This window comes from Anabas testudineus, chromosome 21, assembly GCF_900324465.2.
Source record: "Anabas testudineus chromosome 21, fAnaTes1.2, whole genome shotgun sequence".
Taxonomy (NCBI): Eukaryota; Metazoa; Chordata; class Actinopteri; order Anabantiformes; family Anabantidae; genus Anabas; species Anabas testudineus.
In genome coordinates, this window is record NC_046629.1 from 3,486,511 (window position 1) to 3,597,518 (window position 111,008).

The 111,008-nt window shown below is 39.7% G+C and overlaps 24 protein-coding genes and 1 pseudogene across 24 annotated transcripts; 6 read left to right on the forward strand and 19 right to left on the reverse strand.

The window, feature by feature from the left end:
• Positions 1-827: 827 nt before the first annotated feature.
• Positions 828-1,688, reverse strand: LOC113173355 (trace amine-associated receptor 13c-like; the record flags this gene model as incomplete). The annotated part of the gene is made up of 1 exon (XM_026376770.1): positions 828-1,688. A coding segment is annotated over one exon (861 nt), but the record flags the coding sequence as incomplete, so codon positions are not given.
• Positions 1,689-17,073: 15,385 nt separating this feature from the next.
• On the reverse strand, positions 17,074-18,186 carry LOC113172666 (trace amine-associated receptor 8a-like; the record flags this gene model as incomplete). Its single annotated transcript, XM_026375657.1, has 2 exons — positions 17,074-17,890; positions 18,035-18,186. Coding segments are annotated over 2 exons (969 nt in total), but the record flags the coding sequence as incomplete, so codon positions are not given.
• A 1,413-nt stretch (positions 18,187-19,599) lies between these two features.
• LOC113172657 (trace amine-associated receptor 13c-like) lies at positions 19,600-20,707 on the reverse strand. Its single transcript, XM_026375648.1, has 2 exons — positions 20,535-20,707; positions 19,600-20,428 (listed from the first exon to the last, which is right to left on the reverse strand). The coding sequence occupies exons 1-2, from the start codon at positions 20,705-20,707 to the stop codon at positions 19,600-19,602; spliced, it is 1,002 nt and encodes a 333-aa protein (XP_026231433.1).
• A 3,223-nt stretch (positions 20,708-23,930) lies between these two features.
• On the reverse strand, positions 23,931-25,134 carry LOC113172660 (trace amine-associated receptor 13c-like). Its single transcript, XM_026375651.1, has 2 exons — positions 24,959-25,134; positions 23,931-24,747 (listed from the first exon to the last, which is right to left on the reverse strand). Exons 1-2 carry the CDS (start codon positions 25,132-25,134, stop codon positions 23,931-23,933), a joined length of 993 nt encoding a protein of 330 aa, XP_026231436.1.
• A 1,140-nt stretch (positions 25,135-26,274) lies between these two features.
• On the reverse strand, positions 26,275-27,418 carry LOC113172659 (trace amine-associated receptor 13c-like). The gene is made up of 2 exons (XM_026375650.1): positions 27,243-27,418; positions 26,275-27,091 (listed from the first exon to the last, which is right to left on the reverse strand). Exons 1-2 carry the CDS (start codon positions 27,416-27,418, stop codon positions 26,275-26,277), a joined length of 993 nt encoding a protein of 330 aa, XP_026231435.1.
• A 1,404-nt stretch (positions 27,419-28,822) lies between these two features.
• On the reverse strand, positions 28,823-29,936 carry LOC113172661 (annotated as a pseudogene).
• A 1,194-nt stretch (positions 29,937-31,130) lies between these two features.
• Positions 31,131-32,257, forward strand: LOC113173356 (trace amine-associated receptor 13c-like). The gene is made up of 2 exons (XM_026376771.1): positions 31,131-31,303; positions 31,441-32,257. The coding sequence occupies exons 1-2, from the start codon at positions 31,131-31,133 to the stop codon at positions 32,255-32,257; spliced, it is 990 nt and encodes a 329-aa protein (XP_026232556.1).
• Positions 32,258-33,626: 1,369 nt separating this feature from the next.
• Positions 33,627-34,725, forward strand: LOC113173370 (trace amine-associated receptor 13c-like). The gene is made up of 2 exons (XM_026376785.1): positions 33,627-33,799; positions 33,915-34,725. Exons 1-2 carry the CDS (start codon positions 33,627-33,629, stop codon positions 34,723-34,725), a joined length of 984 nt encoding a protein of 327 aa, XP_026232570.1.
• Positions 34,726-35,894: 1,169 nt separating this feature from the next.
• LOC113173371 (trace amine-associated receptor 13c-like) lies at positions 35,895-37,011 on the forward strand. The gene is made up of 2 exons (XM_026376786.1): positions 35,895-36,067; positions 36,207-37,011. Exons 1-2 carry the CDS (start codon positions 35,895-35,897, stop codon positions 37,009-37,011), a joined length of 978 nt encoding a protein of 325 aa, XP_026232571.1.
• A 1,858-nt stretch (positions 37,012-38,869) lies between these two features.
• On the forward strand, positions 38,870-39,727 carry LOC113173372 (trace amine-associated receptor 13c-like). Its single transcript, XM_026376788.1, has one exon. The coding sequence runs from the start codon at positions 38,870-38,872 to the stop codon at positions 39,725-39,727; it is 858 nt and encodes a 285-aa protein (XP_026232573.1).
• A 2,382-nt stretch (positions 39,728-42,109) lies between these two features.
• On the forward strand, positions 42,110-42,958 carry LOC113172671 (trace amine-associated receptor 13c-like). The gene has a single exon (XM_026375662.1). The coding sequence runs from the start codon at positions 42,110-42,112 to the stop codon at positions 42,956-42,958; it is 849 nt and encodes a 282-aa protein (XP_026231447.1).
• Positions 42,959-44,671: 1,713 nt separating this feature from the next.
• LOC113173373 (trace amine-associated receptor 13c-like) lies at positions 44,672-45,754 on the forward strand. Its single transcript, XM_026376789.1, has 2 exons — positions 44,672-44,847; positions 44,962-45,754. Exons 1-2 carry the CDS (start codon positions 44,672-44,674, stop codon positions 45,752-45,754), a joined length of 969 nt encoding a protein of 322 aa, XP_026232574.1.
• A 2,469-nt stretch (positions 45,755-48,223) lies between these two features.
• LOC113173374 (trace amine-associated receptor 13c-like) lies at positions 48,224-49,435 on the reverse strand. The gene is made up of 2 exons (XM_026376790.1): positions 49,212-49,435; positions 48,224-49,043 (listed from the first exon to the last, which is right to left on the reverse strand). Exons 1-2 carry the CDS (start codon positions 49,433-49,435, stop codon positions 48,224-48,226), a joined length of 1,044 nt encoding a protein of 347 aa, XP_026232575.1.
• A 1,154-nt stretch (positions 49,436-50,589) lies between these two features.
• On the reverse strand, positions 50,590-51,453 carry LOC113173375 (trace amine-associated receptor 8b-like). Its single transcript, XM_026376791.1, has one exon. It carries the CDS (start codon positions 51,451-51,453, stop codon positions 50,590-50,592), a length of 864 nt encoding a protein of 287 aa, XP_026232576.1.
• Positions 51,454-53,096: 1,643 nt separating this feature from the next.
• Positions 53,097-54,168, reverse strand: LOC113173376 (trace amine-associated receptor 13c-like). The gene is made up of 2 exons (XM_026376792.1): positions 53,996-54,168; positions 53,097-53,898 (listed from the first exon to the last, which is right to left on the reverse strand). The coding sequence occupies exons 1-2, from the start codon at positions 54,166-54,168 to the stop codon at positions 53,097-53,099; spliced, it is 975 nt and encodes a 324-aa protein (XP_026232577.1).
• Positions 54,169-62,889: 8,721 nt separating this feature from the next.
• On the reverse strand, positions 62,890-63,872 carry LOC113173377 (trace amine-associated receptor 13c-like). Its single transcript, XM_026376793.1, has 2 exons — positions 63,865-63,872; positions 62,890-63,694 (listed from the first exon to the last, which is right to left on the reverse strand). Exons 1-2 carry the CDS (start codon positions 63,870-63,872, stop codon positions 62,890-62,892), a joined length of 813 nt encoding a protein of 270 aa, XP_026232578.1.
• Positions 63,873-67,911: 4,039 nt separating this feature from the next.
• LOC113173378 (trace amine-associated receptor 13c-like) lies at positions 67,912-69,261 on the reverse strand. Its single transcript, XM_026376794.1, has 2 exons — positions 69,160-69,261; positions 67,912-68,718 (listed from the first exon to the last, which is right to left on the reverse strand). Exons 1-2 carry the CDS (start codon positions 69,259-69,261, stop codon positions 67,912-67,914), a joined length of 909 nt encoding a protein of 302 aa, XP_026232579.1.
• An 11,117-nt stretch (positions 69,262-80,378) lies between these two features.
• Positions 80,379-81,565, reverse strand: LOC113173380 (trace amine-associated receptor 13c-like). The gene is made up of 2 exons (XM_026376795.1): positions 81,393-81,565; positions 80,379-81,201 (listed from the first exon to the last, which is right to left on the reverse strand). The coding sequence occupies exons 1-2, from the start codon at positions 81,563-81,565 to the stop codon at positions 80,379-80,381; spliced, it is 996 nt and encodes a 331-aa protein (XP_026232580.1).
• A 2,264-nt stretch (positions 81,566-83,829) lies between these two features.
• Positions 83,830-85,018, reverse strand: LOC113173382 (trace amine-associated receptor 13c-like). Its single transcript, XM_026376797.1, has 2 exons — positions 84,846-85,018; positions 83,830-84,652 (listed from the first exon to the last, which is right to left on the reverse strand). The coding sequence occupies exons 1-2, from the start codon at positions 85,016-85,018 to the stop codon at positions 83,830-83,832; spliced, it is 996 nt and encodes a 331-aa protein (XP_026232582.1).
• Positions 85,019-86,051: 1,033 nt separating this feature from the next.
• Positions 86,052-87,273, reverse strand: LOC113173383 (trace amine-associated receptor 13c-like). The gene is made up of 2 exons (XM_026376799.1): positions 87,101-87,273; positions 86,052-86,874 (listed from the first exon to the last, which is right to left on the reverse strand). The coding sequence occupies exons 1-2, from the start codon at positions 87,271-87,273 to the stop codon at positions 86,052-86,054; spliced, it is 996 nt and encodes a 331-aa protein (XP_026232584.1).
• A 3,585-nt stretch (positions 87,274-90,858) lies between these two features.
• On the reverse strand, positions 90,859-92,053 carry LOC113172663 (trace amine-associated receptor 3-like). Its single transcript, XM_026375654.1, has 2 exons — positions 91,881-92,053; positions 90,859-91,672 (listed from the first exon to the last, which is right to left on the reverse strand). The coding sequence occupies exons 1-2, from the start codon at positions 92,051-92,053 to the stop codon at positions 90,859-90,861; spliced, it is 987 nt and encodes a 328-aa protein (XP_026231439.1).
• A 1,042-nt stretch (positions 92,054-93,095) lies between these two features.
• LOC113172662 (trace amine-associated receptor 4-like) lies at positions 93,096-94,208 on the reverse strand. The gene is made up of 2 exons (XM_026375653.1): positions 94,036-94,208; positions 93,096-93,909 (listed from the first exon to the last, which is right to left on the reverse strand). The coding sequence occupies exons 1-2, from the start codon at positions 94,206-94,208 to the stop codon at positions 93,096-93,098; spliced, it is 987 nt and encodes a 328-aa protein (XP_026231438.1).
• A 1,273-nt stretch (positions 94,209-95,481) lies between these two features.
• LOC113173384 (trace amine-associated receptor 4-like) lies at positions 95,482-96,562 on the reverse strand. Its single transcript, XM_026376800.1, has 2 exons — positions 96,477-96,562; positions 95,482-96,298 (listed from the first exon to the last, which is right to left on the reverse strand). Exons 1-2 carry the CDS (start codon positions 96,560-96,562, stop codon positions 95,482-95,484), a joined length of 903 nt encoding a protein of 300 aa, XP_026232585.1.
• Positions 96,563-101,098: 4,536 nt separating this feature from the next.
• Positions 101,099-102,172, reverse strand: LOC117152809 (trace amine-associated receptor 3-like). The gene is made up of 3 exons (XM_033325812.1): positions 102,057-102,172; positions 101,567-101,921; positions 101,099-101,374 (listed from the first exon to the last, which is right to left on the reverse strand). Exons 1-3 carry the CDS (start codon positions 102,170-102,172, stop codon positions 101,099-101,101), a joined length of 747 nt encoding a protein of 248 aa, XP_033181703.1.
• A 2,358-nt stretch (positions 102,173-104,530) lies between these two features.
• On the reverse strand, positions 104,531-105,664 carry LOC113173385 (trace amine-associated receptor 4-like). Its single transcript, XM_026376801.1, has 2 exons — positions 105,492-105,664; positions 104,531-105,356 (listed from the first exon to the last, which is right to left on the reverse strand). The coding sequence occupies exons 1-2, from the start codon at positions 105,662-105,664 to the stop codon at positions 104,531-104,533; spliced, it is 999 nt and encodes a 332-aa protein (XP_026232586.1).
• Positions 105,665-111,008: the final 5,344 nt, after the last annotated feature.

Consider the following 111,008-nt stretch of genomic DNA (forward strand, 5'->3'; position numbering starts at 1 on the left):
TATTTCACTGAACAGCATGACTCAATAGCATATTGATTTAAAATAACCAATAGTATCATTTTTATTTTTTATTTTTTTTATTTAATTTAATAAGGTCATTCTCAAATGTATGCATCAAAGGACATCAGAATTTTGAAGTGTAAAATTATTTCTCATACATAAAAAAAGGGTGTAAACCATCTGCCTTAGGCGAAGTTAAAATACTGTTGTAGTGACAAAATATTACACATGTATCAAGGCAGCAGATGAAGCTTTGAGTAAGTTGTCTTGACCTGTGAGACAGAAATGTGGGCACAAGCATGATAGAAACACAGTTTTGAGAGTTGTGGCTCTCATCACACACTCATCACCACATTGACAAGGAAGAGAAAGGAGATCTAACACAGTAAAACACTAACTTGGACTGTGAGCGGAGAAATTAAAATCAAATGTCCGAAAAAATATCTATAAAAAGGTGAAACATTACAAGGGCCTTAAATTTCTTGGCACCGAGTATGACTATCTCCAGTGAATTACATAGACCAAACAATTTAAGGCGAGAAAGATCCGTGTGTTCTGATAATTACAACTATAAATTCAGTAATATTTACAACATGAAGCTGATTTCCATGATGATGATGAGTTTTCCATGATGCCAGTGCAAAAAGAAGAAGGGGAACATAACAAAATAACAAAAGACTGTTTTAGTCACAGCCTCTCTCAGTAGAAAAGTGTTTTCAACCAGTTAGAAATATCTGAACGGGCCCTGACCTTAGGGTCCTTTAAATGGTTGACTCAACATTAACAAGTCCTAGAGAATAAAGGTCCCATGATTCGGTAGTGACTCTCTACAGCATGTTTGTCTCACAGGAACCAGGCTTCAGAATCTTTAGTGTAAAAATAAGTCGAGTAGATTTTCTAAACCAGGGGTGAAAAAAGGCATAAACCAGAGGGTTTAGACAGGAGTTAAAATAGTACAGACATAAAACAAAAGCGGCAGATGAAGCGTTGACCACTGTGTCCTGTCCTGTCACTGTGACACAGAAATACGGACAGATGCATAAAATAAACACAACTATAACAACCCCGAGAGTCCTGGCTGCTTTTATCTCAGACTTTTTAGCTGTTACACTCAATGAACCCTGGAGTGAGACAGCTGCAATGTGAGACCTCATGGCACGAGCCTGAGACACAGCCACAACAAACACCCTCATATACAGAATTACAGTAACGGTAATAGGAATGACAAAGATAAAAATAAAATCAGTAACTTGATGAATAAGATTGTTAGTCATCACACACTCTCCAACACAGGAATGATACCTACCTGGTTGTTTAAAATCCTCTTTCATCACTAAGCTGACATAAAAGAGAGAAAACATCCAACACAGTAAAACACAGACCTGAACTCTTTTTGGAGTGATTTTCTTGGAATAATGCAGAGGATCACAAATAGCCACATAACGGTCAATAGATATAAGAACCATAATTCCTATTGAGGTACAGGAAGCTATGTAGTCTAAAGCAAAATACAGAGTGCACATCTGGTCGCCGAGGAACCAGCAACCATCAATGAGCATTATTTGAAACAACATGATGAGACCCACAAAGAAATCTGAGACAGCCAGAGAGAGGAGGAGGAAGTTAGTGGGGGTGCGGAGCTGCCTGGAGAGAACAGACAACAACATATCAGTTAACGATCCAGCAAAAGAAGTTCAAAACCATATGAAATTCAAAAGCATTCTTTAAAAAATGTAGCTACACGTTTTTAAATTAAATAAAAATGTAGTTACTTAAAGTGGGAGATGGAGATCATGACCAGTATGTTGAGAGTCACAGTGAGCAGAGAGACAAAGGACAAAACAATATAAATAAGCAACGTGTGAGAGTGAGGACGCTTTGGTTTCCAGCAGGAGGTGTTGAGATGTGGAAAGCAGAGTTCAACTTCCTCCATCATCATTCACAGAGCAATAGCTGCTGAGCTCTGACAGCTCTGTTAGCAAAGCTCCCTCTTATATAGTGAAACTGCATGGAGCTCCTCAGTCCCTCCTCTAACCTCTGATATGTACTTTTAATTACCGTTTCTACTCCCTTTGCCTAAAGAAGTGGGTAGACTGTGTATACAGCACACAATTTTTTAAAAGTACCAAACTTACATCCAAAAGTACATCTTGTGTTGTAAACACTGACATTAGTTCCCACTAGAAAGGGTCAGTAGTATCACTTTACATTTAGAGATGTATTTATTTTTATATTTTTAAACAACTGATTTTTCTCCTGATTTGATCATAACTGAATCCGACACTTAGGAACAACATTTTCTATGAGTTATACTAGTATACTCTAAATATAGAAATGAATAACAGAAACATTATTTTCGATGACTTTTTGACCCACACTCTTTTGGGAATATTATAATAAATAATAATACATTTATTCATAGAAAAATGTGCTTTAGTACTTGGTGGCAAAACCTTTGTTGGCAATCACAGAGGTCAGCCGTTTCTTGTAGTTGGCCACAAGGTTTGCACACATCTCAGGGGGGATTTTGGCCCACTCCTCTTTGCAGATCCTCTCCAATGTTTGGCAACTCGAACCTTCAGCTCCCTCCACAGATTTTCTATGGGATTAAGGTCTGGAGACTGACTAGGCCACTCCATGACCTTAATATGCTTCTTCTTGAGCCAGTGATTTGTTGCCTTGGCCGTGTGTTTTGGATCATTGTCATGCTGGAGTACCCAACCACGACCCTTTTCAATGCCCTGACTGAGGGAAGGAGGTTCTCACCCAACATTTGACGGTACATGGCCCCATCCATCCTCCCTTTGATGCGGTGCAATTGTCCTGTCCCCTTGGCAGAAAAACACCCCCAAAGCATAATGTTTCCACCTCCATATTTGACAGTGGGGATGGTGTTTTTGGAGTCATAGGCAGCCTTCCTCCTCCTCCAAACACAGCGAGTTGAGTTGATGCCAAAGAGCTCGATTTTGGTCTTATCTGACCACAACACTTTCACCCAGTCTTCCTCTGAATCAGTCAGATGTTCAGTGGCAAACTTCAAACGGCCTGTAGATGGGCTTTCTTGAGCAGGGGGACCTTGCGGGCACAGCAGGATTTCAGTCCTTCACGGCGTAGTGTGTTACCAACTGTTTTTTTGGTGACTATGGTCCCAGCTGCCTTGAGATCATTGACAAGTTCCTCCCGAGTGGTTCTTGGCTGATTCCTCACCGTTCTCATTATCATTGAAACTCCACGAGGTGAGATCTTGCATGGAGCTCCAGACCAAGGGAGATTGGCAGTTAATTTATGTTTTTTTCCATTTGCGAATAATTGCACCAACTGTTGTCACCTTCTCACCCAGCTGCTTGCCGATGGTCTTGTAGCCCATTCCAGCCTTGTGTAGGTCCACAATCTTGTCCCTGACATCCTTGGAAAGCTCTTTGGTCTTGGCCATGGTGAAGAGTTTGGAATCTGGATTGATTGATTGCTTCTGTGGACAGGTCTCTTTTATACAGGTAACGAGCTGAGAGGGCTGCCAATGTCAGCTCGTTACCTGTATAAGATCCACCTGGGAGCTAGAGATCTTGCTGACGGATAGGGGATCAAATACTTATTTCCTTCATGGAAATGCAAATTAATTTATAACTCTTTTTGAAACGCATTTTTCTGGATTTTTTTTGTCGTTGTGTCTCACTGTTCAAATAAACCTACCATTGAAATTATAGCCTGATCATTTCTTTGTTAGTGGGCAAACTTACAAAATCAGCTGGGGTTCAAATAATTTTTTCCCTCACTGTATGTTACAAAGTGCTTCACAAGACAGACAAGAAACACATGTAGCCCAACAACTTTAACTTGAGCAAGCACTAGGCAAACAGTGGAGAGGAAAAACTCCCCCTAGGGGAAGAAACCTCCTGCAGAACCAGGCTCAAGTTAAACGGCCATCTGCCTCGACTGGTTGGGGTGCAGGAAACAGTTATACAAACAAAACAATAATACAAACAACTACCACATCGGTCCTTGGGGAGACCAGTTCCAACGTAAAGACATTGTAATCTAATGGAGAGTCCTCCCAAGGACAGATTTGTTTTAGCTTACAGAAGATCGCAAAAGGCTCGCCGGTAGAGGCATGTTTTAAGGAGAGATTTAAAAGATGTTACTGAGTCAGCTGATCTTATATGCAGGCTCATAAGGCTTTAAAAGCTGGGATAAATAGCTGGGGGAAAGGCCATGCAGAGCTTTAAAAGTTATTAATAAAATCTTAAAATCAATCCTAAAACATACTGGCAGCCAGTGTAAGGAAGCTAATACAGGAGTGACGTGATCGTATTAACTTTTTCTAGTTAAGAGTCTTGCAGCTGAATTCTGCACAATCTGGAGCCGATTAATAGATTTATGGCTGAGACAGGTGAACAGGCTGTTGCAAATTGATATCAGATTCTGTTCCTTTTTCTGTGACAGTTTTGCCAATGGCCTGGCTACAAACTGACTTCTGAGTTTCTGCAACACCCCCTTTGTTACCTGTGTTGGGTGCTGTTGCCTTCTCCAGTTCACTACCACCACCACGCCATACTCCCATCACTCCTCTGGCTCTGGACTTCACCACCTGGTACACGTTTGTAGTTCCCCTGGCACAGGACTACACTGCCGACCTCCCTTCCACTTCACTGGCTCTGGACTCCATCTCCCAGATGTATACCTTGCCCACCGTCACTCATCCACTTATGGTTTACTTCCTGGTTGCAGACCCAGTCCTGATAGTGAGTTTAGGTCCAATCACAGTCCTGTTTTTTCCCCCCGTGCCTTTCCACCACTGACTCTGTCAGTGGTGATTATGCTCATGTTTTGTCATTTGACCGATCACTGTTCTATTTGTTCCTTTTAATACATGAGATCAGCATGATCACCAGCATGGGATGATGTAGAAATGGGTATGTACAATGCCAACCAAAAAAAGAAGTAGGTAAATTATGTATAACTGGTTATATCCTGAACTACATCACTGTGTGTGCAACAACAAAACTAATGTAATTTTACAATGAAGTCAGTATAAGTTTACTATTATTGTTGTTGTAACGAATCTCTCAGAAATGTAAATCCACTTTCTGAGTGAGAGGGAGTGCAGACGTGCCCATCATGGTGTTTATGACTCCTGGTTACGTGCATTCTAAACTGAAAATGTGAAAATCTCCATAGCTGTCAATATGACGCACAGGTAGAGAAGTGGTCTGTTTGGTGCACAAAGATTGAAAGTTTATGGTTTGAAATCATCTGGTGCTTGGGCTAAATATCACATTATTAATGCTAAATCTTTTAATTTTAGCAGGAGTTGGAAGCTGGACTCTGGAGTGCTAGTAATAGACGCAAGAGGGTGATTTCACTCAAGTGTCAGATGAACTTATTCAAATGTTTACTGGTCTGAGAAGAATAAGTAAAACACAAACAGCAAACCAACAGGATGTAGTCCAAATGTCAGTATAGAGTAATGGAAAATAAAAAGTGATTACTTCAAACATGACGTCCACACTTCATAATTTATATTAAAGATAATGGAGAGGAGTGAGATTACAAACATGTTATACTTTGTGTTTCAGCTGGGAATTCACCATAAATATTTTTACAAATGTAAATTGTTTCAAATCAGCACATCTATAATGAAGCATTTCCAGTAAACAGTGTATGTAAACCAAAATGTGGGGTTGTTACAGGACTGTGTGGTATAAATCCACAGCACCCACAGCTGATTCCAGATACACGAGAAAAGAAAAGATTCAAAACAAGTGAAGAAATTGTTTTTCAGCTTTTATTTGAGGCCTTAGTCACTTTACAGCAACTAGATCAATAACAACCGTTCTGTTTGGCCTGTATTTAACATCGACATGGTCAAATATGTCTCCTAAGGTCAACAGCCTGATTTCAATCACTCCAGTGTTTCACTACAGCATACTTGTTACACGGGAGCCATGTCTCAGAATTTGAAGAGTAACAATGAGTTTAACAGATTTTCTAAACCAGGGGTAGAAAAATGCATAAACCACAGGGTTTACACATGAGTTTAAAAAGTACAGACATGTTACAAAGGCAGCAGACGAAGCACTGAGCGATGTGTCCTGGCCTGCGATTGTCACACAGAAATATGGGCAGATGCATATTAAAAAAACGACTACAACAACTCCAAGTGTTGTGGCTGCTTTCATCTCAGACTTTTTAGCCATCGCAGCTGAACACTGCAGTGAGACAGCTACCATGTGAGACCTCATGGCACGAGCCTGAGACACAGCCACCAGAAACACTCTCATATAGAGAACTATGATGAGAGTGATCGGAATAATAAAGGTGAAAATAACATCTGCAAGTCGTTCAAGTAAGTTAAAGACTATCACACACTCTCCAACACAGGAATGATACCTGCCTTGTTTCAAACTATTATTCATCACCATGCTGACAAAGAAGAGGGAACAGATCCAACACATTGAAACACAGACCCGAACTCTTTCTGGTGTGACTTTGGTGGAGTAATGCAGAGGGTCACAAATAGCCACATAACGGTCAATAGATATGAGAACCATGTTTCCTGCTGAGGTACAAGTAACAGTATAGTCTAAAATACAATACAGAATGCATGGGAGGTCACCAAGAAACCAGCAACCATCTATAAACATAATTTGAAACAACAAGAGAATGCCCAAAAATAAATCTGAGACAGCCAGAGAAAGAAGGAGGAGGTTGGTGGGAGTGTGGAGCTGCCTGGAAAGAAAAGAGAGCACGATAATTATTATTTCCTACATCAGTTATTAGTTTAGAAGATAAAGCAGAGCAAACACCATGTCAAATTCAAAAACATGTTTAGCAAATGTAGTTCATCTGTATTGCTTCAAATTTTTAAATTTGAAGAAATGTGTGAATACTCAAAGTGGGAGATGGAGATGATGACGAACAGGTTGAGAATCACAGTAAGTAGAGAGATTAAGGACAGAACAATGTAAATAAGAACAGTGTGAAAGTGAGGACGCTGCATCTTTCTGCAGGAGGTGTTGAGATGTGGAAAGCAGAGTTCAACTTCCTCCATCATCAGAAAGAGAGGAGAAGCTGCTGAGCTCTGACAGCTCTCGGAACAAATCTCTCTGTCTTATAACTTCAGTGGCTCTTTTGTCCCTCCTGCTCCTCCCCTTTTTGGTAAATCATCATCATCATCATCATTTACATTTATTCATTTGGTAGATGCTTTTATCCAAAGTGATTTACAAGTTACAAGGGAGGGTACCCCAGTCTCCACCCAGCCCCACAGCAATCTTACCACTACACCACAGAAAAGTCCAGAAAAGACTAGACGGTAGTAGATAGTACAAGTGATGCCCAAATCAGAGAGTACTGACAATGATTTAATACACTGGCAAAAAAAAGGTTGTACATACCTCCTTATGCATCTTTAACAATCCTTTGTTGGTTTTATTCACTCGAATGGTTGTTAATGGATCAAAAAGCAAACAGGGTAAATGGAGGACACGACAAACTTATTGGTTTAAAGATTTATTTTAAGAAGCTCAGGTCGAGATGAGGAGAAACAGGAAGTAGTAAATGGCAGGGTGAATCTGGGCTCGAGAAGTTCCACGTCTGGAAGGAGAGAGAGAGGTGACTGACTGGAAAATAAGATAATGAAACAAGGAGACTGGACTTACGGGCAATGAGCAATTGAGAATGGAACAGGGGAGTGTTCCACATAGGGTAAGCAATGTCAGGTAAGTACAGAGCAAGAGGAGTGCTCTGATCAGGCATGTGAAAAGAGACTGGGGCAAAGAGAAATGGAGCCAACCAAGACAGGTACAGGAAGTCCACAACTTAGGTCAGGGTTATAGGAAACAGTATAACTCAAGGTAAGGTCTGGTTCTTTAGACTTAAATCAAAAATCAGGAGACAGATGGGAAGCCTAGGTTTGTTGAAGAACAAAGGTTAGATTCGCAGATCCTCATTTTTTCCACCAAGAAGGTTCCAGGGCTGGCCCTGAACCAGTGCTTAATTTTGAATCAGTTCTTTGTTCTGACAACCAGCCAGCTCTTGACAAGGGAAGCTTTAAACATACCTTTACCTGGACTTGACTGAACTCATCGAGAATGTTTAAAGAGGGTCCAGAGACTGCTGCCTTTCAGGTTCAGGGAGGGAAATGAGGCTAATAGGAGGAAATTGGAACAAAGCATCACCAGACACCTGTGGAGGGGCATGAAGACCATCACTGGCTACAAGTTCAGCAGCCAGGTGACTGAGGGGACTGTGGACTGGGCCAACAAATATATATATTCTGCCCCAGGGTGCTGAAAGCCTGTGCTCCCAGGGTATGTGGTATTCTCCAACACATCTTTAACCTCAGCCTCGACTGTAGAATGCATTGTATGGCTCATCAGCTTTATTCCTCTGGAGTTGCTAGATTTCTAGACTTCTCCATTCATCAGGCATCCCCTCACTCTCCAAAGACTTGTTAAACAGCTTAGTCAGAAACTCTATTGCCACCTCTCCTAGACACTTCCATATCTCTACAGGTCCTGTCATCAGGACCAACTGCTTTTCCACTCTTCATCCTCTTCAATGGCCTCCTCACAATACTTTTACAAATATGGGCTCCTTCTTTCACCTCTTCTACTCTTTGTTCTCTTTAATTTTCCTTATTGGTTAACCCATTAAACTACTCCTTCCATCTTTCCATCACACTCTAGCCATCTGTCGATGGATTTCCATCCCCATTTTCAATCACCTTAACCTCCTGCACGTCCTTCTCATCTCTATATCTTACAAATATACAGATACAAATCCATCTCTCCCTCATAAGTGTCCAACCTGGGATACAAGTCCTTCCATGGCCCGTTGTTTGGCCTTAGCCACCTATACTACATACTGTGCTCTCACTGTCCTACTTCTTTTTAGCTGTGTACACACCTTCTTCCACCACCAAGTATTCTTGTCCACTTTCCGCCTCCCTGATCACATTAGCTGTAGGTGTCCAGTCATCTGAATACACCTCCTGACCACCCTCTCACTTTGCCTTTGCCAGCTACAAACCAGTGCTCCTTTTTCAACCATCAGCTGCACCCGATGACAGTGCTACTGTAGAGTTTCAGTTTCAGTGTCTTCCACAAGGACACCAAAAAACCTGCTTAAAGGGGAGTTTTTTCCTCTCACTACTAGTTTTCAATATAATTTGATGCACAGATATCAAGTTAGAAAACCAGGATCAGCAAAACCACTTACACATTCACCACCTACGATTCTAATCAGGTTGTTTTAGGAATCTTTACATAAATACACTTTTATCTTTACAACTTACAGTTAAAGAACATACCATCAATGAACTATCACTCAGTACAATAGATCAACCTCAAATGTGATATTGCTTGATCATTAAATGTTTGATTTTTTCTTCTTCTGCCAGATTGTTTGCTGCCTAACACAAATGAAAACATCCTTTAACACCAACCAAATTGATCGTTGCTTTAACCTAATGTCACATGATAGTGTGGAGTTAAACCAGAGACTGTGTGTGGTTAAAAGGTTGCACATATACATACAATTTGGAAACCTGTGCTCTTGGAGTAAATATATTCAAAGAATTTCAGTAAATTTAAGACTGCAGTAGTCAAAAGTTGAATTTTGTCTTAAATCTGTAGAAACCATCTCTAGTGCAGTAGTTTAAATGACTACATGCCCAAATAATTTCCCTGCAAACAGGAGATGGAATCAGAAATGTAAACTACAGTACACCAAATGTAAAGACAACAAAGTGTCTGACAGAATTCACAGCAATTTGTTTTTCTGTTTCCACAGCATCTCTCAGTTACATTTTAAATCATTTTTAGTCATTTCACAGTGTCTCTCTACAGCACACTGGTGTCACAGGAACGAGGCTTTAAAATGTGAAGTGTAACAATAAGTCTAATAGATTTTCTAAACCAGGGATAAAACAAGGCGTAAACTATGGGATTCAGACAAGAGTTAAAGTAGTAGAAACATATTAAAACAGCAGCAGACGAAGCATTAAACAAAGTGTCCTGGCCTGTCATTGTGACACTGAAATATGGACAAAAGGATATTAAAAAGACAACTATAACAACACCAAGAGTCCTGGCTGCCTTAATCTCTGACTTCTTAGCCATTATTTTCACATGATGCTTGTGTGAAACAATCACAAAGTGAGACCTCATGGCACGAGCCTGAATCACAGCCACGACAAATACCCTCATATACAGAACAACTATAACAGTAGTGGGAATGAGGAAGACTAAAACGAAACCTATAATTTTATCAACAGTTTTGCTGATTGTCACACACTCTCCAACACAGGAATGATACCTGCCTGGTTGTTTCAAGTCATCTTTCATCACTGTACTGACATTGATGAGGGAACAGATCCAACACAGTAAAACATAGACTCCAACTCTTCTTGGTGTGACTTTGGTGGAGTAATGTAGAGGGTCACAAATAGCCACATAACGGTCAATGGATATGAGAACCATGATTCCTACTGAGGTATAAGTAGCAACATAGTCTAAAACAAAGTACAGAATGCACATGAAGTCACCAATGAGCCAGCAACCATCAATAAGCATAATTTGAAATGACATGTTGAGACCCACGAAGAAATCTGAGACAGCCAGAGAGAGGAGGATGAAGTTAGTGGGAGTGTGGAGCTGCCTGGAGATGTCAGAAAGCAACATTTGAAACATTATTTGTAAAATCAACTGTGATTACAGCATTAAAACAAAAAATTCTAATTCAAAAGCATTTTTAAAAATTTAACTTTTCCTTAATGTATCCTATAAATTAAACTACTACTAAAAAAATATAAACTCTTAAATACTGCATGTTGCTACTTGAAGTGGGAGATGGAGATGATGACCAGCAGGTTGAGAATCACAGTAAGTAGAGAGATGAAGGACAGAACAATGTAAATAAGAACAGTGTGAGAGTGAGGACGCTTTGGTTTCCTGCAGGAGGTGTTGAGATGTGGAAAGCAGAGTTCAACTTCCTCCATCATCAGAGAGAGAGAGGAGAAGCTGCTGAGCTCTGACAGCTCTCTCAACAAATCTTTAATTGCAATCCATTTGTCGTCCTTTTCCTAAGCCTTTCTCTTGCGTTGCGTTAGGTCCCTCCTCCCTCACTCTGTACATCATTTTCATTAGGTTGTGTCATGATGTTAACGATTAACAAACCTGAATGATCAACAAGAGTGGGGAAACTGCATCTAAACAAACCACTTCCTCATAATGCTCTATGTACATGAGTCCTTCCCTAAGGTACTGTAAATCTATTTACAAAAATGGTTGACTAAATAAATAGGTAGGTTTTAGTCTAGACTTAAATACTGAGACTGTGTCTGAGTCCTGAGCACTATTTGGAAGGCTATTCCATAACTTTGAAGCTGTCCTGGTGATATTATCTACATGAGCTTCAAATGAAAGACTGGAATCTAGAATTACACCAAGGTCTTCTACTGTTGCACTAGATGTAACGGAAAGGCCATCTAGAGTTACGGTGTGATCTAAAATCTTGCTTCTAGCTGCAGGTGATCCTATAACTAGTACTTCTGTCTTATCAGGATTAAGCAGAAGGAAGTTAATTAGCATCCAGTCCCTTATATCCTTTACACATTGCTTAACTTTATTAAGCTGTTTGATCTGGACTTAATAACTGGTTGACCCTTCTTTGGCAGCAATAACCTCAACCAAACGTTTCCTGTAGTTCCAGATCAGACCTGCACAACAATCTGGAGTAATTTTGGACCACTCCTCTTCACAAAACTTTTTCAGTGTATTAATATTATTGGGATGTCTGGTGTGAATGACTCTCTTAAGGTCATGCCACAGCATTTCAATAGGGTTGAGGTCAGGACTCTGACTGGGCCACTCCAGAAGGATTGTTTTGTTTAGTTGAAGCTTTTCTTTTGTTGAATTACTTGTATGCTTTGGGTCATTGTCCTGTTGCATCACCCATCCTCTGTGGAGCTTCAGTTGGGGACAGATGGTCTTACGTTTTCCTGCAAAATGTCTTGATAAACTCTGGAATTAATTTTTCCATCAATAACAACAATCCGTCCAGGCCCTGAGGCAGCAAAGCAACCCCAAACTATGATGCTCCCTCCGCCATGTTTTACAGTGGGGATGAGGTTTTGATGTTGGTGTGCTGTGACTTTTTTTCCAAACAACTCAATTTTGGTTTCAACTGTCGACAGAATATTTTGACAGTAGTGCTGTGGAACATCCAGGTGCTCTTTTGCAAACTTCCACATCTTCCTCCCTTCTTCTCTCAGTTTCACAGCATAACAATACATTCATATTAAATATTCATTGTAATTTACTTTACACACAGTGGTATTTTAATATATAATTTTATATTAATGAACACAAGCTTTATGTTATATGTTTTTATATTAAATAATTTCCCTGCAAACACATAGATAGATAGATAGAATCAAAGAAATGTAAACTAGATCAACAAATCTAAAAACTGAATGAAGATCAACAAGGTGTCTGACAAATCGAACCCACAGGACTGAACGCTACTTACTTAGATTGTTTTTCTGTTTCCACAGCATCTCTCAGTTACATGTTAAATCATTTTTAGTCACTTCACAGTGACTCTCTACAGCACACTGGTGTCACAGGAACGAGGCTTTAAAATGTGAAGTGTAACAATAAGTCTAATAGATTTTCTAAACCAGGGATAAAACAAGGCGTAAACTATGGGATTCAGACAAGAGTTAAAGTAATATAAACATATTATAACAGAAGCAGACGAAGCATTAAACAAAGTGTCCTGGCCTGTTATTGTAGCACTAAAATATGGACAAACGCAAATTAGAAATCCAACTATAACAACACCAAGAGTCCTGGCTGCCTTAATCTCTGACTTCTTAGCCATTATTTTCACATGATGCATGTGTGAAACAACCACAATGTGAGACCTCATGGCACGAGCCTGAATCACAGCCACGACAAATACCCTCATATACAGAACAACTATAACAGTAGTGGGAATGAGGAAGACTAAAACGAAACCTATAATTTTATCAACAGTTTTGCAGATTGTCACACACTCTCCAACACAGGAATGATACCTGCCTGGTTGTTTCAAGTCATCTTTCATCACTGTACTGACATTGATGAGGGAACAGATCCAACACAGTAAAACATAGACTCCAACTCTTCTTGGTGTGACTTTGGTGGAGTAATGTAAAGGGTCACAAATAGCCACATAACGGTCAATAGATATGAGAACCATGATTCCTACTGAGGTACAAGTGGCAATATAGTCTAAAACAAAGTACAGAATGCACATGAAGTCACCAATGAGCCAGCAACCATCAATAAGCATAATTTGAAATGACATGTTGAGACCCACGAAGAAATCTGAGACAGCCAGAGAGAGGAGGATGAAGTTAGTGGGAGTGTGGAGCTGCCTGGAGATGTCAGAAAGCAACATTTGAAACATTATTTGTAAAATCAACTGTGATTACAGCATTAAAAAAATTCTAATTCAAAAGCATTTTTAAAAATTTAACTTTTCCTTAATGTATCCTATAAATTAAACTACTACTAAAAAAATATAAACTCTTAAATACTGCATGTTGCTACTTGAAGTGGGAGATGGAGATGATGACCAGCAGGTTGAGAATCACAGTAAGTAGAGAGATGGAGGACAGAACAATGTAAATAAGAACAGTGTGAGAGTGAGGACGCTTCAGTTTCCTGCAGGAGGTGTTAAGATGTGGAAAGCAGAGTTCAACTTCCTCCATCATCAGAGAGAGAGAGGAGAAGCTGCTGAGCTCTGACAGCTCTCTGAACAAATCTCTGTCTTATAACTTCAGTGGCTCTTTTGTCCCTCCTCTAACGTTCTTCTTTTCCTTTGATGCAAGTCATCATCATTAGTTTCTGCTGATGCATGATTGTGTTATTTTTGAATGTAAGTGGAAAAATAACATAACATAATAAAAAATATAATAAATATCACTATATAAAACAGTGATATTATGGTGATATGTTAGTTTGGGGCAAAGCTCAAGTCTCACAGACAAATGTTTTGTCTCTGTCTTTTCGATACAGTCCCATGATCCAGGACAAGTCATGCTAGAACCTTCCCAGGCTGCTTTGGAATATACATAAAGATCTCTGGGTCCAGCCTGGTTTGATCATTCGTTGCACCCAAAAAATGTGTTCAGCAGTTACTATGTTTGACCCAACCTTCACACGCAACAATTTAAAACAGTGTTTATCAGGTCTTCATTTTATTTCACATTTTATTTTTACATGGTTCAATGAACATTCTAATTCCCATTGCAAATTTAAAATGCTGCTTAACTTTTCAAGAGTACTGGGACAGATTGACAGCACTGAACTGATTTTAGACTCATAATGAGAGCAAAGCAAGAACATAAGAAATACAGTAAAGCACCTTTGTTTGTGCAATAGTCTATTCACAGCAAAGCTCCATAGCACCACTACTAGTAGCAGTGATTTGAAAAATGTTTGGATTTACATTTCTTTAAATAGGTGACTCAGCAACAAGATGCTTAAGAACATTTCCTTTACTAAAGCAAAGGCCTCATGTCAGTCACACCTGTGTCTATAGCATATTTGTTTCACAGGAACCAGGCCTCAGAATTTTAAGCGTAACAAGAAGCCTACAAGATTTTCTAAACCAGGGGTAGAGAAATGCATAAACGATTGGGTTTAAACAGGAGTTAAAATAGTAGAGACATATTACAAAGGCAGCAGATGAAGCATTCAGCACAGTGTCTTGACCTGGAATTGTGACACAGAAATACGGGCACATACACAATAGAAACACAGCTACTACAACGCCAAGAGTCCTGGCTGCTTTTATCTCAGATTTCTTAACATTTGCACTTGTTGAATGATGGAGTGAGACAAGCACAATGTGAGACCTCACGGCACGAGCCTGAGACAAAGCCACCACAAATACTCTCATATACAGAACTATGATGACAGTGATGGGAACAATGAAAGTCAAAATGACATCTGTAATTCTTTCAATTAGGTTAAAGACTATCACACACTCTTCAGAACAGGACTGATACCTGCCTGGTTGCTTCAAACTATTTTTCATCAATACACTGACAAAGAAGAGAGAACAGATCCAACACAGTGAAACACAGACTCTGACTCTTTGTGGAGTGATTTTGGTGGAGTAATGTAGAGGATGACAAATAGCCACAAAACGGTCAATAGATATGAAAACCATGGTTCCTACTGAGGAATACGTGACAATATATCCTAAAACATAGTACACAACACACATGAGGTCACCAAGTAACCAACAACCATCTATGAGTATAATTTCAAACAACACGAGGAAGCCCACGAAAAAGTCTGACACAGCCAGAGAGAGGAGGAGGAGGTTGGTGGGAGTTTGGAGCTGCCTGCAGAGAAAAGAGTATGGGCTCAAAATCATGTGAAATTCAAAAGCTGTTAGTTTTATAATCTGATTCTATATGTGTCTACTTGAAGTGGGAGATGGAGATGATGACCAGCAGGTTGAGAGTCACAGTAAGTAGAGAGATGAAGGACAGAACAATGTAAATAAGAAGAGTGTGAGAGTGAGGACGCTTTGGTTTCCTGCAGGAGGTGTTGAGATGTGGAAAGCAGAGTTCAACGTCCTCCATCATCAGAGAGAGGAGAAGCTGCTGAGCTCTGACAGCTCTCTGAACAAATCTCTCTGTCTTATAACTTCAGTAGCTCTTTTGTCCCTCCTCTAACGTTCCTCCTCCCTTTCTCTGTAAATTGTCATCAGTCTTTATGTTGATGTCTGATTATTTTATGGTTGTGTATAACAAAAGAACAAAAACAAAGCTGATGTAATCCAATGCAGTTTTTGTATTGCTTGTACAATATTCTAACATATGCATGAACAGTTCACCAAAGTGTGGTTTACTTGACCCATACTATATAAACAGTGGGATTGATCCTCATCTACATGTGCTTAACACATTTCCCTATGTAGGGTCCTATTGCTTTAAAACATATCTTAAGATATGTCTTGATGGACCAACCAAGATTGAGAGGCCCCTCTCTGTCAAACATCACTCACAGTGTCCAGGTCCATGATCCAGAGTACAGTTTATCCAAGAAAATCCAAGAGGTCCAAACAGAGGGTGAAGTTCAAAGACCCAAGTCTGGCAGCAGGCAAACAATTCAGCAGCAGTGCAAGGTCTAGGCTCAAAATTGGTTGAAAACAGGGCTGGAATCCAAAAACAAGGTTTGCAGGGCTGTAGAGTTGACGATCTGGAGAGGGAGTCAAGAAGCTGCACAGGTGAAACTAATTGGAGCTGATTACCTGAAACTAGTTGCTGTGGAAAAGGGTGAGTGCAGGAAGTGGTGTGTTGTTCTCACTGTTGTCTTGTTGGCCACAATAATTCCACCCCAGCCTTTGACACAAATAGTTCTTGACTGTAGACCATCAAAGAGTTGGTGCCAATCACTTCACTCTGGAACAGGGTAAACCAGGACTCATCAGACCCCATGACCTTCTTCCATTGGACAGTTCTTAACCCAATTTTAGTAGTTTCATCAATCTTTTAGATGTTTTCTTTGATTCACCCCAATAATCTGACCCTTCTGAAACAGATGAACATCTTTTTCATGACCACATGTTGTTTAAGAAATGAGAAGCTACTCACTGCATCAGATAGAGGTAAATAACTTGTTATTCGCTGAAACGTCATCGTCCATGCAGTAGTTAGGCAGTGAAGGCTCTAAACTATTTGCTTAGTTGAATCAAGGTGGTGACAGTTTTTTGGACATACTGCGTATAATATAATTGACAAACTCCAAGCTCTGTGATTATCTTGTCATTTTTTCCTACACAATGAAGGAAAATACAAGCAATTCACACTTGTTCACACTTTTTTTTATGTTTCATATATTTGCATATGTCAGTATCACATCACTAGAATGAGAGAATAATTGTATTGTTTGTCACACTCCTTTTTTACTTTATCCTGACCTAAGTACTATAGAATTTCCTTGACTTCCATGAAGTGATTACCTCAGCAATAACCAGTCTAATAACTAATAAAGCCCCAATTTCTCTCTACAGCATATTTGTTTCACAGGAACCAGTATTCAGTATTTGAAGAGTAACAATAAGTCGAATTGATTTTCTAAACCAGGGGTAGAAAAAGACGTAGATCATAGGATTGATGCAGGAGTTAAAATAGGCCAAACATATTACAAATGCCACGGATGAAGTATTGAGCAAATTTTGCTGATCGATGATTGTGACACAGAAATATGGGCAAATGCATATTAGAAACACAACGATAACAAGTCCAAGAGTCCTGGCTGCTTTCAGTTCAGATTTTTTTGCTGTTACTTTAACTGAACCTTGAAGTGAGGCAGCTGCAATGTGAGACCTCATGGATCGAGCCTGAGTCACAGCCACAACAAATACTCTCATATACAGAACTACAATAACAGTGATGGGAGCAATGAAGGAAAAAATAAGATCTGTAATTCGTTCAATTAAGTTCAAGACTATCACACATTCTCCAGCACAGGAGTTGTACCTGCCTGGTTGTTTAAGGTTATCCTTTATCATCACACTGAGGAATAAGAGGGAACAGATCCAACACAGTGAAACACAGATTCCAGCTCGTTGTGGAGTAACTTTGGTGGAGTAATGTAGAGGGTAACATATAGCCACATAACGGTCAAGAGAGATGAGAACCATGTTTCCTACTGAGGTGGAGGTACCAATATAGTCTAAAACATAATACAGAGTACACATGAGGTCACCAAGAAACCAGCAGCCGTCTATGAGCGTAATTTGAAACAAGATGATGAAACCCACAAAGAAATCTGAGACAGCCAGAGAGAGAAGGAGGAGGTTGGTGGGAGTGTGGAGCTGCCTGGAGAGGAAAGACAACAACATATACATCATTTCATTTTCAATCATCATTCTAGCAGGAGTTTAAAAAAAATAAGTGAGCAAATATTCTCTCACAATCTTTTGTTTCATTACAAACATCATGTTTCAGTAAATATGTGTCTACTTGAAGTGGGAGATGGAGATGATGACCAGCAGGTTGAGAGTCACAGTAAGTAGAGAGATGAAGGACAGAACAATGGAAATAAGAACAGAGTGAGAGTGAGGACGCTTTGGTTTCCTGCAGGAGGTGTTGAGATGTGGAAAGCAGAGTTCAACTTCCTCCATCATCAGAGAGAGAGGAGAAGCTGCTGAGCTCTGACAGCTCTCTGAACAAATCCCTCATCATAAACCTTATACCTTTTTTTTCCATGTAAGCTTTTCTCTTACGTTGAGAGTTAGATCCCTCCTCCCTCACTCTGTACATCATTTTCATCAGTCTGTGTCGCGCTGTGACCCTTTCTGTTGATATTCAATAAACTAAAAGCGCTGGACTGAATAAGATTATTTTTGAACTTCACAGTTCTACCTTTATATTGTAATTCAAAATATGAAAGATGACAACTTTGAGTTTGTTATTAGATTAATCTTCACATTCACCTCTATTAACATTGGCAAGAAAAAAAAATTCTGTATATTGAGTTTTTACTGGTGTTGAAGAAAAACAAGTTGGATGATCCCAGGATCTTGGCGTCGATCTTCACAGGTCCTACAATGCCTTTCTAAAACTGTAAAAACTGACACTCCAAGAGATAGTTATATTCATTATTCTTATAATTTACTTTTGTGAAACACTGTGTATTCTTCGTCCACAGCTCCGAGGTGTAGGTGGTAGCTTCAGAGGACTAAAATAGGTCTAAAAAAGACATAGAGACCTTAAAAAGGTCTCTATGTCCTGCTCTACTTTCTCTCCATTCTTACTCACAAGTTGAGCCTAAAACCCAACTCAGAGTTTTTTTCAGTCAAAAATCAGTTGTTGTGAGTCAGTGACCTTTCTTACTTTGGGATGTGAGGCTGCGCTGTGAGCTACACATGGTTCACAGGCAGTTTATTTTATTTTTTCCCATTAAGGTGCAATTGAGTGGAACAGGATTCAATCTTATCCGTGCCTCATTTCTGTTTTACATTGAAGTGAAGCAGTCACTTGTCAGGAAATGTTTCTTCTTAAAAATACAAATATTTCATAAATATTTTAACATAAAACATAGGCAGCATAGAGACAACACTTAAAGGCAATACTTTGAAAACATTCAGAGACGCTTTACAAAGATTAACACAACCAGCAAAAAGTAGTTGCACACAGAAAAGTCCAGATGTCAAACATCAACAGAGATCCAATCAGGGATGTAACTAACATTGTGTTGTCATTGATTAGATTTACCTCCAGCGACTTGCAGATGAAAATCTGAGGCAAGTTAAAAAACTGAGTGACAATAATTGTTAAAGACCATTAAAGAATTAAATGATTTCATGTACGAGCAACATTGACAGTGTATGAATGTTTATACACATAAGCTCACACAGTTTTTCAAGCAAAGTCCAAAACTAATTCTATTAAAGTGAATTTCAGTCGAATATACAGTAGAGATTACACACACTGAATGTGGAAACATTTGTAAATTCAGTGACATCAGTAAATATATTTTATTCTTTACAGAACAGGTGTCAGGTCAGTGACTACAGTCTGTCTCTCTACAGGATGTTGGCTTCACAGGAGTCAGGCTGAAGTATCTTGCACGTAGCAATGAGTTTAACAGATTTTAGAAACCAGGGATAACAAAAAGCATAGATCACTGGGTTTAGAGAGGAGTTCAGATAAAACAGCCACGTCTCTAAGGGGACAGATGTAATGCCAAACAATGTGTTGTGACCTACAAGAGAGGAACAGTAATATGGACAAAGACATGTCAGAAACACGACTACAACGATGCCCAGAGTTCTGGCTGCTTTCATCTCAGATTTCAGCTCAAATGTCCTAAAATGCACAGTATTTGACCGCTGAAGCGTAACAGCTGTAAAGTGAGACCTTGTGGCACGAGCATGAGACGCAGCCACCACGAACACTCTCAAATACAGAACAATGATGATGGTGACAGGACAGATAAATGTTAAAATCACGTCAATGATTCCTGCAGTGTAGTTAATGACAGCCACACACTGTCCATAGCAGTGATTATACCGACCAGGCTGTTTTAAGTTGTCCTTCATGATGAGACTGTTGTACACAACAGAGCAGAGCCAACAGAGACAAGTACAGTTTGTTACTCCTCTCACTGTGATCTTGGTGTGGTAATGCAGAGGGTCACAAATGGCTATGTAACGGTCAACAGATATCAGAACCATGGTTCCCACCGATACAGAGGTCATAACAAATTCTGAAATACAATAGATTGCACACACAAGGTCACCGAGGAACCAGCAGCCGTTAGTGAGAATAATCTGAAACGACATCAGGAGGCCCACAAAGAAATCTGAGACGGCCAGAGACCTGAGGAGGAGGTTGGTGGGAGTGTGGAGCTGCCTGGAGAGAAAAGACCAGCATCACAACAATATAAGAGTAGAGATTAAAATCATAACACACATCATTAGATATGAAGTTTCATAAATGCATTAAAATGTCTTCCTACTTGAAGTGAGAGATAGAGATGATGAGCAGCAGGTTGAGAGCTGCAGTGAGCAGAGAGATGGACGACAGCACGATGTAAATGAGCACAGTCTCAGCATGTGGACGCTTCAGCTTCCTGCAGGAGGAGTTGAGGAGCTGTGGGAAGCAGAGCTCAGTCTCTTCCAGAGTTTCCATCATTAGAGAAACAGGATGAGGAGAAATGTCAGAGCAGCTCTCTCTCCCCATCGCACTGTATCATTTATCTCTCTTCTCCTTCATGCACCTGCCTCCATCCCTCTTGCCCTGCTCTCCTAAAGTCCCACCTACTAAGTCATGGTTTACATCTTGCACGCCCCTCCCTCATCGAATCTGTAATATAATGTACAATAATGTAACACTATGACACCTGGAATATGAATGGACAGGTTGGACACACTTGCTCTTGGTCTGATTGATGCAGAGAGGCTGTTTTCAGCTCTTTCGGACACAGAGACACTGAGATATATAAAATCCCCCCCCTTCCTGAAACTCACAGGACCCAACATGAGCCTCTCTGAAAGAGGTTAGATCACTTGGAAAGAGAACAGCGGGTCCAGGACTTTTGCCTTAAAGATTAATCTTGGATGAGTCTTGGACCATTTAACAATCTGCTGTGAAAGATCTACACTGAAAGAAAAACAGCAGTAACACTTAAATGAGCCAAGTTACTGTAAGTGAGTTAAGCCTAATTCAGTTAAGTTCTAACTATTAAGTCTGTTGTATATTTATTATTATTATTATTATTAGTAGTAGTAGTAGTAGTAGTAGTAGTAGTAGTAGTATACTAATAATAATTCATAATAATAGTAATTGCATTGTTAATAAGTGTAAGTTACTTAACTCATCTAAGTAATTAACATTAATAGAGACAAATAAGAACAACCCCAGGTTTCTTTTCTGCACTGAAGCCAGGCTGACAAAGAGTCATAGCTCTGTTGAGCCTAGTATCCCCTCAACTCTCAGCAGCAATGATTTCATGGATTTCTTTACAAATAAAATCATAACTATTAGAGAAAAAAATGATCCGATCCTTCCTGCATACTGCATGGACTGTACAACAACTCTAGATTAATTTGTAAGACCACGCTCGTACTTAGACTGCTTCCTCCCCGCAGATCATTCTTAATTAATTTCAGTAATTAATTCCTCTAAACCATCAACATGTCTCTTAGACCCCATCCCGAATAGACTCCTCAAGGATGTCTTACCTTTGATCAGCACGTCCATATTAGATCAGATCAATCTATCTTTACAAATAGGCTACGTACCACAGGCTTTTAAGGTTGCTGTAGTCAAACCTCTACTCAAAAAGCCTACTCTGGACTCTGCAGTCTTAGTAAATTATCAACCAAAATCTAATCTGCCCTTTATCTCTAAAATTCTTGAAAAGGTAGTTTCTAAGTAATTATTTTATCACCTGTGTAGAAATAACTTGTATGAAGATTTCCAGTCAGGATTTAGAGTACATCATAGCACAGAAACAGCACTGGTAAAGGTCACTAATGATCTTCTATTAGCACCGGGCAGTGGACAACTCTCTATACTCGTCATGTTAGATCTTAGTGCTGCATTCGACACTATAGATCACAACATTTTATTACACAGACTGGAACATGTCATTGGGATCAAAGGAACAGCACTAGAGTGGTTTAAATCTATCTATCAGTTTGTACATGTTAATGATGAATCTTCCATGCACAGCTAAGTTGGCTATGGAGTTGCTCCAATTTCCTTCTTCTAAATCCAGACAAGACAGAGGTTATTTTTTTTGGTCCTAAAAATCTCAGAGACACTATGTCTAATCACGTTCTCACCTTTGATGACTAGTAGTATTGGCCTCAAGTAATACTGTAAGAAATCTCGGAGTTATCTTTGATCAGGATATCTCCTTCACTTCATACATTAAAGATATCTCTAGAACTGCCTTTTTTCACCCGAGAAACATTGTTAAAATTAGGAGCATCCTGTCCTAAAGTGATGCTGAAAAACTAGTCCATGCATTTCTTACTTCCAGACTGGACTAATGTAATTCATTGTTAATAGTTTGTCCCAATAACTCCTTAAAAAGTCTCCAGTTATATAATCTTAGGTCTTAAACCTCACACTGTAAAGTGCCTTGAGATAAATTCTGTTGTGAAATGGCGCTATACAATTAAAACTGAATTGAACTGAATTGAAGTGTTACTTGTTGTTTTCGAGTGTGGATTACCATCAATGAGAGACAGTTCTGGAGATGTAATTTATTAAAGGAAATATTTTGGTTCACAATAGCTCTACAGTTGTTTGCAGTAGTGCTCGAGGCCAACATCATGTCATCCAGAGTCACTGTATAATGTAACTACAGTCATATTTAGCTATAGTATATAGTTCAAGGCTTTAGACTTGAAAATAATAAACTCTGTTTTGCCTGACTTCATCAGTAGAAAATTAGAGGACATTCAGGCCTCTTGAGTGTTATCGTCTGATATTTTTTATCCAGATAAATGTCTTTGTTCGACGGAGTGATTAAATTAATCTGTTAACTCAGCAATGTGCATGAATTCATCTTGTTGTTCTCTGACTTTCTGCTGCATGCTGGGTAAATGAATGAAAATGCACATTATTTGTGCTGTTAGAGAGATTAGAGGTTGAATTACAGTTTGACCAAAGCTGTCTGTTGTAACCGACTCCAGATCTGACAAGTGTTGATGACTGTATTGTATTTCATTAACATGAGTTCCAACAAATTTATTGTTCAAAATACATTTTTATCTGAAACTTAAATTATTCAAATGAGGGGGATTATGGAGATTCAAGAAACAATTGTGTGGCTCAAAATAAAACAAAATAAAAAAATATACTGTTTTGTGGTTAAATAACTTCATGGAACAGCTTTATCTTTACCTTTATCTAACTTCTTTATCAAATGCTTCATCAAAAACCCACACAGACATCAATGTGACAGGATGTAGAATAAATACTGCACAATAATAAACCCTTGATATGGTCACAAATACATTAAAGAGTGTTACATATCATATTTATATTGTTTGTACAGTACTTATGAATGATGAGTGTCAAAGTGTTTTCTGCAACAGTTTATTTCAGTTTTAAGATGAGCCTGAGTTGTTTTGCTCACAGTAGTGATGAGAAGAGGAAAATAAACATTTGTATTTGACCTTAGTTGAACTGTCTGTGGCTTCGTGGTCATGTCAGCAAACTCCTAGAGCTCTGCTGAAGAAAGAGAACAAGCAGGAGAGATAACATGCACTTTTAAAATGTTTTAAAATATGTGGCAACATATTTGTCCTGAACTAGCATTTGTTAATTCAGTGACATCAGTAAATGTGATTCCAACTTTACAGAAACGTTGTGAGGTCAGTGACTACAGTCTGTCTCTCTACAGGATGTTGGCCTCACAGGAGTCAGGCTGAAGTATCTTGCACGTAGCAATGAGCTTAATAGATTTTAGAAACCAGGGATAACAAAAAGCATAGATCACTGGGTTTAGAGAGGAGTTCAAATAAAACAGCCACGTCTCTAAGGGGACAGATGTTAGGTCAAACAATGTGTTGTGACCTACAAGAGAGGAAAGGTAGTATGGACAAAGACAGGCCAGAAACACGACTACAACAACACCCAGAGTTGTGGCTGCTTTTATCTCAGATTTCTTAACATGAACAGTCTTTGTCTGCTGAAGTGTGATGGATGTAATGTGAGACCTCATGGCTCGAGCATGAGACGCAGCCACCACAAACACTCTCGTATACAGAACAATGATGATGGTGACAGGACAGATAAATGTTAAAATCACGTCAACGATTCCTGCAGTGTAGTTAATAGCAGTTACACACTGTCCATGGCAGGAATGAAACCTACTCGGCTGTATTAGGTTGTCCTGCATTATGAGGCCGTTGTACACAAGCGAGCAGAGCCAACAGATGCAAGTACAGTTTGTTACTCCTCTCACTGTGATCTTGGTGTGGTAATGCAGAGGGTCACAAATGGCTATGTAACGGTCAACAGATATCAGAACCATGGTTCCCACCGATACAGAGGTCATAACAAAGCTAAGAGTACAATAAAGAGCACACATGATGTCACCGAGGAACCAGCAGCTGTTTGTGAGAATAATCTGAAACGACATCAGGAGGCCCACAAAGAAATCTGAGACGGCCAGAGACCTGAGGAGGAGGTTGGTGGGAGTGTGGAGCTGCCTGGAGAGAAAAGACCAGCATCGTGTGTGTTATTGTTTGAACAGTGGTTTCAATTACATTTCATTATACTATTTCACACATATATAATCCAGCAAGTATTTATAATTCGAACACACAGCACAGCATCATCAGATTTCAACATTTTCTTTTCAATGAACCATGTTTTTCTGTACGTCTACCACTTTCATAAATTTACTGAGTTCCTTCCTACTTGAAGTGAGAGATAGAGATGATGAGCAGCAGGTTGAGAGCTGCAGTGAGCAGAGAGATGGACGACAGCACGATGTAAATGAGCACAGTCTCAGCATGTGGACGCTTCAGCTTCCTGCAGGAGGAGTTGAGGAGCTGTGGGAAGCAGAGCTCAGTATTTTCCAGAGTCTCCATCATTAGAGAAAGAGACTCTCCTGAGCTCTGGCAGCTTAGTGACCAAGCAGCATCATATTCATATGTTTTCTCCTCTTCATCCCTTCTTGCCCTACTTCAGCCTGCCCTCCTGAAGTCCCTCCCCAGTCCTCATTCACAGCTTCTGTTTCCCTCCCTCACTAAATCTGTAAATTACTTACAGGATAACAAAAATAACTGACAATGTAACTGAAATAGAGCAATGCTAGAAAATATGACGACAAGGGAAACGTACAGCAGTTTAGGTAAAAAAGACTCCAGCACTGACAACAGGTTGTTTTAAGTTCAGCCACTTTATTTACGTCCTTCACAGTGTTTGAGATGAAGACTTAACTAGACAAACATTTAGAAATTTAAGGTTCAGACACAGATGAAGTGCACATCTCACATATTTTTACATGTAATCATTATGTAATGGAGAAACTACAACAGGGTTTACATCTAGTCCCTCTGCCCCCCATTATGAAGATGTAGTCTTGTTGTGTATTTCAGGACGTCCTATTAATAGTGAAACACAGTAGTCCAGTCTAAAAATGACATATTCGCTGGACTAGTTTTTTCAACATCACTTTGAGACAGGATTTAAATATAGCAATTTATATTATGTATGAGATAAAAGAAAATCCCAGTTGACAGTGGCAGTAGTACTTAACAGTGGTAGTAGTAACCATATTTCAGAGATGTCATGGCCCAAATGCAGTAACTTCTGTCTTCTATCTGAATTAAAAAGTAGAAAACTACAGGAAACCTAGGTGTCTTTGAAATGGGCCTGAATAAGTTTAATCTGCTTCCACATGAAAATATACAGTAGTTGGATGTAATCTGCTTCTCAAATGAGGAGCTGACTAAATGATATCACATGGACAAAATCCAAAGCTGTTTTGTTGCTGATCACAGGTTTGTGTTTAACAGTGGAGCCTGTGTATTTCTGTTTGTGAAGACTTCTGTGGACACAGATCCTTTATCAAACCTCTGTTTGCAAAGGACAAATTAGAGCAATTTGTGGTGTAGTTTACTGACATTTAAATGATGTAAAATATGATGTAACATCTGTTCAGTGACATCAGTAAATATATTTTCTTCTTTGCCGAACAGGTGTCAGGTCAGTGACTACAGTCTGTCTCTCTACAGGACGTTGGCCTCACAGGAGTCAGGCTGAAGTATCTTAAAAGTAAGAATTAGCTTAATAGATTTTAGAAACCAGGGATAACAAAAAGCATAGATCACTGGGTTTAGAGAGGAGTTCAAATAAAACAGCCACGTCTCTAAGGGGACAGATGTTAGGTCAAACAATGTGTTGTGACCTACAAGTGAGGAAAGGTAGTATGGACAAAGACAGGCCAGAAACACAACTACAACGACGCCCAGAGTTGTGGCTGCTTTTATCTCAGATTTTTTAACATGCACTATCTTTGACCGCTGAAGTGTGATGGATGTAATGTGAGACCTCATGGCTCGAGCATGAGACGCAGCCACCACAAACACTCTCAAATACAGAACAATGATGATGGTGACAGGACAGATAAATGTTAAAATCACATCAATGATTCCTGCAGTGTAGTTAATGACAGCCACACACTGTCCATAGCAGTGATTATACTGACCAGGCTGTTTTAAGTTGTCCTGAACAATAAGACTGTTGTACACAACCGAGCAGAGCCAACAGAGACAAGTACAGTTTGTTACTCCTCTCACTGTGATCTTGGTGTGGTAATGCAGAGGGTCACAAATGGCTATGTAACGGTCAACAGATATCAGAACCATGGTTCCCACCGATACAGAGGTCATAACAAATTCTGAAATACAATAGATTGCACACACAAGGTCACCGAGGAACCAGCAGCTGTTAGTGAGAATAATCTGAAACGACATCAGGAGGCCCACAAAGAAATCTGAGACGGCCAGAGACCTGAGGAGGAGGTTGGTGGGAGTGTGGAGCTGCCTGGAGACAAAAGACCAGCATCAAAACAACATAAGAGTAGAGATTAAATCATAACACACATCATCACATATGAACATTTTCTTGAAGGGTCAGGAGCCAGTAAATTCCTTAAATCAACCAGTTTCAAAAATACATTGAAATGTCTTCCTACTTGAAGTGAGAGATAGAGATGATGAGCAGCAGGTTGAGAGCTGCAGTGAGCAGAGAGATGGACGACAGCACGATGTAAATGAGCACAGTCTCAGCATGTGGACGCTTCAGCTTCCTGCAGGAGGAGTTGAGGAGCTGTGGGAAGCAGAGCTCAGTATTTTCCAGAGTCTCCATCATTAGAGAAAGAGACTCTCCTGAGCTCTGGCAGCTTAGTGACCAAGCAGCATCATATTCATATGTTTTCTCCTCTTCACCCCCTCTTGCCCTACTTCAGCCTGCCCTCCTGAAGTCCCTCCCCAGTCCTCATTCACAGGTTAGGTTCCTCCCTCATTGAACATCCAAATTACTTACAGTATAACAAAATAACTCGCAATAGAGATATACTAGAAAATATGACTACAAGGGATACGTACTGCAGGTTAGTTAAGAAGACTCCAACATTGACCTCAGTGGCACACAACAAGTTGTTCAACCACTTTATTTACGGCCTTCACAGTGTTTGAGATGAAGACTTAATTAGATTAACACTTAGAAATTTAAGGTTCAGACACAGATGAACTTCACATTCACTGGTTAAAATTATTTTGACATGTACTCGTTATATTATGGAGAAACTAAACAGGGTTTACATTTAGCCCCTCTGCCCCCCATTATGAAGACATAGTCTTATTATTACTTATGTATTTCAGAGTATTAATACACACATCCACATCACACTGCATCACACTTTTTTTATTGTTTCTAGACACCTGAATCCCTGTCCTTTTGGAACTGAACCACAAGTAGAACTGGACTCTGAGAATAAACTCTTCTGCTGGGATAATATGGAACTATGAGGTCTTTAAAACATGATGGAGCTTGATCATTGTGTGCTTTATGTGAGAATTAATTTTAAAAAATTTCTGGACGAACCAATAGAGAGAAAGGAAATGTGCTACATCTGGACAGAACTCTGGCTGCAGCTTTTTGGATTAAATGGAGGCTTTTTAGGGAGTTATAGGGACGTCCTATTAATAGTGAATCACAGTAGTCCAGTCCAATGCTTTTATTTATAGCAATTTATTTTATGTATGAGATAAAGGAAACATCCAGTGACAGTAGTACTGGAGGCCAACACAGTGTCCCTTGAGTAACCATATTAGATTACATATCTCATATGTCATGGCTCAAATGCAGTAACTTATGTTTTATGTCTGAATTAAAAAGTAGAAAACCACAGGAAACCCAGACCTTTGTCTTTGTAATGGGGTTGAATAAGTTTAATCTGCTTTCATAGATAAATATACAGTAGCTGGATGTAATCTGCTTTTCTAATGCGGAGCTGACTAAATGACATCACATACAGTAAAACAAATCCAAAGCTGTTTTGTTGCTGATCACAGGTTTGTGTTTAAAAGTGGAGCCTGTGTATTTCTGTTTGTGAAGACTTCTGTGGACACTCATCCTTTAACAAACCTCTGTTTGCAAAGGACAAATTAGAGCAATTTGTGGTGTAGTTTACTGACATTTAAATGATGTAAAATATGATGGTAACATTTGTTCGGTGACATCAGTAAATGACATTTCATCTTCACAGAATCTTTACAGGATGTTGGCCTCACAGGAGTCATGCTGAAGTATCTTGAACGTAGCAATGAGCTTAATAGATTTTAGAAACCAGGGATAACAAAAAGCATAGATCACTGGGTTTAGAGAGGAGTTCAAATAAAAAAGCCACGTCTCTAAGGGGACAGATGTAATGCCAAACAATGTGTTGTGACCTACAAGAGAGGAACAGTAATATGGACAAAGACATGTCCAGAAACACGACTACAACGATACCCAGAGTTGTGGCTGCTTTCATCTCAGATTTGTTAACATGCACAATCTTTAACCTCTGTAGTGTGACAGCTGTGATGTGTGGTCTCACTGCACGAGCATGAGACGCAGCCACCACAAACACTCTCAAATACAGAACAATGATGACGGTGACAGGACAGATAAATGTTAAAATCACATCAATGATTCCTGCAGTGTAGTTAATGACAGCCACACACTGTCCATAGCAGTGATTATACTGACCAGGCTGTTTTAAGTTGTCCTGAACTGATGAGACTGTTGTACACAACAGAGCAGAGCCAACAGAGACAAGTACAGTTTGTTACTCCCCTCACTGTGATCTTGGTGTGGTAATGCAGAGGGTCACAAATGGCTATATAACGGTCAACAGATATCAGAACCATATTTCCTACTGAGGCAGAGGTCATAATAAATTCTGAAATACAATAGATTGTACACATCATGTCACCGAGGAACCAGCAGCCGTTTGTGAGAATGATCTGAAACGACATCAGGATTCCCACAAAGAAATCTGAGACGGCCAGAGACCTGAGGAGGAGGTTGGTGGGAGTGTGGAGCTGCCTGGAGAGAAAAGACCAGCATCAAAACAACATAAGAGTAGAGATTAATTCATAACACACATCATCACATATGAACATTTTCTTTTCGGCCAGTTTCATAAATGCATTGAAATGTCTTCCTACTTGAAGTGAGAGATAGAGATGATGAGCAGCAGGTTGAGAGCTGCAGTGAGCAGAGAGATGGACGACAGCACGATGTAAATGAGCACAGTCTCAGCATGTGGACGCTTCAGCTTCCTGCAGGAGGAGTTGAGGAGCTGTGGGAAGCAGAGTTCAGTTTCTTCTGGAGGCTCCATCACCAGAAAAGATGAGACCGAGCTCTGGCAGCTTTTTGTCCAAGTTGTTTCACATCGTACCATTTATCTTTGTCTTGTCTTCATCCTGTTGTCCTACTACAACCTTCCCTCCCTAAGTCCCTCCTACTTGGTCATCGTTTACATCCTGTATGTCCCTCCCTCCTTGAACCTGTAATTCAATGATGTAACCTACTGACAGCATAATAAAAGGATTCACAATTTGAACCATACAAGATAATACTATATTATAAAAGGTTGAGAAAGTAGAAACACAGAAGGAAAACACACTGTGGGTTTAGAAGCATTAATTTGTGTCCTTTCATAATGTTTGTGACTAAAACCAATCAAAAAATTGATTAATTTGCCTTTGTACTTCTCACATTGAGATTTATCATTTAAAAAAATGATAACATGGTTCAAGTGCACATTCACTGACTTCATTAAAGATATTTACCTGGGTACAGTGACTTATTCAGAGTTCTACCTGGCCTTTTTTTCTGGTGGAAGATTTAGCATTTGCTCTGTAATGTTCAAGATTCAAGATTCAAAAACTTTATTAAATTGTTTTGCCTCGTTACACTCCCCACGGACAGAACGAAAGGGAACCACAACCAGAAAAGATCCACATCGATACAAATATGGGTCAATAATTATAGTCCAGGGTGAAATGACAACAGATATATGACGAGAAATGGTCAGTTCTTGTAACTTGACTTGTAACGATTGATGGTCACAGGCAGAAAGGATCTCCTGTGGTTCAGTGTGGAGCACTTAATGTTGATCAGTCTCTGGCTGATGGTGCTCCTCTGTCCAGCTAATGGGGGTGAGGGACTGTCCAGTTCCTTTTTCAGGTACTATATCATCAAACAAGAACATTTGGAGGTAGTTTGGTAGGAAACGATCCATCCTGTCTGACAGCTCCCATCCCCTACACTCAGAGTTCCAGGTGCTGCCTTCTGGCTCTTTCTTTAAGCACAGTCAGGACTTTTTAAACAGCATCATGGAGCAGGGCTGCATGTAAAGAAGAAAAGCAGTGAAGAAATCAGTTCTTGCACGTCAAAGGAAGTTGTCACCAGAGGGAATGAGGGAGGAGGGGTGTAGAGGGAAAGGGGAAATAAAGCAGTGACAAAACAGAGTTTCGGGTAAAAGGCTGACAGAGCTCAGCAGCTCAGCAGCTTCTCATCTCTTCTCATGATGGAGCCCGTCGAGGAAACTGAACTCTGCTTTCCACAGCTCCCTAACTCCTCCTGCAGGATAGACCAGCGCTCTCCCTCTGTATCCCTGATCACTTACACTCTGCTGTCCTCTATCTCTCTGCTCACTGTGACTCTCAATCTACTGGTTATAATCTCCATCTCCCACTTCAAGTAGTGAAATGTTTTATTAATTTATAAGAATCAGTGTTGTCTTTTAAATCATGTCGTGTTTTTCAGCTATTGCTTTTATCAGTTTGATCATTTATATCATAAATAATCATAAATCTATTGCTGGTCTTTCTCTCCAGGCAACTCCACACTCCCACCAACTTCATCCTTCTGTCTCTGGCTGTCTCAGATTTCCTCGTTGGCATCATCATGTTGTTTCAAATTGTGCTCATAGACGGCTGCTGGTTCCTCGGTGACCTCATGTGCTCTCTGTATTATGTTGTGGACTGCATTATTACCTCTGCCTCAATAGGAAACATGGTTCTCATATCCATCGACCGTTATGCTGCTATTTGTTACCCTCTGCATTATCCCTCCAGTGTCACTCAAACACGAGTTCAAATCTGTGTTTGTCTGTGTTGGACTTGTTCAGTTCTAAGTAACACTCTTCTAATGAAGGATAACCTGGAACACCCAGGCAGATACAACTCCTGCTATGGTGAGTGTGTAGTTGTTATAGATTATGTTGCTGGAGTTGTCGATCTGTTCTTGTCCTTTATCCTTCCCGTCACTGTCATTGTTGTTCTGTATTTGAGAGTTTTTATGGAGGCTGTGTCTCAGGCTCGGGCCGTGAGGTCTCAGGCTGTGACCGTCTCACCTCAGGGTTCAGTGAGTATAACACCTAAGAAGTCTGAACTGAAAGCAGCCAGGACTCTCGGTGTCGTTATCATAATATTTCTAATTTGTCTCTGTCCATACTTCAGTGTTACACTTTCAGGCCAGGACACACTGCTGAACACTTCATCTTCTGCCTTCGTAATATGTTTGTTCTATTTTAACTCTTGTTTAAATCCTGTGGTTTACGCCTTTTTTTACCCCTGGTTCAGAAAATCTATTAAACTTATTGTTACACTCAAGATACTGCAGCAAGACTCCTGTGAGGCCAAGGTAACTTAGAGTGAACGGTGTAAGGACATGAAAAGTCAAAATGTGGCTTTACATATCTTCTGTGGGGAGAAATTATTTCTCTGTGTTAATGTCAATGATTTACAAAATGTAAATATAAGTGATAAAACCAACAACAGTATACATTTCATGTACTGTGATGTAAATAAAGACGACTATAGAACTAGCCTTTACTCATTAGGTTTGTTTTTATGATTTATAACAGCCCCTTGAGTCGTCATAATGTCCTGATAACCTCCAGTAATATAGATCATCCTGTACTCTGTATTGTATTATGAATTGTGTCACATCAAATGAATCCCAGAGAAAAAAAGGTCACAAAAAGGTCAAAGGAAACACCACACTGCACCACTTACTACTGCAAGAGGAGCTGGTCGCTCTGACTGACTGAGAACAACTTAAGGTGACATAAGATTTAACACTTCATCTGCAATGTGGTTGTTGAACAGCGAGAGGAGACATTTTAGAAACATGGAACTGCCCTTGCACAAGTATTTACTTGTGATAAAACATGGTATTGTATGTAGAGACATGACAGAATACCACTGAGTGTTTGCTTCTCCCGCAAAGACCGAATGGGTCTTTGCGGGAGCAAATCTGTTGTTTGTTTAGAAAGACAAATTTTGTCTACACCAATACGACATCATCTTTAAAAACAGCTGACTTTTAGAAAGCTTTAGCTCGTAAATGGTTCTTTCAGGAGAGAAGCTTAAAATTGTCTGAGCACTGCCAACTTTGAAAAGCGTAAGCACTTAAGTACTATAAGAAATGCTAGTCAATGAAAGATCTTGCATAAATTTTAAAAGTGTGCATTAAACTTTATCTTAAGGCAAAGTTTTCATTTATATTTTCTCAACATTTGCTGCAAATGTGTCATTTAATTGTCCTGCAAGTTACTAAAGGAGTGTGATACCCCATCGTCTCTAAAGTATTGACACCCCCAGAAAGCACTTACTCTGTACTTACTCATTCTCAAGTAGAAAAAACCCAAACACAAACTGGATGGAGTTAAAACCTGTTGTCTTTAACGTTATCCCACGAATCACTACAGTAATAAGAATGATGATTACAGTTACTTTTAAAAAAATAAATGTTGTGTTTATCATAAAATGTTCATTGTTGTAGACCAAAGCAGTGAAACGTGATATTGTCATGGAACTTTTGTATGTATAGAAGAAAGTATAAAAAACAACACAACAAATGGAAAAGTAACTAAAGAAATGATACTCAACTAACTTTTCACTAGAGGTAAAGAGGGAGGAGGGATGTGGAGGTAGAAGAGAGATAAAGAAGTTACGAGATAAAGTTTCTGGCAGAAGTCTGTTGGAGCTCAGCAGCTTCTCATCTCTTCTTTCCGATGATGGAGCCTCTCGAGGAAGCTGAACTCTGTTTTCCACAGCTCCCTAACTCCTCCTGCAGGAGAGACGAGCGATCTCTCTCTGTATCTCTGATCACTTACATTCTGCTGTCCTCTATCTCTCTGCTCACTGTGACTCTCAACCTACTGGTTATAATCTCCATCTCCCACTTCAAGTAGTGAAATGTTTTGTCGATTTATAAGAACAACTGTCTTTATATGTGTTGTGTTTCACTCACAGCTTTTATCTGCTGAGGTGATAAATACAAAATGTTGGTCTTTTCTCTCCAGGCAGCTCCACTCTCCCACCAACCTCCTCCTCCTCTCTCTGGGTGTCTCTGATTTCTTCATTGGGTTCCTTATGATATTTCAAATTATGCTCACAGACGGTTGTTGGTACCTCGGTGACCTCATGTGTGCTCTGTATTATCTTATGGGCTGCATTGCTACCTCCACTTCAATAGGAAACATGATGCTCATATCTGTTGACCGCTTTATGGCTATTTGTTTTCCTCTGCACTACTCCACCAAAGTCACTCAAACACGAGTTCAAGTCTGTGTTTGTCTGTGTTGGATTTGTTCTACTGTCTTCGGCAGTCTGGGTATTGACCTGGAACACCCTGGAAGGTTTAACTCCTGCTCTGGAGAGTGTGTGTTTGTCATTGATTACATTACAGGACGCGTTGATCTGTTCTTGTCCTTCATCTTTCCCGTCACTGTCATCGTAGTTCTGTATATGAAAGTGTTTGTTGTGGCTGTGACTCAGGCTCGAGCCATGAGGTCTCACACTGTAACAGTAAAAGTTCAGACTTCAGTGAATATACCAGCTAAAAAATCTGAAATGAAAGCAGCCAGAACTCTCGGTGTTGTTATTGTGGTTTTTTTAATGTGTCTCTGCCCATATTACTGTGTTTCCCTCACAGGCCAGGACACTTTGCTGAATACTTCATCTTCTGCCTTTGTAATATGCTTGTTCTATTTTAACTCCTGTTTAAATCCTGTGATTTACGCCTTTTTTTACCCCTGGTTCAGAAAATCTATTAAACTTATTGTTACGCTTAAGATACTGCAGCCAGACTCCTGTGACACCAACATCACATAGACAACCTTGAGCCACTGTCCTGAGATGCTCTGTTTTGTATGCCTTCATCAAATACATTAATACAAACTCTAAACTGCAGACAAATGAATTCTTCACTGTCACTGTAAGTTACAAAATCAAAATATGTGAGAAACTGGAAACAGTAAATATTTTCAGTGTTGAACCAGCTTTTTCTCATTAAGTTTGAAATTCTGTGAAAATGTACAAAGATAAGCCACAACAATGGGTTTTAATGTTGTGGCTGATTAATGCATATTATACTCATATTATTCTTATTAAGGTCTTTACAGTATTTAGCAATAAAATAAGATTTTTCTGTAGGACGCTGGAGGATCAGGATCAGATGATTTATCACTTATTTATCACACAATTTGATAAGAAATATATATATGTATATAGGTATATATGTTTTTTGTAGTAGTAAAATATTTTGGTGGCCTTTACACACCGTATTGTGGAGACATCATAATTTAGGAATTCTATATATCAGGTGATTCACTGACCTCTGTCCTCCAGAGTTAGGGATGTTAGTTCATTGTGATTTAATGATACTCTTCAGTAAAATTTTGCAAGCAAGCAAAATGTATTTATTTAGCTTTGTTCTAAATCAAAGTAACATGACAGCGAACCATTGCAAAATAAATCTAAACAAACAAGTAAACCAACAATTACTCATGCAGAGAGCAAATAAATGCCTCAGTTGGAAGCAGTTTAAAATCTTTCCAAAACTGAAAACTTTTAAGAATTGAGGGGAAAACAACTTTGATAGATGAAGAATGAGTTAATGGATTGATGAAGCTGTTCTTCTCCAGTTAGATTACCCAGAGTAATTGTACTAACTAGGTTAGTAGATCCTAACTCCATGTTTTCCATCAATCTAACAGACTTTCTAATCACCAGCAACCTATTGACCACCAACATTAAACCTGACCCAGGCACTTGTGTTATTCTGTTTTTCTATTCTCTGGGCTTCTCTAGATGAAGATCGTATCACATGCTCTAAAATGATAGCCACACAGCTGTAGCAGTACGCAACACTACTGGAAGGAAGTTGTCACCGGAGAAAAAGGGAGGAAGGATGAGGACAGAGAAGGGATATAAGGCAAACATAGCAGAGATTCAAGCAGAAGGCTGTCAGAGCACGCAGCTTCTTCTCTCCTCGTTTGATAATGAACCCCACAGAGGAAGCTGAACTCTGTTTTCCACAGCTCCCTAACTCCTCCTGCAGGATAGCCAAGCGCTCTCCCTCTGTAACCCTGCTCACTTACATTCTGCTGTCCTCTATCTCTCTGCTCACTGTGACTCTCAACCTACTGGTTATAATCGCCGTCTCTCACTTCAAGTAGTCAAATTCTTTATAAATTTATAAGAAAGAAAAAAGTGTTGTTTTCAAATATGTTGTGTTTCAGTGATGGCTTTTGTCTGTTAGAATGATCTGATTTAAACAATATTCATAAATATTGTTGCTCTCTCCTCTCCAGGCAGCTCCACACTCCCACCAGCCTCCTCCTCCTCTCTCTGGCTGTCTCAGATTTCTTCATTGGCCTCTTAATGCTTTTTCAAGTTATGCTCATAGACGGCTGTTGGTATCTTGGTGACATCATGTGTGCTCTGTATTATGTTCTGGCTTCCATTATCACCTCTGCCTCCATAGGAAACATGGTTCTCATATCTGTGGACCGTTATGTGGCTATTTGTGAACCTCTGCATTACTCCACCAAAGTCACTCAAACAAGAGCTCAGCTGTTTGTTTGTGTGTTGTGGTTATGTTCTGCTGTCATCAACATTCTGGGTGTTAACCCAGGACAAACAGGCAGGTATAGCTCCTGCTCTGGAGAGTGTGTGTTTGTTGTTGATTATGCTGTTGGACGTGTTGATCTACTTCTGACGTTTATCTGTCCCGTCACTGTCATCGTAGTTCTGTATATGAGAGTGTTTGTGGTGGCTGTGTCTCAGGCTCGAGCCATGCGGTCTCACGTAGTCGCAGTCACACGTTCAGTGAGTGTAACAGCTAGGAAATCTGAAATTAAGGCAGCCAGGACACTTGGTGTAGTTGTTGTTGCATTTCTAATATGTCTTTGTCCCTACTTTAGTGTTGCACTGACGGGCCAGGACACTTTGCTGAACACTTCATCTTCTGCCTTTGTAATATGTTTGTTCTCTTTTAACTCCTGTTTAAATCCTGTGATCTACGCCTTTTTCTACCCCTGGTTCAGAAAATCTATTAAACTTATTGTTACACTTGAGATTTTAGAGCCAGACTCTTGTGAGGCCAACATCACATAGAGACTCTGGAGCGATGGAAGTGAAATTTTGACAGTCGAATACATTTGAGCATCTTTAGACAAAGAAACAGAGACACATACCATGTTTGATGACCACTTTTTGTAAAGAGAATATATTTCCTATTTAATATCAGTGAGTTACAAAATGTAAAAACGATATGTATACACCTTTAAATGTAGCTAATGTTAAATAAAAATAATGTTTTTAAAATCAGCTTTTGCCCATTCACATGTCAGTGAATCTATATCGTTGTCTGAACATTCAATAATAGTTTGAATGTATAACAGATTGAAATACAATAACAAAAAAAGGCAACAATATTTTTCACATAATTTAATTGTTAGATGTAAGAAAAGATTTAAACAAAAAAAAAAATGGGAGGAAACTCTAACCTGTAAAGATTTATTGAGACTCATAGCACAAGTATCTTTATCCACCTCACACTTAAATATCCAGATCCTGGAGGAGCCAGAAGAGTCCAGGAGCTTTCTTACTCTCAGTAAGTACATGTAGTTCAGTTTGTACGAGGACCTCGTATGAAAAACTTGTTACACCTCCTCCACGTCGCCTGCACCAGTTTTACAAGCACCAGGCTAAAAGTGAGACGTCTCACCAAGAATCTGTAAGCTCACGCACCTAAAACAGCTTTTTTCATGAGACCAAGTGGACCTCCTCTTTTCACACAGGACATTTTGATGTATCACGGTAGTAAAGCACATAAATTAAATGAGATGAGACTGAATTTCGTATTTGTTGTTTCAGGATAGAGGTTAATACAATAAAAACATTGTTAATGTTATTAATAACAGTTGCATGTACAACTGCATTTACTGCTTGTGTTTTCCATAGGTAGGACAATAAAAAGAGTAATCTTTGTGTTTAATCTGGAGGAACCAGCTTTAGATCATTCCTCTTTGATTTGATTTGGAAATGAAATGGTATTTACAGTAAACGTCTGATGGGTTTTCAATGTGCTAACTCTGAAATCACGTGTCTGCTTTATTTTATAAGAATATTAGTTGCAACTTTTTCATGCCTGAGTTGTGTCTGTACATTTTTAAAGCAGTCACCATGAGGCCACAGCAGCTCCCAACAATAACATAGCATGGCACTCCCACTGTAAGTAGTTGAAGCTCAGTAGACGCTGCTGTGATGCAGCAGGAAAATGGCGGGAGCACAAATCCTTTAGGAGCAACTGTGCTGACTGTCCATGTTTGAAGTGTGAGGTGGAGCAGAGCTGGCTGTACTGGATCCTACCACTGTACTGGCTGAAAACCATGGTTTGATTTTATTTACTTTGGTTGGCACACACACGTCCCTACACGTCCACTGTAACATGTCCCAGCATCAGTGAGTTCATTAAAGTCTGCGGCTGCAGACTCAAACGCTCCAAACTGTACAGTTAAAACAGGCTTGTAGTCCCTGCTTTGCCTCATTGGTCCATCTCTTCTGATGATGATGATGATGATGATGATAAATAAACAACTAGCTAAAGAAAGTTGGAGTAGGAAACTCGTCACCAAAGGGAGGAGGGAGGTAGAGCTCCAGGGGGGTGTGGAGGTAGGAGATAAAGAAGTAGCCTGGTCAAGTTAGAGCTCAGCAGCTTCTCATCTCTTTCTGATGATGGAGCCTCTGGAGGAAACTGAACTCTGTTTTCCACAGCTCCCTAACTCCTCCTGCAGGATTCCCATGCGTTCCTACACTGTTTCTCTGCTCACTTACATTCTGCTGTCCTCTATCTCTCTGCTCACTGTGACTCTCAATCTACTGGTTATAATCTCCATCTCTCACTTCAAGTAGTCAAACATTTTATTAACTTGTAAGAAATTGTGATTCATATAATGTTTTATCAGCTGAAATGATATATACACTATTAATAATATCACAATTGTTGACGGTCTTTGTCTCCAGGCAGCTTCACACTCCCACCAGCCTCCTCCTCCTCTCTCTGGGTGTCTCTGATTTCTTCATTGGGTTCCTCATGATCTTTCAAATTATGCTCATAGACGGTTGTTGGTACCTCGGTGACCTCATGTGTGCTCTGTATTATGTTATGGCCTGCATTATTACCTCCACCTCTATAGGAAACATGGTGCTCATATCTGTTGATCGATTTGTGGCTATTTGTTTTCCCCTGCATTACTCCACCAAGGTCACTCCTTCACGAGTTCAAGTCTGTGTTTGTATGTTGTGGTTATGTTCTGCTGTCATTGGGATTCTGGGTATTGACCTGGAACACCCAGGCAGGTATAGCTCCTGCTCTGGAGAGTGTGTGTTTGTCATTGATTACATTAATGGACGTATTGATCTATTTGTGTCATTTATCTGTCCCGTCACTGTCATCATAGTTCTGTATATGAGAGTATTTGTGGTGGCTGTGTCTCAGGCTCGAGCCATGCGCTCCCACATAGTTGCAGTCACACATTCAATCAGTATAACAGCTAAGAAATCTGAAATTAAGGCAGCCAGGACACTTGGTGTAGTTGTTGTTGCATTTCTAATATGTCTTTGTCCCTACTTTAGTGTTACACTGACAGGCCAGGACACTTTGGTGAATACTTCATCTTCTGCCTTTGCAATATGTTTGTTCTCTTTTAACTCCTGTTTAAATCCTGTGATCTACGCCTTTTTCTACCCCTGGTTCAGAAAATCTATTAAACTTATTGTTACACTTAAGATACTGCAGCCAGACTCCTGTGACACCAAGATAACGTAGATAATAAGGAGCCACAGACATAAAATGTTAAGACACATTTCAGTCAGTTTGAACATCTTGAGACAAAAAAAGGAAATATCATGCTGTTTTTGATTCTACAGATACCACAACCACTCCACCAAAAAAGAGAAATGATTTCTTCACATTAATGTCTTAAAAAGATGTAAATATGCTGTAAAAGTATATGTCAGACAACTTTCTTTAAAACCAGCTTTTTCCAATTAAATGTCTGTGGAAACCTACTGTATATCTATGTTGCCATCAATAATAGTTTGAATACACAACAAACATATAATATTAAACATATAAAACTAAAATATAAAAGATATAATAATATTCAAGGTACATCTAACAATATCAAGTAAAATTTTATTTGCACAAGTAAATTCTTAAGAAGAAAAGAACACATATTAACTCAATAAACATTAAAACATTTAATACTGTTTGTTCCTCATAAAAGAAGAAAAGGGAGCAGACCGATGAAAGCTGGTAACAATTTATTACACAAGACTCTGGGCATAAGCAATGTTATCAACACCCAACTAAAATATCCCAATATTTAAGGGCCCAGAAAAGTGCAGCAGCTTTCTTTACTCTTACTGGGTACATACAGTTCACTTTGTATCACTGGAGATTTTATTAAAATAACTTGTGTGACACCTTTTCCATCTGTTTGCAATAAACCTCTCTTGAATCAGTTTTACAAGCATCAGCTCATATGTCAATCTAACCACAGAGTAAGAGAATACTTTGAGCAGATGGCAGCTGAGTGGATTGCACAGCAAATAAGGAGCTGTATTGTGTACCAGTCAGTTAATACTGAGTCTAGCAGTCTGTGGGGTAGTAGACATTCAGGGTACCACACGCATGGTTGAACCTTTTGAAAAAGATCGTCTTAAAAGAGCGTCAGACTTGTGACCTTGTGAGGCTCCACGTCCTAAACCCTAAACCAAGTGTGTGCAGTGCATCAGTCAGTGCATGAAAATCTTACAGAAGTCTTGGATTCTCCACGTGTGAGAAAACCCGCCATGTGTACTAACAGCTGCTCGTTCACCATCATCACATAGTGACAATAGTGATTCTGAGTCTTATACATTCAACAACACACAACACAGAAATACAACTTGTGGATGATAACGTACACGCTAAAATCAAAGCTAGTGACTTTACTCAACACAAAACGTAGCGACAACTACACAATATCATAAGGGTCAGTCCTATCATGGTTTTGCAGGTTTAAATAAGCCTGGGTGCTGTTATCTTTAAAATGCATTGCAAGGATTCACCAGAGACATGGACTGTTTGCAAAGTGTAGCCAGTTGGTAAGTTAAATAAAATCCGATGTTCTACGCACAACGTCCTCCATAGTTAGGTTGTGACATTCTTTTGTTATTCCTATATTATTTGGAAAGTTCAGAAGGGTCTGGCTGGAGAACTGTGTGCCTTCAAGCTTTAGTCACATAGTGGCAGCAGTCAGACAGATAAGGTTATTCTGCCAAGTCACTACAAAATGGGTTTTGAGAATTTCTTCCTGCTTTGCTGAGGTGATACCAGAGAGTTTTGTGGGAAATTTGGTGGTGGAAGTATGTGTACTATAATGTAAAATAATTTGGAAATAAGCATGTGTCCTGAAAGTTGAGTAAAAAATACTCTGCTAAGACAGTTAACAGTGTGTTGAGTAATGCACGTTCCAGGTTAGGTGGAGAATATTGTGATTGAATTTAAATGTACTGTACGGTGAAGAGGATTTTACCTCCCTTAGAAGTTTTCACCTTTTATGTTTTTACAACTTGGACTCATGGTTTAAACAAATGTACAGTAAAATATTGTCTCTTACTGGTCTCCTTCTGTCAACATTAATCAGTTTTTGAGGAGATCCTGTTGGAGGCAGATTTAGATTTCATAGAAATATGTCGTAAATGTAGAATACAATTTTGGGTTATTATGGATGGTCTAGAGATGCTATGCTGCATCTGACAATTGTCTCCAGAGGAAACGAAGAAGGAGGAGGGATGTAAAGTAAAAAGAGATAAAGGAGTTGCATTACAGATTTTCTGGCAGTAAGATAAGAAGGTTCAGCAGCTTCTTATTTCCTGTTTCTGATGATGAAACTCACTAAGGAAACCGAACTCTGTTTTCCACAGCTCCCTAACTCCTCCTGCAGGATTCCTATGCGTTCTTACACTGTTTCTCTGATCACTTACACTCTATTGTCCTCTATCTCTCTGCTCACTGTGACTCTCAACCTACTGGTCATCATCTCCATCTCTCACTTCAAGTAGTAAAACATTTTATTAATTTAGAGAGAAAATGTTGTTTTCAAATGATGTTTTCTGCTTCAGTCACTACGTTTATCTGGTAGAATTGATAGTATAAATAATAATGATAAATCTATCGTTGGTCTTTGTCTCCAGGCAGGTCCACACGCCCACCAACATCCTTCTCCTCTCTCTGGGTGTCTCTGATTTCTTCATTGGGTTCCTTATGATCTTCCAAATTATGCTCATCGATGGTTGTTGGTACCTCGGTGACCTCATGTGTGCTCTGTATTATGTTATCGGCTGCATTGCTACCTCTGCCTCAACAGGAAACATGGTTCTCATATCCATCGACCGTTATGCTGCTATTTGTGACCCTCTACATTATCCCTCCAAAGTCACTCAAACACGAGTTCAAGTCTGTGTTTTTGTGTGTTGGATATGTTCAGCTGTACATAACATTTTTCTGCTGAGGGATAATCTGGAACACCCAGGAAGGTTTAACTCCTGCTCTGGAGAGTGTGTGTTTGTTATAAATTACTTTGCTGGACGTGTTGATCTGTTCTTGTCCTTCATCTTTCCCGTCACTGTCATCATAGTTCTGTATATGAAAGTGTTTGTTGTGGCTGTGACTCAGGCTCGAGCCATGAGGTCTCACACTGTAACAGTAAAAGTTCAGACTTCAGTGAGTATAACAGCTAAGAAATCTGAAATTAAAGCAGCCGGAACTCTCGGTGTTGTTATTGTGGCATTTCTCATATGCATTTGTCCATATTACTGTGTTTCCCTCACAGGCCAGGACACTTTGCTGAACACTTCATCTTCTGCCTTTGCAATATGTTTGATAACTTTTAACTCCTGTTTAAATCCTGTGATTTACGCCTTTTTTTACCCCTGGTTCAGAAAATCTATTAAACTAATTGTTACACTCAGGATACTGCAGCCAGACTCCTGTGAGGCCAACATAGTGTAGACACATAGAGCACGTGGAGATTCAAAGATGAAATAATTTAGTCCGTTATATACATTTTACACATCCTAACTATAATGTCTTTTATAGAGAGTTATTTCTTCATGTTAAGTCAAATCTAAATATTTAAATTATTTTGATATAAAGACTAAACGTAAAACCAACTTATATATCATTCTAATGTCTTTTAATATCTATGGATATTTAGATGTTATGTTATTGATTGAAGATGAATTGAAGAAATTAATTCCAGTAATGCTTAGTGCAGTGGTTTGATTGTTTCAATTGACTGATTTTCTTAAGACACTTTACAATGTAAGTTTAAGACCTTACAGGATATGACAACTCTAAATTCTCTAAGAAGACCCAACAACTCCACTTGGGCAGCACAAGGTGACTGTGGAGAAGAAAGGCTGAGGGTCGGTGGCCATCTGCCTCGACCGGTTGGTGTGAGTGGAAAGAGGAGAAAGAAAAGCAACAAAAGAACAGGACAAGAAGTGGCAGACAATGGAATACTTGAGTTGATCAAGTCTTTTTATAATTTTTTGGCATTGTACCTCTACTAACATGGAGTTTCAAAGAGACAGAATAGAAATGTGAAGAGATAAAGGATTCAACATGCAACAAAGGTCCTGGATTGATTCATTCTTTGGTTAACATACCAAAAAATAATGATCCTAACTTCTGCCAGAAAAGCTAATGCATTTACCACTTATTTCAACATCAAATCTGTGAATGAAGAGACAACCAAAGCTGAACCTCCACCTTATGAGACCATTCATTGTGGGCCTAATTAGGAAAGGTGTTTACTATATTGTGCCACTGTTGAGGGGCAGCCTTTTTATATAAGGCAAGTGTGGTTTAGAAAACAATCTATAGTGTCCCTAAATCCACTATAAATGTGTGGAGTGAAAGGCTGAAGTACAACACAACAATGCACTGATGCCAAACACTGAAAGCTCTGACATTCACCTACAGAGAGGTCAACTCAGCAGCACATCCGTACCTGAATTCCTTTATCCAGGTCTACAACCACTCTTACCCACTGCGCTCTACCAACAGAACATCATAAAGCAAAAGATCCCATGCAAACCTTTCAGCTCAGTGGCTCAGTGGGTGGAACACACTACCTACCTATGTTCACTCAGCAGCCTCAGTCCCAGTATTAAAAAAACTGTTCAAGATGGAAATCTTGAAGGTGCTGGGGGACAACCAAATGTAAGAGTGCTTTATTATGGGGACCCCAAACATTTAAAAACACTTGTTTAGACATCTGATAAGCAGAAATAGTTTGCAGGGGTGTGATGCACCATACTCTTCATCAGTAGGTAAAGGTGTAGGCTTCACGCTGCAGTGACACTCTTAACAAGAGAAATAATAAACAGTTGACATTTACTTTAAATGGAAAATTAGCTACTAAGAAATGATTCTGATTCGCTCACAGGGTGAGACTGATTAATAATATTGTCAACATTGAATAACATATCCTTGATTTCATTTATTTGTTCATTTCTATTTTATTGAAATAGAGGAAAAGGGCTGACAATAGATAAACAGGTAACTCAGGAGAAACTCTGTCCCTGCCACTAAGGAAGTTTTCACCAGAGAGTAAGAACGAGGAGGGAGGTAGAGAAAGAAAAGAGATAAAGCAGTTACATGACGGAGTTTCAGGCACAAGGCTGACACAGCTCAGCAGTTTCTCGTCTTCCTCTTCTGATGATGGAACTCCTCGAGGAAACTGAACTCTGCTTTCCACAACTACCCAACACCTCCTGCAGGATAGCTACAAGCTCTCACTCTGTGACCCTCCTCACTTACACTCTGCTGTCTTTTATTTCTGTGCTCACTGTGACTCTCAACCTGCTGGTCATCATCTCCATCTCCCACTTCAAGTAGTGAAATAGTTTATCAATTTATAACAAAATGCTGTTTCTAAATAATGTTTATCTGTTGTTATTCAGAATGATGTTAGAAGTAATCAAAGGTTTATTTCTGGCCTTCTCCAGGCAGCTCCACACTCCCACCAACCTCCTCCTCCTCTCTCTGGCTGTTTCAGATTTCTTCATTGGCCTCCTCATGCTCTTTCAGATGATGACGATAAGTGGCTGCTGGCTCCTCGGTGACCTCATGTGTTCACTGTATTATGTTATGGCCTGTATTTCGACATCTGCCTCAATAGGAAACATGGTTCTCATTTCCATTGACCGCTATGTGGCTATTTGTTACCCTCTGCACTACCCCTCTAAAGTTACTCAAAAAAGGGTTCAGGTCTGTATTTGTTTGTGTTGGACATGTTCAGCTCTGAGTAACAGCCTCCTGCAGAAGGACAGCCTGGAACGCCCGGGCAGGTACACCTCCTGCTATGGAGATTGTGTGTTTGTTGTTGATTACATTTCTGGACGTGTTGATCTGTTCTTGTCCTTAATCGGTCCGGTCACGATCATCGTAGTTCTGTATATGAGAGTGTTCTTGGAGGCTGTGACTCAGGCTCGAGCCATGAGGTCTCACACTGTGACAGTCTCACCTAAAAAATCTGAACTGAAAGCAGCCAGGACCCTCGGTGTTGTTATTGTTGTGTTTCTACTGTGTCTCTGCCCATATTTTAGTGCCACTCTTACAGGACAGGACGCTTTGTTCAACACTTCATTTTCTGCCTTTTCAATATGTTTGTTGTATTTTAATTCTTGTTTAAACCCGATGATATACGCCCTCTTTTACCCCTGGTTCAGAAAATCTATTAAACTAATTGTTACACTTCAGATCCTGCAGCCCGGCTCCTGTGAGGTGAACATCACATAGAGTCCAGAGCCACATGAAATCTTCCAACAGATGAACAACATTTAATGTTTCTTCATTTTCAATGGTGAGAAATTATTTCTTTACATTAATGTCAGTGATTTACTTAATATAACTATGTGAGAAAACTGAGAACAGTATGCCTTCAGGTGTTATGATATAGAGTATTGCCTGTAAAACCAGCATTTTGCATTAACAGTTTATTGCTGTGAAAGTGTATATTGTAGTACAAACATTTAATATCATATGATATAATATATATTGCATGCATTAGGGCAAATAGAAATTTTAACAAGCCAGTAATAACAAAGAGAAAATATTGTTGAAACTTATAAAAATAAACATTTATTGGATTTTTTTAACTTAACATAGTTACTGACTCGTCCTGGAAATTATTATTTTTTTATGTTTAATAATGTTGCAGACGTCAGCCTACTACTGGCACACGTCACAACACAGAGGAGATTCACAGGATTTCTCATAAATCTCAGGAGACCTAAGAAACCTTTATTACCCACACAGGATATTTTGACATGTCACATAAAGGACGGGTGTAAATCAAATTATTAATTTAGATGCTGTCACATGTGGTAGCAGTACACACACTCAATAATAATACTAATACCTAATACCAAAATAAGCACTCCACTACAGAGGGAAGCACATACTCTCAAGATTTAAGAACTAAAGTTAAAGTAGAGAAAACAATATATTTTTTATCAATAATAAATTATTGCTGTACTTGAGGGCAGTATGGACCTGTTGGTCTGTTCCAAAAGGGAACAGTTTGGGAAAAGTCTGCTGCTGCTCTGAGTTTAGTTTGCACCAATCCAGCAGCTTCACACATGAAGAACAGCTCTGTGTCTTCTTTGGGCTGAAGAAGAAGAAGAAGCGAAACATAAATGATAATAGATGATTAACGGGAGAAAGATGACGGCTGCTGTTGGCAGAATTCAGAAATTCTTCATTCTAGGTTTGGTCTGGTTTTGATCGTGCAGTTTTTCCTTAGACAACCACCTGAAAATACCCAGTACTAATTCTGTACTTGTTATTTGGGATAATAGTAAATCAGGCCCCTAAGTCTCTTGGTGATATTCTTATTCTTAGTCTTCGTATGTTTTTATATGTGACTGTACAATTTTTCTTTTCCAAAACTGTTTTGAAACTTTGTGCAACTAATCCAGAATAGACCTGCTCATTTAAGGTGTCAATTATTATTTTAACCTGTTTTATATAAATTTATATATTTAAAATACATCTTACATAGTTTTCTTAGTTGAGTACTTGTTACCACCTTTGATACCTGCTACCTGAAGCAACAAAAGGAAATTCAGTCATTTCTAATTTAATTCACACCGGTCCTTTATGTGACATGTCAAAACATCCTGTGTGGCTAATAACGGTTTCTTAGGTCTCCTGAGTTTCATGAAATCCTGTTTTCAGTATCTGTGGTTCACAGTCTTCAGCCTCCCCAGAAAAGTTTCATCCCTCATATTATCACCTTATTAGTTCCACCTGTGTTCTCCTTTAATCACCAGTTCCGTGTCACCTGTTCACCAGCCTCCTTTTATAATTCCCTTTTGATTGTTCCTTTGTTCTATTTTTACTTATTACTTTTGTCTTTTTTTTCTTTGTTACTTTTTTATTATTAAAACTGGCATTATTTGGCCCCCTTGTGTGTGAAAATCCCTCGTTTGTAACAGCAGCAGAGGTTTTAACAACAAGCTGTTCCCTCTTCGCAGTCCCTTCAGCTCTGTGAGGTTGAGTTACTATACAACTACAATCACAAATATATTTTAGTGTACAGTTTAGTTGTAATCTGTTAATACTTAACCTAAAAATCAAATGTAGACAATTTACAAGATTCCACTTTGTTTTCTGAAAAAGTTGAAGTTCAACAGGCAGTTTTTTTTTTTATGGATGGGACGGTCACTTTTTTAAATCCAGGCAACAATCGTGCGCTGACTTAACTTAAAACAAATTAACACAGAACTTTTTTATTAAAATTTAAACTTAACCAAAGTGATTTTTGTACCTTGACCCAAACTCACATGAGAATCTGGACTCGAACTACTACTCGTACGGTTTATGAGTCCTGCTCATGACACATCTCCAACCACCCCCCACCATCTCTTTGTCTTTTATTATATCATTAAGTTTACTACAAAAACAACATGAATTGGAGTTAACTGTGAAAGAGTTTACCATGATTTACCATGTCAATAGATCCTAGTGCACAAATATTCAGTTACATATGCAGTCAGTTAAGCCTCATTGCCAAAATGTCGATTACATACAAATAACTCAGTTTTAGATTTAGTAACTATTATGAGCACTTCAGATGGAGCACTTCAGATGGAGAACATGATTCATGAAGGTTTGAAAATATTAATATTTAAGAACATGGCATCACACATTTCAGTCACTACTTCTGTGACTCAGTGTAGTCTTAACGGTTTAACCGATGTTACTCTAAATTATTTTAGCATCACAGGAGTCTGGCTGCAGCATCTGAAGCGTGACAATGAGTTTAACAGATTTTCTAAACCACGGGTAAAAAAAGGCATAGATCACAGGATTTAAACAGGAGTTAGAATAAAGCAGCCACACTACAAAAGGTGAGTATGAACCATTGTCGTCCAAATCCTGACCAACAAGAGATGAGAAATAATATGGACAGAAACATATTAAAAACACAAATACTACAACACCAAGACTCCTGGCTGCTTTCATCTCCGATTTCTTAGGACTTACAGTAACTGAATGGTGAAGTGTGACAGATGAAATGTGGGACCTCATAGCACGAGCATGAGTCACAGCCACCACAAACACTCTGATGTAGAGAAATACGATGGCAGTAATGGGGCCAATGAAGGTGAAAATGCAGTCAACAAATCCTGTGATATAGTTAGGGACAACTGCACACTCTCCGTAGCAGGACTTCAGTGAATCAGGTTGTCTCAGAAAGTCCTTTAAAATGAGGCTATTATAGAGAACAGAGCAGAGCCAACACAGACAAACACACATTATAGTTCTGTCCAGTGTAACTCTGGTGGTGTAATGTAGAGGGTCACAAACAGCCAGATAACGATCAACTGATATGAGCACCATGTTTCCAACAGAAGAAGAGGTAATGGTAAAGTTTACAACATAAAACAGTGCACATGTGAGGTCACCCAAGAACCAGCAGGCTTCAGTGAACAGGATTTCAACGGGCATCAGCAAGAGGCCAACGAGGAAGTCCGAGACAGCCAGGGAGAGGATGAGGAGGTTGGTGGGGCTGTGGAGCTGCCTGGAAAAATCAGGATTGTCATCATTGTAGCTGAGTCAGTCACAGTAATAGTTGCAAGAGCTCTTTGTCAAAACTTATCTCTGCAATTGTTACACAAAGTCATTATTAACAGGAACACATAAAATGTTTCGTCATAACCACATGTTAGCTTAAAGAATCTGTCTCTGCCTGAAGTAGGAGATGGAGATGATGACCAGCAGGTTGAGAGCTGCAGTGAGCACAGAGATGAAGGACAGTGCCATAAAAACAAGCCATTCATCAGAGTGGGGCTGCACGGGTTTCCTGCAGGAATTGTTGAGCAGCTGTGGAAAGCAGAGTTCAGTTCCTTCTGCAGTCTCTGTCATGTGGTGAGGGGAAGGAGCCAGGCTCTGGACACTTTTTGACCAAAGCATTCTGTTATACACCTCATGTAACGCTCCTCATCTCCGATGCTATATTACTTTTTCAGAGATGTCCCTCTGCACTACTTTACTCTCTATGGACCAGTTCACCACTTAATTGCTCCAATCTCTTAAACATTTTCAGTTTTCATTGTATTTCATCATCTCCTGCATCAAGATTTCTTGATTCAGTAATTATTAACCAAAAATTTTTATTAAACAGGAATAATAATAATTACTCAGAAGGAGATGGACAGAGCTGTCAGAACAGCATGATAGGAAGTTTAGTTCCTGACTAAGTATTATTTTTCTTTTTAAAACCTAATCTGAATGTTTGCAGCATCTTATGTTACCTTTAATAAAGAGCTGCTGATGTGGCCACAAGTACTAATCATAGGATTGAATTGTAATTTTTTATGAATTGTTCCTCTACTTCCTTGCTTGCATCAAAGATTGTCTCGGTCTTATATGTTGAAGGACATGAAAACACATGAAAAAGATGCAAGTAAGAGAAACGTGTGCTATTAAAGGGGACACGCATGTTCAGAGAGAACTGATCCAAAGCCACTCCAGCCTTGTTCAGGTCAGCTCTGGAGCAGGTTCTGAGTGTGTTTGCATTGATCCCTTTCTCAATTCTCCCTTTCAGTGCAGCCCCCATATCATTTTGCTGCCACCACCTTGATTCATCTTATACCTACGTTTGGTAACGAAAACTGAAAAACATACAGTATATGCATAAGTTGATGTATGGTAATAGAATTTTTAATATAGACTCAATATCTTTATTTCACTTTGGGTCTTTCATTATACACATACACATTACACAGGCGGACATTGTTATTTTAAACGAATGCTTTCTTTTTTACATTGGGACAGAAAATACAACAACAATGTGTCTCAGCCCTGACATAGGTGAGTTAGTGATTAGACAGTAAGTAAAATCTGTCTCTGCAGGTTTGTGTGTTTAATTACTCAGCAACACAACTCTTTTATGTTCATGTTCAGATTTGTGAATCTCTACAGTATGTTTGCTCTGCATGAGTCACAAAAATAGGTTAAACATCTGAAATGATTTTCAAAATATTCCTTCCTCCTGTTTAGATGACTTTGTAACTCACCTGTGCCGAAACAACTCTACACTTTCCAAATACATTTCAACTGTCTCTCTACAGCATGTTGGTCTCACAGCAGTCAGGCTGCAGTATCTTCAGTGTAACAATAAGTTTAACTGATTTTCTAAACCAGGGGTAAAGAAAGGCATAAATCACAGGATTTAGACAGGAGTTAAAATAGTACAAATATATTACAAAAACAGCAATTGGAGTATTGAATATTGTGTCGTCACCTGCAAGACTGACACAGTAATATGGACAGAGACATATTAGAAACACAACTATAACAACACCAAGAGTCCTGGCTGCTTTCAGTTCAGATTTTTTAGCTGTTACTTTCACTGAACACTGAAGTGAGACAGTTGCAATGTGAGACCTCATGGTTCGAGCCTGAGTCACAGCCACAACAAACACTCTCATGTACAGAACTACAATTACAGTGATGGGAGCAATGAAGAAAAAAATAAAATCTGGAAGTCCAGCAATGTGGTTAATAACAATGACACACTCACCAACACAGGAGTTAAACCTGCCTGGCTGTTTTAGATTATCCCTCAGATTTAGACCATGGTAAATTATACAACAAATCCAACACAGACAAACACAGATATTCATTTTCTGTCGTGTGACTTTGGTAAAGTAATGCAGAGGATTACAAATAGCCACATAGCGATCAATAGATATGAGTGTCATGGTTCCTACTGAGGCAGCAGTAATAATATACGCTAGATACTGATATAGAATGCACATTAAGTCACCCAAGAACCAGCAGCCATCTATAAGCATAATTTGAAACAACATGAGGAGACCTACGAAGAAATCAGAGACAGCCAGAGAGAGAAGGAGGAGGTTGGTGGGAGTGTGGAGCTGCCTGGAGACAAAGACCAGCAATAGATTTATCATTATATCAATTATCATTCAGATGCAGATAAGGCAAAGAATAGAAGACTATTGTCTTTATCACAAACTGTGTTATTACTGTCTAGAAGTTGCATAAACTCGTAAAATATGTGGCTACTTGAAGTGGGAGATAGAGATGATGACGAGCAGGTTGAGAAACACAGTGAGCAGAGACACAGAGATCAGCAGGATGTAACTCAGCATCGTTTCAACGTGAGGACGCTTTGTCTTCATACAGGAGGAGTTGAGGAGCTGTGGAAAGCACAGTTCAGTTTCCTCTAGAGTCTCCATCACCACAGAGGAGAAGCTGCTGACATCTGGCAGCTCACTGAGCAACGATTTCTGTATCTGATTTATCTCTGTCCTCTCTACTCACCCCACCTTCTTTCTCACCTCTGCTGTTGTTTTCCTCTCCATAGAGATTAAAGAACTACACTGAGCCTTCTGTACTGAATTGTCGTCTGTGTTATGTCTACTTCTGGCCCTGTTTCACATGTTGGAGGAAAACTACTGTACACTAAATCATTTCTCCCTGTCCCAAACACCTATTAACTGGCTAAGAGCTCTGTTGAGCAGAGATAATATCCAGTACACGTGTTTAAGTTACACATCAGTATAGAATCCTGCATTTGTCACATGATTTAGACAGGAGTCAAAATACAGATGAAGATGAACCACTGTGTTCAATAATATGACAAATAATAAACAAATAAATACATACAATAAAATCCTGTTATACTTTGATTATTTCAAAGTTTAATAGTTGTAGTCAGTTGATAGCATACGAAGAATAACATACAACATATTATTAACATCATGTTTGATATGTAGCTAGTTCACTGGGCGGCTGTGGACCAGGAGGTAAAAGCTGTTGTCCACCAACAACAGGGGTTCAGTGTCCTTGGATAAAAAGTTCTCCTACCTTTAGAAGCTGCCAAATTTAATATTGCTCTATTTTTACTAATTATATTTTAGTTTGGATTTAGATTTGCGCTTAAGTCAACAAATTACAGAACCACAGATTAACACACAGGACTGTGAAAAACATTTAGTCGCTAAAGTGACTTCAGAAATTAGGACTTTTAAGTCAAACTTTTGTGCTGGAATTATGTCACTGAAAACGTCCTGGAAACCATCCTGGAAATGTATTTCTGAAAGAGTCAGTACTCTTTGGTAGGAATGGACAGTACCATTGTTTTGCATTTTGTTTTAGGGTTTTAAACTTTTCTGTTGCTGCTAAAGATTTGAATTACAGATTACAAATTACAAACATCAAATCTACAAAAGTAGTAAAATTTAGTAGATTTTAATAAAAAAGTTATATTAATCCCTCTACATAAAATTGTTTCTGTGAAAAAGCATTAAACATAATTTTGTGTGCATAATAATAATAATAATAATATATAAGATACCATATTAATAAATCAATCATTGCCTGTGAATGCAACATGCAAATACTTATTTATTACAGTATCACAAACAGACAGTTGGGACTCGTAAGTGAAAATCATCAAACATTTTATTTATAGTTACCTTATTATTACGTCCATGTTGTATTTAGGGATTATTACACTGTTGCTTTCACAATTTAAAGACATTTGATCTGCATGCAAACTGGAGGTTTTACAGGTTTTTGGTAAATGAAATCACCCAATTCCTCTTTACAGCAGGTCACACTTCAGTATCTTCAGTGTAACAATGAGCTGAACAGATTTTCTAAACCAGGGATAAAACAATGCATAAATCACAGGGTTAAGACAGGAGTTAAAGTAATACAAATATATTACTGAGGCAGCTGATGAAGCATTGATCAAAGAGTCCTCACTTGTAAGACTGACACAGTAATACGGACAGAGACACAATAGAAACACAACTATAACAACACCAAGAGTCCTGGCTGCTTTCAGTTCAGACTTTTTAGCTGTTACTTTAACTGAACGCTGCAGTGAAACAGCTGCAATGTGAGACCTCATGGCTCGAGCCTGAGTCACAGCCACAACAAACACTCTCATGTACAGAACTAGGATAACAGTAATGGGAGCAACGAAGAAAACTATGAGATCTATAACTCCAGCAATGTAGTTAATGACAAACATACACTCTCCCAAACAAGAGTTGAATCTACCTGGATGTTTGAGGTTGTCCTTAAACATTAGACCATTATAGATGACAGAACATTTCCAACACAGCCAAACACAGATTTGAACTCTTCTTTGTGTGACTTTAGTGGAGTAATGCAGAGGAACACAAATAGCCACATATCGGTCCACAGATATAAGAACCATGGTTCCTACAGAGGCAGAGGTGATAATGGCTGCTAGATACTGATAGAGAGTGCACATGAGGTCACCGAGGAACCAGCAGCCGTCTATAAGTATGATTTGAAAAAGCAAAAGGAGGCCTACGAAGAAATCTGAGACAGCCAGAGAGAGGAGGAGGAGGTTGGTGGGAGTGTGGAGCTGCCTGGAGACAAAGACCAACAGTGTATTCAGCACGTCTTAAAACAGTCAGAAGCTATTTCTTAATCACATTTTAAAAAAAGAATGAAGCATGTGGCTACTTGAAGTGGGAGATAGAGATGATGACGAGCAGGTTGAGAAGCACAGTGAGCAGAGACACAGAGAAAACCACGAGGTAAATCAGGATGGTCTCAACATGAGGACGCTTCGTCTTCATACAGGAGGAGTTGAGGAGCTGTGGAAAGCACAGTTCAGTTTCCCCTAAAGTCTCCATCACCACAGAGGAGAAGCTGCTGAAGTCTGGCAGCTCACTGAGCAAAGTTTTGTGCCGTACATCTGATTTATCTCGACCCTTCCCTAATCACTCCTCCTTAGTCGTCGCTTCTGCTGCTTCTGTGTTCGTCTTCTCATTGGCAGATGAGACTGTGGTGTGTCGTGATCTGTCTAGGGTGTTCCCCACCCCCCACCCATTGACAACTCAGACATGTGCCCCTCACATGCATTTGGTTTTTGGGGACCCAATTTATCCATCTTTAGTCACAGAAATCTGAAATACTGTAGGTTCACATCTTCAACCATTTCAATATCTCAGCCTGTTCCCAATATTGTGAGAAGAGAGGAAAAAGATACTCATGCAAATTATTATTTTTTTAGCTTTAACAAATCCAATTTTCTTGTATTTGTTAAGTTAAATTAGTTATGCAAAACGTTTCATGTAAAGTGAGTCATTATCAACCACTACTGGTCACACAAGAACAAACACTACATACAAGTTCTTTAAGGGATACTCTTATATATATTGTCAGGGGAGTTTAATAGAACTACCAACATATATCATATCATCATTGTAGTGAATTTGTACAGAGTTAGATTCACAGAGTCTGATATATTATTAGTCAATTACATTAGAGTCCATATTTTCATTTAATTAGATATTTCTATTTATTGCAGCATTCATTTCAGTTCAGATTTGGCTGAAGGTATCTTCACTACAGGCCTGACTCAGCTTGTGTCTCTGACACAGCAGGCATGTTTTAAAAATGGAAAAACTGATTTTTCAATCATACCTTCAACCACAGAAGGTGCAGTTAGTTTATTTACTTAAGCAAATACAACAAAAATGTTTCAGCCCTGATCCTTGTAGACGACATTCTACAGATTTTAGATTATTGTACCTTAACATTGACGGTAACAGATAGTGATGTGATAGCCTATTATTTTGTACAGTGTCTGTCTACAACATGTTGGTCTCACATGAGTCAGGCTGCAGTATCTTAAGTGTAAAGATGAATTTAACTGATTTTCTGAACCAAGGATAAAAAAAAGCATAGATTACAGGATTTAGACAAGAATTTAAATAGTACAGATATACTGCAAAAGCAGCAAAGGCAGTGTCCTGTCTTGTAAGACTGACACAGTAATATGGACAGAGACACATTAGAAACACAACTATAACAACACCAAGTTTCCTGGCTGCTTTTAATTCAGATTTTTTAGCTGTGACTTTCACTGAACGCTGTGCGAGTGTTACAAATGTAATCTGAGACCTCATGGCTCGAGCCTGAGTCACAGCCACAACAAATACTCTCATATACAGAAGTACAATAATAGTGATGGGAGCAATGAAGGAAACAACAAGATCTGCTAGTCCAGCAATGTCGTTAATGTAAATGACACATTCACCGACACAGGAGTTAAACCTGCCTGGTTGTTGTAGGTTTTCCATCAGATATAGACCTTGATATATTACAGAACAAATCCAACACAGACAAACACAGATCCTTAACTCTGTTTTGTGTGAGGTTGGTGGAATAATGCAGAGGATGACAAATAGCCATATAACGATCAAAAGATATGAGAACCATGGTTCCTACTGAGACCGAGCTAACGATGTAAACTAGATACTGACACAGAGAACATATCAGGTTACCGAGGAACCAGCAACTGTCGACTTCAAAGAACATGAAAAGGCCGATGAAGAAATCGGAGACAGCAAGAGAGAGAAGGAGGAGGTTGGTGGGAGTGTGGAGCTGCCTGGAGACAAAGACCAGCAATAGATATATAATCCAAACAGATAAAATCCTTCACCGAATATCTTATATACTTCACTACTTGAAGTCATTTAGTCAATAACCAGTAAGTAAACAAACAGCGATTATTTCCATTGTCATTCAGATTGAAATAAGAAAATACTAATATGCTATTTCAACATTAACTTTCAGTATCTACTATTTGTTGACTATCACTGATTACAGTAATAAAATATGTGGCTACTTGAAGTGGGAGATAGAGATGATGACAAGCAGGTTGAGAAACACAGTGAGTAGAGAAACAGGAAACAACACGATATTAGTGAGCAGGGTCTGAAAGTGAGGACGCTTTGTCTTCATACAGGAGGAGTTGAGGAGCTGTGGAAAGCACAGTTCAGTTTCCTCCAGAGTCTCCATCACCACAGAGGAAAAGTTTGTCTGCCAGTTTTCTGCTTTATGGCAGATTTATCTCAGTCCCTCCTTCCACCGCCCATCTGCTGCTGCAGAGGCTGAAGAAAAAAAAATTAAAGGGACACATCACATCTCAATGGGGGGAAGAAAAAAAAACATTCTGGATATCGATACTGATGTGAACTGACAACAGAAAACATGACTTAACACTTAACAGAAACATGTGATAGCCTATGACTTGATGTTTTGCGTGGGGTATTTTCAATGCAAATAAGCTTGTTGCATGATGAATAAAATTGCCGAGATGACAGACATTACAAGGCTGATTCAGTTGATCTTTTCACGGGTGAGCCTGTACACATTGCGAATTCCCCCAAAATGTTTGCTGCACAATTCCCTAATTTCCCCTTACACCTCTGGCCCATCTCAGAAAACCACTTCACATCTCACTCAGCCACCCCTGCAGTACAGAGCCCCCCTGCTCATCTTTGTTCTTTTCAGCTGCCCAGGTGAGAAAAGAGCTGAGGAAGATTAAGGCAAAGAAAGCAGCCGGACCAGATGGCATCAGCTCCAGATTCCTTAAGCCTTGCGCTAATAAACTGTGTGGTGTTATGGAGCATGTCTTTAACCTGAGCCTAAAGCTGAGGGTGGTACCACAATTGTGGAAGACCTCCTGTGTGGTACCTGTGCCTAAGACTCCACATGCCAGAGATCCCAGCAGCTTCAGACCAGTGGCCCTTACTTCACACCCGATGAAGACACTGGAGAGACTGGTCCTGGGCCACCTCCGCTCCACAGTGGGCCCTTCCCCAGACCCACTGCAATTTGCCTACCGACCAGAGTAGAGGATGCTGTCATCTTCCTTCTACACCGTGCTCTTACTCACCTGGAGAAGCCCGGCAGCAACGTGAGGATAATGTTTTTTGATTTCTTGAGTGCTTTCAACACCATCCAGCCGGTGCTTTTGAAAGACAAACTGGAGAGGGCTGGTGTGGACCTTGATCTTACAGAGTGGATCCTGGACTATCTCACAAATAGGCCACAGTTTGTGAGAGCCCGGGACTGTATGTCTGACCAGCTGACCTGCAGTGTGGGAGCCCCCCAGGGGACTGTTCTGGCCCCCTTCCTCCTCACCCTCTACACTTCAGACTTCAGGCACAACACGGACAGCTGGGTTCTGCAGAAGTTCTCTGATGATTCTGCGATTGTTGGCCTGATCACTGATGATGAAGATGCAGAGTACAGAGGACCGTACACAGAACTTTGTGGCCTGGTCTCGGCAAAACCACCTCCTGATCAATGCGAAGAAAACCAAGGAGCACTCCTGAAGACCCTCTATGACTCTGTAGTGGCATCAGCCATCCTGTACGGTGTGGCCTACTGGAGCAGCAGCCTCACAGAGAGGGAGAGGAAGAAGCTGGACAAAGTAATCAAGAAGTCCAGCTCTGTCCTGGGCTGTCCCTGGGACTCAGTGCGAGAGGTGGGTGAGAGAAGGGTCCTGGCAAAACTGACATCCATGCTGGACCACGAGTCTCACCCACTGAAGGACGCCCTGTCTGCTCTGGGGAGCAGCTTCAGTCACAGACTGATCCACCCTCGCTTTTCTCCCTGCTGCAGTCAGACTGTACAATGAATACTGTTAAAACTCATATTACACCTGTGCAATAATCATAAAACAACTTTACAATGTGCATTTTCAACACTGTACATACTCTAACTGCTACATATACTGTACTTACATGTATATATTTTATTTATTACTGTACTGTTTGTACTATCAGGTTTCATAGTTTATTTATCTCAGACTGTGCCTGTTTAGTCTTTTGTCTTTAATTAAGCCCCTTTGGTCAGACTGTCTTTCTGACATTCTAGTACTTAAGCTGTTGTAAAAATGCAATTTCCCCATTGTGGGACTAATAAAGGTTTTCTTATCTCATCTTATCTATAGAGATGATGACGAGCAGGTTGAGAAACACAGTGAGCAGAGACACAGAGATCAACAGGATGTAACTCAGCAGGGTCTCATAGTGAGATCGCTTTGTCTTCAGAGATCATACCCAGCGCATGAGTTTAAGTTACACGAGTATAAAATCCTGCATTTGTCACAGGATTTAGACAGGAGTCAAAATACAGATGGAGATGAACCACTGTGTTCAAAAATATGACAAATAATATACAAATAAATACAGATTTAATGTAATGTGATAAAATATAAATCCTGTTATACTTTGATTATTTCAAAATAAAATAGTTGTAGTCGGTTGATTGCAACATGTATGCAGCAATGGTTGCTGCATGGTTTCCTTTATGTACTTTGTCTGCTTTTAGAGCTATGTAGAAAGAAAGAAAAGACAGAACCAATCATGAGTCTATTCCTGAATGTCTGAAACTGCTGTACTGACATTTTTATGGACCCATCATAGCTAACTAAGTACCAGGATTAAAGAGTACTGGCGTTGCTATAAGTTGACTCTTGGAGTAACTAGCAATTTCATCAAGAGGTTTTACTGTTGCAATGAATTCACAAAAACAGACAATGGTAAAATTCTTATCCCACCTGTAATTTTACTTAAGGCCCTCTAATGAAGAACAACATACCAATAACATCATGTTTGATATGTAGCTAGTTCACTGGGCGGCTGTGGACTAGGAGGTAAAAGCTGTTGTCCCCCAACAACAGGGGTTCAGTGTCCTTGGATAAAAAGTTTTCCTACTTTTAGAAGTTGCCAAATTTAATATTGCTCTATTTTTATTTAATATATTTTTATATTTATATCAACTAATTACAGACGACATTCTACAGATTTTAGATTATTGTACCTTAACATTGACGGTAACAGAAACATGTGATAGCCTATCATTTTGTACAGTGTCTGTCTACAGCATGTTAGTCTCACATGAGTCAGGCTGCAGTATCTTAAGTGTAAAGATAAATTTAACTGATTTTCTGAACCACGGATAAAAAAAAGCATAAATCACGGGATTTAGACAAGAATTGAAAAAGTACAAATATGCTGCAAAAGCAGCAAAGGCAGTGTCCTGTCTTGTAAGACTGACACAGTAATATGGACAGAGACACATCAGAAACACAACTATAACAACACCAAGTTTCCTGGCTGCTTTTAATTCACTGAACGCTGTGCGAGTGTTACAAATGTAATCTGAGACCTCATGGCTCGAGCCTGAGTCACAGCCACAACAAACACTCTCATATACAGAAGTACAATAATAGTGATGGGAGCAATGAAGGAAACAACAAGATCTGCTAGTCCAGCAATGTCGTTAATGTAAATGACACATTCACCGACACAGGAGTTAAACCTGCCTGGTTGTTGTAGGTTATCCATCAGATATAGACCTTGATATATTACAGAACAAATCCAACACAGACAAACACAGATCTTAACTCTTTTCTCTGTGAATTTGGTGGAATAATGCAGAGGATGACAAATAGCCATATAACGATCAAAAGATATGAGAACCATGGTTCCTACTGAGACCGAGCTAATGATGTAAACCAGATACTGACACAGAGAACATATCAGGTTCCCGAGGAACCAACAACTGTCGACTTCAAAGAACATGAAAAGGCCCATGAAGAAATCGGAGACAGCAAGAGAGAGAAGGAGGAGGTTGGTGGGAGTGTGGAGCTGCCTGGAGACAAAGACCAGCAACATATATATTAATATTCATAATATCAACATTAATTTCTAGTATAATCCCAACAGATAAAATTCATGACTGAATATCTTTTATACTTCGCTACTTGAAGTAATTTAGGCGATAACCAGTAAGTAAACAAACAGGGATTATGTCCATTGTCATTGAGACTAAAGTAGGAAGAAAAACTAACATGCTGTTACACCAATCATTTTCAGTATCCACTATTTATTGACTATGACTCATTACAGTAATAAAATATGTGAATACTTGAAGTGGGAGATAGAGATGATGACAAGCAAGTTCAAAGATGCTGTGAGCAGAGAAACAGGAAACACCAAAATATTAGTCAGCAGGGTCTGAAAGTGAGGACGCTTTGTCTTCATACAGGAGGAGTTGAGGAGCTGTGGAAAGGACAGTTCAGTTTCCTCCAGAGTCTCCATCACCACAGAGGAGAAGCTGCTCTGGCAGTTTTCTGCTTTAAGACTGATTTATCTCAGTCCCTCCTTTCGACGCCCCTCTGCTGCTGCAATGACTGCACAAAAAAAGGGACACATCACGTCTCATTGGGGGGAAGAAAAAAATATATTCTGGATATCAATACTGATGTGAACTGAGCAATGTGTGAGGAGATATCACATACTTTAGATTTGGTCATTTGGCAGTGTTACAAGTGAGAAACAAGGCAAAGGCAGGGTAAGCGTAAGGAGCTGATGCTGCAGCTACAGGAAGTCACTGTTTGCTGCTGATGTAGGGCCCAAGCTTTCCATTTTAGGCTGCAGTAATTGGACCCTTTCCTAATAATAAAATAAAATTGCCGAGATGACAGACAGTACAGGGCTGATGCAGTTGATCTTTTCTCAGGTGAGCCTGTACACATTGCACGTTCCCTATCAAGTTTGATGCACAGTTCCCTCAGCTGTTTTTTTTTTCATACAATGAACTCTTCTGGGTTCAGGTTTTCATCAGCTCAGGCATGTTGACTTTTGGTCTACTCCCATCAATTATCCAGGAGCACTGTTCTAACACTTAATTTTCTGTGTGAGTTCTGATGGTGGTGTTGCTCGTGAGCTGCAGGGTTTGATTTTGCAAATGTTTGAAACCAGTTTAGGCTCATTCTGCACCTTGTACCTCAGTAGAGGTATGTCACGGAAAAATGGAGTCACGAGTAGTACAGCAAGGGTTTTTTTATTATTTCACAAGCTCAACAAAAAGCAAATGGTAAAACTAACTGAGGGAGGTGTCAAAAGAACACCGCAGAGACTGGGCTACATACAAAGACAAAGTGACAATGAAAAACAACCTGAAGCACGATGAGATATGAAGTAGCAGCAGAAAAACACTGAACAGAGGCAGAAAAAAATCCACACTGACTGGGGAACAGAGTCCGGTATCCAAGGGCTCGTGAGTGAGGGAGCAGAGGTTCTAGGAACGAGGCTGGAAGAAGTCAGTAGACGACGGGATTAAGGTCCAGGGTACGACAAAAGCAGGGAAGTCAGGGCGGGAAGCCAGGTAGGGAACAAGGAAAATGGCAGGAGAGTTGTAATCATGACTGACACTCTGGAAGTGAACTGAGGCCTGAAGAGCGCTAATGAAGGAGAAGGTGAACACAGGTGGAGCTGATTCAGGTAATCAAGGCACAGGAGGGTGGAGACTGAGTCATTCCACATATGGGCATGGCAGGAAGCAGCTGGAGAGCAGAGCAGCACGAGGAGAACAGGTGAGAGAGAAACAAATTGGACCAGGATCAGGCAGGAATGGTGATCATTGTCATGTTCAAAAAACAAATGTTTTGGCCCAATAAAGAAGATCAGTGTAACCGTTTGTATTAACATTTTTAATTGCAATAAGATCTGATGAAACTAAGTTAAGTGCACTGCATAAAGAAATTTAATTAGGCTGCTCATAAATAGGAGGTTGCTACAATTAGTGTTTCCATTTTTTAGAAGAATTTTTTTAATTACATTTACTTAATTACTACAATTATGAGAACACACTGTTTAAATTAAGAGTCAGCCGAATAAAAATAATAATTTAATTTAAGAGTGCAAAAGATTCACCTTGTCCAAATACTTGGCTCTCACTGTTCTGGTCCCATTCTTTCAATATGTGAATTATGTTTATTGAAGGTTTTGTCACAATAAAAGCACAGCACACCACTCTGTACTTCCAACCTACTCCTCCAGTTGTGTTCAACAGGAGGGCTGAACAGTAATAAATTATATTTTTAATATACATATTATTGGAAAAATATTAATGTTAAAATGTTGGCAGATTTAAAATATATTGTTTGTCCTTTCGTAGACAGGCTGATAAATTTTCTTTGGGGAGTTGGAGTTGGTTTCAAAACATTTACTCTAATAACAACATATTTTTAGTGCAAAACAATCACAGGAGTAAATTCACTAACTCCTGTAAATACAGGATGTAATGAGTTTTTAAGATTTGGATCATGGTTTCAATATTTTATTAAACTTCATGTTAATGTTACATTATTAGGTGCTGCTGTTTCACTACATATTATTGGAATTTCCAAATAGCATTCATCCCAAGTCCGAAGGTGTTTATGTGAAGAATGTCTGCACTCAGGCTGCAGACTTTGAATCGAACTCACAAGAAGCACAAAGAAGATGTCAGTGCTTCAGACCGCATATCTGTTAGAGATACAGCTTTAGCTAAACACAGAGAAAATGAACAAAAATCCAACATTCTCATATGTGGAGCTTGTTATGCTGTAACACCGACAGTGTAAAGGGGCAAGATCTGCATGAAAACCACAATACACACATTACATCTAAAGCTTTACACGTTTATTCACCGAATGACATTACACATGATATGTTTGAGTATTCTTTACACGGTAAAAGTCTCATTTTAGGTATCTCACAGTCTTTCTAAAGCATGTTGGCTTCACATGAGTCAGGCTGCAGTATCTTAAGTGTAATAATGAGTTTAATAGATTTTCTAAACCAGGGGTAAAGAAAGGCGTAGATCACAGGGTTCAGACTGGAGTTCAAGTAGTATAAATATATTACAGCAGCAGATGAAGCTGTCAGTAAAGTGTCTTGGCCTGTGAGACTAACACAGTAATAGGGACAGAGACACAACAGAAACACAGCTACAACAACACCAAGAGTCCTGGCTGCTTTCAGTTCAGATTTCATAGCTGTTACTTTCACTGAATGCTGCAATGAGACAACTGCAATGTGAGACCTCATGGCTCGAGCCTGAGACACAGCCACAACAAACACTCTCATATATAGAACTACAATGACAGTGATGGGAACAACGAAGGAAAGTACAACATCTACCACTCCAGCAATGTAGTTAATGTAAATGACACACTCACCAACACAGGAGTTAAACCTGCCTGGTTGTTGTAGGTTGTCTTTCAGATATAGACCTTGATATATTACAGAACAAATCCAACACAGACAAACACAGATCTTAACTCTTTTCTCTGTGAATTTGGTGGAGTAATGCAGAGGATGACAAATAGCCACATAGCGGTCAATAGATATGAGAACCATGGTTCCTACTGCAACAGAGCTAATGATGTATGCCAAACACTGATACAGAGTACACATGAAGTTCCCAAGAAACCAGCAACTGTCAATTTGAAAGCACATGAGGAGGCCCATGAAGAAATCTGAAAAAGCCAAAGAGAGAAGGAGGAGGTTGGTGGGAGTGTGGAGCTGCCTGCAGAGAAAATTACAGTGAGCAGAGATTATTTATCAGATATTATTCAGATTAGATCAAACGGGGCAAAGGCTGAAATCCATAAACATCAGTTCTTTTCATTATTAAACTGTTACTTCAGTTGTTTTCTGTAATATTTGTCTACTTGTGAACATTTTATAACCATTTACCAGTTCATTAATGTAATAAAATATCTGAATACTTGAAGTGGGAGATAGAGATGATGATCAGCAGGTTGAAGAACGCAGTGAGCAGAGACACAGAGAACAGCACGATGTAAGTCAACAGTGTCTCATAGTGAGGACGCTTTGTCTTCATACAGGAGGAGTTGAGGAGCTGTGGAAAGCAGAGTTCAGTTTCCTCCAAGGTCTCCATCACCAGAGAGGAGAAGCTGCTCTGACAGACTTCTGTGATACAACTGATTTATTTCTATGCTTCCCTCCAACTCCTCCTGCTAAAACACTTTTGCTGCTGTTTCCTGTCCATAGAGATCAGACACCAAAACAAACTGGCTTTTCCCTGTGTGCTCACCTTCCTCAGCAACAAGGTTGATCGATCCACCTCAAGCTGTTTTTGGACAAAGTTGTACTTTGACAGAATAAAGAGGGCGTGGCTCAGACTGTATGAAGTTAAACATAATTTGTCCCAAATAAAACACCTTATGACTAAAATCTGAGGAGACCATGAGATAAAATACATCACTACTGTTAACACTGAGATTGTTTTATAGCCCACACTGCATGTTTTAATTCAACTCAATTCAGTTTTATTTGTATAGCGCCAATTCACAACAGAAGTCATCTCAATGCACTTTACAGTGTTTAAATTTTAAGACCTTACAGAGTATAATTATATAAAAAATTATACAGAACACCCAACAATTACATTTGAGCAAGCTTTAGGCAACAGTGGAGAGGAAAAACTATAGAGGAAGAAACCTCCAGCAGAACCAGGCTCATAGTGGGCGGCTATCTGCCTCGACCGGTTGGGGTGAGTGGAAAGAGAAGAGAGAAAAGAACAGCAGGCAATAAAGACAACAACAAGCAGCAAGAACATTGGACAGGTCAACTGGATTCTGGAGATGTACAGCTCCAGGCCGAGGAAACCTGCAGAAAAGTACAGAGAGAGGGAGACAGAGAGGAGGAAACACAACTACAGGAGAAGACACAAAGTTAATGGATGCAATAGTGGACTTTGAATTGATACAGGAGAAAGGAGAGAGGAGAGGAGCTCAGTGTATCAGTAGAGTTCCCCCAGCAGAATAACCTATAGCAGCAGAACTATGAGATGGTTCAGAGTCACCTGATCCATCTCTAACTATAAGCTTTATAAAAAAGGAAAGTTTGAAGTCTAGTCTTAAATGTAGAGAGGGTGAACTGGGAACTGGTTCCACAGAAGAGGAGCTTGGTAGCTAAAGGCTCTGCCTCCAATTCTACATTTGGAAACTCTAGGAACCACAAGTAAACCTGGAGTCTGAGAACGTAGAGTTCTGCCTGGAAAATATGGAACTATGAGGTCTTTAAGATAAGATGGAGCCTGATTATTAAGTGATTTATGAGTTAGGAGAAGAATTTTGAATTCAATTCTGGATTTTACAGGGAGCCAATGGAGAGAAGCTAACATAGGAGAAATATGATCTCTCTCTCTAAGTCCAGTCCAGTCAATCTGGCTGCAGCATTTTGGATTAACTGGAGACTTTTTAATGAGTTATTGGGGCATCCTATTAATAATGAATTACAATAGTCCAGCCTGGAAGTAACAAATGCATGGACTAGTTTTTCAGCATCACTTTCGGACAGGATGTTCCTAATTTCAACAATGTTTCACAGGTAAAAAAGGCAGTTCTAGAGATTTCTTTGATGTATGAAGTGAAGGAGATATCCTGATTAAAGATAACTCCGAGATTTCTTACAGTATTACTTGAGGCCAATACTAAGTCATCAAGATTAGACATAGTGTCTCTGAGATTTTTGGGTCCAAATAAGACAACCTCTGTAGTATCTGGATTTAGGTGAAGGAAATTGGAGTAAACTTTGACTAATTGATTAGTTTCTCCTGGTTTCTTCGATAGGTATAACTGGGTATCATCTGCATAACAATTAAAATTTATAGAGTGACTCCCAATAATATTGCCTAAGGGGGACATATATACAGTGAAAAGAATCGGTCCAAGCACAGAACCCTGTGGAACTCCTTAGCTAACTTTGCTGTGCATCGACTCATCTTTAACATGTACAAACTGAAATCTATCTGATAGATACGATTTAAACCACTCTAGTGCTGTTCCTTTGATTCCAATGACATGTTCCAGTCTGTGTAATAAAATGTTGTGATCTATAGTGTTGAATGCAACACTAAGATCTAACATGACGAGTATAGAGAGTTGTCCACTGTCCGATGCTAATAGAAGATCATTAGTGACCTTTACCAGTGCTGTTTCTGTGCTATGATGTACTCTAAATCCTGACTGGAAATCTTCATACAAGTTATTACTGCACAGTTGGTCACATAATTGCTTAGAAGCATTTTCAAGAAATTGAGGGATAAAGGGCAGATTGGATATTGGTCTATAATTCACTAAAACCCCTGAGACCAGGGTCGGCTTTTTGAGTAGGGGCTTGACTACAGCAGCCTTAAAAGACTGTGGTACGTAGCCTATTTGTAAAGATAGATTGATCTGATCCATGGACGTGGTGATCAAAGGTAAGACATCTTTGAGGGGTCTATTCGGGATGGGGTCTAAGAGACATGTTGATGGTTTAGAGGAATTCATTACTGAAATTAATTCAGAATGATCTACGGGGAGGAAGCAGTCTAAGTACGAGCGTGGTCTTACAAATTAATCTAGAGCTGTACAAATGAGACCATCCGTGCTGCATACAGGGAGGATCTGATCAATTTTATCTCTAATGCTTATGCTTTTATTTGTAAAGAAATTAATGAAATCATTACTGCTTAGTGTTAAGGGAATACTATGCTGGGGTTGTTCTTGTGTGCCTCTTTTAATGAGGAGTAATATGAAGTTCTAGCTTTGTGGATGGTTATTTTTATATATTATTAAACTAATCTTTTAGTTTACGTTTTGTCTGCTTCTTCTGATTCACTAGGTTCTTCTTCAGAGGAGCAACAGTATCAAGTAATGTTCTGCGTGGAGCAGCAATACTATCAACAAGATAGTCCACTTGTGCTGGAGTAATTTGAGCTGGATTTTAATAAATCAAAGTGACACTATGCCAGTAACATTCCCTACCAGCAGGTGGCACTTGTAAGAGATTATTTGCTGTTTTCACACAATTTTTCCCTTCTAATGGAAAATGTATTTGATATGAAGTGTTCAATGGCACCAGGCTCCATTTGTCTTCTTGTGTGTGATTCACTAAGATGAACAGCTAATCAGAGTCACACCGACCGTGCCCACCTCTGATGGAGGATGAGACAGTGCCATTCACACCCCAGAAACTAGGCCAACATATACTGGGTGATTGCTGATGGTTCACGTGTTGGAGAGGATCAGAGTTCATTAGGTTTAGAGATCAGGCAGGAGATTAGGACTTCTTGGATGGCCTGGTTGGCTGCAGGGGTGACACCATTATTGCACTGTTCTTGGTGTTGTGGAGAATGTCAGCGTTGTCTTTTCTTGTTTCTTTTTAGGTCAAAATGTTTCACTGCTCTTCAGTCGGTCATGACTTATTCCAAGAATATCCATATTAAAATTAAGATAGATTTAAAAGGTATGCTTAATATGTTAAATATCTTTTTTTGGAGTTTTTAATAGTTGACGAGGATCCATCCTGATATTTATATATTTTTAGTATAAATAAACTACATTAGTTATAATAAAAATACAGTGTGTACTAAGTTACTACAGTATTAAATATAATACACTGAGCAGGTTGCATTTTTATTAACATTATAACTAGAACATCTCAACAATGATGCTGTGACAAGTGTCGGCTCATGTCTGTGCGTCTTCAGGTGTGTATTTTAAAACAGAAGAACGTCCTTCCTTACCTTCAACCTGCAATTTTAAAGTTACTGTTTATTTTATATCTGCGTTCTGTGGATACAGCTTTGTATTGAACAAGTTAAAATGAATAAACCGCAGAATGTTCTCATTCACACAGATTATTAAACTGTAACACTGACAGCACAAACGTGTGTTAATTACACAGTGTAGTGACACATTATATTTTTGTGTTGATGGAAAAGGTGTCTCTCTACAACATGCTGGCTTCACAGGAGTCAGACTGAAGAATCTTAAGTGTAACAATGAGTTTGACTGACTTTCTAAACCAGGGGTAAAGAAAGGCATAAATCACAGGATTTAGACAGGAGTTAAAATAGTACAAATATATTACAAATGCAGCAGATGAGGAATTAAGTAAAGTGTCTTTGCCTATAAGAGTCACACAGTAATATGGGCAGAGACACATTAGAAACACACTTATAACAACACCAAGTTTCCTGGCTGCTTTTAATTCAGATTTTTTAGCTGTGACTTTCACTGAACGCTGTGCGAGTGTTACAACTGCAATGTGAGACCTCATGGCTCGAGCCTGAGTCACAGCCACAACAAACACTCTCATATACAGAAGTATAATAGCAGTGATGGGAGCAATGAAAGAAACAACAACATCTGCTAGTCCAGCAATGTAGTTAATATAAATGACACACTCTCCAAAGCAGGAGTTAAACCTGCCTGGTTGTTGTAGGTTGTCTTTCAGATATGAACCAGTATAGATGACAGAACAAATCCAACACAGACCAACAGACATCTTAACTCTTTTTTCTGTGAGGTTGGTGGAATAATGCAGAGGGTAACAGATAGCCACATAGCGGTCAAGAGAAATGAGCACCATAGTACCAACTGAGACCGAGCCAATAATGAATGCTAGATACTGATACAGAGAACACATCAGGTTACCGAAGAACCAGCAGCCGTCAATTTGAAAGAACATGAGGAGCCCCATGAAGAAATCTGAGACAGCCAGAGAGAGAAGGAGGAGGTTGGTGGGAGTGTGGAGCTGCCTGGAGACAAAGACCAGCAACATATTATTATTTATCAGTTATTATTCCAACAGATGAGAGATGCACCTGAACACAAACATGTTTTAGAAACATACTTTCCCCTCTGATCAAAGATTATCCCAGTTATCATTCAGATTAAAGTCTAAATTAAAGACTGAAATATCAAAGCACATACATCAGTGATTAACTATCAGTTTCATAAATGAATCAAATATTTAGATACCTGAAGTGGGAGATGGAGATGATGACGAGCAGGTTGAGAAAGGTTGTGAGCACAGAGACAGAGAACAGCAGAACATTAGTCAGCATGGTTTCTAGGTGTGGACGCTTCGGCTTCATACAGGAGGAGTTGAGCAGCTGTGGAAAGCAGAGTTCAGTTTCCGCCAGAGTCTCCATCACCACAGAGGAGAAGCTGCTCTGACAGACTTCTGTTATACCTCTGATTTATCTCCAACCTCCCCCCTAAACCCTCCTTTCTCCTTACCTTTGCTGCTGTTTTGTCTCCACAGAGATAGATGTACTATAGAGCGTGTGCTCATGTTCCTCATCAGCCGGCTGATTGTGGTCTACACTTATTTCCTCTTACAACCATTTGACAGATATGTGTTTTTAAAAGTTGGCAGAGCTGAAACCCAACAGTAAATGTTGCCCTTCATGGCAATATACACATACTTTGGTTTGATTTGATGTTTTGGTTTCAGTGAGTATGTGGGTAGATATACTGACATCTCGAGTTAGATGTTTAATTAATTCACCAGCAGCACACGTGCTGAGTTTGTGTGTGGTATATACCTTGTTCTTTTGTGACCATGGCGTTTCTGTCAGTCCGTGCATTTCATTAATACATAAACAGTTTTGAGAACAATCTTGTTGTTTCTTGTGGCCTCTAAAATTTTTGGTACCCCTCTGTCAAAGAAAGAAAAATCCACAAAGCTCACTGAAATAACTCGAAACTGACATAATAATTAAAAATGTACAAAAAATTATCTCATAAAAATCAGACATTGCTTTTGAATTAACTTTTGTTCATTTTTATGTATTATTGCTTTTGTCAGTTTCACATTATTTCATTGACTTTTGTGGGGTTTTCTTTCTTTAATGGGAGGGTACCAACTATTTTGTCCACAGCTGTATAAACATGATATATTGTACATGTAGTATATAGGGTGGGAATCCAACAAGATGCATCATTATCCTCTTTAAGCTAATTGTATTGACACTCTGAGTGTATTCTTTTACTAAACCAAACATACCACCTACTGCATGTATTGTTCTATATGTTATTCTGACAGTAGCAGATTTAATGACCAGTAGATGATGAAACTGTTAAAAATAAAAAGCAATAAAAGTTGCATAATCTTTACCAAACCGCAGCAGCTAGTCTCTCCAAAGTCTGCAAGCAGCAGAAATCAGCTGCAACGTCCACAGACGAGCTGAAAGGCTGAAAAGGACTGAGTCTGCTGTCTGTTACTGGTACAGTACATGAACAACCTCTGCAATGCGTTGCATATCAGAGAGCTGGTACCAGCAGATGCAGGTTGAGTCGAGTTTGTACAAGTTGTACTGCAGGTCCTAATACTGATATACTGACAGTGTCAGCAGCCAGCACATACAGCTATGGTGAATCTTAATCTGTCATGTATCTGTGGTGAATCGTGTATCTGTGGGTTTTGTCCAAACACATATGGTTAGATTGGTATTAGGGTTGGGGGGACAGGGTTCATTGAGACTCCAAAACGCCCTTAGGAGTAATTGTTTGTCTGACTGGTGACCTGCCCAGGCGTACACTGCCTTTTACCCAATGACAGCTGAAATAGGCTTCATGACCCTTGATGGGACAAACGGTTAAGGTAATGGATGATTGAGCCACAAAAGTAAAGTAGTACATTAGTACAAGTAGAACATTGTCAATCACTACAATTTTATTACATTATTAGTTTATATGAAGCAGTTATTCCAACTGCACAAGGTTTGAAAGTGTCCACATGTGCAAGGATTTCTTTGATCCAAAGTTGTGACATTAAAGTCATTAGTTTTTTTAATTAAGTATACAGCAAACACAAATAAATACCTCAGCCCCGATATTTTCAGGTTTCTTTTCAGAGATGGTGTTTCTGATAAAATCATCCAAATTAATGACAACTGAAGTAGCTCCACTGTTTTTTATTCTCATTGATGCAGATCATCAACCTGTAAATCTGACAGTGCAAAGAGACACATGTAATCAATTACCTGTTTTTTATTTTGTACATGTACTGTATGTGCCAGTCAACTTTTTGTGTTCTCTGCTTACTTTGTTCCTCGCCCTATTGGTAGTTTTATCTTGGTACTTTGTCCCCGTGTTTTTGCATGTTTTTGTAGCGTCCGTTGAAACCCCTCTTAGTTCCCTGTTGTGGTGTTTTCTGTATATAAATCTAGTTTTCCGTTCATACTTGCCTCATCCCTTCCCCTAATTTGTGACACAGGGGACTTTTTGACCCTTTGACAAACCTCTGTCCTTCAGAAGATCTTAGTAAGATTGAGACAAATATTACACATTAGAAACGGCCCAACAAGTTCTTCTTTATAATAAAATAGCATTTGTCTCCAAAGATCATGGAACAGTTCAAGCTATGCAAATCATTTTTATGCAATGCATAAAATGCATATATATACATTGCAAGCAGTGCAATGTATATATAGACCATACGGATCCACCGTATGGCCCTATGGGATGCGTGTGAAGACTGTAGTTGGTCACACGCTACCATGAAGTTAGTCCTGGCCTCGGTAAAGCTGTTTTGTGACAATGTCAATTGTAAAAAGCGCTCTACAAATAAAATTGAATTGAATTGAATTTACATCTGTATGTTTCTTATGTAAAAAAAAAAAAAAATTAAATAAAGACATTGCAAGTTACATTGTCCTATTTTCCTTTGGTACAGACAATGTAAATATCCTGGAATATCAAAACTTTATTTAGCAGCAGGGGAAAATATCATGCACTGTACTGCACACATTTTCTGCTACTTATGCCACAGGGTGGGAAAATCACCTCCTCCATCTGATTATAACAACAGAACCTAAGTTGGAGTCACTCACATCCTGACATTTGGCCCTTTCTCATGCATCTTACTCAATAAAAAAACCAGCTGCTCACTCGACATTTAATATACTCAAGCTTGTGGCATGTGTCCTTCATTATTTATGTGATATTTATGCTGTCGTATAATTAACTGTGAAAGTGGTAAATGTTGCAAGTTCTCATTTATTCCAGGCCAACATATTCTCAGGAAACATGCAGTATTCTACAGTACGTTGGCTGCAGAAGAGTCAGGCTGCAAAATCTTAAGTGTAACAATGAGATTAATTGATTTTCTGAACCAGGGGTATAAAAATGCATAGATCATTGGGTTTAAACAGGAATTAAAATAGTACAAACATAATACAATTGCAGCAACGGAGCCATTTAACAAGCTGTCTTCACCTGTAAGAGCCACACAGTAATATGGACAGAGACATATTAGAAACACAACTATAACAACACCAAGAGTCCTGGTTACTTTCATTTCAGATTTTCTCGTTATGTTTGCTGAATTTTGCAGTGAAACAGCTGCAATATGAGATCTAATGGCTCGAGCCTGAGTCACAGCCACAACAAATACTCTCATATACAGAACTACAATAACAGTGATGGGAGCAATGAAGGTGAAAATGAGATCAGCAACTCCAGCAATGTAGTTAATAAAAAAAACACATTCACCAAAGCAGGAGTTAAACCTGCCTGGTTGTTGCAGGACGTCCATTAGAACCAGACTCTGAAAGATGACAGAACAAATCCAACAGAGATAAACACAGATCTTAACTGTATTTAGTGTGACTTCAGTTGAGTAAAGTAGAGGATAACAAACAGCCACATAGCGATCAATAGATATGAGAACCATGGCTCCAGCTGAGGAAGAGCCAATAACATATGTTAAATACTGATACAGAGTGCACATTATGTCACCCAGAAACCAGCAGCCATCTATGAACATAACTTGAAAGAACATGAGGAGCCCCATGAAGAAATCTGAGACAGCCAGAGAGAGGAGGAGGAGGTTGGTGGGAGTGTGGAGCTGCCTGGAGACAAAGACCAGCAATAGATTTATCATTATTAATAAGATCAATTATCAGTCAGATAAAAACAGGAAAAGCAAACTCTGAAATTATTAAATCATTGAATTTATTAAACATTACTATTGTTCTCTATCTTTAAAACCAGGAGAGAAATATGAACATAGACCACTAAAATACCTGAAGTGGGAGATAGAGATGATGACGAGCAGGTTGAGAATCACAGTGAGCAGAGACACAGAGAAAACAACTATATTAGTCAGGAGTGTCTCATAGTGAGGACGCTTTGTCTTCACACAGGAGGAGTTGAGGAGCTGTGGAAAACAGAGTTCAGTTTCCTCCAAAGTCTCCATCATCACAGAGGAGAAGCTGCTGAAGTCTGGCAGCTTGTTGACCAAATCTTTCTTTCCTAATGTACGTCTCATTTATCTGTATCCTACCCAGCCTCCCTCCCTCTCCCCTCTGCTGCTCCTTGTGTCTCTACAGACATTGAACTACTACAGTATGTCATGTTCATTCTACTGTGTGTCCATCTTTCCCAGTGGAGGTGATGACTGTGTCTGTGTTTGTCCTCCAGTCTACAACTGCTGCACACTGAGACAAAACAGGTCCAAATCTATCTCTAGGTTTTTCACCCAGATTATACCAACAAGTTTAAATCTCATTTATTCTCTACTGTATCAGCAGCTTTCTATACTAAAGAAGTTGTTGACAGTTTCAAAGATAACCTGTTGTTAGTCAGTGTATGCAGAGAGTCCATCCACCCTGAACAGGTTTCTGCAGCTGGAGAACAAGTTCAAAGGGTGGAGAACGATTGTGGCTTGGGGGGGCGGAATTGTCTTTACAGCCAGGTGAGCAATGACAGCAGATGAAGAACAAGTCCACAGGCCAGAGACACCATTGATCCACATATTAGAATTAGGGCGTACCCTCCCTTTTACCCAATGATGGCTGAGATAGGCTTCATGACCCTTGATAGGACAAACGGTTGAGATAATGGATGATTGAGCCACAATTGTAGAGCAGTACATTAGTACAAGTAGAACATTGTCAATCACTACAATTTTATTACATTATTAGTTTACATAAAGCAGTTATTCCAAATGCACAAGGTCCATAATCTTTGTGTTCAATGTGTCCTTCTTGCAGTATAGCAACATCATTCATGTGATCTTTATGTGAAAGTATAATTTCAGTTATTATCAATTTCTCTGCAGCATGTTGGTCTCACAGGAGTCAGGCTGAAGAATCCTAAGTGTAACAATGAGTTTAATAGATTTTCTAAACCAGGGATAAAGAAAGGCGTAGATCACAGGATTTAGACAGGAGTTCAAATAGTACAGATAAATTCCAACAGCAGCAGATGAAGCTGTCAGCAAAGTGTCTTTACCTATAAGACTGATACAGTAAAAGGGGGAGAGACATATTACAAACACACTTAGAACAACACCAAGAGTCCTGGCTGCTTTCAGTTCAGATTTCATAGCTGTTACTTTAACTGAACGCTGCAGTGAGACAGCTGCTGTATGAGACCTCATGGCTCGAGCCTGAGTCACAGCCACAACAAATACTCTCATATACAGAACTACGATAACAGTGATGGGAATAATAAAGGAAAAAACAAGATCTGCTAGTCCAGCAATGTAGTTAATGTAAATGACACACTCTCCAAAGCAGGAGGTAAACCTGCCTGGTTGCTGCAGGTTGTCTTTCAGATATTGACCTTGATATATGACAGAACAAATCCAACACAGACTGACAGACATCTTAACTCTTTTTTGTGTGAGGTTGGTGGAATAATGCAGAGGGTAACAGATAGCCACATAACGATCAAAAGATATGAGAACCATGGTTCCTTCTGAGACAGAGCCGATAACGTATGCTAGATACTGATACAGAGAACACATCAGGTTACCGAGGAACCAGCAGCTTTCAACTTGAAAGAACATGAGGAGCCCCATGAAGAAATCTGAGACAGCCAGAGAGAGAAGGAGGAGGTTGGTGGGAGTGTGGAGCTGCCTGGAGACAAAGACCAGCAATCAATGTCTTGTTATTTAGGTTATCAGTTATTATTTCAACAGATAAAAGACATGAACACAAAATATGATTCAGAAATATTTGATGATCACAGATATATAAATATATAAACTACCAACAAAGGAACAATTGAAATCCTACAGTACTGGAAAAATATATATCTTCAGTACCACTGATAACTTCTCATATTTATGATTATAATAGTTCTATAACTTAATAAAATATCTGGATACTTAAAGTGGGAGATGGAGATGATGACGAGCAGGTTGAGAAACACAGTGAGCAGAGACACAGAGTACAGCAGGATGTAAATCAGGATGGTCTCATAGTGAGGACGCTTTGTCTTCACACAGGAGGAGTTGAGGAGCTGTGGAAAGCAGAGTTCAGTTTCCTCCAGAGTCTCCATCACCAGAGAGGAGAAGCTGCTCTGCCAGTTTTTTGCTGCACAGTTGATTTATTTCTAGTCTCCCCACCAACTCCTCCCTCCACCTCACCTTTGCTGATGTTTTTCCTCTTCATAGAAACGTAGGTATTCTTCCCTGAGCTTAATTCATTGTGGTTTGTGTTTATGCCCATTTTGAAACACCTCCCAGATCTGTGTGTTTCAGTAGAGCAGAAACCATCAATGCTTTCCTCGGTGGAACACAATAAAATAGTGTAGTTTGATTTGAAGACTCTGTTTTAGTTTCAGTGAGTGTACATCTGATTTTCCAAGATGTGATGTCAGTGGTCACATGCTCACATAGGGCCCACAACACTGCTTTCCCTTGTTGTAAATGTTAACATTAACTCATCTATCAGTCTCTAGAATTGTACACAGAACTTGGCCTAAGGTTGTTAGGACATCTTCTACATAAGGTTCAAGACAAGTTCAATGTTTTTACGTCTGTCTGAAATGTGGCAGGTGTCATCAACCTTAGAGATATGCTTTGTCCAGTTTCTTATGTAAAAAAATAAAATAAAGACATTGCAAGTTGTAGTTACGTTGTCAGATTTTTCTTTGGTACAGAAGATATCCTGCAATATCAAAACTATATTTAGCAGCAACAATAGTTGAGCTACTGATGCTTCTAGAGATTAAAGGTTTCGCCAATCAATCTGAAAGTTGTGATACATCAAAAAGTAAAATATCCTGCACTGTACTTAAATTCATTATTACAGAATATTACACTGTAACATAAATGATATTCAGTAAATGCTGCATACATGGACACGGACCATTTTGCGGCTATGAAGCTCCATATTGTACACTGAAATGTTAAACCCACTGCACACATTTTCTGATACTTATGCCACAGGGTGGGAAAATCACCTCCCCTGTCTGATTATAACAACAGAACCTAAGTTGGAGTCACTCACATCCTGACATTTGGCCCTTTCTCATGCATCTTACATACTCACTAGAAAAACCAGCTGCTCACTCAACATTTAATTTATTCCAGCTTCTGGCATGTGTCCTTCATAATTTATGTGAAATTTACGCTGTCATATAATTAACTGTAAAAGTGGTAAATGCTGCATGTTCTCATTTTATCCAGACCAACGTCTTTTCAGGAAACATGCAGTATTCTACAGTACGTTGACTGCAGAGGAGTCAGGCTGCAAAATCTTAAGTGTAACAATGAGATTAATTGATTTTCTGAACCAGGGGTATAAAAATGCATAGATCATTGGGTTTAAACAGGAATTAAAATAGTACAAACATAATACAATTGCAGCAACGGAGCCATTTAACAAGCTGTCTTCACCTGTAAGAGCCACACAGTAATATGGACAAAGACATATTAAAAACACAACTATAACAACACCAAGAGTCCTGGTTACTTTCATTTCAGATTTTCTCGTTATTTTTGCTGAATTTTGCAGTGAAACAGCTGCAATATGAGATCTAATGGCTCGAGCCTGAGTCACAGCCACAACAAACACTCTCATATACAGAACTACAATAACAGTGATGGGAGCAATGAAGGTGAAAATGAGATCAGCAACTCCAGCAATGTAGTTAATGACAAAGACACATTCACCAAAGCAGGAGTTGAACCTGCCTGGTTGTTGCAGGACGTCCATTAGAACCAGACTCTCAAAGATGACAGAACAAATCCAACAGAGATAAACACAGATCTTAACTGTATTTAGTGTGACTTCAGTTGAGTAAAGTAGAGGATAACAAACAGCCACATAGCGATCAATAGATATGAGAACCATGGCTCCAGCTGAGGTAGAGCCAATAACATATGCTAGATACTGATACAGACTGCACATTATGTCACCCAGAAACCAGCAGCCATCTATGAACATAACTTGAAAGAACATGAGGAGCCCCATGAAGAAATCTGAGACAGCCAGAGAGAGGAGGAGGAGGTTGGTGGGAGTGTGGAGCTGCCTGGAGACAAAGACCAGCAATAGATTTATCATTATTAATAAGATCAATTATCAGTCAGATAAAAACAGGAAAAGCAAACTCTGAAATTATTAAATCATTGAATTTATTAAACATTACTATTGTTCTCTATCTTTATAACCAGGAGAGAAATATGAACATAGACCACTGACATTATTTTTATCTTTCAGTTTGATAAATTGCTGGAAAATGCAAATACTTGAAGTGGGAGATAGAGATGATGACGAGCAGGTTGAGAATCACAGTGAGCAGAGACACAGAGAAAACAACAATATTAGTCAGCAGGGTCTCATAGTGAGGACGTTTTGTCTTCACACAGGAGGAGTTGAGGAGCTGTGGAAAACAGAGTTCAGTTTCCTCCAAAGTCTCCATCACCACAGAGGAGAAGCTGCTGAAGTCTGGCAGCTTGTTGACCAAATCTTTCTTTCCTACTGTACGTCTCATTTATCTGTATCCTACCCAGCCTCCCTCCCTCTCCCCTCTGCTGCTCCTTGTGTCTCTACAGACATTGAACTACTACAGTATGTCATGTTCATTCTATTGTGTGTCCATCTTTCCCAGTGGAGGTGATGACTGTGTCTGTGTTTGTCCTCCAGTCTACAACTGCTGCACACTGAGACAAAACAGGCCCAAATCTATCTCTAGGTTTTTCACCCAGATTATACCAACAAGTTTAAATCTCATTCACACTCTACTGTATCAGCAGCTTTCTATACTAAAGAAGTTGTTGACAGTTTCAAAGATAACCTGTTGTTAGTCAGTGTATGCAGAGAGTCCATCCACCCTGAACAGTTTCCTGCAGCTGGAGAACAAGTTCAAAGCGTGGAGAACGTCCAGATTGTGGCTTGGAGGGCGGCATTGTCTTTACAGCTAGGTGAGCAATGACAGCAGATGAAGAACAAGTCCACAGGCCAGAGACACCATTGATCCACATATTAGAATTAGGATTATGATTTTTGGTAACTAAAATAATTTCATACCACATGAATAACCACTTTGGAGCAGTTAGGGTGGTGTTTCACAGGGGTTCACTCCACTTGTGAAGCTACAGGATTGTTTCAAGTCTCTGCTCTCACAAAAACTCTCGAATGAGTCCTAATGCATTACCGACATCCGCCGAGGCCAAGAGCGACTTCGTGGTGGCGTGTAACAAACCCCAGTCACCACACAGGGCCATACTGGGGATCCAAGCGACAAGATCTCTGACCAGAAAAGGGTGGAACAACGTGTAGCTCGACAGACAGACAGGAAAAGGGAAAGAGAGAGAGGGGAGAGCAGAAGAGGAGAGATAACAGTTAGGAATGATCACAGTCAGATAAAGTTTGAGGTGAATGTAGATTTAGTGAAGAGTGCAGCAGGGACTCCGGCAGGACTAACTATGACAGCTTAACTTAAATGGTGAGCCATAGGGAAACACAGACATGAGGGCTCCCTGGGATGTAGAGCAACCAATCACTTCACCGTCAACAAACCTGAGTGATCAGTGAGAGTTGGGAAGACACCATCTTCCATCCAGTTCACCATAATGCTCTACGCCCATGAGTCCTTCCCTAAGGCAAATCTATTTACAAAAATGCTTGACTATTTAAATAGGTTTTTAGTCTAGACTTAAATACTGAGACTGTGTCTGAGTCCCGAACCCTATCTGGAAGGCTATTCCATAACTTTGGGGCTTTGTGAGAAAAAGCTCTGCCCCCAGCTGTAGTTTTCATGATACGAGATACTGACAGGCAGCCAGCATCCTTTGATCGAAGTAGGCGTGGATCATAAGACACTAGCAGTTCACTTAGATACTGCGGCGTGAGGTCATTTAATGCTTTAAATGTCAAAAGTAGTATTTTAAAATGAATGCAAAATTTCACAGGGAGCCAATGAAGTGTAGATAAGATAGGGGTTGATGTGCTCGTATCTTCTGGTTCTAGTGAGGACTCTCGCTGCTGCATTCTGAACTAACTGAAGCTTGTTTATGCACCTGGTTGAACAGCCAGACAGTAAGGCAGTACAGTAGTCCAACCTAGAGTTGATGAAAGCATGGACTCATTTTATCTGCATCATTTAGTGACAAAATATTCCTTATCTTGGCAATATTTCTGAGGTGAAAGAAAGCTGTCCTGGTGATATTATCTACATGAGCTTCAAATGAAAGACTGGAATCTAGAATCACACCAAGGTCTTCTACTGTTGCACTAGATGTAACAGAAAGGCCATCTAGAGTTACAGTGTGATCTAACATCTTGCTTCTAGCTGCAGATGATCCTATAACTAGTACTTCTGTCTTATCAGGATTAAGCAGAAGGAAGTTAATTAGCATCCAGTCTCTTATATCCTTTACACATAGCTCAACTTCATTAAGCTGTTTGATCTCATCTGGTTTTGATGAAACATATAACTGTGTGTCGTCAGCATAACAATGAAAGTTAATACCATGCTTACGGATTATGTTGCCCAGAGGAAGTATGTAGAGGGAAAAAAGCAATGGGCCTAAAACTGAACCCTGTGGAACATCAAACTCCACTGGAGAGCATGTGGAGTAATCGCCATTTAGATCTACATACTGATAACGATCTGTCAAATCGGACGTAAGCCAGGAGAGGGCCGTTCCCTTAATTCCAACAACATTTTCTAATCTGTGAAGGAGAATACTATGGTCAATGGTGTCAAAAGTTGCACTGAGGTCGAGTAGCACAAGCATCGTGACACTACCCTGATCAGAAGCCAATAAGAGGTCATTTACTAGTTTAACAAGTGCCGTCTCTGTACTGTGATGAGGCCTAAATCCTGACTGATAGAGTTTATGTATGTTATTTCTATGTAGATACGAGCATAGCTTCCTCGCTACCATCTTTTTGAGAATCTTGGAACTAAAGGGGAGGTTTGATATTGGCCTGTAATTGGACAGCTGACAGGGGTTGAGATCAGGTTCCTTAATTAGTTGTTTAATAACTGAACATACCCACTGCTGAATAAATATATATGAAAATAATCAGTGGCATTTGTGTGAATGGTTATGATGCTTTGGCTCATCATATGATCCACATGTTGTTAAGTGTAAAAGCAAAGACTTTTACATTAGTTTCTCAATTATTTATGACCAAATTTATATTTCTGTTTATAGTAAGGATCTCACTTCAGGCAGCAAATGTTGGCTCCAGAGGAGTCAGGCTGCAGAATCTTAAGTGTAACAATGAGATTAATTGATTTTCTGAACCAGGGGTATAAAAATGCATAGATCATTGGGTTTAAACAGGAATTAAAATAGTACAAACATGATACAACTGCAGCAACGGAGCCATTTAACAAGCTGTCTTCACCTGTAAGAGCCACACAGTAATATGGACAGAGACATATTAAAAACACAACTATAACAACACCGAGAGTCCTGGTCGCTTTCATTTCAGATTTTTTCGTCACTTTTACTGAACGCTGCAGTGAAACAGCTGCAATATGAGACCTCATGGCTCGAGCCTGAGTCACAGCCACAACAAATACTCTCATATACAGAACTACAATAACAGTGATGGGAGCAATGAAGGTGAAAATGAGATCAGCAACTCCAGCAATGTAGTTAATGACAAAGACACATTCACCAAAGCAGGAGTTAAACCTGCCTGGTTGTTGCAGGACGTCCATTAGAACCAGACTCTGAAAGATGACAGAACAAATCCAACAGAGACAAACACAGATCTTAGCTCTTGTTTGTGTGACTTCAGTTGAGTAAAGTAGAGGATAACAAACAGCCACATAGCGATCAATAGATATGAGAACCATGGCTCCAGCTGAGGTAGAGGAATTAATGTATGCTATATATTGGTACAGGGAACACATGAGGTCACCCAAATACCAGCAGCCATCGATGAACATAATTTGAAAGAACATGAGGAGCCCCATGAAGAAATCTGAGACGGCCAGAGAGAGAAGGAGGAGGTTGGTGGGAGTGTGGAGCTGCCTGGAGAAAGACCAGCAATAGATTTATAATTATTAATAAGATTAATTATCAGTCAGATAAAAACAGGAAAAGCAAACTTTGAAATAATTTAGTAAAAATAATCTTTTTATAATCAGGGGATTTATATGAACATAGATCACTGACATTATTTTTATCTTTCAGTTTGATAAATTGCTGGAAAATGCAAATACTTGAAGTGGGAGATAGAGATGATGACGAGCAGGTTGAGAATCACAGTGAGCAGAGACACAGAGAAAACCACAATATTAGTCAGGAGGGTCTCATAGTGAGGACGTTTTGTCTTCACACAGGAGGAGTTGAGGAGCTGTGGAAAGCAGAGTTCAGTTTCCTCCAAAGTCTCCATCACCACAGAGGAGAAGCTGCTGAAGTCTGGCAGCTTGTTGACCAAATCTTTCTTTCCTAATGTACGTCTCATTTATCTGTATCCTACCCAGCCTCCCTCCCTCTCCCCTCTGCTGCTCCTCGTCTCTCTATAGACATTGAACTACTACAGTATGTCATGTTCATTCTATTGTGTGTCCATCTTTCCCAGTGGAGGTGATGACTGTGTCTGTGTTTGTCTTCCAGTCTACAACTGCTGGACAGAGACAAAACAGACCCAAATCTATCTCTAGGTTTTTCACCCAGATTATACCAACAAGTTTAAATCTCATTTATTCTCTACTGTATCAGCAGCTTTCTATACTAAAGAAGTTGTTGACAGTTTCAAAGATAACCTGTTGTTAGTCAGTGTATGCAGAGAGTCCATCAAACCCTGAACAGTTTCCTGCAGTTGAAGAACAAGTTCAAAGGGTGGAGAACGATTGTGGCTTAAGGGTCAGAATTTTCTTTACAGCCAGGTGAGTAATGACAGCAGATGTACAACAAGGCAAAACACTTTAATGTGTCTGATCATCAAACTAAATTAATTCTTAGTCAAAGATAACACAAGTAAACACATCATGCAGTTTTTAAATGAAGGTTTTTATCATTAAGGTTAAAAATAAATCAAAAACTATTTTGCCCTGTGTGAAAAAGTGTTTACCCCCACCATTAAAATATAATTTTACACTGGTTCATCACACCTGAGCTCAATTTCTCTAGCTGCACCTTGGTCTGATTGCTGCCATACCTGTTTGCAATCAAGAAATCCTCTAAATAGATCCTGCCTAATAAATGAAGTAGACTAAAAGATCCTCAAAAGCTGGACATCATGCCGAGATCCAAAGACATTCAAAAACAAATGAGAAAGAGAATAATTGAGATTTATCAGTCTGGAAAAGGTTATAAAGCCATTTCTAAATTTGGGACTGCAGCGAACCACAGTGAGAGCCATTATCTATAAATGGCAAAAGCATGGAACAGTGGAGAACCTTCCCAGGAGTGGCTGGCCGATAGAAAATTACCCCAAGAGCGCAGCGACAACTCATCCAAGAGGTCACAAACAACCCCACAACAACAGCCAAAGAACTGCAGGCCTCACTTGCCTCAATTAGGGTGAGTGTTCATGACTCCACCATAAGACAGATACTGGGCAAAAATGGTTTGCATGGCAGAGTTCCAAGACGAAAACCATTGCTGAGCAAAAATAACATAAAGGCTCGTCTCAGTTTTGCCAGAAAACATCTTGATGATCCTCAAGACTTTTGGGAAAATACTCTGTGGACTGACGAGACAAAAGTGGAACTTTTTGAAAGGTGTGATTCCCATTAAGTGGTGTAAAAGTGACACCGCATTTTAGAAAAAGAACATCATACCAACAGTAAAATATGGTGGTGGTAGTGTGATGGTCTGGAGCTGTTTTGCTGCGTCAGGACCTGGAAGACTTACTGTGATGATTTGGAACCATGAATTTTGCTGTGTACCAAAATACCCTGAAGGAGAATGTCCGTCCATCTGTTCATGACCTCACGCTGAAGCAAACTTGGATTCTACAGCAGGAAAATGATCCAAAGCACACCAGCAAGTCCACTTCAGAATGGCTAAAGAAAAACCAAATGAAGACTTTGGAGTGGCATAGTCAAAGTCCTGACCTGAATCCAATTGAGATGCTGTAGCGTGAGCTTAAAAAGGTGGTTCATGCTCGAAAACCCTTCAATGTGGTGGAATTACAACAATTCTGCAAAGATGAGTGGGCCAAACTTCCTCCACAGCTCTGTAACAGACTCATTGCAATCAAGCGAAAACGCTTGATTGCAATTGTTGCTGCGAAGGGTGGCCCAACCAGTTATTAGGTTCAGGGGACAAACACTTTTTCACACAGGGCAATGTAGTTTTTGATTTATTTTTACACTTAATAATAAAAACCTTCATTTAAAAACTGCATGATGTGTTTACTTGTGTTTTCTTTGACTACTAATTAAATTAGTTTGATGATCAAACACATTAAAGTGTGACGAACATGCAAAAAAAAAAATCAATAAGGGGGCAAACACTTATTCACACCACTGTAGTAGTATATATATCACAGAGCTGGGCATGTGTTGTTCTGCAAAATAATCAGTGGCATTCGTGTGAATGGTTATAATGCTTTGGCTCATGATATGATCTGCATGTTAAACTAAATACTTTTACATTAGTTTCTCAATTATTTATGTCTAAATGTAATTTCTGTTTATGGTAAGGATCTCACTTTAGGCAGCAAATGTTGGCTGCAGAGGAGTCAGGCTGCAGAATCTTAAGTGTAACAATAAGAGGAATTGATTTTCTAAACCAGGGGTATAAAAATGCATAGATCATTGGGTTTAAACAGGAATTAAAATAGTACAAACATAAGACAACTGCGGCAATGGAGCCATTTAACAAGCTGTCTTGACCTGTAAGAGCCACACAGTAATAAGGACAGAGACATATTAAAAACACAACTACAACAACACCAAGAGTCCTGGTTACTTTCATTTCAGATTTTCTCGTTATTTTTGCTGAATTTTGCAGTGAGACAGCTGCAATATGAGACCTCATGGCTCGAGCCTGAGTCACAGCCACAACAAATACTCTCATATACAGAACTACAATAACAGTGATGGGAGCAATGAAGGTGAAAATGAGATCAGCAACTCCAGCAATGTAGTTAATGACAAAGACACACTCTCCAAAGCAGGTGTTAAACCTGCCTGGTTGTTGCAGGACGTCCATTAGAACCAGACTCTGAAAGATGACAGAACAAATCCAACAGAGACAAACACAGATCTTAGCTCTTGTTTGTGTGACTTCAGTTGAGTAATGCAGAGGATAACAAACAGCCACATAGCGATCAATAGATATGAGAACCATGGCTCCAGCTGAGGTAGAGGAATTAATGTATGCTATATACTGGTACAGGGAACACATGAGGTCACCCAAATACCAGCAGCCATCGATGAACATAATTTGAAAGAACATGAGGAGCCCCATGAAGAAATCTGAGACAGCCAGGGAGAGAAGGAGGAGGTTGGTGGGAGTGTGGAGCTGCCTGGAGACAAAGACCAGCAATAGATTTATCATTATAAATAAGATTAATTATCAGTCAGATAAAAGCAGGAAAAGCAAAGTCTGAAATAATTTTGTAAAAAAAATCTTTTTATAACCAGAAGAGAAATATGAACATAGATCACTGACATTATTTTTATCTTTCAGTTTGATAAATTGCTGGAAAATGCAAATACTTGAAGTGGGAGATAGAGATGATGACGAGCAGGTTGAGAATCACAGTGAGCAGAGACACAGAGAAAACAACTATATTAGTCAGGAGGGTCTCATAGTGAGGACGTTTTGTCTTCACACAGGAGGAGTTGAGGAGCTGTGGAAAACAGAGTTCAGTTTCCTCCAAAGTCTCCATCATCACAGAGGAGAAGCTGCTGAAGTCTGGCAGCTTGTTGACCAAATCTTTCTTTCCTAATGTACGTCTCATTTATCTGTATCCTACCCAGCCTCCCTCCCTCTCCCCTCTGCTGCTCCTTGTGTCTCTATAGACTTTGAACTACTACAGTATGTCATGTTCATTCTATTGTGTGTCCATCTTTCCCAGTGGAGGTGATGACTGTGTCTGTGTTTGTCCTCCAGTCTACAACTGCTGCACACTGAGACAAAACAGGTCCAAATCTATCTCTAGGTTTTTCACCCAGATTATACCAACAAGTTTAAATCTCATTCACACTCTACTGTATCAGCAGCTTTCTATACTAAAGAAGTTGTTGACAGTTTCAAAGATAACCTGTTGTTAGTCAGTGTATGCAGAGAGTCCATCAAACCCTGAACAGGTTCCTGCAGCTGAAGAACAAGTTCAAAGGGTGAAGCTGCAGGATTGCTTCAAGTCTCAGGTCTCACAAAAACTCTCAAATGAAAGTTATAACTCATATAGGACATAAAGCATTGTTTGCACGTTTGACCTATTTAACCCTTCAAAAATATTAAACATTAGCAGGAAAAATTAGGATTAGAGTATCACAGAGGTCAGCGGAGTATGTCGTCTATCTACCTATTTGTTTATTGTCTCTGAGGTTTCTGTTTGTGTCTGAGGCCTTGAACAATCTTTTCTATATTGTCTTATTGCTTCTAAAATAAAACAACCATCCTTAAAAAAATAAAAAACATGTACATGCTACACTATACCAAACACACTGTCCATTTCTTCTGTGTTCAAAACAATTACTATGAGAACAAAAAGTCCATATATGATATCACACATCATAGTACATATCACAGAGCTTGGCGTGTGTTGTTTTGCACAATAATCAGTGACATGTGTGAATGGTTATAATGCTTTGGTTCATCATATGATCCACATGTTGTTAAGTGTAAAAGCAAAGACTTTTACATTAGTTTCTCAATTATTTATGACCAAATTTAGATTTCTATTTATAGTAAGGATCTCACTTCAGGCAGCAAATGTTGGCTGCAGAGGAGTCAGGCTGCAGAATCTTAAGTGTAACAATGAGATTAACTGATTTTCTGAACCAGGGGTATAAAAATGCATAGATCATTGGGTTTAAACAGGAATTAAAATAGTACAAACATAATACAATTGCAGCAGCTGAGCCATTTAACAAGCTGTCTTGACCTGTAAGAGCCACACAGTAATATGGACAGAGACATATTAAAAACACAACTATAACAACACCAAGAGTCCTGGTCGCTTTCATTTCAGATTTTTTCGTCACTTTTACTGAACGCTGCAGTGAGACAGCTGCAATATGAGATCTAATGGCTCGAGCCTGAGTCACAGCCACAACAAATACTCTCATATACAGAACTACAATAACAGTGATGGGAGCGATGAAGGTGAAAATGAGATCAGCAACTCCAGCAATGTAGTTAATGACAAAGACACATTCACCAAAGCAGGAGTTGAACCTGCCTGGTTGTTGGAGGACGTCCTGGAGATTTAGTGTTTGAAAGATGACAGAACAAATCCAACAGAGACAAACACAGATCTTAACTCTTGTTTGTGTGACTTCAGTTGAGTAAAGCAGAGGAAAACAAACAGCCACATAGCGATCAATAGATATGAGAACCATGGCTCCAGCTGAGGTAGAGGCAATAACATATGCTAGATACTGATACAGAGTGCACATTATGTCACCAAGGAACCAGCAGCCATCGATGAACATTATTTGAAAAAACATGAGGAGCCCCACAAAGAAATCTGAGACAGCCAGAGAGAGGAGGAGGAGGTTGGTGGGAGTGTGAAGCTGCCTGGAGAAAAAGATTTATCATTAATTATCATATTAACAATTAGACAGAACAGAACAAAAGTGTTTTCCTCTCAGTTTAACATCAGGAGGTCAGTTTTTCAACAAAGGCTAAAATCCAAAGCATTTTGTGGAATAAACAATATCCTCTCACTATGAGTTCTTAATGTCAAACTCTCTAACACTGTATTTTCTACCAGTTTCATGTATTAAAGACAAATTTTAAATACTTGAAGTGGGAGATAGAGATGATGACAAGCAGGTTGAGAATCACAGTGAGCAGAGACACAGAGAAAACAACAATATTAGTCAGCAGGGTCTCATAGTGAGGACGCTTTGTCTTCATACAGGAGGAGTTGAGGAGCTGTGGAAAGCAGAGTTCAGTTTCCTCCAAAGTCTCCATCACCACAGAGGAGAAGCTGCTGAAGTCTGACAGCTATCTGTAACTCATCTGATTTATCTCTATCCTCCCGCCTATTGCTCCTGCCTCCTCCTGCTGTTTGGTCTCTGTAGGGATTAAAGCACTACTGTTTGGCTTCGGTGTTCATCTTTCTCAACAGTGAGAATGGCCTGTGGTCTGTGTTTATGTCCACCTCTTCTAGCCATCCACCAGTCTACAATCACAGTGTGCTCACACACATTTTAATTAAAGTCACATTTATGGAGTGGAATTACTTCAGCTGCCTTCGATGTTAAGAGGAGTTCGTCTGAAATAAAAATTAAATGAAAGATGGGTGCAATTCCTGACTCCTCCTGTCACATACTGAAGTGGGCAAGATACTGAACCCTAAGTTGCCCCTGGTGAGTCAGGTCAGGTGGTTAGGTGGTTGTGTGTACGAATGGGTGAATGAGACACAGTGTGAGGGTACTTTGAGTACCAGTTAAATGGAGAGGTGCTGTACAAGTACGGACCATTTACCATTTAATGTGTATTTAGCAGCATGGTTTAGGTGTTGGGTTTCATGGTGGTTAGCACTGTTGAATTCACAGATAGACCAGATATCTTTATTTGTGGTTCTCCATGAGCCTGAGTGGCTTTTCTCCAGGTACTTCGATTTCCTCCCACCACCTAAGACATGCAATTATCCGAGGGTAATAGACTGGTGAAGTGTCCAGGGTTTACGCAGCCTCTTTTGTAATGATAGTTGGACTGTTGGGTCCAAATCTGAGGTTTGGAGTTCCAGGTGAAAACATGCAGAATAAAATCTATGTTCACGTGAGGAAGTGTTCGGTGAGTGGGGGAGCAGGCAACAGCGCCTCCTACCACACCAACGAGGGTATGGCTGTCAGTTCTCCTGGTCTGGTTCTTCAGGCTCAAGGCCTAGTGGTAGCTCACCATCTTATGGAAACCATAAGAGAAAAAAAAACAAGCAAAGGAAAGGAACCATTATCGGTCAAAGACAAGGAACCTGGCCAGATCCCAGTGGTATTATACCTCATACAGCAACAAGAAGGTGTTTACACCTGTGGCCCGAGAGAACAACAACTGCAGCAGCTTCAAACATGTTACTCCACGCACTAACAATTAAGCGCCGCCATGTTTGAATAGCCGGAAGTCCCTGCGAGATTTCAGACTTGAAATGGACTGAAGTGAGAAAATGATAAAGAGAAGAGAAAACAGTCTAAAAATGGCTGGGTTACAACTTCCTCTCTTAAGTTAATTCCTGCCTAACTACAGGATTCTACGTGAGGTAAGGTCTACTGCAGGGGCATGACTGAGAGCCTCGGTGTAGGCATCAGAGAGGTCTTAAACACACCTTGGACAACCAAAAATAATGGGTTACCTAATACTGAATATTGCTACTGAATTAGCAGGTACAGCAACAGAGCTAAAATTTGCAGCATCTACTGATGACTCAGATGGGTCAGGCTCAGGACCTTCAGCCTCAGGCTCCACAGATAAATCGGCATCAGGTGAGTCCTCAGACACAAGCTCTTCAACAGTTTCCTCTGACTTGTCACCAGATGTGGACGTATCTCCTCCCTCGGACAGAGACACAGGTCCTTCGCCCTCAAGCAAGTGAAGGCAAGTGGTGTCACAGGTGTAGGAGCCGTTATTGGAACAGGTGGTAATGGATCAGAGTTATTGCCACTTGGAGATGATGTGTCAAACCCCATATTATCACTGGACTCAGCTAAAGCCAAGTCAACCAGAAGCAGTGGTGATCGACCACACAGGACTTCATAAGGAGTGAACCCTGTGACCTCATTCTTTGTACCATTGGGTTTCACATACTCTCGCAATTTTGCTTTTGCTTAGATTCCAAAGTTCCCAGCATGCTCAGGAGTGTTCGATTGAAGCACTCGACTGGATTTCCCCATGGATTATAGGGAGTAGTTTGAGTCTCCTTGATTCATTTTGACTAAAAGTCTGGCCCTTGGTCTGAGTGTAAGGGCTCTGGAATACCGTTGTAGACCATAAAGTCATTCCAGACACACTTAGCAACGGTCTTGGCTTTCTGGTTGGGACTGAGTATGGCAAGCTTTGTGAAGTGATCAGTGAGAACAAGGACGTCTTTTGTGTTTGCACTGTTAGGTTCTAGTGGCAAAAACTCCATACACACAAGTTCACACGGACGACAGGTTTGAATGTTGACCAATGCAGCAGCCTTCTTTGCCAGGGGCTTACGTCTGACACACCAGGCACAAGTTGTAACAGTCTGTTTCACATCTGCTGCCATCTTTGGTCAGAAGAATCGCTTAAGCTTGTTGTTCTGCTTTTAGGTCATCATGGGACAGAGATGGAGTGACTGGAAGTCCATGGAATTCTATGTTATGGTAACTGTCTGGAATGGCTTTGATACTGACTGTTAAGGACTCAACCAGGGTGATGTTAGAGGGTGGAGGGTCTGATCAGAGATTTGCTCCGGCAGATGTCGTCCACAGTGTCAGAGGAGATGTCATCAGCATCGCCAGGCTTGCACAGCTGCTTGGTCAGGTGATGAACCAGCTCCCACTCCTTACAAGCATGATCTTCTTCAGGCACTTCTCCCCGAGAGCGCCGTGATAGGGCCTCAGCGTCAAAGTTGTACCAACCGGCATGGTACTGCAGCTTGAATGAGTAGGTTGAAAGTGCAGTTAACCATCGCTGGCTGGTGGCATCAAGCTTCGCTGAGGTCAGGACATGTGAGGAGATTACTGTCCATGACGACTGTAAAGTTAGCACCATAGAGGTAATTATGGAACCTCTCTGTTACACTCCATATCCATTAGGTTACATCGGGACCAGCTATGCTAATGTGCAATATGAAGGGTTGTCAGACTACGGCTATTTAAACAGTGCTTTGCAGTTTGGCATCATGTCAGCCATAATTAGTTTGCTCTTCACATGTTTAACTGTGTGAAGAGCAAACGTTTGACTGGCATTTATGTGGCACACAGCAGCACTGAATGGTCAGAGATCCACAGTGGCAAATTTAGCTTGGCTGGTTGTTAGTAATAAATGCACCACCCGGTCAGTTACAGTCCACAGATACATAAGTTTAATATTTTATAATATGACTAACATTCAGCTTAATGGACTGAATCTTAAGACAATTTAAATATGTTTTTTAGAGATTTAGATTGTGTGTGATTTCTTTATTATATGTGATTACCTGCCACCTCTCTATATATAAGTACAACAGGTTAGACCATCCAACTCCACTTTAATATGTGTTTTGCTGTGACAATAATAACTGATTGTGAACAAACGTTAAGCTTTCTATTCATGTCAAACCTAAACAGTGTAAATGCATGGACAAACCCACACACAACAGGATGAGATGCACTGCACTGTGTCCATTTCTCCCGTATTCAAAACACTTAGGCCTATTCCATGGACCAAATGTCTACAAGTGGGCTATATTAATCATTTTACAGTAAACAGTGACACTTGTATGGATAGTTTTAATGTTTTGGCTCATTTGATCCACACACTTTTACATGTATTTCTCAATAACTTATCACCATAAGAAAAAATATATTTCTGTTCATAGTAAGGATCTTTCTACAGTACGTTGGCTGCAGAGGAGTCAGCCTGCAGAATCTTAAGGGTAACAATTAATTTAGTTGATTTTCTGAACCAGGGGTATAAAAATGCATAGATCATAGGGTTCAGACAGGAGTTAAAATAGTACAAACATAATACAATGGCAGCAGCTGAGTCATTTAGTAAGGTGTCTTGACCTGTAAGAGCCACACAGTAATATGGACAGAGACACATCAAAAACACAACTACAACAACACCAAGAGTCCTGGTCGCTTTCATTTCAGATTTTTTACTCACTTTCACTGAACGCTGCAGTGAGACAGCTGCAATATGAGATCTCATGGCTCGAGCCTGAGTCACAGCCACAAAAAACACTCTCATATACAGAACTACAATAACAGTGATGGGAGCAATGAAGGTGAAAATGAGATCAGCAACTCCAGCAATGTAGTTAATGACAAAGACACATTCACCAAAGCAGGAGTTGAACCTGCCTGGTTGTTGCAGGTTATTCTGGAGATTAAGAGCTTGAAAGATGACAGAACAAATCCAACACAGACAAACACAGATCTTAACTCTTGTTTGTGTGACTTCAGTTGAGTAATGCAGAGGAACACAAACAGCCACATAGCGATCAATAGATATAAGAACCATGGTTCCTACTGAGGTGGAGGTAGTAACATATAACAGATATGGATAGAGAGCACACAATATGTCACCAAGGTACCAGCAGCCATCGATAAACATAATTTGAAACAACATGAGGAGCCCCACAAAGAAATCTGAGACAGCCAGAGAGAGGAGGAGAAGGTTGGTGGGAGTGTGGAGCTGCCTGGAGACAAAGACCAGCAATATAGTTATCATTAATTATCATGTAATGTTTTAGACATAGCAAAGGCTGCAATCCAAAGCATTTTGTGGAATAAATAAAATTATCCTTTCAAGATAAGGTCATAAAGTCTATGTTCTTTATAACAAACCACTAATATTGTATTTTCTACAAGTTGGATGAATGAAGAACGTGAATACTAGATGAATACTTGAAGTGGGAGATAGAGATGATGACGAGCAGGTTGAGAAACACAGTGAGCAGAGACACAGAGAAAACAACAATATTAGTCAACATGGCCTGATAGTTAGAACGCTTCGGCTTCATACAGGAGGAGTTGAGGAGCTGTGGAAAGCAGAGTTCAGTTTCCTCCAAGGTCTCCATCACCAGAGAGGAGAAGCTGCTGAAGTCTGGCAGCTTACTGTGACACATCTCATTTATCTAAATCTCCAGGAACCCTTCCTCCCCCCTGTTGTTTGGTCTCTGTAGAGATTCAAGTACTACAGTACACCTTCTGTGTTCATCTTTCTCAACAGTGAGAATGACTGTGGTCCGTGTTTATTTCTACCCCTTCTTGCCGACCTACATTCACCATGTGCTGACACACGCTAAAGGTCTAAAGCCCAACTGCTGTGGTGAAAGAACATTATTAACCACCAGGAAAACACATATTTCTGAATTCTATAGTTATTCAAGATTTTTAGATAGACAGGACAGAGGCACTGCAGCAAATGTCTGTGGCCTTACACAACTACACTAAGGCCCATACTAAGTATCTGCTAATGTCATTTCTTTATTCATGTCTAAATCAGGGTTTAGTTTCTTACATTTTTCTTTAAATATAGATATAAAGACTCTCAAATTACAACTAGAAGTGGGGCTTTAACCTCACAGATACGTTGTACTTGAGTGCACAGGCAGTACAGATGTGTCCTAAAGGTGTGGTATAAACCAAAACAAAAGACAATGCACAAAGCTTCACCTCTGAGAAATGTTTATACTGTAACATAAACTATACAGAGTAAAAACAAGGTGTTTTTCATGCAAACTGTTTCTCCTGCATCCAACACATTTACCATGTTCAGACAGACGTGCCAGACCTTAGCATTTGCAGTTTTTATTAAAATATGTTCATTAATAAATTCATTGAGTGTTTTTGTTATGTTTTGCCCCAAGTAGATGATGTGCACATAAACGTGTTGCATCTTCTCACATTTACATTTATTTCTAAATCATTTATTGCACTGATCTGATAGAAAATAATTAATGGTTGAATATATTTGTATTCAGGTCTTACACATGAATAGAATAGGATAAATCATGCCTTTACAATCCCAGGTCCCTGCAGCAAAATCCAAGATTGGACAGACGTGTACATAACATTTCTCGGTTCATAGTCTCATTTCAGGCACCATTCTCTGTCTCTCTACAGCATGTTGGTCTTACATGAGTCAGGCCGCAGTATCCTAAGTGTAACAATGAGTTTTATAGATTTTCTAAACCAGGGGTAGAAAAATGCATAAATAACAGGATTTAGACAGGAGTTAAAATAGTACAGACATATTACAAAAGCAGCAGATGAAGCATTCATTGAGGTATCTTGACCTGTGAGAGACACACAGTAATATGGGCAGAGACACATTAGAAACACAACTATAACAACACCAAGAGTCCTGGTTGCTTTTAATTCTGATTTTTTTGTTACTTTCAATGAACGCTGTAGTGAAACAGCTGCAATATGAGATCTAATAGCACGAGCCTGAGTCACAGCCACAACAAATACTCTCATATACAGAACTACAATAACAGTGATGGGAGCAATGAAGGAAAAAATAACATCTGCAACTCCAGCAATGTAGTTAATGACAAAGACACATTCACCAAAGCAGGAGTTGAACCTGCCTGGTTGTTGTAGGACGTCCTGCAGAATCAGACTTTGAAAGATAACAGAACAAATCCAACACAGACAAACACAAACTTGAACTCTTTTTTGTGTGACTTCAGTGCAGTAAAGCAGAGGATAACAAACGCCCACATAACGATCAATAGATATGAGAACCATGGTTCCTACTGAGGCAGATGTAACAATATATGCTATATACTGATAGAGAGTACAAACAAGATCACCAAGGAACCAGCAGCCGTCTATGAGCATAATTTGAAAAAACATGAAGACACCAATGAAGAAATCTGAGACAGCCAGAGAGAGGAGGAGGAGGTTGGTGGGAGTGTGGAGCTGCCTGGAGACAAAGACCAGTAATATATATTTATCATATCATTTTCATTACACTAACATTCATTACCATTGTATTGCTATCTACCAGTTTTCAAAATTAATAGAAAAAATGTGAATACTTGATGAATACTTGAAGTGGGAGATAGAGATGATGACGAGCAGGTTGAGAAACACAGTGAGCAGAGACACAGAGAACAGGATAATGTAAATCAACAGGGTCTCATAGTGAGGACGCTTTGTCTTCACACAGGAGGAGTTGAGGAGCTGTGGAAAGCAGAGTTCAGTTTCCTCCAAGGTCTCCATCACCACAGAGGAGAAGCTGCTGAAGTCTGACAGCTTGTTGACCAAATCTTATTTCTCTCCTCCCTACTTCCCCTTCCTCCTTCCCCCTCCCATGTACTGCTGATTTGTGTCTCTAAAGTCTGAATAATGATCATGGAGACATTTATCACATGGCTCCAGTCAAAGTTCACTGAGATATAACTGTGAATGTACTAATCTAAATGGTTTAAAGTCCCATTCACAGCACATGATGTCTCTGTTTCAGTTTGATTGAGCCCTCGGTCCGTCAGTGGACACAGTTTTCTTTTTCTTATTTACGTTTTGTTCTCAGATAAGATGAGAATCTACACCCTGACACTGTCCCTCCACAGAGCCTGTTCGCCACACAATGATTTTGTGATTTCATCAGTTAATTCCTAGATTACAACAGTGTTTGCATTTTATTACTAAAAATATATATAACAAAGTAACTTTAATTTCTCCAGTTATTACCCAGCTATTACCGACAGTTATAATTAACTTTTTAAAGAATGTTTCTTTTTCACATTTAACATTTTTAATTTCTGTAACAGTCTCTTAGTGGCTGTATTGATATTCTCAAGCAACTAAAAGTATTAAAAAGTTCTCTACTTGTGATGCAACAGCAGCATCTTTGTTGTTTCAAAAACTCACCAGGATCAAACCCCTGTTTCCCACTTAGTCTAATGGACTATGGACTCAGACAGTGGGTCAAATAACAAAAGACACTAGTGTTGAACATTAATTGACATTAATTATTGAGTTTCTTAGACTATTCAGACTATATCTGAGGCTCTGAGGTTACAGTTAATGAAGTAATTAGCTTTACATATGTCCGAGGGTGTTCACATAACAAATAGGGGGACAGTAGACTTGCACATCACCAGGGAAGACAGACTGTGCAGGAGCACACAGGCTCAATCCAAAAGGTGTTGTTTTGCCCAAAATACTGTAAAAGGCAATGAACAAACTTTAAACCGTTCACTGGGGAGTTCAAAATCAAACAGTTATTCTCAAAGAATATTATATTTAACAAATATTATGGAAATACACATATTTGTAACCTGAGCCAAAACAGACTGTTCTGTAGTAACCCTGCACACTGCAGGATGAGAAGCCCTGTTGTAACGTATCAGAGACGATTTGGTTCTTCTCGTAGTCACTCGGGTCTTTGTACCTTTACACCTCATGTACATGATCTGAAAGTAAAAGTGTTTGTACAAAGGTTAGACGCTCTCAAATTATTTTTCACATGATGCATAAGTGCTGTGCATCTCTACAGCAGGTTGGTCTCACAGGAGTCAGACTGCAGTATCTTCAGTGTGAAAATAAGTTTGACTGATTTTCTGAACCAGGGATAAAACAGGGCGTAGATCACAGGGTTTACACAGGAATTAAAATAGTACAAACATATTACAAAAGCAGCAGATGCAGCATTCATGGAGCTATCTTGGCTCGTAAGAGCCACACAGTAATACGGGCAGAGACACAATAGAAACACGACTATAACAACACCAAGAGTCCTGGCTGCTTTCAGTTCAGATTTTATAGCTGTTACTTTCACTGAAGGCTGCAGTGAGACAGCTGCTGTATGAGACCTCATGGCTCGAGCCTGAGTCACAGCCACAACAAATACTCTCACATACAGAACTACGATGACAGTGATGGGAGCAATGAAGGAAAAAATAAGATCTGCAACTCCAGCCATTTCATTAATGACAAATATGCACTCTCCCACACAGGAGTTGAACCTGCCTGGTTGTTCCAAGTTGTCCATCAGGATCAGACTTTGAAAGATTACAGAACAAATCCAACAGAGACAAACACTAACTCTAACTCTGTTTTGTGTGACCTTCGTAGAGTAATGCAAAGGATCACAAATAGCCACATAGCGATCAACAGATATAAGAACCATAGTTCCTGCTGAAGTAGAGGAAATAATGTAGTCTAGATACTGATACAGAGAACACATCAGGTCACCCAGGAACCAGCAGCCGTCTATGAGCATAAGTTGAAAGAGCAAGAGGAGGCCGATGAAGAAATCGGAGACAGCCAGAGAGAGAAGGAGGAGGTTGGTGGGAGTGTGGAGCTGCCTGGAGAGGAAGATCAGTACATTTATCATTATGCATTAATAACCATTCAAAGAAAAGCTGACAGGAACACAAAAATATCAAAATATTATTTGGAAAATTACTGTGATTATTGTTTCCATATTGTTATTTTTATAAAACTATCTACCATTTTTTATAAATCACTGAAAAATGTGAATACTTGAAGTGGGAGATAGAGATGATGATGAGGAGGTTGAGAAACGCAGTCAGCACAGAGACAGAGAACAGCAGGATGTAAGTTAACATGGCTTCATAGTGAGGACGCTTCGTCTTCATACAGGAGGAGTTGAGGAGCTGTGGAAAGCAGAGTTCAGTTTCCTCCAAGGTCTCCATCACCACAGAGGAGAAGCTGCTGAAGTCTGGCAGCTTGCTGACCAAAGCTTTCTATCACACTGTACATCTGATTTATCTCCATCCTCCCCACTCATCTCTTCCCTCCCCCCTCCTCCCTGCTGCTCTGTCTCTCTGTAGAGACTCAAGTCCTATGTTTTCTGTGCTGATCCTCCTCAGTGGCAACTAACTGTTATTTCTATTTGTCAGTTTCTTGTCCATCTGTGGAGATTTAACCCATGTGGTTTTGATTAACACTTTATTTAGTATGGGTAAGACTGTGCTGCAGTTTAGTGTTTTTAAAATATATTTCACCAAGCGCACAGCAGTGATCTACTATGTTTCAAACATGAACCTCTCATATGAGATATTGTAAATTCTCTGCACATTCATTGCCACAAGTGGCCCTCTGTCTTCTGTCTTGGTCTCCCATTGCCCTAAGGATACCACAGACCCCGTCCAAGTGGGCAGAACCAGAATATCACTGGGAGAACAGCAGTTGTAGATTCAAAGATAGGACCTGGACCTGGAACCAGAGCTAATACCAGTCAAAGTGCACTAGTGCTCTAAACAAGCATCTTCTGTTCTCAACCCACATTAACAAATTATTCTTAAAAAACTTCAAGCTGTCACTGAGTACCCCCTTTTGGAAATACTATGACCTGGCTGTCTGAGAATCTGCGCTACACTTCTACTTATAATCCTCACATTAAGGACTATAGGTTAGTTCGGGTCAAACAGATAACAAGGCAACATGTGATGACTCCAATCACAACAAACAAAAATCCTTTTAAACAAGTGAAGGTTGTTTATTTGACTGTTTATGACATGTTTTAAATTCTTTGTGACACTATTAATTAGTTGATTTTAAATGTGTGTGAGGGTGTTCACATACACACTTGCACTACATAGAAGATATCACCCTCCTTTAAGTGTGTTTCATTTAGAAGTGTGACTTTACTTTTTGGATTCACTGAGTCTCCTTAAACAAGCATCTGACATTTTCAAGTAAATGACAAAAAGTGCATCTTCTGCCAAAAGAATAAGAAAATTTAAAATGTCCCTATATTATAACATAGAGTGTAAATACATATAGATTCACATTAATGAGCCAAAACATTATGACTAGCGTTGATACTCTGTCCAGGCTGAAGTGGTGTAATCGTTTACACAGGAGAATAAGATACGTTCTGTATTGTGACATGTTCATAACCATCACTAATGTTTCCTCCTATCTATGCCACAGTCGTCCTTCTGTTGGTTTTAATTGGAAGCTTTTCATTCGAGCTTGTGTTTCACCCCTGCTGGAACTACTCCCCCTGTTACCCTCCATCGTGTGGCAAACTTAGGAATCTTTTAGTCATCTTAATGTTTTGGCTCATATATTTACACATTTATTAATCACCTAATACATTGCCGGTGTTGTTCTACGGCATGTTGGTCTCACAGGAGTCAGACTGCAGAATTGTAAGAGTAAGAATGTGTTTAATAGATTTTCTAAACCAGGGGTAGAAAAAGGCGTAAATCACAGGGTTTAGACAGGAGTTGAACGAGTACAAACATAAAGCAACAGATGAAGCATTCATCACATTGTCTTGACCTGTAAGAGCCACACAGTAATATGGACAGAGACACAATAGAAACACAACTATAACAACACCGAGAGTCCTGGCTGCTTTCAGTTCAGACTTTTTAGCTGTCACACTCCTCAAATGCTGCAGTGAGACAGCTGCAATATGAGATCTCATGGCTCGAGCCTGAGTCACAGCCACAACAAATACTCTCATATACAGAACTACAATAACAGTGATGGGAGCAATGAAGGAAAAAATAAGATCTGCAACTCCAGCAATGTAGTTAATGACAAACATACATTCTCCAAAGCAGGAGTTAAACCTGCCTGGTTGATGCAGGACATCCTGCAGAATCAGACTCTGAAAGATGACAGAACAAATCCAACAGAGACAAACACAGAGTTTAACCCTTGCTTGTGTGATTTTTGTGGAGTAATGCAGAGGATAACAAACAGCCACATAGCGATCAATAGATATGAGAACCATGTTTCCAACTGAGACAGAAGAAATAATGTAGTCTAGATACTGATACAGAGAACACATGAAGTCGCCCAGGATCCAACAGCCATTTATGAGCATAATTTGAAAGCACAAGAGGAGGCCCACAAATAAATCTGAGACAGCCAGAGAGAGGAGGATGAAGTTGGTGCAAGTGTGAAGCTGCCTGGAGAGAAAAACAACCATAAAAATATTAATATTTATCATATTAAGTACTCAGATAAAAGCAGAAAATGTCTGAAAAAAGAAAATATTTTCCTCAAAATTTTAGATCAAATTATTATTTTCTCTCTCACTTTGTTACTTTACTATCTACCAGCTGTATTATTTCATTAATACTTTTAAAAAATATAGAAATACTTGAAGTGGGAGATAGAGATGATGACGAGCAGGTTGAGAAACACAGTGAGCAGAGACACAGAGCTCAGCAGGATGTAACTCAGCAGGGTCTCAAAGTGAGAACGCTTTATCTTCACACAGGAGGAGTTGAGGAGCTGTGGAAAACAGAGTTCAGTTTCCTCCAAGGTCTCCATCACCAGAGAGGAGAAGCTGCTGAAGTCTGGCAAGTCCTCACTGTCACACATCAGATTTATCTCTATTCTCCCTTCTCACTCCTCCTTTCCTCTCATCTCTGCTGTTTAACTCTCCAGAGAGACTGAAGTAATACAGAATTAACTTGTCTTTCTCAAGTGGGATGTGCGTGGTCTGGGTTTTATCTAGTTTTGTTCACGCACCACATGTCTACAATCAGGTTTGTTGTGGCTGAAGCTGTAAATGCAGCAGTAGTGCAGCCTTCTTTTTGTACTAAAATTATCACAGCAGAGTATAACATCTAGTGCTACATTTAAGTGTGCAGTGTATAAACAAAACAATTTTATTTTATTTTATGATCCATATGAACTAGGAGCACTTGCAGTAATCAATGATAACAACAAAAGAATCCCCAACATCTAAGTTTCACAAAACAAGCAGCAGCTGAGTTTTCGAGGAGCACAGTGGGAATTAATCATGTTATGAATCGGCCTACAGTGGCCCTGAAGTATTTTCTCAGGATCAAGCGTTTTCGAGACGTGTTACTTAAATTCCTAAGGTATGTAACTAGCATCTTATCAATATTTCACTCCATCTGCTGACAATATGAATAAATTAGCCACTTAATAAACAGCCTCTTAACCATTTCCATTTCCAAAGGTATTGGGAAAGTAAGGCCAGTTCCTTTATTTCTGCTTTATGAGACAAAAGATCAATGTTTCAACTCTTTTTTGCAGGTTTTCATGTCTGGATCCAAACTTAGAACATGGCAACTTTTGTTTGAACCCAAGCATTCATGTGAGTAAAAGTATTGGAACAGATTAGACTTAAATAGATTAAAGTGAATAAGATTTAATATTTAGCTGCATCAATCATGTGTCTGATCCGACCAGACTTGTGATGTTTTTCCAGGTTTTCGCAGCAGCCTCTTTTAATTGTTGTTTGTTTTGGGTGGTTACTCCTTTCCGTCTCCTCTATAGCATGTAAAATGCTCTATAGACACTTGTCTAGTCTAAAACCTTCATTGTGCTGCTGTCATCATGTGTTACATTATCAATGAGAATTAATGAGCCTGTCCCAGAAGATGCCATGGCTTGCAGCCCAAGCCATACCAACCTCACTTTTCCCAAACCTTTGGAGGGGAATGTAGGTTATTGTGAATATAATATCTATTAATATTAATTTAGAACAATACTAATTAATAGACTAACTGAACTAATTAGAATTAAATTTTTTCATGACAAATCTTGCAGACAGTTTTAGCATGTGGAGTTCCTCAGGGTCTGTGCTTGGATCAGTTATTTTTTCATTTTATATTTCTCCCTTAGGCAATTTCATTAGTAATATATGAAACCATAAAAACAAAGCATTTACTCAAACCTCAAGCAAGAATAAAAGATTAATCTATTGATGTCTTGTTATTAGTATTAGTTACCCAAGTATTGCACTGTCCAATTATGAGGAATCTGATATTGGTTGACCAAGATCTGACCTTTAACTATTACATAGAGTCAATGTCAAGAACTCACTTCTTCTACCCTTCTAAAATGTTGTTTGAACAATATATGTCTTTCTGTGCATTAAGTTATTCTCAATAAACAGGCTTTGTTGTTTTTAAAAAAAAAGGCATCCATCCTCATCCAAAATGTATTTATTGTGCTTTAGTTTTACCCCAAAAAAGCAATTTACACCATTAAAAATTAAGGAACATTAAATAACTCATTTGGTTACGTCAAAATCTGTCTGCAGGACTGGGAAAGACATTCTTTTTTTTTAACATTTACAGGGAAAGGCCATAAGTAACTGAAACTGAAATTATAGTTGCAGAAGAGAAAATTATAATGCTGCTCTACAACATGTTGGTCTCACAAGAGTCAGGCTGCAGTATCTTCAGTGTAACAATGAAATGCACTGATTTTCTGAACCAGGGGTAAAAAAAGGCGTAGATCATAGGATTTAGACAGGAATGAAACGAATATAAATTTGTTACAAACGTGTACAAAGCAGATGAAGTATTTATTGAATTGTCTAGACCTGTAAGAGCCACACAGTATAATGGGGAGAGACACAATAGAAATACAACTACAACAACACCAAGAGTCCTGGCTGCTTTCAGTTCAGATTTTTTAGCTGTTACTTTAACTGAATGCTGCAGTGAAACAGCTGTAATATGAGACCTCATGGCTCGAGCCTGAGTCACAGCCACAACAAACACTTTCAAGTACAGAACTACAATAACAGTGATGGGAGCTATAAAGGTAAAAACTGTATCTGCAAGTTTAGCAATGTAGTTAGTGGCAATAACACACTCACCAACACAGGACTTAAATCTACCTGGTTGATGCAGGTTGTCCTTCACAATTAGACTTTGAAAGATTATAGAACAAATCCAACACAGACAAATACAGATCTTTACTTTGTTTTGTGTGATTAGAGTGGAGTAATGCAGAGGAACACAAATAGCCACATAGCGATCAATAGATATAAGAACCATGATTCCTACTGAGGCAGAGGAAAGAAAATATACTAAAATCTGAAACAGAGAACACATGAGGTCACCGAGTAACCAACAACCATCAATGAACATTATTTGAAACAGCAACAATGGACCTACAAGGAAATCGGAGACAGCCAGAGAGAGAAGGAGGAGGTTGGTGGGAGTGTGGAGCTGCCTGGAGACAAAGATCAGCAATAGATTTATCATTATTAATAAGATCAATTATCAGTCAGATAAAAGCAGACGTAACAAAGACTGAAATATAAAAACATTTGGAGCAAAAAACAGTTTCTATGAAATAAGTGGATACTTGAAGTGGGAGATAGAGATGATGACCAGCAGGTTGAGAAATGTAGTGAGCACAGAGATAGAGAACAGCAGGATGTAACTCAGCAGGGTCTGAAAGTGAGGACGCTTCGGCTTCATACAGGAGGAGTTGAGGAGCTGTGGAAAGCACAGTTCAGTTTCCTCCAAGGTCTCCATCACCACAGAGGAGAAGCTGCTGAAGTCTGGCAGCTTATTGACCAAAACCTTCTATCACACATCAGATTTATCTTTATCCTCTCCCCTCCCTCCTCATGTTCGCTCTTCTTTCTCTCTGCAGAGACTGATGTACTACGGCTTCTCTGTTCATCTTTCTCAATGGCAGTGAATAGGAAATGTTAGATCAGTTTTGTTCTTTTTCACTCAGCAGAGAAAAATCACACTTACAGAACATTGTATAGAAAGTTGAAGGAGAAATCTGTACATTTACATGTTATTTAGAATTGGAGTTCATTCAAGTTATTGAGTTGAAATATTTTATTTGAACACTGGTCCCTGTGTGGTTTCATGTTGGGCGATGGTTTTACATATGTTGTAAAAATTTCTCCTCTTCCTCTAAATATTGTAAAATCTTAGCTGATTTAATGGAAGTGTGATGACTCCCCAGCACAATACTGCAGCCTCAATCTGAACAATACTCAATACTGTTGTTCCTCTGAAAAATAAGGTAGTGAATCAGAGGAAGTTAGCTCCATGTACAATTCACAAATCTGTAGCTTAAAGCAGACATCACGTAAGCTGGAAAGAAGGTTTCCACCAATTTAGATGAATGTTGCATGGAGAGAGAGTTTAATAATATATTTTAAAAAAGAACTCCACAAAGCTAGAAGCACAGATTACTCCTCATTAATAGAGTCAAATAAGAACAACTCCAGGTTTCTTTTCAGCACTGTAGCCAGGCTGGACAAAGAGTCATAGCTCAGTTGAGCCTAGTATTCCCTCAACTCTCAGCAGCAATGATTTAATTCATTCTTTACAAATAAAATCATAACTATTAGAGAAAAAATTAATCAGATCCTCCCTGCATGCAGCATGGATGGTGTCATTTGTACAACAGCTCTAGATTCATTTGTAAGAACACACTCGTACTTAGACTGCTTCCTTCCCGTATATCATTCTGAATTCATTTCAGTAATTAATTCCTCCAAACCATCAACATGTCTCTTAGATCCCATCCCGACTAGACTCCTCAACGATGTCTTATCTTTGATCAGCACGTCCATATTAGATCAATCGATCTTTACAAATAAGGCTGCTGTAGTTAAACCCCTACTCAAAAAGCCCACGCTGGAGTCAGGGTTTTTTTAGTGAATTATATACCAATATCTAATCTTTCCATCATCTCAAAAATTCTTGAAAAGGTAGTTTCTAAGCAATTCAACCACCTGCACAGCAGGTTGTATGTATGTCCCGCCTTAGCAATGTTATTAGGAAAAACACCCTGTAAATTCCCATTGTTATGCAGATGATACCCAGCTATACTCATCTATGAAACCAGAAGAAACTAATTAGTTAGTCAAACTTCAAGCTGCTTGAAAGACGTAAAGGCCGGATGTCCTCCAATTTACTTCTCCTAAATCCAGACAAGACAGAGGTTATACCAGGCCTAAAAATCTCAGAGACACTATGTCTAATCACGTTCTCACCATTGATGACTTAGTACTGGCCTCAAGTAAAAAAAAAAAACATTCATTATTTATAGATTGTCCCAATAACTCATTAAAAGCCTCCAGTTAGTCCAAAATGCTGCAGCTAGAGTTCTGACTGGAATTAGCAAGAGAGACCGTCTTTCTCCTACGTTAGCTTCTCTCCATTGGCTTCTCTCTCCTATAGTTGCGTTTCCTCCTCTCTGTCTCCCTCTCTCTGTACTTTTCTGAAGGTATTCACGGCCTGGAGCTGTACATCTCCAGAATCCAGTTGACCTGTCCAATGTTGTTGTTGCTTGTGTTTGTTTAGTTGCCTGCTGTTCCCACCACATAACATTCCTGAGGAACTATGTCTATGTTAGACCTTTAATCTTCACTACAGGTCTGTGTTTATCACTTGTTACACTTTATACTCAGCAGAGAGGCAGATCACACTGTGAGTCATCAATCTTCAACCTGACATTATCCCAATTTATCAAAATAAATGACTGTCCATGAATGATCAATGAACATCTGCGCATCTCTTTGCGTAAAGAACTCAAACAGGGAAATTCAATGTTTCTTACTCACACTGAATGAGATTAGTAACATGAAGACAATTTGTGAAAAAGGTTGAATGAAGCTAAGCATGTTATGTTGGTGTAAAGTAGTTTTTAATTCAATCACATTTTGTTCTTATCCAGGATGATCAGTTCAACAGATTTATGAAATATTTTAATATGATTAAAGAAGATTGAAAATTCAATAAAACATTAGTGTAGTAAAACACAGTCTGAACATTCAATAACTGGACCTTCTGAAATTAATCTTTGCTCTACGACATGTTGGTCTCACAAGAGTCAGGCTGCAGTATCTTCAGTGTAACAATGAAATACACTGATTTTCTGAACCAGGGGTAAAAAAAGGCGTAGATCATAGGATTCAGACAGGAATGTAACGAGTATATATTTGTTACAAAAGTGTTTAAAGCAGATTTAGAATAATTAATTGAGCTGTTTTGACCTGTAAGAGTCACACAGTAATATGGACAGAGACACAATAGAAACACAACTATAACAACACCAAGAGTCCTGGCTGCTTTCAGTTCAGATTTTTTAGCTGTTACTTTAACTGAACGCTGCAGTGAAACAGCTGCAATGTGAGACCTCATGGCTCGAGCCTGAGTCACAGCAACAACAAATACTCTCATGTACAGAACTAGAATAACAGTGATGGGAGCAATGAAGGAAAAAACTAAAGTTGCAGGTCCAGCAATGTGGTTAATAACAATGACACACTCACCAACACAAGACTTAAATCTACCTGGTTGTTGCAGGTTTTCCTTCAGAATCAAACTTTCAAAGATTACAGAACAAATCCAACACAGACAAACACAGATCTTAACTTTGTTTTGTGTGATTAGAGTGGAGTAATGCAGAGGAACACAAATAGCTACATAGCGATCAATAGATATAAGAACCATGGTTCCTACTGAGGCAGAGAAAATAAAAGATGCCACAAAATGAACCAGAGAACACATGAGGTCACCGAGTAACCAACAACCATCAATGAACATTATTTGAAAGAGCAACAATGGACCCACAAGGAAATCGGAGACAGCCAGAGAGAGAAGGAGGAGGTTGGTGGGAGTGTGGAGCTGCCTGAAGACAAAGACCAGCAATAGATTTATCATTATTAATAAGATCAATTATCAGTCAGATAAAAGCAGACGTAACAAAGACTGAAATATAAAAACATTTGGAGCAAAAAACAGTTTCTATGAAATAAGTGGATACTTGAAGTGGGAGATAGAGATGATGACCAGCAGGTTGAGAAATGTAGTGAGCACAGAGATAGAGAACAGCAGGATGTAACTCAGCAGGGTCTGAAAGTGAGGACGCTTCGGCTTCATACAGGAGGAGTTGAGGAGCTGTGGAAAGCACAGTTCAGTTTCCTCCAAGGTCTCCATCACCAGAGAGGAGAAGCTGCTGAAGTCTGGCAGCTTGTTGACTCAAACTTTCTGTCACACATCTGATTTATGTCTATATTTCCCACCCATCCCTCCTCCTCTCTCACCTCTGCTGCTTCTTTTCTCTCTGTAGATATTGATTTACCATGGCTTCTGTGTTCCTCTGTCCCAGTAGAGGAAAATTCCACTCTCAGTACACAGAATTCATTCCAATGATTGATTGTAAAGAACTTTCAACAACCTATTGTCGTATTGGAGAAAGAGGCAGAGAAAGAACAGATAGGTATGCCATGCTCTCATGAGGATGCCACAGAGTCAACACCTTTCCATACTTCAAGGTCATTTTTTGTCTTCCACTTTAATCCTTCCCCGTGTTCAGTCACTCGAAAAGATAACAACCAACCTAGCTCATCCTCAGCTGAGCTGAGCTCTTTGCCTCTATTGTGGCACCTCAGGGCACATTGTATCTAATTGCCCAGAAAAAGACGAGGTTCAACAGCATGAAGGGGGCCACTGTTGAGCCCAGCCCAGACTAAGCCTGTCAGCCCCTGACCTCTCACTTCTGGAGCCAACACAGAAATTATTGATGAGGCCCAAGTCAAACTGATTTTAATCCAGACCAAAGCCCTGCATTCCCCACTCCAGGTACCCACCCTTAATTCATCCTTCATACTGTTCTCATCCAAATTTCCTTTCATATTATCAGTTCCGCCCAGCTGTTCTTGGTCCTTGGAGCCACCTGGCTCTGCAAACACTGTCCACACATCAACTGGAGCTTTAGCAGAATTCTGGGCTTGGGGCTTACATGCCTAACCTCCTGTCTCTGTGGTGCAGCCTTTCTCTCTTCAGGTTCTCAGATCGCACAATTGGAGAAGTTTTATTATAACCTCTCCAAGGTTCTGGAGGACTATTCAGATCTCAGGAAGATCTTCAACAAAGCCAAAGTCACCTCATTACATTAACACCAACCTTACGATTGTGGCATCGACCACCTCCCAGGAACCACCTATGCTAGTTCTACTCCCTGTCTGCACCTGAGAGAGAGGCAATGCAACGTTACCCTAGACAAAGTGTTGACATCTCTATTACATCTGTTACATCTCTGAAACATCGTCCATTATTCCAAATTGTTCCTTTATTCTTGCTGAGTTTCAGTGTGTGTTTCAAAATTTCCAAATTCAGGGAAAGAGACGCAGGCTTATCTTATGATGAGTTTATACAGAACCTCACAGGAAAGTTCAGTGGTCACTTTGGCTGGTGGCACGAGAGCCTGGAGGAGTGGCAGCACTGAAGCACCTTTGACAGGAGGCGGTCTGGGACATGTAGGTGGAGGGCAGACTGAGGGAGCTAGAGCATGAGCTTGGAGGATTTTGGTTTCCAGGTTGGTAACTCCAAGGTCACTGCAGAATTTGAGTTCAGGTTTAGTCTTGGGGGGGTCAAACTGGCAGGAAAGCGCATCCACCTTCCCTTCCATTATTTGTTCTGGGTATGTAAGACAAGGTGAACTTAAAATGACTTAAGAAAAGAGTCAGTCGGGCTTGATGGGAGTTTAACTGCTTGGTAGTTTTCAGGTACTTAGGTAAGTGAGGACTGTGAAGGTGTTCTCAGCACCGTCCAACCAGTGGCACCACTCTTTCAGTGCCAACTTCACAGCCAAAATATCATATCATAGTTCTTTTCAACTTGGGACAGGCGGCGAGAGAAGAAGGCACACTCATTTCAAAGTGATTGTTTTCAGCCTGGTGGGAGAGCACTGCACCCAGTCGTAGTTTGTAGGTGTCCACCTCTATGATGGCTTAGCGGCTGACTTACAGCAGGGTTAGGACCGGTGCAGAGGTGAACACATATTGGGCTTCAGGGGTCCAGATGAACTTGGATTTGGTCGAGGTCAGCTGGCACATAGGACTGGTGATGGTACAGTAACCCTTGATGAACCACCTGTAGAAATCAGTAAATCAGAGGAAAAAGCTGCAGGGCTTTACGGTTCTTCAGGTTCAGAGAGACCTGTACTGCCTCCACCTTGGCTGTGTCCATTTGAATATAATGAATACTTTATTATTATGTTGGGGAAATTGCATATTCAGACATGAGAAGATGTCATGCATTGCATAATGTTATAACGCTTAATAAGATAAGTAAAATATAATATATATATTTTAAAAGTTGTAATAAGAAAAAGGCTAAGAATGTTCTGTAGGTGTAAAACTTGTTGTTTATTCAATCACATTTTGTTATTTACCCAACCATTTCAACAAATATTTGAATGTTAGTAAGATTGATATAAAGAGAACTGAATATTCAATAAAACAAGTGTAGTAACACACGGTCTGAACTTTCAAGAACATGACCTTCTGAAATTATAGTTGACTATCTCTGCTCTACAACATGTTGGTCTCACAAGAGTCAGGCTGCAGTATCTTCAGTGTAACAATGAAAATCACAGATTTTCTGAACCAGGGATAAAAAAAGGCGTAGATCATAGGGTTTAGACAAGAATGAATACGAGTATAAATTTGTTACAAAAGTGTACAAAGCAGATGAAGAATTTATAGAGTTGTCTTGACCTGTAAGAGTCACACAGTAATATGGGGAGAGACACAATAGAAACACAACTATAACAACACCAAGAGTCCTGGCTGCTTTAAGTTCAGATTTTTTTGCTGTTACTTTAACTGAACGCTGCAGTGAGACAGCTGCAATGTGAGACCTCATGGCTCGAGCCTGAGTCACAGCCACAACAAATACTCTCATATACAGAACTATGATAACAGTGATGGGAGCTATAAAGGTAAAAACTGTATCTGCAAGTTTAGCAATGTAGTTAGTGACAATAACACACTCACCAACACAAGACTTAAATCTACCTGGTTGTTGAAGGTTATCCATCACCATCACACTTTGAAAGATTATAGAAAATATCCAACACAGACAAACACAGATCTTTACTTTGTTTTGTGTGATTAGAGTGGAGTAATGCAGAGGAACACAAATAGCTACATAGCGATCAATAGATATGAGAACCATGGTTCCTACTGACGCAAAGGAAAGAAAATATGCTACAAAATGAACCAGAGAACACATGAGGTCACCGAGTAACCAACAACCATAAATGAACATTATTTGAAAGAGCAACAATGGACCCACAAGGAATCGGAGACAGCCAGAGAGAGAAGGAGGAGGTTGGTGGGAGTGTGGAGCTGCCTGGAGACAAAGACCAGCAATAGATTTATCATTATTAATAAGATCAATTATCAGTCAGATAAAAGCCGACGTAACAAAGACTGACATATAAAAACATTTGGAGTAAAAAACTGTTTCAATGAAATAAGTGGATACTTGAAGTGGGAGATAGAGATGATGACCAGCAGGTTGAGAAATGTAGTGAGCACAGAGATAGAGAACAGCAGGATGTAACTCAGCAGGGTCTGAAAGTGAGGACGCTTCGGCTTCATACAGGAGGAGTTGAGGAGCTGTGGAAAGCACAGTTCAGTTTCCTCCAAGGTCTCCATCACCAGAGAGGAGAAGCTGCTGAAGTCTGGCAGCTTGTTGACTCAAACTTTCTGTCACACATCTGATTTATGTCTATATTTCCCACCCTGCCCTCCGCCCCTCCCCTGCTCCCTCTTTTCTCTCTGTAGATATTGATGTACCATGGCTTCTGTGTCTTCTGTCCCAGTAGAGGAAAATTCCACTCGCAGTACACAGAATTCATTTCCACTGAGAGGTTGTAAAGAGCTTTCAACAACCCGTTTTCGTATTAGAGAAAGAGGCAGAGAAAGATCGGCTACATATGCCATGCTCTCATGAGGATGCCACTGAGTCAACACCTATCCACACTTCTCACTCTATCGGAGCACAAGGTAATTTTCCGTCTTCCACCTTAATCCTTCCAGTTTTCAGTCACTCGACATGATAACAACCAAGCTAGATCATCCTCAGCCAAGCTCATGGATTTTGCAAGGACCTGGCTCTCCACAGGAAAAGGAGCCATAGGTTAAGGTAGAATCTTTGACTCTATTGTTGCACCTCAGGGCACATTGTGTCTAATTGCCCAGAAAAAGACGAGGTTCAACAGCATGAAGGGGGCCACTGTTGAGCCCAGCCCAGTCTAAGCCTGTTAGCCCCTGACCTCTCACTTCAGTTCAACTCAAATTCCCAACCACACATTTCTCATCAATTCTGGAGCCAACACAGAAGTTGTTGATAAGGCCCTAGTCAAACAAAATCCTCAACACAACATCAGCATTAATATTGGATCTGCAAACCAAATCAAAGCCCTGCATTCCCCACACCAGGTACCCACCCTTAATTCACCCTTCACACTGTTCTCATCCAAATTTCCTTTCATATTATCAGTTTCGCCCACGTGTCTTGGTCCTTGGAGCCACCTGGCTCTGCAAACTTTGCCCACACATCAACTGGAGCTTTAGCAGAATTCTGGGCTGGGGGCTTACATGCTTACATTTACGTTTAGTCATTTAGCAGACGCTTTTCTCTAAAGCGACTTACAAGTGAGCAACAAGGCAAGCAAACAAAATCTAAGTCAAAGAGAAACAACGACAAAGCAAAGTTCTATTAAAAAATTGTTTGTTTCAAAAGATGTGAGAAAAAGAGAGCAGAAAAGTTTTTTTTTGTTTGTTTGTTTTTAAAGTGCAAAGGAAGAATCGGAAGAGATCTGTTTTCAGCAGTTTTTTTAAGAATTGCAAGTGATGTGGCTGAGCGTGCAGAGATAGGCAGCTCATTCCACTATCATGGGATCACTGAGCTGAACAGTTCCCTTGGTATCGACTGTGTGGTGCTGGTACCACCAGACCGTTCACTGGTTGAGCGCAGTGGACGAGGGGGATGTAGACCTGAATGATTGAACTGAGATAAGATGGTGCTGTGGAGTTAACCACTCTGTAGGCAAGAGCCAGAGCTTTGAACCTGATCCTTGCAGCCACAGGAAGACAATGCAATGATCTGAAGAGCGGTGTGACATGAGACCTTTTTGGTTGATTGAAAATGAGGCGTGCTGCTGCATTTTAGATCATCTGGAGGGGTTTGGTCGTGGATGCCGGAAACCCCCATCAGCAGTGCATTGCAGTAGTCAAGACAAGATAAGATCAACGCCTGTACAATGAGTTGGGTCGTGTACTCCGTCAGGTACGTCTGATCTTTCTGATGTTGTGGAGGGCATATCTACACGACCTAGAGACTGTGGCAATGTGTTCCGTGAAGGTCAGCTGATCATCAATGATAACCCCCAGGTTTCTGGCTGACTTAGCAGGGACAATCACCGCAGATCCGGTATTAATGCTGTGTTGAGTTGAAAGTCTGGCAAGGAAGAATAGGACTTCAGACT

Excerpts from the sequence above, each read along its gene's own strand:
- LOC113172657 (XM_026375648.1), bottom strand. The coding sequence starts at position 20,707 with ATGGAAACTCTGGAAGAGACTGAGCTCTGCTTCCCACAGCTCCTCAAC. Across the intron at positions 20,429-20,534 it reads ATCTCTATCTCTCACTTCAA|GCAGCTCCACACTCCCACCA; the intron begins GTAGGAAGACAT and ends TTTTCTCTCCAG.
- LOC113172660 (XM_026375651.1), bottom strand. The coding sequence starts at position 25,134 with ATGATGGAGACTCTGGAAAATACTGAGCTCTGCTTCCCACAGCTCCTC. Across the intron at positions 24,748-24,958 it reads ATCTCTATCTCTCACTTCAA|GCAGCTCCACACTCCCACCA; the intron begins GTAGGAAGGAAC and ends TTTTCTCTCCAG.
- LOC113172659 (XM_026375650.1), bottom strand. The coding sequence starts at position 27,418 with ATGATGGAGACTCTGGAAAATACTGAGCTCTGCTTCCCACAGCTCCTC. Across the intron at positions 27,092-27,242 it reads ATCTCTATCTCTCACTTCAA|GCAGCTCCACACTCCCACCA; the intron begins GTAGGAAGACAT and ends TTTTGTCTCCAG.
- LOC113173356 (XM_026376771.1), top strand. The coding sequence starts at position 31,131 with ATGGAGCCCGTCGAGGAAACTGAACTCTGCTTTCCACAGCTCCCTAAC. Across the intron at positions 31,304-31,440 it reads ATCTCCATCTCCCACTTCAA|GCAACTCCACACTCCCACCA; the intron begins GTAGTGAAATGT and ends CTTTCTCTCCAG.
- LOC113173370 (XM_026376785.1), top strand. The coding sequence starts at position 33,627 with ATGGAGCCTCTCGAGGAAGCTGAACTCTGTTTTCCACAGCTCCCTAAC. Across the intron at positions 33,800-33,914 it reads ATCTCCATCTCCCACTTCAA|GCAGCTCCACTCTCCCACCA; the intron begins GTAGTGAAATGT and ends TTTTCTCTCCAG.
- LOC113173371 (XM_026376786.1), top strand. The coding sequence starts at position 35,895 with ATGAACCCCACAGAGGAAGCTGAACTCTGTTTTCCACAGCTCCCTAAC. Across the intron at positions 36,068-36,206 it reads ATCGCCGTCTCTCACTTCAA|GCAGCTCCACACTCCCACCA; the intron begins GTAGTCAAATTC and ends TCTCCTCTCCAG.
- LOC113173372 (XM_026376788.1), top strand. The coding sequence starts at position 38,870 with ATGATATATACACTATTAATAATATCACAATTGTTGACGGTCTTTGTC.
- LOC113172671 (XM_026375662.1), top strand. The coding sequence starts at position 42,110 with ATGATAAATCTATCGTTGGTCTTTGTCTCCAGGCAGGTCCACACGCCC.
- LOC113173373 (XM_026376789.1), top strand. The coding sequence starts at position 44,672 with ATGATGGAACTCCTCGAGGAAACTGAACTCTGCTTTCCACAACTACCC. Across the intron at positions 44,848-44,961 it reads ATCTCCATCTCCCACTTCAA|GCAGCTCCACACTCCCACCA; the intron begins GTAGTGAAATAG and ends GGCCTTCTCCAG.
- LOC113173374 (XM_026376790.1), bottom strand. The coding sequence starts at position 49,435 with ATGCTTTGGTCAAAAAGTGTCCAGAGCCTGGCTCCTTCCCCTCACCAC. Across the intron at positions 49,044-49,211 it reads ATCTCCATCTCCTACTTCAG|GCAGCTCCACAGCCCCACCA; the intron begins GCAGAGACAGAT and ends TGATTTTTCCAG.
- LOC113173375 (XM_026376791.1), bottom strand. The coding sequence starts at position 51,453 with ATGATAATTGATATAATGATAAATCTATTGCTGGTCTTTGTCTCCAGG.
- LOC113173376 (XM_026376792.1), bottom strand. The coding sequence starts at position 54,168 with ATGGAGACTTTAGGGGAAACTGAACTGTGCTTTCCACAGCTCCTCAAC. Across the intron at positions 53,899-53,995 it reads ATCTCTATCTCCCACTTCAA|GCAGCTCCACACTCCCACCA; the intron begins GTAGCCACATGC and ends CTTTGTCTCCAG.
- LOC113173378 (XM_026376794.1), bottom strand. The coding sequence starts at position 69,261 with ATGAGCACACGCTCTATAGTACATCTATCTCTGTGGAGACAAAACAGC. Across the intron at positions 68,719-69,159 it reads AGGTTGGAGATAAATCAGAG|CTCCACACTCCCACCAACCT; the intron begins GTATAACAGAAG and ends GTCTCCAGGCAG.
- LOC113173380 (XM_026376795.1), bottom strand. The coding sequence starts at position 81,565 with ATGGAGACTTTGGAGGAAACTGAACTCTGCTTTCCACAGCTCCTCAAC. Across the intron at positions 81,202-81,392 it reads ATCTCTATCTCCCACTTCAA|GCAGCTCCACACTCCCACCA; the intron begins GTATTTGCATTT and ends GTCTTTCTCCAG.
- LOC113173382 (XM_026376797.1), bottom strand. The coding sequence starts at position 85,018 with ATGGAGACTTTGGAGGAAACTGAACTCTGTTTTCCACAGCTCCTCAAC. Across the intron at positions 84,653-84,845 it reads ATCTCTATCTCCCACTTCAA|GCAGCTCCACACTCCCACCA; the intron begins GTATTTGCATTT and ends CTTTGTCTCCAG.
- LOC113173383 (XM_026376799.1), bottom strand. The coding sequence starts at position 87,273 with ATGGAGACTTTGGAGGAAACTGAACTCTGCTTTCCACAGCTCCTCAAC. Across the intron at positions 86,875-87,100 it reads ATCTCTATCTCCCACTTCAA|GCAGCTTCACACTCCCACCA; the intron begins GTATTTAAAATT and ends CTTTTTCTCCAG.
- LOC113172663 (XM_026375654.1), bottom strand. The coding sequence starts at position 92,053 with ATGGAGACCTTGGAGGAAACTGAACTCTGCTTTCCACAGCTCCTCAAC. Across the intron at positions 91,673-91,880 it reads ATCTCTATCTCCCACTTCAA|GCAGCTCCACACTCCCACCA; the intron begins GTATTCATCTAG and ends CTTTGTCTCCAG.
- LOC113172662 (XM_026375653.1), bottom strand. The coding sequence starts at position 94,208 with ATGGAGACCTTGGAGGAAACTGAACTCTGCTTTCCACAGCTCCTCAAC. Across the intron at positions 93,910-94,035 it reads ATCTCTATCTCCCACTTCAA|GCAGCTCCACACTCCCACCA; the intron begins GTATTCATCAAG and ends CTTTGTCTCCAG.
- LOC113173384 (XM_026376800.1), bottom strand. The coding sequence starts at position 96,562 with ATGTTAACTTACATCCTGCTGTTCTCTGTCTCTGTGCTGACTGCGTTT. Across the intron at positions 96,299-96,476 it reads ATCTCTATCTCCCACTTCAA|GCAGCTCCACACTCCCACCA; the intron begins GTATTCACATTT and ends CTTCCTCTCCAG.
- LOC117152809 (XM_033325812.1), bottom strand. The coding sequence starts at position 102,172 with ATGAAGCCGAAGCGTCCTCACTTTCAGACCCTGCTGAGTTACATCCTG. Across the intron at positions 101,922-102,056 it reads ATCTCTATCTCCCACTTCAA|GCAGCTCCACACTCCCACCA; the intron begins GTATCCACTTAT and ends CTTTGTCTCCAG. Across the intron at positions 101,375-101,566 it reads CAGGTAGATTTAAGTCCTGT|AAATCTGAACTGAAAGCAGC; the intron begins GTTGGTGAGTGT and ends GTAACAGCTAAA.
- LOC113173385 (XM_026376801.1), bottom strand. The coding sequence starts at position 105,664 with ATGGAGACCTTGGAGGAAACTGAACTGTGCTTTCCACAGCTCCTCAAC. Across the intron at positions 105,357-105,491 it reads ATCTCTATCTCCCACTTCAA|GCAGCTCCACACTCCCACCA; the intron begins GTATCCACTTAT and ends CTTTGTCTTCAG.